General features: G+C 48.2%; 1 protein-coding gene across 2 annotated transcripts; it reads left to right on the top strand.

Moving 5' to 3' along the window:
* The first annotated feature begins 74,565 nt into the window (after positions 1-74,565).
* On the top strand, positions 74,566-142,680 carry LOC147724930 (GTPase IMAP family member 9-like). Of its 2 annotated transcripts, none has more exons than XM_086966428.1 (5): positions 74,566-74,632; positions 86,753-86,820; positions 114,957-115,007; positions 115,843-115,878; positions 141,423-142,680. In XM_086966428.1, exons 2-5 carry the CDS (start codon positions 86,760-86,762, stop codon positions 142,454-142,456), a joined length of 1,182 nt encoding a protein of 393 aa, XP_086822554.1. In that variant the 5' UTR covers positions 74,566-74,632; positions 86,753-86,759; the 3' UTR covers positions 142,457-142,680. The 2 variants fall into 2 exon arrangements, with proteins under 2 accessions (XP_086822554.1, XP_086822553.1); XM_086966427.1 differs by lacking the exon at positions 74,566-74,632 and adding an exon at positions 75,327-75,444.
* The last annotated feature ends 1,499 nt before the right edge of the window (positions 142,681-144,179 follow it).

The raw sequence follows: 144,179 nt of genomic DNA, 5'->3' as shown, positions 1-144,179 counted from the left end.
TTAACCACATCGAAAACAAGAATTTAGCAATAGCAGTAACTATTAGTGTATTAGTATCAGATTTTAAAATTCTAAAAAACTCTACATGGTTCCTGACTCCTAGATTCACACATAGCTGTATAATCCATTTTTTCCTGCTAACAGAATAAGCAGGACAAAACAATATCACATGGATTAGGGATTCATTTAGATCATTGCAGCCTGGGCAAGGGCGAACTGGACCCACTTTCCATTTATCAGTATATGAGTGGAGGGGTAGTGTGCCATATCTAAACTGTAAATACAGTTTTTTTGCTAAGACAGGTTCTATAAAGTCTAATTCCTTCTCAAAGCTGTAGACATTTTTAAAGTCCAGAAAGCTGTCAGTGAGACTAGAAGACCTGGCTGATCGAAGGACCTCTTCTAAGTTGTAATGTTTTATAGACTCAGCCAGGGTTTTCTTTGAGATAGATTTGCATGTGTCCTCCGGGTTAGACCAGAGATTCTCCATGCCAATCCTAGACGCCTGCTCCCTTATAAAGGATAACCACTTTATCCTCCCTACACTCGGGCGTGCCATCACAATCTTCAATTCTTCTCTATAGCACTCAAGCTCCGGAACGCTCCACAGTCTGCGCCAATAAAGGAGCGGGCGTGAGGCAATAACTTCTGCAATGGGCCTCAAGTTTAAATCCAGCCTTAAGGGAACTAAAGGAGTGTTATTTGGTAAGGAGAGCAGATGTCTAATAAAATTATTCTCTGTTATGCTAATCTCACTCGCTGGACAGTGGCCCCAGAGTTCAGCTCCGTAAAGGGTGGCTGATCTGGTTTGGACTTTGCATATTTCCAGTGGAACACTGACTACTTTATGGACACAAGACTTCTGCACCTTGAGAATCCCACCCGTGGACTGAGAAAGGGTTAAATTAGCCTTAGTCATTTGGGTTGCCCAACTCATTTTATCATTTAAAGTCAGACCTAAGTAGGTGAAATTATTTACCCTTTCCAGGGGTCGTCCATCCATTAACGGGCGTGGACAATTTATTGTATTGGCATTGAACACCATATACTTTGTTTTGTCTATATTAATCACCAAGTTCCTGTTCCTACAGAATTTGGTGAATTGGTCTAACACCCGCTGCATCCCCATAGGTGTTTTTGAGAGCAGCAGGGTGTCATCCGCAAACATAAGTGCAGGGAATTTGCCACCAGCTAAATTAGGGGCGTCAATGTTATGAACACTATTTAGGTCGTCGACAAGGCCATTTAAAAAAAGGAAAAATAAAGTAGGGGCAAGTACGCATCCCTGCCTAACTCCCTTCTCAATAGGGAAAGCTCTCGTCAGCTGGCCATATTTGCCATAACGTACCTTTGCATAGGTTCCTTCGTGGAGTCTTTTAAATTGGTGACATAAGTAGGGTGGGATGCCCATTGTTGTTAATATACTCCACAGTTGGTTCCTGTCCACCATGTCAAATGCGGATTTGAGGTCCACAAATGTCAGGTAAAGACTACCCCCTTCCATGACCACATGCTTCCAGTATAGTACCTGGAGCCGTAGTAGTTGGTCGATGGTGGATGTTTTGGCACGGAACCCTGCTTGCAGATGGGAGAGGATGTTGTTCTCACTAATCCAATCTTCCAAGCGCTGCAAAAGTAGTTTGGCGTAGATTTTTTGGGTGACATCGATAAGACTAATTGGCCTATAATTTGATGGGTCCAACGGTGATCCCTTTTTATATATCGGGATGATTTCGGCCCCCAACCAGGTATTTGGAATCTCTTGACCGTCAAGAATAGCATTAAATATGACGGTCAGGTAGGGGACCCAGATCTTCGGCTCTTCTCTAAAAAGATCACCAGGGATCTTGTCCAACCCTGGGGCCTTGTTACATTTTAATGCTTGGACTGCAAGTGTGACTTCCGACATGGTAAAGGGTGGTGGAAGACATCCAAGGTCCAAACTCGAAGACATGGTTAGTGGTACTTTATGCTGGGGAGCAGGGCTAGAGTAGAGTTTACCAAAGAATGCACGCCAGGCTTCCTCAGCGATGTTAGGATCGATCTTTGCCTTACCCTCTGGTTTCCCGGTATGAACCAAGTTCCAAAAGGTTCGAGCATCTTTCGTTATTAGGGCCTGTTTAATGGCCTGCCACTTCTCAGTTTCCCATTCGGATTTTGCGTGGGAGAGGAGATTCTTATAGGCTTTCCTTGCGGCCATAATGGTAGCTCTATGGCCTTGTTTTAGGGCAGAGATTAGAATAGTCTTCGCCCTCCTACAAGACTGGTTGTACCAGGGATTTGTGGCTCGTACCTGTCGGTTAGTCTGCTTTACCGATTTATAGAAGCTTACCGCTAGGGCGAGCATTAAGTCATTATGTATATTTAAAAGTTTAGCATCTTTATCAAGAGTGTGGGCACTTTCAAGCAGTGTTTCTAGTCGCTCTAGTTGGGGAGTGACACTGTTATACAGTGATGCCAGATTATCTGCTGATGATTTAATGGAGGCCCAACGGATTCTCTTGCCACCCTGTAAGATCCTAATGTTACTGGAGGGCATATCATCAACTTGATACTCCCCATCGGGAAGTGGCAGTTCTAGATCTGCTACCAAAGGGTTGTGGTCGCTTTCTGAGCGGTCAGGTACATGGAAGTATCGAATCATGTGCCATAAAGACATACTAACCATAAGATAATCTATTATGGATGAATGGCCCATTCCACTATAGGTACTCCTTCCTGGGCTGTCCCCCGGGAAGCGACCATTGCAAGCTCTAAGTGAATATGTATATGTCAATGATGTGAGCTGCATGGCCATAGGTGACCAAGATTTAGTTTGGTAAACATTTGGGGGCGGGATCCGGCATGCATCATCCTCATCAGTTGTTATTAGGGGAACCCCCCCAAGTGGTTCATAATGACAATTAAAGTCCCCCCCCATTATCACCTTGGTATCACTTGGGAGGGAGTTTAATAAGGCAGTTAAGCACTCTAGAGTACGGGAGACAGCACCCCCCACGACAGGGCGTAGGTAGATGTTAATAATCGCTATTTTGGGTGTGCTAGGACGAGTAAGGAGGATACATAGTATATCACAAGTATTGGTATTGATCCTTTTAACCGTGAACCCAAGGTGGACACCCACCCATATTGTTAGACCACCAGATGGTCTGCCTCTAGGACCCTTGGTTGCAAGCTCAGCGTAGGTGACAAAACCCATTCTGTGGTGGATAGCCCTGGCCCATGTCTCTTGGAATATACAGATACCATGGTTATCCACATAGTCACACCACTCCATATTATCTAGCTTAGCACCCAAGCCCGCCACATTCCATGATATCAGCAATAAATTTTTATCACTACGAGACAACTGGTCAATTAACTGGTTCGGGGATATAGTGTTTTCTACAATTTGGTCACCCACTTCAGGCCTCGACTGCACCATAGTAAGTTCATGATTGGTTGTGGTGCAATTAACCTCATTTATACTTAAAGGGGAACTGGGACAGTGGAGAGGTGTAGTTGGAAACCTTGTCCTTCTCTGGGTGACCTCCTCTACTTGCCCCCCTCCAACTACTTTTAAATCTTTCGATAGGGGTGCAGCCTTAGCGGGGAGTCAATCGCAACCATCAAGGCCAGAAAGGGCGCCATATCTGTTCAAGGTTTCCAGTGGGGTAAAGGGGATCAGGTGCTCCATATTTCTAGTCCCCTGCAGATGCTCTACCCCCACAAAGGGCAAACTGCGACCACTAGCAGGGACTATATTCCATTCTGTATTATTCCCGGTAGGCAAAAGCCTTTGGAGATGACACATATAGCTATTAGTGGGAGGCATATGAATATTCCTGATATCTTTGGGGTCAGTTAACCCTCCGGAGTAGAGGACAGGGGTCATATACGACCTTGGATAGAAATATGTTAGGTCGTATGGGACTATAGCAGTGTTCAAATTCCTAGGGGGTCCTGTTAATATGGCCCTAACTGCTTCTGGGTTCCTGAAATTGATAACAACTATGTCTCCCTCAATATTTTTTTCCCTAGTGCCCAGCCAAGGCAGGCGTCTAACATGAATTATCTCCCCCGTCGATGTAATATGGGAGTGGTCTGTTTTGTCCTAACCAATGTAAAATCTTATTCTTGAGTTGGGGATGGCCCTCCTTTCTGCCTGCTTCTAGTGGGGGGACACCTGTGAGTACAACTACAAAGGGTAGCAACTCTGGGGGTAATTCAACATTGGGACCATATTGTTTGTCGTTAGTCAGCTTTGCAGACCTCCCCCTACCCAGTTGCTGGCTCTTGGTGGTAGAATTAGCATCACTCTTCTGGGGAACTCTTACAGCCTGGGTCGTAGATTTTGATGCTGTTTGGACAGGAGCCTGGGCCTGCAATGGCACCAAGTTTTTCTACTGGTTGTTATTCACGGGCTTACTGGTTACAGTATTTGCCTTAGCAGGATTCTTGGTCGGGTCTAAAGAGCTCTGTTTATTGCTAACAGGGGGTTTAGTAGCTCCATTATTGCCACTGTTAGAGCCGTTTGAAGCCGGCGGGTTGGGAGCATAGACAGTTGGAATCTGGGGTGTAGTTGTCGGGACAATAGTGGGCCTTGGCGAGGACATGCGCACACTTGTCTTATCGGCATACAGTGCCTCCAGATTACCTAGTCGGTGCTCCACCCTTTTTAGGATATCCAGAATAGGCAGCATGAAGGACCTGAGCAACTGCTCAACAGTGTTCAGCTCAATATTAGTAGAGGGAGTGGTTACTGGACTTGGGGTGGTGACAGCCTCAATTTCACTCCCTCGGGTGTTAATGGGTTGTATAAGTTGTAGGTCTGGAACTGGTACTGCTATGGGCATAGTATCAGTTGTTACCGGAGTTTTAGATGTAGTACCACCAGTGGTCTTAAGTTTTGACGGCTTACCAAACTCGGTATGACTAAGCTTGCCTCGTTGAGGAGCTCCTAGCCCCCTCCTCTTTTTAGAAGGCGGTGGACCGTGGGCTATGGATGTAATAAGAGGTCTGCCTGTCCTTTTGGGCGGCTCTTTGGGGGGAGGTTTTAAAGCATTGTCTACATTAGGAGAGGGACTGGGGACAGACGAAAGCATAACATTAGGTGAAGACACAATCAATAAGGAGCCCGTGGGCGGTGGAGTACTTCTGAGGAGTAAAGGAAATTTATCCAGAGATAATGGATCTTCGTAAGGTGTGTCAGTAATAATGTCCGACATAGGGGATGCCAGATCAGTACATGGTCTATTTTTCAGGGACTCAATGGAACGACGACGTTCAATCCTACGTTCAAGTAGTGAGTCATCCTTGTCCAAGTCCACAGAAACCCTTGGGAAATAATTATCCAATGTTTTTTTACTGGACCCCACCATGCTGGAGTTCTCAATGTTAGCAGCCATGAGTAAGAGCCTACCTTACAGTCTGGGTCCAGTGGAGTCCAAGACCAAAAGTAAAGCTTTAGGGGGGTAGCCCGGCCCGTCCTCGCACGTCCCCGGACGGCCACAGACGGTCCCGCCCTTGTCCCGGGCTTCTCCCGGCGCCCTCCCGCGCGCTCCCGCGTAGCGGTTATGACAACTCCTCTTTATAGCTTTGCTGAGGTCACCTAGGGGGTGGGGCCGGCAGGGAGAGGAGCCCAGCTGGAAACGGGCGCGCGGGGACTCCTGGTCCGTGGAGTCCACCCGCTCTACCCTCGCAGCCCTGCCGGTCACCAGGTGATGCCCCTTAAGTTTAATGTGCAGCCGCTGTGAAACCGCAAAGCGGGACCCGCGCAGCGGGTTCGGCGAGCAGCAGCGGCTCACAGCAGGCAGGCAGGATCGAGGAAACGCAAGATGAGGTGCGTGGCTTCAGAGAAAATGGAATCCGCCGATGGTTACACAAGCAGCCACTTAAGACTCGCTGTGGTGAGGGCGGGGCCGGCAGGGAGAGGAGCCCAGCTGGAAACGGGCGCGCGGGGACTCCTGGTCCGTGGAGTCCACCCGCTCTACCCTCGCAGCCCTGCCGGTCACCAGGTGATGCCCCTTAAGTTTAATGTGCAGCCGCTGTGAAACCGCGAAGCGGGACCCGCGCAGCGGGTCCGGCGAGCAGCAGCGGCTCACAGCAGGCAGGCAGGATCGAGGAAACGCAAGATGAGGTGCGTGGCTTCAGAGAAAATGGAATCCGCCGATGGTTACACAAGCAGCCACTTAAGACTCGCTGTGGTGAGGGCGGGGCCGGCAGGGAGAGGAGCCCAGCTGGAAACGGGCGCACGGGGACTCCTGGTCCTTGGAGTCCACCCGCTCTACCCTCGCAGCCCTGCCGGTCACCAGGTGATGCCCCTTAAGTTTAATGTGCAGCCGCTGTGAAACCGCAAAGCGGGACCCGCGCAGCGGGTTCGGCGAGCAGCAGCGGCTCACAGCAGGCAGGCAGGATCGAGGAAACGCAAGATGAGGTGCGTGGCTTCAGAGAAAATGGAATCCGCCGATGGTTACACAAGCAGCCACTTAAGACTCGCTGTGGTGAGGGCGGGGCCGGCAGGGAGAGGAGCCCAGCTGGAAACGGGCGCGCGGGGACTCCTGGTCCGTGGAGTCCACCCGCTCTACCCTCGCAGCCCTGCCGGTCACCAGGTGATGCCCCTTAAGTTTAATGTGCAGCCGCTGTGAAACCGCGAAGCGGGACCCGCGCAGCGGGTCCGGCGAGCAGCAGCGGCTCACAGCAGGCAGGCAGGATCGAGGAAACGCAAGATGAGGTGCGTGGCTTCAGAGAAAATGGAATCCGCCGATGGTTACACAAGCAGCCACTTAAGACTCGCTGTGGTGAGGGCGGGGCTGGCAGGGAGAGGAGCCCAGCTGGAAACGGGCGCGCGGGGACTCCTGGTCCGTGGAGTCCACCCGCTCTAACCTCGCAGCCCTGCCGGTCACCAGGTGATGCCCCTTAAGTTTAATGTGCAGCCGCTGTGAAACCGCGAAGCTGGACCCGCGCAGCGGGTCCGGCGAGCAGCAGCGGCTCACAGCAGGCAGGCAGGATCGAGGAAACGCAAGATGAGGTGCTTGGCTTCAGAGAAAATGGAATCCGCCGATGGTTACACAAGCAGCCACTTAAGACTCGCTGTGGTGAGGGCGGGGCCGGCAGGGAGAGGAGCCCAGATGTAAACGGGCGCGCGGGGACTCCTGGTCCGTGGAGTCCACCCGCTCTACCCTCGCAGCCCTGCCGGTCACCAGGTGATGCCCCTTAAGTTTAATGTGCAGCCGCTGTGAAACCGCGAAGCGGGACCCGCGCAGCGGGTCCGGCGAGCAGCAGCGGCTCACAGCAGGCAGGCAGGATCGAGGAAACGCAAGATGAGGTGCGTGGCTTCAGAGAAAATGGAAATAGTTTATATTTGGGTCTTCCAGCCGGGCAGCTCTGCATTGGCTGCCGATAGCCCAGAGGGCGGCTTTTAAAACCGGCTGCATTATCTTCAGGGCACTACAAGGCAAGGGCCCAAATTTATCATCAACTTGCCTGTCAGATATGTCCCCTCTCGCAACCTTCGTTCCAGTCACAAAAGCCTGCTCACGGTGCCTGTTGTTAGGAAACAACGTCAGGGCGGCAGCTCCTTTCACTTTCTTGCTGCCTCCCTCTGGAACTCCCTGCCAGCTTCTTTAAGGTCACACGAGGATATTCTGGCCTTTAGACAAGCCTTTAAGACCTGGCTCTTTAGGGAAGCCTATCCTTAGATGTTCCAAGCTGTCCTCCTGTTGTTGTGTTGTGTTTCTGAAAACTTCCTATAGCGCCATGAAGCCTACGGGTGTACGTGCGCTCTACAAGTCAAATTTAACATAACATAACATAACACTCTTCACTTTGTTCTGCACGAAAACACGCAGCCTGCAATGGCAGTGTGTGTGTGTATGTCAGGGTACAGGGCCTCTAAGGGTGGCACAATATGTGCTGCAGCCCTTATAGGCCTTCTCTGGTCACTGTGCCCTTGGCATCCATAGCCTCTTTTACAAGGGCTTTACACTTGACCAGAAAGTTGCACATTTGGGTGTGCAACTGTACAGCTTTAGGGAAAGATCATAGGCCCTGGGTACCTGTTTGGCAGGAACCCAGGGCACACTTAGTCAAAGGGCATCAACACCAGGCAAAAAGTGGGGGCAATCATGCAGAAAGAGGGCACGATCCTGCAGTCAGGCCTTCCCAGTAACTTGGATACAACCAGTACGGGTTTTCATTCCCACACTCAGCCTTTTCTCACCCTCTCTGCATTATATTTACTGTTCGACCCAATATATTATCTGATTGTTGATCCCTGACCACCAAAATACATCTTTGTTAGGGTTATTGCCTTCTGATTTTTATGACCATATCAATAATGTTCTCTGTATCATGTTTGCCTCTTCATTCCATACTTCATCACATTTCATCTTTCTATCCCATTCATCCACATGGTAATGACACCTTCAGATCCCACTTACACATCCTGCACACTGCCTATGGTGCCCTCCTTTTCTCTAACTGCAACCCCATGCAAGAATTGGTGGGATAGACAGTTGATTCATGCATTACTCCACCCAGGAATATTTTCCATCACATAACTCCATACAAGTAGAGTTGTTGCAAGCCTCACCCTTCTTGTCGAGCCTTTCCAGCACCTCCAAGAAGAAATACTAAATCAGAGATTGTGATCCACGCAAAGAGAGCATTTCATACCACAGATATAGGTTTAATATAGCCTTATAGCCCGCTAGAGTGGGTTATACCGGGCATTAAAGTCCTTCTCCAGCATTGGCGAGGGCCTTTAACAATGGAGCGGGACTTTAATGCTGTTATAGAACAGCTACGGAGGGCTGTAACTGTTTTAGAAATCTCCTCTGGCTCCACGAGGCCGGTGTTCACAGCAACAGCTGTTAATGACATCAGTGGAATGTTGTAGCTCCGGGCTTCTACTGGCCATTAGAATCCCAGAGCACTCCATTGTCTTCAATGGAGCTCCCAACATTCCAATGTGCTAATATACTTGGCACCCTGTGGGAATTGAAGAAATTAATGTACATAAACAGCATTCATTTCCCTTCTTCTCCCACTCCTCTCCCTGTGAGCACCATGAATACCGTAAATTATTGACCGTATCACTCTGCCAGTAAGAGCCCATACCCCTATGCATATGTACAGCCATTCTAGGCACCATGGCCTTTTACCCATTGGAATCCCCGGCTTCCCTCCTGCGCGTATCTTACACCCCCTCTCTCATGCATAGACCATGAAACCCTCTCCCTCTGCGCGACCCTGCTGTGAAAGGCAACTCTCCTGCTTGACCCGCACAAAACCCCCCCCATTCCCTCTTGAAGAGGCATCCTTCGCCTTAGCTGACATGGCCCTCCCCAGCTGCACCTGACTGCCCCCGCTCTCTCATGTACGGGTCATAAGATCTCTCTCTCTCTATGTGACTCTGTCCCCGTGTCCACCCTGGCCCCCCCCTCCCTTCTCCTCACATGGGCAAGCCGTAAACCTTCTTCTTCTGCACGACCCTGTCCTTGAGAGCCACGGCCGCGCCTGACCAACACCTCCTTTCCTTCCATGAATGCCCCTCTGTTGACAAGCCTTCCCTCCGCGCTCGATTGTCCACGCAGCATGAATACCACTCCTTTGATGACCCCTTCCCCCGAGTCCGGCTGACCACACATGTCCGAGGCCATCGCCTAAGCCAGGAGATACCATTTACTGCCCTTATTGTATGAAGTCACTCCTCTTCAAAGGACCCACTATTGATCCTAGCCACCCCACCCCCTGGGCTATGATCAGGCGCACACATCCTAAACAGTTGACGGAACACTCAGCTGCGTGATTGCCCTCCCCTCTTATCAGCAGGTCAAGGGTTCCTATTGTGAACATATGTGGGGTAGGATTGACACGAGGATTATAGGGATGTCTTTCTTTTGCGTCACACTGTCCTGATTGTACTATCAAGTGCTTTGTAAGGTATAAAAGAAAGAGTCTCAGCTCACTTGTTAGAGCACCTCCTGAAAGACACCATGTTTCGTGTCCGAAATGACTGGCTCTCCTCATGAGAATTAAACACTGTTCTTGATTCCTGCTTCCAGCGCCCGTCTCTTTATTTGGTAACTATTCAACATGGGAACTAAGAGGCGGTTTGCGCCAGCGGCCTGGGCATCGGTAGTAATCTGGGCTCCTGTTTCACAATTGGCGCCCAACGTGGGGCCCATCAGTGACATAAGGTTCGGTAAGAGAGATCCAGACGAAGAAGTGAACATCTAAAATGATCGGAGTATACCTGCCTTGAGAGGGCCCTAGCCCGGCTGCCGATCAAAAGAACTTCACCAATTCTGAACGGACCTCTCTTGAGTGACCTATTGTCCTGACTGGAATCCCACAGGAATGCTACATGGAGTAAGAGAACGATCGGGCGCTGGAGGAGGAAGTCGAAGAACTGTCCGTATGGTCCGGTCCGGGTAAGATTAAGTAGGGTGTTTTTACACCTGATTGGTAGGGTGGTTCTATCCACCTGATTGATTGATTGTTTGTATTGGAATCGGTATTTGTATACTGATATTGTTGGTATTGGTTCATTTAGCTTTGAAGGCTACTTGACATATTGGTTCTCTTCTGGAGAACGAGACATTCTCTGTTTGCAAACAGCGGCGAATAGGAACGTCGTCCCTCTTTACAGATAGAGAAGGGTAGGTAATGCAGACTTTTGTCCCCGTTGTAATCCGTCATGCCTACTTTTCTCCCCACTGGATTGTTTGAAATCGATTAATAATCGATTGTTGCTCTTTGAGATCTTCCCTGTCTACAAACTGAGACGAGTAGAAATATTCTGTCTTCCTTTCTGGATAGCGAAGGGCAGGTAATGCAGACGTTTGTCCCCGTTGTAATCCGTCATGCCTGTTTTTCTCCCCACTGATTGGTTGGTTGCCTGGACATTGTTGGTCCAGGAATTGTTTCGTTTGAGGTATTTTCTACTTGCAAACAACGTGGAATAGAAATATTCTGTCTAGTCTTTGCAAGTAGTAAAGGGTAGGTTATGCCCCTTTGTGAATTCGTCAGTCCTACCCACTCCCCACTGTTTGGGGGGTAGCTCGCATGGTCCGCCCAGGAGACTACCCTTATGGAGGACATATGCTCCCCGCTCATGGGCCATTTAGTGGAAGTAGACCATCTGGTCCGTCCAGGAGGCTACCCTAGTAAGTGGAAGTACATCGCTCGGTCTGTCCAGGATGATACCCTAATGAAGGAATATATGTTCCCCTTTTGATCGATAATCTCGTTCCACCCCGGACCATTTATTGGAGGGAACTCGTCTGGTCCGTCCAGAAGTACCCCCTAGTGAAAAGGACACATAAAAATATGAAGTGATCACCGTTCCCTACTAACAGAAAACTTTAGCTCGAAACACGCTAAGGAAGAGAAAGAAAAATAAAAAGAAATCAGGCTAAGTCAGTAACCCCCTGATGAGCTTTTGACTTCACTAAAAATAAGAAACATTAAAAATAGTTCGTAATAAGAAATATAAAATGGCGAAAAAGTTTGACAGCATAAAATAGCCACGAGGTAGCGAGGCTCTACTGCCTATTCCTGCTCCCAACATGTCTGCCTCATTGCCCGCCACGCCCAAATAACGGTCACATGAAATAGAAACAATTCAATAGGTACCTACCCCCATTCCGGAAGCTCCCGAAGTGCAACAGGTCCGCGGTTACGCCCATCCGGAAGGCGAGGCCTCGAGGCACGAGGGGCTCGCCTGGCCGCGGTCAGTAGGAGATGATGTTGGGCAGGCGGTCCAAAGAATGACAGGGACCTCTCCATCCCTCCTCTTCTGCCGCCCTGCAGGCCACGGGGAGAGAGGGGGCTGTCTTGCCTCGGCCACCGACCACCTCTCTCTCTCACCCGATCCGGTTTTCGTTGAAGGCCGAAGCCAAAGCGAGGATGGCGGCATTTCTTTGTGCTATAATGGCCGCAACTACACCCAACGCTTGACAGTTCCAGGTAGTCCCGCCACATGCCATCGCCTGCATAGTTACAGGTAGTCCCGCCACATGCCGACGTCTGGACAAGAGCAAGTAGCCCCGCCACGTGTCCACTCCTGGAGAGTTGGAGGTAGTACCGCCACATGTCAAAAAGGAAGGGGGGGGCTGTCTTGCCTCAGCCGCCGACCACCCCCCCCCATCTTCAATAGCCAGCACGGCCAACATCGAAGCGACGGAGCCGAAGAACGGCGCGGGGTCACTGGAAGGGGGAGGTGGCGCGAACGAGCCTCCCCCACCTCCCTCCAGGTGGAGGCTTCCAGCGACACCCCAATGCTCTTACTTAAAGAGGGTCAACATCAAAAAGCGGTCTTTTGCCCAGGACGGGCACGCACCCCATGCCTTCTCTCCTCAACCTTGAAGATTCTATGAGAGCCGGGGGGCACCCCGATCCCTCCACATGGGCGCCCCCGCCCCCCTCACTGGGAACCACGACATCGGTGCAACTCCTGCCGGCGCCAGCCTCGGATGGGAAATGGCTAAAATGCAGCCACGGCACAGACTTGTTCAGTTCCGGTGGAACACCAGAATGACCCGGTAGGAAAATTGTTGCCGCCCTCCCCACTCTTTGACTAATGGTCCATATTGTTAGAACTGTTAACCACATGATTCAAAACTTTTTGAACTTCCAACGGAAGGTTCTGGTCCAACCACGAGTCATTGGAGATATTCTGACTGTGCTGGAACTCGCCTGACCCCACCCAAAATGGCGCCGACACAAAATGAGACTTTTGAATAAACTTTGTTGCACCCTGACCACGCAGCTTTTTGCCCCGAGATATGTATGTAGTTTTCTTGGATAATGAAAGTAGATACGAAGGATATTGAGTATGTGCTTGGACAATGAACTGACTTAGGGTGGGTACTGATTATGATTTGGAAAATGAATTGGTGTAATTTAGGTAATGAATGAACATTGGATAAGGAATTTATGAATTTATTAAAGATGAATTACTGGCATGCATCATGCTTGCTCTGTAGGGAAGTTTAATACGATTTTATTGCACTGCTGCACTTTATGCAATGAACTGCCACCAACTTCGTTCTTCTTATGTACAGTTTCAATCTGCTTCGTAGCCGGCCCACTGAGTTGTAGGCCTGTATTTGTACCTCAACACTTTTTATTAAAAGTATTTTGAAAAAGAAAGCATGGTTGTAGCAGTTGCATTAATGAGTTTTGGATGTCTTACTACTGTGAGCGAAGAATAAGTATGATGAAAGATGTAGATCAAAAAGGATCAGATATTTAGCAGCTACATTATGTGTCACAGGCAGCCAGAAAAGTGTTTTTGACACCCTTAAAACGACACCACAGAAATGCCACCTGACCGTCACCCTTGCACCCGACAAAGAGGGTTACGACCAAGTAACTCATGTAGATACGCAGATCGTCAATGATTATCTATCTGACCACTGGTCCCTCTGGGCTTAAACGCCGAGATGGTAAAGAAATGCAGTACGTGGAGATAGGTCGAGTATGTGGTAGGTAAAAACATTTTCGGACTACTGCATGCTGATGTACTTTGAATGCTGCCCCCCCACCCCTTCTTTTTCCTCCCTTCTGCAGGTCACGTCAGAACGTCGGCTGAAATATGGGAGAGCGATGGTCGAACCACCGACGAAAAGGGAAGGAGGGAATATGTGCATAGTCCTCATAACGATAAGTTTTTAAAAGACGTAGACTTAAACATGACTGTCCCTCCTTAGAACATAGCGACTGGGAGGATGGACTGACATAGAAACTGTACAGGTACTGAATGACGAAAAATTGACTAGAAATGACGCGTTAAATAATGTAACTGGACGTTTGACTAGGTAGGGAAAGGACAAAGAAAAATATACAGGTAAGGGTTACCACGGCACCACCCGTCTGGGAAGTTAGAAATGTTGCTGATGTTCAAAATGCACTGCCCCCTTTCTCACACTCTTATAGATATAGCCAAGCTGTCCGACTGTTCTCCCGATCAATACTTGCCGTTGCCTCAGCCTGGAGAACTTCCCACCAAAGGAAGGAACTGAAAAATGGTTTAAGATCCAGCCATGGGTAAATAGCGCGACCAGGTTAATTTCTGATCGACTAACCGAGGTGTAAGTATTGGCAATTGAGAACACTCACAGAGATAACGGGCGAGAAAGAAAAGGAGGGAAGGGTAGAAAGAGCTAAGCACATAGATAAATAGGATAGTAAAGATACGTAGGATATAATATGAATTTTGTTGGCCACCTGTTGTTTCCTGTTTTGTCGTGAATGTCTTATATATGTGTAGTACATGTGCTGTCTTCCCTGTCTGAGTGTGTGTGTATGTAATGTACGGGTTTATGTCTTCCCTCTGCCTGTATTTACGTGTTACCTGACCTTTGCTGTTCTGTGTTGTGAGCGCACTAAATGACCTATTTTCGTACACGTCTCTCTCTCTCTCTCACCACCCCCTTATCTCTCTCTCTCTCTCTCTCTCTCCCTCTCTCTACATGTCATACGTGTACTGGATGGCTCGTTTAGATTGCGGACGACTCTCACTCTCTATGAGAGTCTCCCTATCTTCTCTCCCTCTTTGTGGTAAAATTGTGCCCCACCGGCACCAGTCTGATTTGATACATATTGAACGCGAAGGTGTTCAGCGAAATTGACCGAAACTAAAATGATTGTATCTCGCCATATTACTGCCTCTCCTTTCTGCAAAATGAATGAACTTGAATTGGCTGAGAAGGAAAGGACAGGTAAGACGACTAAAGTCCCCCAAATCTGGCCATTTATAGGGGAACTGTACGTCAATGGCACCTTATGTCTGTTCTTCAGAGACGAACGCCAACGTCTAGATTGACCCCCAATGCCCAGATTGCCCCACCCCCTTTTTTTTGCACCCAAGCGCGAGCGCCCGAGGCATCCCCGCCCCATTTTTGATGAGACCCCAGTTGCTGTCCCGGATATAAACATGATGACCATGAGTAACTACTGACCCTCGAGAAACCCTTGTTTTGCCTGACCCTTGATGATGGCACCCCCGCCCTGTTGAAAAGATTAGCCAGTCCTGAAAGGAAATGCTCCGTAATGTTGAATATGATGAAATGCACAGTTGATGGGAATCTCATTTATCCTCACTTGAGTTATAAATAGGACGATGAATAAACCTGCCATGAACTCAGTAGGAATGCTGACACATGCACTGCTTGGAAATGGACCTCTGACTGTGACCAATGAGCGTATCTCCCAAATGCGTAGAATTGAGGGAGGAATTCACATGCGTAGATATCTTCTACTGCCATTTCTCTAAAACCTTGTTTTGTACCTATTCAAAGATTCACGATCACCGAAGGAGATGGGTCAGATGTGACGTACAGCCTGACTGCAGATCTTGGGACACGTGTGACCTCGACCAAAGGTGGAGCTGCAGAGCAACAAGATACGGGACGAGACCGCAATTTCAACGTGGACAATGAAAAATGACGGGCCGCCTTGAAGCCCTCCGTCTGCTAACCCACGTGTGCCTGGAGTCTCCGTCCCCCTTCTTTGGGCCCGATTGATGGGCCTGCCTGCTTGTTATCCTTTGCTCCCTTGGTCCCTTTTGTGCGTCCCAGGAACTCTGACCCAACTCCGCCCTCTCTCCTATCGACTATTTGAACCACACTCACCCTCTTTTCCACGTGACTTTTTGCCAAAAGGAAGAAGTGCATTCATATGGGAATAGGGTGTTGCCACGGAAATATAGGTGCCGAACATAAGGCGCCGCCAAACGGATTGTTTAGGGAACAGGACTGTGGTCTAACAGCAGAGGACTGACCGCACCCTGCAACGCGTAAGGATAGAACCGAGCTGGACCTATAGCTCCACCGCCGGTGCTCAACAGCGCCAACGAAAGTACTCGGACTAGAGCCTACCAGTGATGGCTCACTGATAAAAAGACACTGTGACGAAGAAATCTTGTGTATTGAACTGAATTCCGCTCTCAACTACCTGGTCAAAACTGTTCATTGGTCACATTTTTAAGTTAGAAAGATTTATGCTATGTAGTGCGTTTAATTGTCAGGAACACAACGAAATGCAATTTTCTATGTGCTGCATTCTGCCCATCACCTCAACTGTCTATGATTGTACGCCAAATGTTAGTATCGACAAAATGCTAATTCATCAACGATGCCTGTCTACCCCATCAATTACAAAAATGACTGCTGTAATGTAAAAAGGGGCGACTGTGGGAATTGAAGAAATTAATGTACATAAACAGCATTCATTTCCCTTCTTCTCCCACTCCTCTCCCTGTGAGCACCATGAATACCGTAAATTATTGACCGTATCACTCTGCCAGTAAGAGCCCATACCCCTATGCATATGTACAGCCATTCTAGGCACCATGGCCTTTTACCCATTGGAATCCCCGGCTTCCCTCCTGCGCGTATCTTACACCCCCTCTCTCATGCATAGACCATGAAACCCTCTCCCTCTGCGCGACCCTGCTGTGAAAGGCAACTCTCCTGCTTGACCCGCACAAAACCCCCCCCATTCCCTCTTGAAGAGGCATCCTTCGCCTTAGCTGACATGGCCCTCCCCAGCTGCACCTGACTGCCCCCGCTCTCTCATGTACGGGTCATAAGATCTCTCTCTCTCTATGTGACTCTGTCCCCGTGTCCACCCTGGCCCCCCCCTCCCTTCTCCTCACATGGGCAAGCCGTAAACCTTCTTCTTCTGCACGACCCTGTCCTTGAGAGCCACGGCCGCGCCTGACCAACACCTCCTTTCCTTCCATGAATGCCCCTCTGTTGACAAGCCTTCCCTCCGCGCTCGATTGTCCACGCAGCATGAATACCACTCCTTTGATGACCCCTTCCCCCGAGTCCGGCTGACCACACATGTCCGAGGCCATCGCCTAAGCCAGGAGATACCATTTACTGCCCTTATTGTATGAAGTCACTCCTCTTCAAAGGACCCACTATTGATCCTAGCCACCCCACCCCCTGGGCTATGATCAGGCGCACACATCCTAAACAGTTGACGGAACACTCAGCTGCGTGATTGCCCTCCCCTCTTATCAGCAGGTCAAGGGTTCCTATTGTGAACATATGTGGGGTAGGATTGACACGAGGATTATAGGGATGTCTTTCTTTTGCGTCACACTGTCCTGATTGTACTATCAAGTGCTTTGTAAGGTATAAAAGAAAGAGTCTCAGCTCACTTGTTAGAGCACCTCCTGAAAGACACCATGTTTCGTGTCCGAAATGACTGGCTCTCCTCATGAGAATTAAACACTGTTCTTGATTCCTGCTTCCAGCGCCCGTCTCTTTATTTGGTAACTATTCAACATGGGAACTAAGAGGCGGTTTGCGCCAGCGGCCTGGGCATCGGTAGTAATCTGGGCTCCTGTTTCACAACCCCACTGAGAGAACAGTCACAAGTAATAGAACAGTTCCTTTCCGAACTCATCAAAGAGTGGGAGGCACAACTCATAGGGCCCGATTTGCAAAGGGAATGTGCACTCTTGTTGGAGTCCCTTCGCTTGTGGCGGGACCTCTGCATTGCAGTTTCTCATTGAGGAGGTCCCGCCACGAGTGCTGTGCCTCTGCCACGATTGCAGAGGCCCTTTGTGAATTGGACCCTCAGTCTTCTGTGTACCACCATATATCTGGGATAAGATAGTCCCAAAGTCTGTGGTATCAAACAGTACCTAATCCCAGCATAACAGGTTTATAGTTTGATAGTTTCTGTTCTCAAAATACTTCTGCTGAGACTCAACCTTTCTGAAACTCCAGTCTCTCTTTAAAAGGACTCTCAACCTCTGTTACTTGTATTGTGTGTGCACACACGCGTGCACACCCTACACGTTGCCAGCGGGCAGCGTCTCCCCAGGAGTGCACAGAGCATTCCATGCTTCAAGGAAAGATGTCACCCACTGCTCTTTTTAAACAAATGCAGCAGGGCGAAAGGAGTCTTTCTCTCGATTATCGCAATATTTCTATTTCTTAAGATTCTGTGTGGGTTTATGACTGGAAAAATTGGTTCCACATTTAAATCCTCCATTGATAGGAGTTTTTTATCATAATTGCACAGTACAGGTGTGGACTTACCGTACAGTAACAGTAAAACTATCTGTGATTCTAACATAACCCTAGTATCATGCAATGTGTATCCTGCCCATGAGCTATTTCATTATTTTGAGATTTATGTATAAAAATGCTAGCATAACAACACAAAGCTTTTGAAATCAAACTGTGCATTACTTGTTTGTTTCATTACATGGTAGGAACGCCCATATATATTTTAAAGGATTTCGTTCCTGCTTTGTGTGCCCTGTGGCTGGATCTTGTTTGATCAGTGCTGTGCAAAATAAATAATCAGTGGGTTATGCCATTCCCAAGTCTTTTCAATGGGAACTCGATCCCATAATTCTAAGTCACACATGGCATCTGGCCTTAATATAACTCATATGAGATTGCATGGCGCCTTCCCATCATTTGGTAAACCTGGCTCCCATGTCCATGGCAGGCACGGTCAGCAGGCTGTTGGAGGTGTCCAGATGCCATTTACATGGGCCTGTACCATGGAGGTGAGATGGCAAGTGAGCAGGCCTGGGAAGCATACAGTTTGTTATAAGTGATATTTCTTTACTTGTAGTGTGTGCATGAGTGCCATTTTCCGATCTGATGTGTGACCCTGTTAGTGACACTTCATAAAAAGCTGATCCAAATTTCTGTATCCAGGTATTGCAATATTATGGTTGAGACTATCCTAAAAGCTCTAATATTGTGCACAAAACAGAAAAATGCACACACACATACACTGCTCAGCTGCCTCTTACACATGCTGGATGTGTCTATTTTAAGTGCACTCTTCAGGGTGAGAGAATCCCATCTGCCATCCAACACACATCTGTAGGATTAGCACTTGTGCTGCATACACAAAGAGGTGCACTTGTGTCTTCCTCCTCTCAACAGTGCCTCTTCCTCCTTGCCTCTCAAGCTCCTCTTGCTCCTCTTTTCTCCATTGTATTCCTATGACCCATCCAGCATTTCCTATTCCTTTTATCCCATCCCTCAGACTCCCTGCCTCTCATTCACAGGCCTCCTTACAGGCATTCCCACACAGAGATCTACACACATAAGTGCTGCTGATTCACACCAGTTTCTCTTTGTAGCCCCAATGCTTTTGGACCCAGCCTCCACACACTCCTCTGCTGACCCTCCTCAGTTTGGCATTGCATCATTCTTGCAATTTGAGAAGAGAGACCTCTTCACAGGCAGACTTGCTTTTCATCACCAATACATTTGATGGTCAGATATTGGATTTCATACATTGTGATTCTGGATTTCTGCAGGTTGTCACATGGATCACTGAGGTGCATTGGTATGTTGAGTCTCAGGTCAGAGGGGACCTGAATTACATCTAACATTTTTCTATAATTAGCTGGAATGATTCTAATTAATTTCCCCTCTTGGAGAAGGGCTTGCACTGACCGTGTTCATGCTGCTGTGCTGCTTGCCCATCTGCTGTGTGTGGTGCACTCTCTGCAGCCACCAGTGTCACTCCCCTATCACACACAGCTAAATGGGAGTCATAATGCACCTTCTGTGTTTATTTGAAAACAAAATCCCTCAAACGCATGTGCCGCTGACTCTGGTGGCACATTTGCTCCTTTGCTTCCACAGTGGGTTGTAACATGTTTTCAACTCTAGTGGATTTGGCTGCAGTGCTTGGAGACCCTTTGTTGCTGAACTCAGGGAAACAATGAGAGGTAACATTGCTCTCAATACTTCAGTCTTATCAGCAAACCTTTCCTCAAATTGTGAATACTACTCAATGAGCCACATAAAATACCCCAATTGATTTTTAGTTCCTGTAAAGCAGGAACCAATCAAATAGCTTTAAACACAACTGCATTGGGTCTAGCACCATCTGCCGAGATTGCGTACCCTAAGCATTTAATATCTTCCAAGACAAATTAGCTTTTATCTTTCCCCAAGTAGTGTGATGTGGTGGTATGCATCTTTAAAATCTAATTTAAAAAAAGTATTTTTCTCCATTCAGCAGAAGTGCAAACTCATTAATGTTTGCAAGAGGAAAATTACAAACAAAAATATTTGAATAAAGCTATGGCAAACTATATAAAATCTTAATTTTCTGTCTTCCTTTTTAGTTTCAATGGATCCAATGAGCCCCTCCTTTACCATTTCATTTAGCATTGCCCTTACGTCAACACTGATGATGGGCACTCTCCTAACTATGCTGTACTGGAATAGCCCCAGGTTTCACAATCATTTTGTGAACGTACTCCTCAAGTTTTCCTATTTACCCCCAACACCTCTATTGCGTCACAAAGAGGTGTCTTTAACGGCCATTACCTGATTGCATGCCCTTAGGTTAATGATAATACGCAGATTATATTGAGTCATCCATTTCAGAACTGGGGGACTATCCTCAGCGACACACACTTTCCCAGCAATATCCCTGTCTGTACATATCTTAGCATGTCAATTCCTTCACCGTTAGACACCCCTGGAATTATATCTTTGGGTAACAAAATACTGTTGGGCCGCTCCAACATAAGCATTTTCTTGGGTATGATGTTGTGCATTGACCAGTAATCACCATAATATATACTTGTCTTCTTTCCGACTCAAATTTCCCCCCACTCGCACTTATTACTCAGCACTCTCTCAACATCTTCTCCTCTTACCGTGTCCTCAGGTTCTGCTGCTCCTCAGCCACTCCCTGTGTCTCTGCACATTCAGGAAAGTGCCCTTTCCTCCCACACTTTCTGCATTTCTTGTTGATGGCAAAACAGTTTTTAGATTTAGGTCCATGGTAACTGCTGCCACACCTATGACAACAACTCCACCCTGGCCTGGGGGTGGTACAGTTCTTTCCCAGTTTGTTCAAACTTCTACTCAAAACATTCACTGTCAGTTTCCTGCAATGACAGAAACGGCCCTTCCCATAATACTATCTTTTCTCCCCATCTCTCGCATGTAATATTCTGATCTTCCAGGAAGGGAGTCTTGATCACTCATAACCTCTATTGCATCTTTTTGCTATTGCACTGTCCTATAAATTTTTTTTTTGTTAAATTTGTACTTTATTACACCTTTGAAATTCGCACACAGCTCTCATCGCCTACAACCCGGAGGCCGGCGGCAACAGTAGTTCACACCCACATCCCTGAGCAGAGGCCACATACACAGCCATGACGCCAGCATCCCGGAGGCCTGGCGGCGCACTGGAAGGAAATAAAGAAAATAGAGACAATATCGAATTGTGAAAGCAGCTGATGACTGACCTCAAAGAAACCAAACCAACAGCAATGGTGGCGGCACTCCATATCACAGTTCGGTGTGCAAAAGCAATGCTGTCAGTTCACTTGTATTAAGCCAACCCTCAAAAACATGAGGATAAATTCTCCTGGAAGGGAGAAATATAAAGGCGCAGTAAACCACAAGACAATCCAAAAAAAACCAAACCCCCGCCCCACAAACTAGCCAGCCTACCTATACCCGTGTCCACCCGCCCACCCGCACTAACTACCACGTCTATGGTCGAACGTAGGACCCATAGCAACTGACCCAAAGGGCCCAATGGAACGGAGCAAAGTGTGAGAAGGACTATGCGAATCACCACCCAGGACAATAGTCCTAGGTATTCACCCATTACACTGCACGGGTGAGACTCGGGCGGGATCCCCCACCCACCTTCAATATGAAAAACACTCAACCACAGTTCTCATCATGTTCAACCATTGCCACCCCACCCTCCTGCAATTCATCCACCTCCTCCCCCTCAGGTTCTGACGCACTGTCCCCTTGAGCGTCCTGGAATTCCTTATATAACCCCCAGAAGTTCTTGGGGCGACTCTTTGGGGGAAGCAGTTCACTATACACCTCCGATTGCGTGCAACAGTAAAGCAAATCCGCCTCCCAGCGCCTCTTAGGCCGCCCCCTCATCCAGCACAATGCGACCAGGCGCTTGGCCGTCAGCAACGCCATGTCAGCAAGTCGCCTCAATGCCACCGGCAACGGTTTACAGAAACCCAGCAACGCCAGCGCCGGGCAGGGCAGAATCTCCACACCTAGGATAGAGCTAAGTTCCGTGAAGACCTCACTCCAAAACTTATGGATACTAGGGCAAGTCCAGGACATATGTAGAAAATCGGCTGTAGGGAAATGGCAACGCTCACACTCCGCCGACTCCCGCAACCCATACCTATACAGCCTGTCCGGCGTATAATATACCCGCTGCAGGTACTTAAAGTGAATTAGGCGGTGCCTACTATTAAGGGAAATTTTCCTAGTGTTCGCGCAGCAATAGAACCACATCTCGTCCGAGATCGGGGACTGAAGGTCGCTCTGCCAGGCCAATCTAGCCCTGGAGGGGGGGCACTGCCGGGGCCCATCACCTAGTTTCTTAAGAGCGGTTACCAATTTACGGGAAGAGGGGGTTTTGATTACATACGTGAGCTCAGGTACTTCTTGTGGCTCCGCCAACTCGGGGCCCAGTAAGACCAGCGCCGCTCTACGAACCCTGTGGTATTGGAAGCTATGCAATAGTGTCGCCCCAGGGTAGGACTGGAGAGCCTGCTGCGACGTCTTCATTGTGCCATTTAAGAAGAGGTCCCCCATCTTGTCGATGCCCAACTCCCGCAACGCCTTCAGGACGCCCTTCTCCGTTAGCGGGGCCAACCACACTGCCCACTCCACTCGCAGTAAAGGAGAGTACAATAGCGCGCTCTCACGGGAGCGGACCATTGCATGCCAAGCGTGGTTTGTGGCAGCAATGGAGTCCAAGTTACCGACCCTTCGATCGGCCGGATAGCATATCGTGGCCGGGAGAGGTGCAGGGTCTGCAAAGAGGCGTTCCAGTTTCACATGTGGGATGCCAGGATCCCCGTGGATCCAGGTGTGGAGATGTGCCCCCTGCGCAATCCTGTAGTACCGTTCCAGGTCCGGAGACCCCAGACCCCCACGTTCATAGGGAAGAAGGAGCGTTTGCCATTGAACCCTTGGCTGTTTGCCCCCCCACGCAAGTCTTATAAGTCTTAAAAGCGTTTGGGTAAGTTGCCGAAAAAAGGCCTTCGAGAGGACCACAGGTATGTTGGTAAAGAGAAAGAGGAATCTGGGAAGTACCACCATTTTCATAAGCGCTATCCTATCCATTAGGGACAGCGGGAGCCTGCACCACACCTCAACATCATCCACCAGTTTGGAATAGGCGACCCCATAGTTCTCGCGTACCAGGATCTCAGGGTCAGTGTGAATGCGAAACCCCAAATAACGTATGGAGTCCGTGGTCCATTACAGTGGGTACTCCGAGTCGAATGGGAGAGTTACCGGAGTCAAAGGCAACGCCACTGACTTATTCCAATTGACCCAAAGACCCGATAAGGCCCCGAACCTCACCACTTCCCGCAAGACCGCCGAGAGGTTCGCCTCCGGGTCACGGACATACAGCAGAGTGTCGTCCGCATAGGTCGAGATACCAATCTGGTAAGAAGGAAAGTTGATCCCCTCGAACCTGTGATACTCTCTTATAGCGCAGGCCAGGGGCTCCGCCACCAGAGCATACAACAGCGGGGAGAGGGGGCAGCCCTGCCGAGTGCCTCTGCTGATCTCGATCGGGGCAGTGACCAAGTTCCCAATCTTTAGCCGCGCAGTGGGTTTGTAGTACAGGGCTCCTAGCATCTGCAGAAAGGGTTCTCCGAGCCCATACTTACGAAGGACTCTGAGCATGAACGACCATTCTACTGAGTCAAAGGCCTTTTCCATGTCCAGGAAAATGGCCACAGCCTTAATTTCTTGTCGGACATGCTGAATAGTGCCCAACACCGTGCGGATGTTATAAGTCAGGTTACGCGCCGGGACAAACCCAGCTTGCCCCGGGGCAACCAGGTCCGGGACCAGGAGAGCTAAACGTGTCGCCAGAACCTTCGCATACAGTTTCGCATCCACGTTAATCAGCGAAAGCGGCCTGTAAGAGCCACATTCATTTGGGGGTTTGCCCGGCTTCGGGATGGTTATGAGCAGCGCCTCCCTCATAGATTTCGTCATGCTGCCTTGTTGACAAATATCGTCAAAAAGAAGCATCAGGTATGGGACCAGTTTATCCTGAAAGGCTTTGTAAAAAGACACAGTTAGGCCATCCGACCCAGGAGCGCTACCCGACCTCATTCCCTCTAGCGCCTCCGTTATTTCCTCTTTCTGGAACGGGGCCATCAGAAACTCTCTTTGCCAGTTGGCCAAGAAGGGCATCTGTATGTAACTCAAGTAGTCGTCAATTTCCTCCTCAAGGTGGCCGGACTTCGACGAGTACAGTGCTGTATAATAAGTATGGAATTCCGACAGGATATCCTGCTCCTCCGACACCACCTCACCAGTAGCCGTTACCAACTCCTCAATCACTAAGGGGGGCCTGCTGTTGCGCATCAGTTTGGCAAGAAGGGAGCCAGGGCGGTCTCTCTCCCCATACGCGCGCGCTGTGGCATATTTACCCATGTGTTTTATCTCCCTGTCCGCCTCTTCATGAAATTCCTCTAACAGGGGCTTAAGTTTGTCAGTGATGTCAGCAGAACCCGCACCTCCCGCCAGCCGTTCCAGATCAGCCAGCTGTGTTTCAAGCAGTTTCAACCGTTGCCTGATAGCCCTAAGCACCCCTGAATGTTTAGCCATCGTCATCCCCCTGATATATACCTTAAATGCATCCCAGAGCACCTGGACACTCTCCACCGACCCCACATTAGTTGAAAAAAACACCTCTATGTCCTCAGCCAGTTCCCCTCTGAAGGCCTCGTCTAGGAGTGAATACGGGGGGAATCTCCAGGTAAACGGGGGAATCCTCCTAGCTGGGGCCACCAGCAGCAAAAGTAGAGGTGAATGATCAGACAGCGTGCGAGGCAACACAGTGCACCCCTTCACCGAATCAAGCAGGGACCGGGAGATGAACCAATAATCAATCCTCGTATGGAGATTATGGTAGGCTGAGTAATGGGTGAACCCGCCCTTCCCCGGGTGCCTATGGCGCCACACATCCAGCAGGTCCAGTTTCACTAGTTCCGTTAACAGGAGCAATGCCGAGGCCGCCGGGGTCCTAGGGGAACCAGCCGACCTGTCCAATTCTGGGTTCAGCACCAAATTGAAGACCCCCACCCCACAGCATCCTAGAGCCCACATATTGTCTACAGCCGTCCGCCAGTGAGGCATAGAAAGCAGGAGAGTCATAATTGGGGCCATACACGTTTACAAGCAACAAATCGTGTCCTTTCCCCACACATCGGGCAATCGCATACCGACCCTCCGAATCCACAGCTACCTGCTGAAGCGACAACTGAGATTTGGGATTAGCCCAAGTGATCACCCCCCTTGCATGTGTGGTGAACCCTGCAGCAACACAAGCTTTCCCAAGACCCCTCATTTGCAACATAGGACTGGACAAAGGCAGGTGGGTTTCTTGCAGCAGGGCAAGATCAATCTGGTGTTGTTGCAAGTAGGCTAGGACCTTTCTAAGTTTACGAAAATCGTTGAGTCCCCTCACGTTCCATGATAGCAGTCGAAGAGAGCCGAGGCCGCTCTCCGGCCCTAGAGACTCAACATTCGCCATTGTAATACAGCGAGCTTATCAGAATAGTACAGATGGTACAGTAGACACAATCCAGTAGCTGGCTCAATCAGACCCCCCCCCCCAACATCCCACACATCGTGAGTAACAATAGAAGAATAGGACAAACGTCTACCCACCCACAGCCAACCAACCCCAACCCGGTCAGACAGAGCACGTCACCACCCACCCTGAACCCTCCCCAATGCGACACACTACAAACCCAAAGACCTTCTAGAGAGCCAAGAGCCGAAAGCGCGGGGGCAGAGGTTCCCAGCCAGACAGCAATACAATCAAGCAAGAACCAGATACCTCAGTGGCTCCCCCACCTTACCCCTCAGCGCCGATTGGCACCCACCCCTAGCCCCAGCAAAAGCGAACTGACAAATAACAAGTCCCCCAGTCGGAGGAGGACTCCCCCCAGTACGAACACCAATCAGTAAACCGCAGTAACAACACGTCCCTGCAGTATGCCCCAAGTATCAAAAACCACACTCCACAAAGTCAAAGAAGTAGGTTCATAGGACCTGTAGTTGTAACAAGACGTGCACTGGAGACCCAGCCAAACCGAGTACAGGGTCGCAGGGTGAATCACCCCTGGCCGTTCATAGATGCGGCCTCCTCCTCGTCCTCACGTTGACCCCTCGGGCTGTTGCGTTGTTCCTTGGCCCACTCCTTTAGTGATTTTTTCAGGTCCGCTGGGTCCGTAAAAAAATGCGAGTGCCCCTGCTTGTTGATTCTGAGTCTCACTGGGTACAGCATGGCGTAGTCCAGCCCCATGTCTCTCATCTGCTTTTTATACGGGGCAAAGCGCTTTCTCTCCTCCTGCACTCTCGCCGTGAAATCAGGGTAGAGGGAGATGTTCATGCCCTCAAACTGTAGATTCCCTTTCTCCCTTGCCAGCTGCAGTGCCAAGTCACGGTCCCTATAGTTCAGGAGTTTTGCAATGATCGGCCGCGGCGGAAGGCCAGGTTGCGGCTTCGGTCCCAGGGTGCGATGAGCCCTCTCGACGATGAACATAGGGGAGAAGACGTCCTCCCCTAGCAGTGTATGGAGTAACTTCTCCACAAACAGCTCCATTTTGCCAGTGTTGGTAGATTCCGCCACTCCCGTGATACGGACATTGGAGCGCCGTGAGCGTGCTTCCAGGTCCTCCGTCTTGTCTTGTATGACCTGGAGTAGGCGACTGAACTGCTTCCGATCTTTATCCCATTCCGTTTGGGCCTCCTCCGCTTCTGTCAGCCGCCGCTCCGCCATATCCAGCCTCTCAGCATGTTTGTCCACCCTTTCAGACATGCGGTCCATCCTGAAGGATAGAGCGTCAATTTTCGTGCCAATCGCAGTCATACTGTCCTGCAAGCCCTTTTCCATGGTGCAAAGCATTTCGCGGATGTCCGCACACAGCGAGCTGTCTGCAGTCGCAGGCTGCGTTGAGGTCTCCGGAGGCGTCCCCTCTGCACCCCTCGGCCTCCGCTGTTCGAACGACAGTTTCGGTTGGTTCTTATCCCCCTTCCCCATAGCATCACCAGTGGGTTGTTAGCAAGTCACCCCGCGGCTAGCCAAAGCGGCGCCAGCCAGTGCTGGTGTGGTGGAATGGGGGGGCCGGGGGAGTGAACTCCGTTGAGCAAGTTGTTGCGTAGCAAGAAATGGAGCCAAAATGGCAGCCGTTAGTTTCGGGCAGGCCCAGGAGACAACGAAGCACGCCACCGGGAGTTCACTACAGAGCAGATCTCACTGATGACAAGGGGATAGCACCTACTCACTCCAGCACACTGCCAGGCCACTGTGCCACGCCGGCCTCCGAGGCGTCCCAGGTGAAGGCGTCCGCCGACAAATGCCCTCTGGAGAGTATAGCTTCCCGCCGAGGGGTTCCCGCGCCTTGCCGGCGCACCTCCAGGCAACAGCAGGTGGTCCACGGTTAGCTCACCTCCGTGAGCAGGGCGACCACGTCCACTCCCCAAAGCTCAGCTTAATGGCACTCAGAGGGAACCGCAGGATAGTCGCCAATCCGGTAGACCGAGTCCACTCCGGCACCAAACGCCGCACGCAGCGTGACGCAAGTCGGGCAGCCCCTCAGGATAGTCCGTGGATTACGGCCTGGTCCGTCACCTCACCCTCCGCCGACTAGCGGAGCGAAACCAAAACCGATTTCGACCGGGGAAAGTCCCCCCACCAGCACCGGGGGCAGCTGTAGCGATACCCACAGTTCCTAGGGCCAGCCAGGTGCCAAAAGGATAGATTTGTCGAATATTAAAGGGGCTCAGGCGAGGAGCTCAGCGCTCACACGTCTTTCATGGATGCCGGCAAGCTCCGCCCCCCACTGTCCTATAAATTGGTCTCAAATAAGTTAGTTCGTGTCACAAGACTGATAATTTGCAGAAAGTTCATGCAGCCTCGCCTCAACCTCATCCACAGTCTCTACCACCTTTGTGGATGTGAATAAAATCAAATGCATGTCACGGCTATACTCATATCTTTAACAAATCTGGTCTCTAGTCTTTGTTTCGCTTCCTTGTTTATACACAACACTCGTTGACCGTTACATAATAATAATGCTACTGAGAGAATTTGAAGATCTGTTTGCTTTCCTTTCTGAAGGTGCTCAAGATATGGCTGTTTACTTTACAGACTGGAAGTCTGTCCATCCAGTGCCTTCAAATAATTCTCACAAATATCTACCCATTCCTTCCTTTCGATGGTTGGAGGACCATGTTCAGTCAAGAAAAGGGATGAAGGTATCACCCACTTGCTTTGCCTCCATAATAAATAAGCGTTGTAATGAAAAATGTTCCCTGATGCTCTGACAAGGACATTATAATGACGTTGTCTTAATTCAGTTGAGGTGCTCCTCTGTAACATCTCTGCACCAATGCAATGTGAGGCACAAGCATATTATATCACTTTAAATCAATCAGAACTCCTTTCTGCGTGCAACAGGTTTGAGGTCTTTTACTCCTGATGTCTCGTGGCCCGATCTACTATGGATCCTGCTCAAATAAGCCAAGTACCTCTTCAGTGCTTGACTCACAGTGGCAGCAGCAGTCGAGCAGTCAAGACTCCCTGGGCGGAAAGGGGATGGGGGGAGAGTGTAGATACAGTTCAGTGAACATGATTCATAAAAACCTCAAAAGTGCAACCAGTACGAACAATAAAATCAATGTCCAGTCAAATACTTGCTCTCATATGAAAAATAAGTATTTTATTTCTAACTCTACGCATGAAAAGGTATTAAGCAGTTATAAGCAAAAACACAATCCCCTTGAGGCTGTCAGGTAAATCCCTGTGCCACTCTCCTTCATGTAACATGTTCAGGTTTATTCCACATTCACTGGAGGTCGCATCCAGGGGATGCCCACTATTAGGCCATACTCAAGAATTCTTCTTTGGCTCTTTAAGACTTATTTAAAAGTATTGATGGTGCTGCATTACCATTAAAAGTGAGTCCCCTGGGGCCCAAGTGGCCCAGTTTACGTCTTACCCGCTCTGGTAGCACAGAAGAGTTCAGCAGTGCAGTGGGCACCCACAAGTCCTGCTCTGCTTGGAGAAGTAGAGCTGCTTGGAGCCCACGTGACGCACCTAGCAGTGCAGGCTCTCTCTCCTGAGTGCCGCTGCCGGAGTTCTTCTCTATTGCCGCAGCCGCTCCCAGCTTGCGAAAACACGGTAAGTTGATTTTACCCAGCTGGGAAGGGGGAATCCTCTCTTCAAATCCCGACTGGAGCCGAATGCCCCCTTAGTCTCTCCTTCGGGCGGGGGACCAAATTCCACTGCAACGTAGTTACCGGCAGCTTCTCCTGGCATAAGGGGTTGCCGCTGTACTTGATTGCTTGGGCACAGTCTTTTCAGATGCAAGCACCCGCGCCAAGACAGTTACAAGTCCAAGCGCCTCTCACAGTAGCAACTTTATCAGTGGCCCCCTCTTGCATGCGGCATCAACGCAGCATGGCTCTATGGGTTGATCCAGGACCACACAGTGCTTATCTCAGGGCTCAGTCCAAGGCAAGCCTCTTCTGGCATATGGGGAATCGCTTAACTGACACTCCTGCACACAGGCAACAACCTGATCGTTGCACAGCCATTCCTTAACACCTCGATCAGGGAGTCGTCTTGCAAGGCTCCCTACTCCGTACAGAGCTCCCCTGTCCCTCAAAGGGCACACTGAACTTGGCAATCAGAAAGGTGCTCCAGGGCATGTGATCTTGATATCTTAGGTGGTGTTCTCTCACCCAGCAGGGAGAGTAGCAGGCGTTTGTCCCCAGTCCTGGTCACAGGTAGAAATCTTGCCGAGCTTCCCCATCTCATACAACCCATCTGGATGCTTGGCAGATCACAACGTGTGGTGCCTTTAAAGTCTTATGTTCTGCTTCTTTTGAAGTGGACACTTCTCTTTTTCTTCTTTTCCCTTCAAAAGGATGTCTGCCACAGTAGGCATACCCCAAAGCTGATTCAACCACAACGCAATTCATGGGAGTGACCAGACTTCACACCTGGATGTCAGCCTCAGTGATATGTGCATCAAAAGGTTAATCCCTGACCCCAGCCCTACTCTTTATGATTCCCATATCAACCCCATCTCCTTTCCTGAGATGTGTCCCGGCCCAATCCTTGTGATCTATCACTGAATCAAACAGCAGCATTTTGAGGTGTAAAGAATACATCTGTCTTAGGGGTATTTCTCCACTCCTCATGTCTTCACCAGGCAGGCCTGAATGTCCATGCAAAGTACCATTACAGGCACACTTGCACTTACTGGACATTCAAAGCACACTTACTCTCATCACTGTTACCGCTATGCATTGTGCCCACTACAGACACACATGCATTCAGCACACCTATTCAGTCTGTGCGTACTGCTCAGTACTGTAGCTTTCTGTTTTGTACCAGTGTGTGCTATTTGCAGACAACCACCTCCCGTGTGTGTGTTGCACACCATTTAATCCTTCATGTATTGTGCTTCACTCAAGCACACATACACTCAGCACATGCTGTCCTTGAACACGCACTGCACAGCACTACATCCCTTAAGTTCTGTATCCCCAACAGGCATACATACATTCAGTACTTGAACTAACCACACATATACTGCACAGGACTGCTGTAAGTACTGTACCCTTTCCAGGCACACATACAACCAACACAGAACCCCCTACTCCATACGCTACGCAGCAGTCCACATCTATGTGATGTCAGCCAAGGGTGAGTTAAGCACACAGCAGCAGAACGCTTAAAAAGGTGAGTCTCTCTGCCTCACTTCAGTGACACAGGGAAAAAAGGACCTGAACACTACACATGATGCTGAGAGCACCTGCATATGCTGCTTAACTGCTGCTGGCGGTAGTAGCCGTCCACTACTATGAAAGCAGCGCTCTGGGTGCACCTCCAGGTCCCTAAAGATCCCAATCTGTGAAACAGGCCTATGTCATGGCATCTACACATGACAAAGAATCAGCACTAGGGATCCACACAACAGTACAGTTGGGCACTCAGGGCAGGGGTACATGTCGCTGATCACGCAGAAGACATTTCCGTCCCAACATTTACCTTATTTCCTGGGAGGCAACAAAATGGGGAGAGCATATCTAATGCTCAATTTACTGGTTAACCCCTTAAGTGCTGCGTCGGTGCGTTGGCCGACGGCAGCACTACCTCCCCTATGCTGCGCACGACCATTGGACGTCCATTCAGCACTAGTTCCAATGGACAGCGCAGCACTGGGGAGGGATGTTTACGAGCATCTATGAGGTTAAGGACACCAATTCTCCTGGGTGCTGCAGCTTATGCTCTTTCTCCTAATATGGCCTCGCTTCAGGCACATCAGATGTTCTGCTGACTGAGAAGCTCAGGGGCCTAATATTCTTATACTTAAATTGGCATTAGAGAAACGGTGCTGACTTTAGTCTTTACGTTGAGTGACGACTTGCTTCTCAGGGTAGATTCTGTTGATGGCTCTTGGAAACCACCTTTACTACAGAGTCTTTACCACAAATTGCTTTTACCACGCAGCCTTTACCATGCACAGGTGTTTACCACGCCATGCATCAAGGTACTATAAGTAAGGAAGTATTGGTATAACAAGCAAGTTTATATTTATTTTCCTTAAAAATGATTCTAACTTTTATTTGAATTAATTAGAATAATTAATGAATGTTATTTTAAAATATGCAAACAATAGTTTTAGGAGTGGGATGTAAAGGATGTGTATTAATACTCCGGTAATAATTCAAATACATCAACATTAAATAATTTAAATGAATTTCATAATGATTAAAATTAGTAACGAATCGTATGTAATTAGCAATTTAAAGTTCTAGGAGCAAGATGTAAGGCGCCAATGTTTTTTTTGTTGTTGTAAGACTTTATTAGCAGTTGTCAATTGCACATTACATCATTTGCGTGTGTAGAGGACAGTTTCCACGTCATATTCATTTCGATGCTTGTAATACACAGCTATTTAGCAGACAACCTTCCGGTCCGGCAGCATTTAAGAAAGGCGCCAATGTTTTTACCTAATACAGGTGATCCTGTGACTTCATGGAAGGATTGGATTGATGGTTTAAAAATCTTTATGTTGGCTGCTGGACATGAAATAATGGCTAATGACAAGGAGCAAGCCACGTTATTGCATTAATTATGTAAAGAGGGTTTAAGAATGTATTGTACTCTCCCTGATATTCCTAATCAGGAAGAAGGTGATAGTTTGTCATTGTATGCTAAGACCATAAAACAGTTGGACTTGCATTTTGGTAATAAGACAAATGTTATTTTAGAGCGTTATAAAAAAAATTCTTGCGAACAGGAGAGCAATGAAAATATTGATGTATTCGTAACAGGTCTGAGAGCATAAAAGTGTGCATTTATGGGTAATCAGGACGAATATATTCAATCAACTCATGATGCATACTTCTAACCCTACATATGAAAAAGAATTATGGAGTGCCCGCAATTCTACTTTATTGAAAGCACTCAATATTGCTAGAGGCGAAGAACTGACTAATCAATGTGTTAAGTATGTTCGGATAAAACAAAAAATTAGAAATACTGTGAAGGGCAACAAATGTGTATTGTCAAGGGTAAGACGAAAACAGAAGGACAGCGTAGCAAAACAACAGAGAAAACTAAAGGAAACTATCAAAGGGGCAAAAAAGTTCATGTATGAGTTGTGGCAATATGGGCCAGTGGGCAAATGATAAGCCATGTCCAGCACAAAATGTTACATGCATGAAATGCAAAAAATTAAGACACTATGCACGTGTTTGCAGAGGTATGTCATCCAAATATGTTGGAGTTGTAAGTGACATGAGCTATGTTGACTCAGAGAATGAAGATGGATCGGATGATCACATTTTGTGTATTACTGATATTGATGGAGAAGAATGCGATGTACAAGTAGCCTTGCCAGTCATCGATTATGATAAAGAGAGACGCTTGAGGGTAAGGGACCCTAAGTGTGTTATTGAAATTGATCGGGATCCTTTCCAAATGTTGGTGGACTCTGGAGCTCGATATATTATTATTTGAGAAGAAGATTTTAGGATATGCGAGGTGTTTAAAGCCAAGCAATTGTGCAAACCAGATGTAAAACTTAAATTATATAACCGTGAATGTTTTGGGATTTTTTATTACTGAAATAACATCCAAGGAAAACAAGCATTGGTATAGCCTATAGGCCTCGCATTTGGGGCCTCATAAGTGTTTTGCCATACAACAGTTGGTGTTGTTGCACCAAGGATATTGCAAACAAAACAGGTGATGGACAGAATGTGGATCAATGTCACATTGATCCACATTCTGTCCATCACCTGTTTTGTTTGCAATTGCCGCCATAAGTGCGCTGGGGATGCTCAGACGTGGGTCCCAGGCACTCCACACCACTGGAGTCAAGCTAGCGGGGCTGATGAGAGGTGTTACCTCGAAACCGGTCCGGTCTTCGGATGCTTGATTCCGTTCTGGGAAGGACATGGCTTTTGTAGTTCAGACTGGACTATTCCCATGGGGCACGGGGTCAGAGCTGATTTGCATATCGCCATTGTCTAACCCAGGGTGGTGTGGAGTGCAAAAAAACGATGGATTTGGGCCCAGATCTTTGGACTGGGGTGAATGTGTGACATTGATCCACATTCTGTCCATCACCTGTTTTGTTTGCAATTGCCGCCATAAGTGCGCTGGGGATGCTCAGACGTGGGTCCCAGGCACTCCACACCACTGGAGTCAAGCTAGCCGGGCTGATGAGAGGTGTTACCTCGAAACCGGTCCGGTCCTCGGATGCTTGATTCCGTTCTGGGAAGGACATGGCTTTTGTAGTTCGAACTGGACTGTTCCCATGGGGCACAGGGTCAGAGCTGATTTGCATATCGCCATTGTCTAACCCAGGGTGGTGTGGAGTGCAAAAAAACGATGGATTTGGGCCCAGATCTTTGGACTGGGGTAAATGTGTGACATTGATCCACATTCTGTCCATCACCTGTTTTGTTTGCACCAAGGATATTGTGCTGCGTAACTAAATACTTATAGGGTCCAAAAAGCGAGAACTATTGGCTTTGCCAATGCTTGTTTTTTTGCTGTTTTGTTTAAGTTGCCAGATCTACAATAACTGGACATGGTTTTTGTTAACAGTTCTTTGCATCAAATGAACTTGTTTTCATTGCTTTGAATGTTGTTTCCATTCAGGTTTTAGGAAGCAGTCATTCCCGGGGATGTGGAGGCTGCCTAGCTGTGCGCATGCGGCAAACTTTGCAAATGAGAGAAAGCCTGTGGAGGGAGTGAGCCCCTGGCAGCATGACTCACTCACACAGGAGTTTGTGTACTGCACCTTCATACTCAGCATGGTTTAAGGAAACTTGACCCACTCCCTCCCAGGCATCGAACACATATTTACCAAGAAACTCTGAGAAGGGCCTGCCTGCTGCACTGACGGCTGGTGGTGTGTATGCCTGGTGAAAGCGTGCACTAACAGCCGGTGGTGTGTGTGCCTGGTGAAAGCGTGCACTGACAGCTGGTGGTGTGTGTGCCCGGTAAAAGCGTGCACTGACGGCTGGTGGTCTGTGTGCCTGGTGGAAGCGTACACTGACGGCTGGTGGTGTGTGCGCCTGGTGGAAGCGTGCACTGACGGCTGGTGGTGTGTGTGCCTGGTGGAAGCGTGCACTGATGGCTGGTGGTGTGTGTGCCTGGTCGTAGCGTGCACTGACGGCTGGTGGTGTTGTTATTGTTATTGTTAATTTGGATTTGTAACGCGCCCAATCACCTGCAGGTCTCTAAGCGCTTGGAAATCGATGTTATTACAATAACTTGGCTCAACACCTCAGAGAGACACAGCTACCAGTTTACATTGCGCTCAGGGCTTTACCAAACAGCAGTGTTTTCAATGATTTCCTGAACCGCAAAAGATTCACCTCCCTGCGTAGCCCCTCAGGCAGCTTATTCCATAACTGGGGGGCCAAAACGGAGAAGGCTCTCCCTCCCTTGGTTACTAATTTGTAGCGAGGGCAGACTAGTAACTGGGAGTCCGATGATCTAAGTGTTCTCTTTGGGTTGTATACTTCCAGGCGGTCTTTAATATAGGTAGGAGCATGGCCGTAAATCGCCTTGTGAGCTATACATAGACTCTTAAATTCAACCCTCTCCTTAACAGGGAGCCAATGAAGATTTTGTAGTAGAGGGGAGGCCTTCGTTCTTCTGGGTAATCCAAAGATCAATCATGCGGCGTCGTTCATCACGACCTGGACTCTGTTAGTCAGCATTTTTGGGAGGCCAAGATAAAGGGCATTCCCGTAATCAATCCGTGAGATGACGGTTGCTGCTACAATTGAGCGCATCATAGATTGAGAGAGAAAGGGGGCTAACTTTCTCAGTTGTCTGATGATATTCGTGCAGCTTCCAACAATGGAAGATATTTGGCTGCACATTGACAAATCACAGTCTAGTTTAATCCCCAAGCTCTTTACGTTCATACTTGGCTTTGGGGTTAGTCCAAGCTCTGCAGGCCAGTACAGATCACTCCACGGTGAGGTGGTAGATGGAATTACCAGTACCTCGGTCTTATCCGGATTGATCTTTAACAGGTTTTCCGTCATCCATCTTACGGTATACCTCAAGATGTTTTGGGCTTGGATTTGTGCTGCCCCTGTATTATCGACACTCAGAACAAGCTGAGTGTCATCAGCATAATTAAAGACTCTGCAGCCCATATCGGCCAAGGATGCAATCAGAGGTTGTAGGTAGAGATTGAACAGAAGTGGGGACAGTGCGGAGCCCTGTGGTACCCCACACTCTAAGGGCCCCACCTCTGAAATCGAGTCCCCCAGTTGTACCCTCTGTGTCCTTCCCAAAAGGAAGGATTGCAGCCATTTAAAGGCCAGGCCTCTGATCCCAAAGGCCTCCAGTCTTCCCAGGAGCAGGTCATGGCTGACAGTATCGAACGCCGCTGACAGATCTAATAAAATCAGGGCGCTCGGTTTCTTGCTGTCAGCCATGCCTCTTAATTCATCTAGCACCGAGAGCATCACTAACTCGGTGCTATGGTGCGCTCGATACCCCGCCTGTCGCTCATGTAGTAAACCATGGGATTCCAGGTACAGGGACAAGGACTTCAGCACGCGTTGTTCTAAGATCTTTGCGAGAAAAGGCAACTGGGAAATCGGCCTGTAGTTCTTCAGGACGGCCGGGTCTGCGCCCGGTTTCTTTTACAGGGGCCTAACTCGAGCCTCCTTGAGGTCGTCCGGTAGATGCCCTGTTTCTAAGGACCTATTGAGGAGAGAGATGATCCGCTCTTCCAATAGAGGACGTGCCACACGGAAGACACTCGGGGGACACGGGTCCGCTCGGGAACCAGATTTGGTTTTACCTATCAGCTGCTCTAGGCTCAACTCATCCAGCTCAGGGAACTGTACTATAGAGCAGTGAACAGGATTATGGGCATCAGAGTGTATAGTAGCACTATTCACCACACTACTCTTTATTTCCAGGATGATGGTCTTTACTTTTTCTAAAAAATACCCCTGGAAGGTGTTACAATTTATGGGAGACTCAAAAATCTCCTGTTTTTTACTCAGCTCCGACAGGATTTTGAAAGTCTCCTTCTGGGTATTTCCAGCCTTCTTTAGGCGAGACTCATAGTACTCCGCCTTAGCTTGTGAGATAAGTTTTTTATACAGATGGAGAGAGCCTTTATAGTGGTTCCTCGCTGTATCCTGCTTAGTTTTCCTCCAAGTTCTCTCCCGAGCTCGGAGTTTTCTTTTTTGTTCCCTTAGTAGTGGGGTAAACCAGGGAGCCTCTTTACCAGGTCCTTTTATTAACTGAGTTCTTTCCGGCGCAATCTGATCGATAGCTTCGCCCAGGCTCCGGGTTAGGTCCGCATATTCTAGATCCAGGCTTTTATCTGTATTCGACATACAAGCCACTTTCGGGAACACCAAGGTCAGGGTTTTTGAGTCAACCTCAGTCCATTTACGGGTCCTTCTAGTACCCCGGGGTAGGTGCTTTAAGTGGTCATTAATATTTACCTCACAGGTCACCAAATAATGGTCAGTCCAGACACAGGGGACCACATCCCTAAGGATGACATTTGGGTCTGTGGTCCATACTAAGTCAAGAGTATGACCCTTGATGTGTGTGGGTACTTCCACGAGTTGACTAAAACTCAAGGCGGACATAGTAGTGTCCAGTTGGCGTGTGAGCAGGTCCCTGTGGGGGCTATCCCAATGCAAGTTAAAATCTCCCATTATCAAGATTTTCTTATATCTTGTGCAAAGGTCTGACATAATGGGAGCAAATAAGTCATTAAAAAGTGGGGTTGAGTTGGGCGGACGGTAGATCGACAGAACCACCCAGCAGGAGTTATTCAGGGTAATCTTTACTCCTACCAGATCAGCTAGATCCACTGTTTCTGATAGTAGTCTCTCCACGGATAGAGTTTTTTCAAATAGAATCACTACTCCACCCCCCGTGCAGCCCCTGCGCGGTTCTGCCATATTGCATCATAGCCATTTGGAAGAGCAGCAATAATGTCCGGCATGGAGTTTTCGCCCATCCAGGTTTCTGTGAGGGTCAGGACATCAAGGTCCCTATCCTGAAGTAGTGTATAAATCTCCACATGATGGCTGTGAAGTGACCTGGTATTCAAACTAGCTATCTTTAATACAGGGTATTGGGCTCTAAGAGTTCTATTGTAGGCTCGCAGTATGGCATACTTTTTTAGCCTGGCAATGACTCCATGATCAGTTAACAGCTCACCGTTATCTAAGTAACGAAGCTCCTCCGACGTATAGGTATACCGGTGGTCAGGAGTCCGAGCCCCCGAGCCCGTCCGTGCGCGGACGGGCGCAGACGGGCTGGACTCTGGCGTGACTCCGGCGATGATCTAGCGAGCCCGCAGCGCGTGACCGCTGTGCGTGAGCATGGTCGGCTTAAGTACCGGTCTAGCGTCCTTGTGACGACTAGACCGTGCAGAGCATCACCCCCCACCCAAGATGTCCGCCGCTATGGCAGTAAATCGAGTGAAGTGAAGCTGCTAGCTTCTCGAGTGGCAAGAGGAGCCGTCCCAACGCGGTGTTTGTTGGTTTTTAATGTGCAAGTAAGTGGCATTAAAATCAGGGTGAAAAGTCCAACTCAACACACAACACAAATACAAAACGGGAATCGTAAAATACAGGCTGTGAAGGCTCCTAGTGAGCGCACTGCGCTCTATGCTGTCTCTAAGCTTCTGAATTGCCAAATTCGTATTTCCAAGTAGCAAGCCGCCTAATTTGCTCGGCTTAAGTACCGGTCTAGCGTCCTTGTGACGACTAGACCGTGCAGAGCCTCACCCCCCACCCAAGATGTCCGCCGCTATGGCAGTAAATCGAGTGAAGTGAAGCTGCTAGCTTCTCGAGTGGCAAGAGGAGCCGCCCCAACGCGGTGTTTGTTGGTTTTTAATGTGCAAGTAAGTGGCATTAAAATCAGGGTAAAAAGTCCAACTCAACACACAACACAAATACAAAACGGGAATCGTAAAATACAGGCTGTGAAGGCTCCTAGTGAGCGCACTGCGCTCTGTGCTGTCTCTAAGCTTCTGAATTGCCAAATTTGTATTTCCAAGTACCAAGCCGCCTAATTTGCTTGGCTTAAGTACCGGTCTAGCGTCCATGTGACGACTAGACCGTGCAGAGCCTCACCCCCCACCCAAGATGTCCGCCGCTATGCCAGTAAATCGAGTGAAGTGAAGCTGCTAGCTTCTCGAGTGGCAAGAGGAGCCGCCCCAACGCGGTGTTTGTTGGTTTTAATGTGCAAGTAAGTGGCATTAAAATCAGGTTAAAAAGTCCAACTCAACACACAACACAAATACAAAACGGGAATCGTAAAATACAGGCTGTGAAGGCTCCTAGTGAGCGCACTCCGCTCTGTGCTGTCTCTAAGCTTCTGAATTGCCGAATTCGTATTTCCAAGTGGTGTGTGTGCCTGGTGAAAGCGTGCACTGACGGCAGGTGGTGTGTTTGCCCTGTGAAAGCGTGCACCGACGGCTGGTGGTGTATGTGTGCCTGGTGAAAGCGTGCACTGACGGCTGGTGGTGTGTGCCTGGTGGAAGCATGCGCCGACGGCTGGTAGTGTGTGTGCCTGGTGAAGTGTGCACTTACGGCTGGTGGTGTGCATGCCTGGTGGATGCGTGCAATGACGGCTGGTGGAGTGTGTGCCTGGGGGAAGCATGCACTGATGGCTGGTGGTGTGTGTGCCCGGTGAAAGCATGCACCGATGGCTGGTGGTGTGTGTGTGCCTGGTGAAAGCGTGCACTGAGGGCTGGTGGTGTGTGCCTGGTGGAAGCATGCACCGACGGCTGTTAATGTGTGTGCCTGGTGAAAGTGTGCACTGACGGCTGGTGGTGTGTGTGCCTGGTGGAAGCGTGCACTGACGCCTGGTGGTGTGTGTGCCTGGTGGAAGCGTGTACTGACGGCTGGTGGTGTGTGTGCCAGGTGAAAGCGGGCACTGACGGCTGGTGGTGCGTGTGCCTGGTGAAAGCGTGCACTGACGGCTGGTTGTCTCTTCCTGGTGGAAGCATGCGCCGATCGTTGGTATTGTTTGAAGGCTGGTAGTGTGTGTACCTGGTGAAAGTGTGCAATTACGGCTGGTGGTGTGCGTGCCTGGTGGAAGCGTGCACTGACGGCTGGTGGTGTGTGTGCCTGGTGGAAGCATATACTGATGGCTGGTGGTGTGTGTGCCCGGTGAAACCGTGCACCGATGGCTGGTGGTGTGTGTGCCTGGTGAAAGCGTGCACTGACGGCTGGGTGGTGTGTGCCTGGTGGAAGAATGCGCCGACGGCTGGTAGTGTGTGTGCATGGTGAAAGTGTGCACTGACGACTGGTGGTGTGTGAGCCTGGTGGAAGCGTGCACTGACGGCTGGCGGTGTGTGTGCCCAGGGAAAGCGTGCACTGACGGCTGGTGGTGCGTGTGCCTGGTGAAAGCGTGCACTGATGGCTGGTGGTTTGTGTGCCCAGTGAAAGTGTGCACTGATGTCTGGTGGTGTGTGTGTGTGCCTGATGGAAGCGTGCACTGACGGCTAGTGGTGTATGTGCCTGGTGGAAGGGTGCACTGACGGCTGGTGGTGTGTGTGCGTGGTGGAAGGGTGCACTGACTGCTGGTGGTGTGTGTGCCTGTTGGAAGTGTGCACTGACGGCTGGTGGTGTGCGTTCCTGGTGGAAGCGTGCATTGCCGGCTGGTGGTGTCTGTGCCCAGTGGAAGCGTGCACTGACGGCTGGTGGTGTGTGCCCGGTGGAAGCGTGCACTGATGGCTGGTGTTGTGTGTGCCTGGTGGAAGCGTGCACTGACTGCAGGTGGTGTGTGTGCCTGGTGAAACCGTGCACTGACGGCTGGTAGTGTGTGACGGCTGGTAGTGTGTGTGCCTGGTGAAAGTGTGCACTGACGGCTGGTAGTGTGTGTGCCTGGTGGAAGTGGAAGCATGCACTGACAGCTGGTGGTGTGTGTGCCTTGTGGAAGCGGGCACTTATGGCTGGTGGTGTGTGTGCCTGGTGGAAGCATGCACTGACGGCTGGTGGTATGTGTGCCTGGTGGAAGGGTGCACTGACGGCTGGTGGTGTGTGTGCCTGGTTGAAGCGTGCACTGATGGCTGGTGGTGTGTGTGCCTAGTGGAAGCATGCACTGACGGCTGGTGGTGTGTGTGTGTGTGTGCCTGGTGGAAACATGCACTGACGGCTGGTGGTGTGTGTGCCTGTTGGAAGTGTGCACTGACGGCTGGTGGTGTGTGTGCCTGGTGGAAGCGTGCATTGCCGGCTGGTGGTGTCTGTGCCCAGTGGAAGCGTGCACTGACGGCTGGTGGTGTGTGCCCGGTGGAAGCGTGCACTGATGGCTGGTGTTGTGTGTGCCTGGTGGAAGCGTGCACTGACTGCAGGTGGTGTGTGTGCCTGGTGAAACCGTGCACTGACGGCTGGTAGTGTGTGACGGCTGGTAGTGTGTGTGCCTGGTGAAAGTGTGCACTGACGGCTGGTAGTGTGTGTGCCTGGTGGAAGTGGAAGCATGCACTTATGGCTGGTGGTGTGTGTGCCTTGTGGAAGCGGGCACTTATGGCTGGTGGTGTGTGTGCCTGGTGGAAGCATGCGCTGGTGGTATGTGTGCCTGGTGGAAGGGTGCACTGACGGCTGGTGGTGTGTGTGCCTGGTGGAAGCGTGCACTGATGGCTGGTGGTGTGTGTGCCTGGTGGAAGCATGCACTGACGGCTGGTAGTGTGTGTGCCTGGTGGAAACATGCACTGACGGCTGGTGGTGTGTATGCCTGGTGGAATCGTGCACAGACGGCTGGTGGTGTGTGTGCCTGGTGGAAGCGTGTACTGACGGCTGGTGGTGTGTATGCCCGGTGCAAGCGTGCACTGACTGCTGGTGGTGCGTGTGCCTGGTGGAAGCATGCCCTGAGGGCTGGTGGTGTGTGCCTGGTGGACGCATGCACTAACGGCTGGTGGTGTGTATGCCCAGTGGAAGCGCGCACTGATGGCTGGTGGTGTGTATGCCTGCTGAAATCGTGCACTGGCAGCTGGTGGTGTGTGTGCCTGGTGGAAGCGTGCACTGACGGCTGGTGGTGTGTGTGCCCGGTGGAAGTGTGCACTGACGGCTAGTGGTGTGTGTGCCTGGTGAAAGCGTGCACTGACGACTGATGGTGTGTGTGCCTGTTGGAAGCAGGAGCATTCACAGTGATAGAAGACACAAATGAAAGTGACGAAGAGGAGAGGGAGGAGGTGGAGAAGGGAGGGGGAGTGCGAGCAGAGGAGCATGATTCACAGCTAGAAGGCACAAACAAAGCTGACCAGGAGGGAGGGGGAAAAGGGAGGGGGTTAGTGCAAGCAGAGGAGCCTGATTACAGCAATAACTACACAGATGGCAGCTGTGCATGTGCACAAGCTCGTGAACGCAAGCTGTAGACCAGCAAAAGCCTCTGGAGGCACTTTTAAAAGCCACTTACTAACAGCGCATGCACTGTCTCTGGGGGGACCTAACAAAATATCAGGAAGAGTGTATGTTTCAAAGAAAGGGTCAACTCTACTTGGTCTGATTCACCAAACTGTTATGGGAATGCAATTACACCCAGGTGCCAAGGAACAGGTAGTTCTAGTGGGGGTCACTACACAGGAAGAAAGCATAGTACAAATGTTTTCAGAGGTATTTCCTGAGAAATTAGGGAAGTTAAAATGTTTTAAGTATCAAATTGTTCTAAGTCACGGTTGTCAACCTAAGGTTCATAAGGCACGTAGTTTACCATTAGCTGTGAGGGATGATGTCAAATCTGAAATAACCAAATCGATTGATGCGGATACTATTGAAGACATTGAATCATCATAGGCATTGGCACCCATTGTAGCAGTGTGAAAACCTGATCACTCAATCAGAATGTGCATTGATTTGAGGGATTTGAACAATGCTATATGGATTGCAGACACCCGTTGCCAAACATCAATGAGATGATTGCCACCTTTGGAAAGAATAAATGGTTTTCGACAATTGACCTATCATCTGCTTACCATCAGATTAAATTGCACAGTGACTCCAAACTCTCAACATCTTTTGTCACACTTTTTGTGGGAATATCGTTTTAAGCGAATGCTGTTTGGGTTAGCCTCTGCGGCCTCAGTGTTTCAAGGTTAATGCAAAAAATGTTTGGGAACATGAAGGAAGTATGGTATTTTCAGGATGGCATATTAATATGTGGGAAGGATGAGAAAGATCATGACAATAAATTGAACGTTTTGGAAAAATTGCAAAGTAGTGGTCTCACAGTAAAAGCAGAAAAATGCTAAATTAAGGTCAGTAGTGTGACTTATTTAGGACACACTATTGATGTCAATGGGGTAGGACCTCAAGATAAACTGGTAGATAGTATTGTTAAAAGTATGGCTCCTAGCAACAAGGATGATGTGAAGTGTTTTTTTAGGTGTAATTGAATTTTACGCTAAATTTACAGAACATTTTTCGGACAAGACTAAGTCAATGAGGAATTTACTCATGATATCTTCCAAATTTGAGTGGTGCAAAAGTTGTCATAAAGAATTTGAAAACAGCAAGTTGGAAATAGCCAACACATCACATTTAGAAAGTTTTGATATGTCCTGCAAGTCTCTGCTTTCACTGATACCAGTGCATATGGGTTAGGAGCAGTTCTTGCACAAATTCAGCAACGTGAAGAGAGTGTGATAGCGTATGCTTCTTGCACATTATCTGAAATGGAACAACACTACTCAGTGATCGAAAGAGAAGCTTTAGCTGTTTTCTGGGCTGACAGAGACTAGAACTTATTTATGGGGCATACCTTTTGTGATCAAAACGGATCCTGACCCATTGATAAATGTTTTTCAACAAAGGGTGCAGGCATATTGTCACCTAGAATTGCGAAAGAGTTGGCCAATCTGAAAGAATTTAATTTTGTGATGCAATTTGTTCCGGGATCAAAAAATGTTTTCGCTGATGCTCTATCTAGGAACAAAGATGTGGCAGAGGCTCGCACTTTTTCTGGGATGACTTGCAAGAATTTGATTGGGTTGCAGATTTAGAATGTTTTGATAAAGAATTGATCACAATGAAAGATTGGTTGGAGGCAGTTAAGGAAGATGCAGAATTGGCAATTCTGGCCAAGTGTGTTAAGGAAGGCTGGTCTGATGTTATGGACATTAAAGGGTATTCATTCCTCCCATGGCATTGAGGAAAATAATTGTAGATGGTGCCTATAAGGGCCATCTGGGAAGCAACAAGACAAAGAGTACGTTGAGAGAATGGTTCTGGTGGCCAGGGATGAACAAGGATGTGGAGGAAGTAATTAAAGAATGCACTCTATGTGGAAGGAGTGACACAATTGTGAAAACTAACACACAACTGCTTAGCTGTTAGTTATATTGCTTGTCCCTGGTTGAAGGTTGCCATAGATATAATGGATCTTTTTCTGACGTACCCCAATGTACCCCAATATAGTCCTAGGTAGCTACACAACCTTTTACCTACATTTGTCTTACCTTGCTCTGCATAACGGTACTAGCTTTGACCTTTTACCCAGTAATGTACTGAATAAATGTCGATCAGTTTCTTGGAAACTAGCCTAATTTATTATGCATGAGGGTTCTTAGGAAAGCCCCTGCACATGACGTACATAACAGCATGAACACACTGCGTAAAAGACATAGTCATTTTCATCCTAGGGCGAAAGAACTACTTTGCATAATCACAGGTATTGTTTTGCGCTCATTTACATAATCATACTCTCAACACATTGATTATGTAAGGAACTCCGAGGTTATCTTTATGGTATAAAAGACCCATACCAAGACTAGACAGGCAGAAGATAAGCTTCACACTGACACTATCTACATAAGGATTCAGAAAAGGGGGTGATGATGAACAGAGTGTCTGAATTAAGCAGACCACTCTTACCCAGTCCAAAGATCAGGGCTTGATCCATCACCGTTTTTTAGCTCACTGCACCATCCCAGCTCAGAACCTGGCTACATGCAAATTAGTCTGTCCCTGGCCCAGTGCATCATGGGAACAGGGCAGACCAGACTACCAAGCCAATTCTTCAATGGAAAGGAGACAAGCTTCCGGGGACCGGTTTCTGGCATTTCAGCCGTCGTCGGCCCGGCTTGCTTGAATCCTGATGGTGCAGTGAGCAAGGGACTCATGTCTGAGTATACCCTGCCACACCTATAGTGGCCAAAAACGATTCAGAAAAGGGGGTCATCAGCCCAGTATATCACAATGTAATTTCACACAACTATAAAACAAGGATCTCCAATTTTCAAAGTTCTCTAAAACCTTGTAAAATAGTATGTAAAAATTTGTAAACATTTTGAGTTGAGTAACATAAAAAAAACCATCAAGTAATAGCTTATACTTGTTAGTTTTATTTACGATAGGAATAATTTATGAATTAAGTGATCGAGTCCAAGGTCTCTTATATTACTACAAGTCATTAGGCCATTGCGGGTCGTAATTGTTTCATGCCTGATATGTAAAGCAGCAAGTTCAGTCATTGAGCTGACAGACTGGCAGACTAGTTGCGGCAGGCATTGATTCTTCAGCGGGTAGACCCTCACTTGAAGACTTAGCGCCCCGCCGGCCGGCAGTAGTCACCGCTGGCCCGGCAGGGGCGATCCGCCCTCCATTCTCGCAGCAAAGACCCCCTGCCATATTACAATGGCTGGGGGTCCGCGTTGGACGGAAAGACTGTCCACCGCTTTGCCGCCCCGTCGACAAGTCGACCGGGCGGAAAAGGGTTCAATATGAATGTGTGCTGGGACATGCCTTTCCATGGCGGCATTGCCGCCACGGAAAAGCATGCTGAGTCTGCCTGCGGAGGCCTATTGCGGGGGTTGCGGGTTGCACATGGAGGGTACCTATGGTACCCCCCTGCTGTTCCATGCACAACACGGCTGGCACCGCGCGGTGCCTGCCATGTTGTGCATGGAAGTGCATGACATGCCTTCCTGGCATTGTGGCCGGCGGTGTTGGGTGCACCGCCCGCGCAATGTCAGGAATGCAGGATGCGCCCGCCAGTGGTAAGCTTCTGTAGGGCTATCTTTTCCCTCTTTGGAAGATTACAAAAAGAGTTTTGATCTTTTTTACCAAGTGCTGCAACATCTTCATTCACTGCCTTCTCGAACGTTTATACTTGTGCTGGCGTCAAGTGAGCTGGAGGATTGAAAGTAGATCGTTTTTTCAAACCAGTGTTGGTATCCATTGGGGCAATTTCTCCTTGTTGCGCCATTTTAAAAAAGAAGTGCAAACGGATTTTGCGAAAAAACTTAGAAAGTTCACATTGAGTTTGGAAGGCGTCTCCTTAATAGGTAGACACAAAACACAAACCAAGTTTAGTCGTGTGGCGAGGAGAAACAGAGTCTATTGGCCTTTTTTTGATGTGGCTTAATAGCCGGAATGAATTCCTGAAATTTACTGTGAAATTCAACAAAGAGAAACTGGCTTTTTTGGACTTACTTATCGTGGCCACACCATCGGGTCTAGAGACAGAATTGTACAAAAAAACAATGGCTAGAAATTCGTTATTACGATATGACAGTCATCACCCCAAATCTCTTAGAGATAATTTGCCATTTGGGCAATTTCTCATGGCAAAAAGAAATTACTCCACTAAGGAGAGTTTTGAGAATCATGCCTCCAAACTTTCTAGTCAAATTTGTGTTAGAAACTACCCCAAAAACTGGTTCGACGATCTTTCAAAAGAGTCTCCAATAACAACAGAGAGGCATTGTTGGACTTACCAGCAGTCAAATCTGATCTAAACAGGATGACATAAACAACACTTTCAGCACGATGTCATCGGGGGTACAAAAAAGTGTTTGTAAACATTGGAGAATATTAAACATAGGCAATGAGGGTGTACCACCTCCCCTGTTTGCTTTTAAAAGGAGTACTAATCTTCGAGACCACCTAGTCCACACAATACCTAGAACCAAACCAGCCCCAGCAATAGGGACTCTTTGGAATTTGCCGGCAGTACAGAGCCATTTTCCTTGTGGCTCCTGTGATGTATGTCCCCAAATACAAATCACTAAAACTGTCGATATAGGAACTGACAGGCCATGGATACAAAAGAAGTTTACGAATTGTAACAGCGAAAACTCAATCTATATGATCACATGTCCATGTGCTTTAAAATACATGGGCATGACCACCCGCAAAGTGAAATTTAGAATACGGGAGCACAAAAGTACTGTGAGGTGTAGAAAACAATCAACTAGACTTTGAAATGAAACATGGTCCTGATGATTTCAGTTGGACTGTTTTAGAAAAACCATTGATTCCTGAACACATTACAGATGTTTCAAGATTTTTGTTCGTAAAAGAACAAAAATGGGTTTTTAGATTACAGAGTGACAAAACTGGTTTGAATGACGCTATACCCTGGACCATACTGTGAGAACGCTCTTGATTTGGTTAGTCTGAAAACACCACAAGTCCTCTTAGTCTATACTCATATAATATACTCTTATAACACACTATACTCTCACAACATACTTGTGTTGGATTCTGTTATCATGTGCAGAATATAAATATGAAGAGTGTATATACGTAAGTTGTTTTAAGGTGGATCATAGAAGGTGTGTACATAAAGTATGTTTCACATATATATTTACATCTTCATTTGATACCCGTGCTTAACATGCATTAATTCTACCAATTTCTGAGCGGTTGACATATCACATAATATTAAGTGAGTTCTGCTGCGTCTTAATTGAAATGGTATTTTTTCATTTCACTGGCCATCATAGTTATTACCGACTTAGGACGCAGAGGTAAACATATGCCTATTACTATCTTTAAATCTGCGCATAGCTAGAAAAGGCATTACTTTTCACATTGGTAATGCCAAATATAAAAACAATGAAATTGCGGCAGTTTGTGGGTATATACTACATCTCCCATGCTCCTTGCGGGATTTTAACCATGTGGCGACACATAGTAGACATGCCATGCGAGGCACGCAACGTGCACGTACAGGCTGCCAGACACTAGGCTTTAAATATGGCGCCGAACCATGGTGGTTACCTCCCTAGATGGCTTTTGGAACCGCCAGAGGTACCGACAGAGAGGTAGGCAGCCATAAATGAGGGTGATCTGTTTGTTTGTCATAATGAATGCGGGCGTTAGACCGGCCGCAGGCAGATAGGTTAATTACAAGCACTGCTTATGTAAACAGCTTACGGTGCATAAACCCAGTAGAATCAAATCTGTAACGGGCGTATCTGTCATTATTTTTACTTGGTGGGACATAACCATAAGGATGTCTATACAGGGATTTTCACCTAGAATGGATTTGATGCGCTGTTATGTGCCTCATGTTGAACATCACAATGCAATTGTTAAATAATATGAAGGGCCATACTAATACAGCAGTTATGTCCCTGTTTTTTGCAATTGATTGTATATGCCTCAGTTCAAAGCTGCTTGTTTTCCCTGTTAGTTTTACTGAAGGTGCACTGATAGTAAGAACTTTATAGATGGTATAAAGGGTGAATACCAAGTGGGTTATCCCATATATATGTATTTTTTGCCTACATTTTTTATAGAACGGTACCTCCTATGTCCTGAGCCGTGGCCAGGTGAGGCGAGGTATTATCCTCTTAAAAGACGGATAAGCTGATATTACACATAATTGTACATAGAGTGGGCACAATTGAATTCATTGTCCATGGATATAAAGATTGGAGCTCTTAGCCATAACTGGATTTTTCTTTCTTTCTATATTTTAGTCTTTGACAATGTGTATATACATTTTTGTGTTGCAGATAATCGTCATTTACAGAGGAACTGTTATCCTTATCTACAGGTAAAAGAGGTTGTATCAGTTCCAACTCTTAACACATGTTATATATTATATCTATATATGAAATTCACTTGCAGTAGCAATACTTAAGTTCCTGAAGAAGGCATAGGATAAGTTATCCAATAATTGCTGAAACATGTTGACCCCTCACATCTAGACAGTTATTTTTTCAAGACTGCCGTTTTGCACTGTTTTTATGCTTTGATCTCTGAGAGGCGTGACTAAATAACTTTGCTTTCCATTGGTCAATTTTACCTCACATTACACTCACATCACTGCACTGCAATCACGATTCCCACATAATCGAGTACTCACATGTAGAGGTCCAAATACAGCGTGTTTTATCGCAATAGGTTAAAACATCCGTGATCTCCAATTTCCTTAAGCAAGGGTTGTGGTCCGTAGTGCCACTAGTGTGGCATTAGGAGGAGACCCAGATGATGAAGCATGTCACCACCGGTGAGTGATGGGAATCCGTCCTCTTAAAATAATTTTTCTTTTCTTTACTGATTTGTAGTAATCAGATTGATCCAGTTGCTAGTTCCTTACATTTATCTTGCTTACCAGACCCGTGGATATTCTTTGCTTTGTCTTCTGTTTTCTTTTTCCCTGCACTCAGGTAGGACTTTGTGTTAAGAGCCACAGAGACTCCTGGCCAACACCACATATTTCCTTCTTCCCTGGGGCCTCCCTATTGCCATTCAAGTACCTGTAAGGGAACAGGGCAAATTGCTTTCTGGGCAAGCAGGCCAAATACGAGCTCCGTTAGGAACCACTGAACAGGTGCCTTGTTTGAACCAGCACTTCCATTTTTTATTTTAGTTCTTTTCACTTGGTGTGGATACGGATCCTTGACAGTTATTCTCTCATTCTGACTCTGTGCAGCCCACTGACCGACCCTCTCTGTTCATTCTTTGAGCTTCCTGGGGGGAATAACAGGCTGTCCCTCGAAAACTGCAAACCAGGGAGAAGGAAGGAAACCCTCCAGCAACACCGAAAGAGCCAGGGTCAAAAACTGAAAACATTGTTTTTGTGACTGTTGCCACAATAAACCACAACCATTGATAAACCGATCAAGCCTCCTAGTTTTTTTGCCAACCACCCCTTCCACACTAAACCACTTTAAGTTTTATCCTGGCCAAGGTGCCCAACTAAGGGGATTTCATGGGCCAAAGTAAGGAGAAAATCTCTAAAACTCTGAGGCACCACTACTCTCCTGGTTGCACCACCTTTGGGGTCTCTGGCCTCAGTATATAGGAGCCCATCCATCCTCCCAATAGACCCAATGGGTGCCACTAATTTCACCCTTTTCCTGTGCAGCAACTTTCTACTGCAGGCATTCAAGAGTAGGACAGGTTTCATGTCCATGGCACATCCTAGAAGGTCCCCCTGGGCCCAAGAGATCTGCCAGGTAAGGCCCAATCTCTTCAGGCTACGTTCCCTCTGAGCATACCAAGTCCTCTTCCTGAGAAGAGGGGCTCTGCATATAAATTGGTCCCCCAGTCTTCTTGCCCTTTCTCTTGGAGGGCTGGTCCATTCTTCCAGGATCCAGCACCTCTTTTTCACTCAGAGCTCTGCTCCGAGCTCTGGTTGTAACACAGCTCCATCCTGAGAGACAAACCATGCTGGCATGGGTCCTCAGTTCGCCTTCAGTTCAAGGAGAAGTCTCCAAGTAATTTCCAAGCAGACAACCTACAGGAACATCAGGGGACACAGCCACCTATTTCAACTACTCCTCCCAGTGCAAAGTGAATAAAGCCATGGGATGTACTGTGGTGACATTGTTAGCATTGGTGACTGGACAGGACCTTCCAATCAGGTACTAATCTGAGGGTCACCATTGTAACACTAGCCCCAGTATGCCTCAACGCTTCTATCTTGGACCCATTAATCTTGGGAAACGGCCTGTATGTTTTCATGTTATCTGGCCAGGCAGCACAGATTAATTGTATGTCACCCTCAAAGACTAATGCTGCCTCAGTGGGGTTACTAACATGGTCAGCCGACACCTGGGATCCCATCTGGATGTTAGCAACTGTAGGTACTGCAGGTGGCCTAAAGGCATTTTTCTTATTTTTACAGGTAAGAGCTCTTGTTCGGTGTCCTAGTGCTTTTTTGTAGGAAAAGTTTGGGGCCCCTGCCTTAAAGGATGAACCCTGGCAAGGTAAAGTATTTTTGGAAAAGGCAAGAACACACCGGGTTATGTGTACTAATTATTTCTGAGTATATTAGACATGTATGTAATAATTCATTTTCCACTCATAAAGATCTATTTGATGTTATTTATTTTTTATGCATCTTTGATATTCTTTTCTCTTTATGCTTCTCTTTTTCTATCTCCTTATTTTATCTTTTTTATATATATATTTTGATTATTTAGTTTATAAAAGACATTTTCACATACAAAACATTAGGATAGTTTCACATAAAATCTGAATTATATGAAAAACATCATTCCTGTTTGAAACTTCATATAAACGCAGAATTAATTCCTTCAACGCGTTTCGGCGGTCGCCTTCATCAGGAAATCTGCTTTGGTCTTTATTATCATACCCGTGGCTAAAATGATGAGAAAGTGATACTTTAGCATCCTTCTTCTGTACAATTTTATTTTCATAATCATGTCTAACTTTTTACTTCATTCTGTTGTATTTCTTAAAAAATTATATATTCATCTCTTACTTTTATGCAAGTCCCTAAGTGATCAGTAAGCCTACACTGGCTAGGTGCTGTCATATCCACATACTTATACAGTAATATGAAAAATTATCACGTGCAACATAATCATCTTTTTAAATTTCTCTGTACTGTTCCATACAAACATACATTTCTGTCTAATTCGCATTTGAGATTAATTAAACATACTGATTTTAGCCTATTACTTGCAGATGGGAGCTTATCAGTAGGGAACAAGACTTATCAGGTGTCTGAGGAGCCCAGGGAAAATCAACAAATTGAGAGAAAAAATTATTTCCCTTGAAAGTGAGCTCCTGTTCGGTGTCCTAGTGCTTTACAGTCATGACACCAAGCCTTATTAAGATCACAGTTCTTACCCTGGTACCCACCCTTAGACAGTTTAGACACTCTAGGTCACCCTCCTGAGCAGGTTTTTGGGGGTCTGTAGAAGACTCTTGGTTATTTCTAGGGTTACCCTCTTTCCCTCCCTTGGGGGGCTTTTTGGTCACACTGACCAGTGTTAGTTTTGGTGCCCCATGTCTTGATGCAGTGGTCTGCCTTCTTACCCAGTTCTTGAGAAGAAAGTGGACATAGGTCTACCAGGAACTAATGTAGTTTCTCCTGGTGGCAACTTCTTAAAAGGTGCTCTGCAATAACCAAATTATGCAGCCCTTCATAATCATATAAAATGTCAACACTAAACCAACCTCCCAGTATTTTTAATGAGTAATCTACAAAATCTACCCAGGATTGGACTTGGGTTTTCTTAGCCTCCCTGAACTTGATCCTGTAATCCTCAGTGCTGAATCCAAAGCCCTCAATCAGGGTACCCTTCATGAGGTCATAGGATGTAGCATCTTTCTCATTGAGTGTCAGGAGTCTATCCCTACACTTTCCTGAGAAGATTTCCCACAGGATAGCGCTCCACAGCTTCCTGTGGACCTGTGTACGAAGACAGTCTCTCTCAAAAGCAATGAACCACTTAGTGACATCACCACCTTCAAAATATTTATGGATAATCCCTTTGGGGATTTTGGAGTCTGCCTCCCTATTTATTACTTTGCTGCACCAGAGATGGGTCATGGGACCCATCTCAGCTCTTTCTGTTTCTAGGTGAGGAGTTTAGCAATGCACTTGGCTAGTTTCTGAAGATCTGAATCTTCAGTATCTATCTCACCTCACTTTGGATACTACTTTGGTCGCTTTCACCAGTGGTATTGTTATCTGAGAGGGTAGTGACTAAGTTGAAATCCTCCCCATCTGCTTCGTCCGCCTCTTCTAATTCTTCTCCAGTAGGGGGAGTTGTGTTTGCCAGGGCCTTGTCATTATCTGCCAGCAACGGCTGGAGATGGGCTGACATGTTTCCATGCCTCGCACAAATCTTTAAGTTGGGCAACTTTAGGATGTGCACAGGGACCCAGGCTGAGCTCCTGGCTGGTTCGCTGGAGCATCAATCATGGTGTTTAAAGTAAGTGGGGTCTTATGAGACAGTTACAAAAAGCTAGAAGTATTTCTAAGGTCTAACTACTTTAAAGTCTTTTAAAAATTCTAAAATAGTGTGGGACTTAACCATGGCCCTATCACTATTTTTTAAACAATTTGGAAAGAAATCAACAATTGAAAGGAAATTCTATTCTAAGGACAATTTATTTCGGATGTCCTCAGTGCTATCAATTACTAATCAAGTGGTACAACAAATGTCTAAGTCTTGTATCCCACCGCGATACCTCCAATGTAGGAAGCTGGCTCTGTATGTGATATTATCACTATTTATTTATATTTATTTATTTATGAGCTTATAAAGCGTACTTATGCCCAAGGGCATCCTAGCACTGCATACTGACTCCAGAGCTAGACGGGGGGCTAATCCATAAATACCCAGGTCTTGAGCCCTTTTCGGAATGAATGAAGCTCTGACGCCTTTCTAAGATGCCCCGGCAGGTTGTTCCAGGCTTTTGCCGCACAGATGAGGAAGCTACTTCCTCCCCATCTGGCCTTTTTTACACGTGGCACCACAACTAGTCTGCCTTCGGCTGATCGAAGCACTTTGCCCGGCACATACCATTTTATCCCACTGCTCAAAACCTCTGGGCCTATGCCCTTCAGTGCTTTAAAAACTGTGCACAGAGCCTTGAACTGAGCACGTCTTGGTATTGGCAGCCAGTGTAGTTGTCTAAGCCCCTCACGCACTGAAACAAATCTAGGGATCCCGAGCAGAAGTCTTGCTGCCACATTTTTAACCAACTGCAGTCTGTATTCATGCTTCTTTCTCAAATTGAGATACAGACTATTGCACTAGTCCAAATGCGACAGTGTAAGGGCAGTGACAGCCGTCCTGAAACCCTCCACTGATAGAAAGCATTTTATCTTCCTTAATATCCTAAGGATATGAAAACAGGATGATACTACTCCACTAACCTGGTCCCCATAGCCCAAGTTTTGGTCAATAATCACACCCAGATTTCTGGCCTTCCCAGTAGGGATAGGTGGATTTCCCAGTGCCTCTGGCCACATATCCGGAGTCCAGATATTGGGATTATTTCCAAACAAAATTACCTCAGTCTTCCTGGCATTTAATTTGAGGCAATTGGGCCATCCAATCCGCCACGCTCTTCAGACAGTCATGACATCTCGCTGTCATGTTCGCTCGAGACCCTCGTTGTAATGATAACACAATTTGAGTATCGTCTGCATATGATGTAAGTTGCAGACCGAAACACCTTATCAAGTCCGCCAGAGGGCTGACATAAATATTAAAGAGCGTGGGGATCAAGGAAGACCACTGCGGCACAACACAGGGAAGGGCAAAAGGTTTTGATTTGTCCACCCCCAAGTCAACTGTCTGAATTCTGTTGGTCGAAAAGGACTTAAGGAGACTCCAAGTCGGGCCCCCCAGCCCTACCTCCGTCAACCAGTCTATCAACACTCCATGATGGACCGTGTCGAAGGCTGCCGACAGATCCAACAGAATCAGCACAGCAGCCTCTCCCTGGTCCACCGCCGCTCTGATCTCTTCCTTTCTTTTTTTGTTAAACCGTTTTAATTGCAGACCCAAATACATAGCATGTCAATCAGGAGAATTATCTTTAACGTGGAGCCCTCATTCCCTTGTTCATGTATCCACATATTATACACAGCCATTCAGCCCACATCCCGGAGGTCGGGCGGCGAGAATCACAGACTAGACAATCCTTACATTTGTCAGTCGCTGTGTAGGTCATTTGGGGAGGTCCACCGTCTGCTTTTGATTTTTATCCCTCCTCCCCTCCCCCCCACCCCCTGGTGTCTTAGAAATAACCGCCTCGTCTATACTCCCCGCTCTGACCTCTTCCATGGCCTTGACAAGGGCAAGTTCCGTGCTGTGGCCTGCACGGAACCCAAATTGTGTCGGGTCTAGGGCGTTGGTCTTCTGAAGAAACGAGCTAAGTTGTTGATTGATGGCCTTCTCTAGTATCTTAGCCATAAAACGAAGGCGAGATATGGGTCTGTAATGATTTGGATCCTTAGCATCTAGGCTGGGTTTTTTTAAAAGGGAAGGATAGATGGGGATTTCCACTTCCTGGGCTACTCACTCAGGTCCATGATCTTGTTGAGCATGGGAGTGAGAGGGGAAGCAATGACCTTGGGGCAGGTTTTAAGAACTGCGGGTGGACAAGGATCACTGGGAGAGCCAGACCGAACCATCCGCAATAGGTTTAAAACCTCTGGGTATTGTAAAGGATTGAACCGCTCTAAACTATCCTGGGCCTTCCCAGTTTTTTTACCAGTACTGGTTGCCACAACTCCGCCTCTCCTTGGGTTTTGGAAAAGGAGGAGAAAATCCCTTCAACCTTATTCCTAAAGGATGAAGCTAGCAACTCACACAAAGCTGCGCTGCTCTGAGTGCATGGCTTAGTTGGAGTTGTCAGCCTGGTAATGGTCCTGAAAAGTTCTCTAGAGGAGGAGCTGGCCCCCTCAATTTGCTCAGCAAAATAGGCCTTTTTCGCCTCCATGATCAGTTGCTTATAGAGATTAAGACTTTCTTTGTATTTTTCTTTATTGATGGGACAATAGCCCCTTCTCCATATACTCTCGAGCCTCTTGCACTCTGTTTTATGTTTTTGCAGAAGATCGGAAAACCAAGGTGCCGATGGCTGCGCTCTCCTTGGTGTGAAAGATTTGATTGGTGCAAATTTATCACAGGCATTCTCAATCCACCTTGTGTACAGTTCCTCTGCCATCTCAACGTTTGCTGGAAATTTAGGCGCACTTGATGTTAAAAACGTCCCCATCTCCTCCCCATTTATATTTTTCCAGACCCTGACAGCGATTTTATTCCTTGATCTGACTGCAGCTACATTCCTGAATCCTTGGTTGAGCGAGAAAAAAATGGCTGCATGATCAGACCAGGAGAGGTAGCACTTCCAGCAAGTCCAAACCAATGTTGTTGGAAAAATGCCGTCTAGCGTGTGCCCTTCTGAGTGCGCGGGACCCACCACCCTTTGGTCCAGTCCTCCATCCCCCAAAAGGCCAATCAGTCTGTTAGTATCCGAGTCTAGGGCATTCTCTAGATGAAAATTAAAATCTCCCATAATCGTAAAGGTGTTCGCGCATAACCCTGCCTCCTACAAGGTACCCAGTGAATCCAAAAACAGACCTCTGGGCCCCGGGGGCCGATAAATTAGAATCCCTTTAAAGGTATTGTGGGGGGAAAGTCGCACGCTAATGGACAGAGCTTCACATGTATCAATAGAGGCAATGGAAAAAGAGGGCTCAAGGCTGCGATGGTAAATAACCGCCAGCCCCCCCCCCCCTTCCAGAAGGACGGTCCAGCGTGTAGCACAGAAAATTGGCTGGCAGGGCCTTCACAATATCGGGGCCAGAGGTTTTATCAGTCCATGTCTCCGTAATAAATGCCATTCTTATCTGATGATCCTCCAGCAGTAAACTGCACTCCAGGCCATGTTTAACCAATGACCTGGCATTTAGCAGTACACAATTCAAGGAGGGGACAGGTGAGCACGACTCCTGGGAGGTCCTCACTTTCCTCCTAGAAAAACGACAAGGTTCTGCCACAATCATAGGAAGGTGGCAGCCGCAGCTGGAACAAAGATCTGTAAGCTGGCCAGGCCCGACCCCTGGATGGAACCTGGGTCAGAAGGTTTTACCCCCCCCCCCTAGGATCCAAGCCCCTCAGCACCCTAGAGGCGTATGTTACCATACTTAATGACCCGGAACCAGGGAGACTCGCCCTGAGCCCGATCCGAGCGCGGACGGGCTTGCCTCAGGCACGCCAGCGGCGTGATCGCGGCAAACCCGATTTAAATACAATTGCTCAGTCCACCCGCCCAATCACGGCCCATCACTAAGTGGTAACATCGTGCACAGAGTCCAGGTGTTCCCCAAACATGTACAGGTCTCAATGTAAAACCCAATGTGCTCTATTAGTGGTAGTGTGGACGAGCAGCCTTAGGCCTAACACAAAGGAGTGTCAGACAATTATTGCACACACATGGTCAATAATGAACACACGACTCAAGAAGGAGATCCGGACCAGTTTTATAAAATGATTGATTGCATTTTATTTTAAGACCAAGCCTTTGCTGCTAAAGTAAGCACGTTTTAAGTAAAGTTACTTTTCAAGTTCAAAACTCGATTCCTGTGGCAGGAATCATGTGAGGGATGTATTAAGCGAATATGCAACTTACAGTTCCAGTCCTCAGGAGGTCAGACCCACTCGGAGTGCATTGTCGGTCATGGGGGGCTGGGGCACCTGCACGGTGCAGGGAATCAAGTGAGGGATTTATCAAGTGAGTATGCAACTTACAATTCCAGTCCTCGGGCGGTCATACGCACAAAGAGTGCAGGGTCGGTCGTGGTTGACCGGAGCACCCATATGGTGTGGATTTCAGCATCTTCGCCGAGGTGGTCGATACCGATAATGATCTTTACCTTTGTGGTCGGCGGAGGCAATGAGCGGGATGTGTTTCAGCCAGTGGCCAACACAGTTACTGTCGCTGGCAGTCAATGGTTGTAGATCGGATAGAGTTCTGCCTTTGTCGGATCGCCTTGGAGAGATAGTGGTTGGGCTGTAGTAGTGGGCCTCAGCAAGGCCAACCAGTGCTAGGGGTTCTCCCTTCCCTGCAAAGAGTCCTCAGACCAATAGAAAGAAGTTGGCACAGAAGCTAGAACAGAAAATACAAAGTTTATTAAACCTCATGAGGTGGAACTACATTCACACAGCACCCTTCGGTAATGTATGAAGTAGCACACTGAATGGAAGGAGTTTGGTCCTTTTATACCCACACAGGGGCTCAAATAAAGGTGGTACGAGTACAAAATGATGGTTTTAGGTACATATAAGGTCATACAGAAAATGCACAGTCAACAAGTGGGAGGAGCTAACAGTTGCTAATTCTGGTGAACACATCCTGACAGTTACAGTCTGGGGACAGCTGCAAGGACAGCTGCAAGCTCAACTGAGCATCTGTGAAGCAGAAAAGGTTAAACATATCTCGTCTCTAGGCAGAATTCAAGAGCAGTTAACAGGAAGGTAGGACAGAGCACATGGTAGCACATGGCAAACAAAATGGCTGACAGAAATACAAAATGGATTCCACAAAACGGACAAGATAGTCTCTAAATACAGGATGGCTTCTGCTAATGCTAACCCCATCGCTGCCAAATTACAACAGATGACCCTTTTAGCATTAGCTGAAGACAGTCGTTCATCTGGGGTAATCTAGATATGCATCCTGTACATTGATGCTCATAATCTCAATGATGTCTTTATTTAGCATTTGTTGTTCTTTTATTTCTGCAATATTTCGCTTGGCAGGTGTACAAGCAGTGATGCACATGGAGCAAAGCATAGGACCACATTGTATACAAGTACAGCATGTAAATAATATCTCCAACAGTATACATAAAATAGTCAGTAGTTTCCAGCCCCAAGTATCAAATAGTGTCCAGAACCAGGTCGAAAAAGTTCATGTACCAGTCTCTGGGTGAATCTCTTCAGCAATCTTATGCAGTTTTGATATTGCGTTGTATACTGAAGGTGAGTGATCTGGTATAAATACGCAGCAACTCCTACCGATGATGCACCACCTCGATCAGCCAAAATCACATCAAGCACTATTCTGTTTTGGAGTGCTACAATCCTTGCAATTTGCAGTTCCTCTGTAATGTTCCCAAGTGCCATTGCTGTCTGATTGGTAACAGCTTCCACAACACAATTGAGTCTCCTTATTTTCCTACTGTTTAATGCAGCACCCACGAAGAACAAACCCAAATTAAAATCGACATATTATTGCAAAGTGGTATCAGGCTGTTCAACCTCATCAGTACTTATTGTTCGCTTGTATCTGTTCTTCGAAATGTCGTTATACAATTTGAAGTCGAAGTGATATGACGCAGGTGCCAAAAACACAGGGGGCAACAGAAAAGACACATAGCAGATCCCTGACCACCCAACATTTAGTTGATAGTATCCCTTATTTCCACTAACAAAATAGGTATTGTGCGAAGATGTGAAAACTATTATTAGCTCCTTCAATAGTCAGTGTCAAAATACATTCCCTCCGTCCCACTGGAATTCTCCCAACACTACTAATGCATAAATCTGCTTTAGCTCTTGTCACAGAAATTACAAAAGGTCCAGTGTCTTTAGTCAAAAGCGCTAGCAGGGGTTTAACAATGTGTAAAAAACGCAATATCCATTGCCTACAAAACGAAGTCAAACCAATGAATGCACGGACATCTTTCTGGCTGGAAGGCACTGTTTGTCTAAAATTGCTTGTATGCGATCTGGTGTAATTGCAAGGCGCTCCTTAGACAGAAGGTGGCCTAAGTAGGTTACCTTCGGTCTACAATATTTCAATTTCTTTCGTGACACTTTATGATGGTGTGTAGCAAAAGAAGAAAGTAGAGACAAAGTACATTCTTCACATAGTTCAGGCGTATCGGCTGCCAACAAGATGTCATCGACATATTGTATGAGAGCCACTCCTTCAGGCAAAATAAAGGAATCAAGTTGTCGTTTTAAGGCTTGACTATAAATACTCGGACTCTCAGTGTACCCTTGAGGAACTCTACAAAATCTGTATGATCAATCATTCAAAGTGAAACTGAACAAATATCGGCTATCAGGATGAATAGGAATCGAGAAGAAAGCATTCTTAAAATCGATCACAGAAAATGTAGTCGCTGTTGGGGGAACCAAAGTAAGTAGTTTTGTTATGTAGGAAACCACAGGGTACTGCGGTACAACAATCTTGTTGACTTCCCTCAAATCAACGATGAATCTGTAAATCCTAGTGTCAGTATCTTTTTTCAAAATAGGAAGAATAGGACTATTGCAAACATTGTAAGGAACTTCTTACACAACCCCCACTTTAATCAAATCATGGACAATACGAATTAGTTCTTCTTCACCTTCCTGAGAAATGTTATATTGAGGCAATCGTGGCAATGAAGCGCCCTTCTTGACACTAATATGCACTGGTGGAATAACCATTTGTCCTACATCAGTGTCTGAAGTAGCCCACAAAGCACAAGGGAGTGAAGCTAATGCAGTATCCTCTTTAACAAGACAGGATCTCTCAATCACAGGGTAGTTGTCATTCAAAATAACACGCACTGCTTCAGGAGAACATCGTATCATATCCCTGAAATACTTGAGCATATCAAGACCCACAATATTGTCTGGTGTGTTCGGAGAGAGCAAAAATGGACATGGAACAGTAAACTTATCAAGCGAGTGGTTGTGACAATGGGCTAAGGGAAGGCGTTCCATCGAACCCTATCGATGTAATGGTTGAGCCAGACAGGTGAGTCCTTGGAACCAATTGTTTAGATAAGGTGCTACGAGTAGCTCCTGTATCAACCAGAAACTGATCAGTAGAACCCAAAACATGTGCTGTAACATAGGGACCCCTCTGATCTACTGGAACTTCAACTGATTCCTTACCCCATCCTAGGCAATCCTATGCATAACCAGAATCTTGAAAATCAGACGGCAAATAGTCGGACATTTGATATTGGTTCCTTCTATCAAAAGTGTTAAACCCATCCTGCCCACGTGGATTAGCATAAAACCTAGCGCGATCATTCGTGCTTCCTCTAGGCCCTGAATATTCTGAACTACTTCTCATTTGCCCCTGACCACGTGGACACTGCTGAGCACGCAGCACTGGACAATCAGAAATTCAATGTCCAAATTTCTTGCTGTACGCACACTGGTCAACAGACAAATTCGAACAAGTATAGGAAGGAAAGGACAAACCATAAGATCCACGTCCACCGCTATCATTACCTCTAGAAGGCGGACCATAAGCCTGAGACAACATAACCTTTGGTTTCAACTCAATAGTCTTTTTATCCTCTTTACCCTTCACTTCTAATTCCTGGCGTTCATAATACTGAGCCATAGTCAAAAGAGAAACCGGAGAAGAGGTAGTCCATGAACTCTCACTGGCCTTTAGGCAACTAGCTATTCCTCGCAAAAGGTTTGCGACATATTTATTGACAAACAGATGCCTACCTGTGTCATCTGTCAATGACTGGCCACTAAAATCGTGGAATGCCTCCTCAAAGCGTGTAAAGAAATCTGATACCGATTTATCTCCCTTTTGCTTACACAACGCTAATACAGTCCAATCTATCTTTTTAGAGGGAATAATCGTCTTTAACATAACTAATATAGCTGTAGGGAGATCTAAAATCAATTTACACGGTTTCTGTGCAGGCTCCCGCTCTACATCCATTTGTTCTAACTCTTTCCATAATGCCCCAAAAGTTGCACGATCATCAACTTTACGCACAGTTCTCCACATGTCAGGGGGCAATATCATTTTGAAAAACAAATCAATATCAGGCAAAGGCATGGTACAAGAGCTAATAGCACCCTTAACTTCCTCATAAAAAGCTGCTGGATTTTTGCGCGGATCAGGCAATGCATTTTTAAGGGCCATAACAATCGCTCTATTCCAAGGAGTGTTAACCCAATTATTAATTAAGTAACCCTTTGCATCAATAGAAGTCTTATCATCACTCGTACCCACTCCTTTAGGAGGAACATACAAAGGTGCGGCTTCCCGCATAGGTTTCGCATGAACTATCATAGTCTTATCTGTTCCGAAGATAGAAGCTTGTGCCACGCCGGTCTGAGATGTTTGTGCAGCTGCGTCTGCTGCCTTTTTCTCCTCTTGCAAACAGACTGCCTCAACACGTAATTTAACCAAATGCCTGATTGTATCAGCCACCTGAGAAAAGACAAAAAGACAATCACACATTTGTTTACATTCCTGTGCTACATCATTGGGCTCCAATTCAGCAGAATGTTTCCTAAACCGCTCAACGACCTCTGCGGCAAATACTTCGGTAAAATATATTTGCTCTATTTCCTGCCAATTTTTCATCTCCTCTAAAAGCTCAGAAGCAGGGGCTGTACTGAGAAGGGCTTTTCGGGCAGCAGATCTAAGCACAGACAAATGCTGGGCGGGCAGCATAGAACGAGTTTCTCGCGCTTTCTCCTGCTCTGTAGGAGAATCCTCATCTGACTCATAAGGAGCAGAAGAAAAAATATACAGAGGTAGAAAACGATCTAAGAACAAGAAATCATCTTGCGGGTTATTAAGGATAGGATAAAGGGGTTGCCTAACAGCATATTGGCCAGTTACCTGTAAACGGCGCTCCCTATCCTCTCTATCTTTTCATTTTTTTATTTCCTGTTTTTTAACTAAATACTTTCGCATAAATGTTCTTTCGCTGTTCTTTTGCAATCAAGGCTTGCTCACGCTTCATTCGTTCACACACTTCTTTCTCCCACATTCGCACACAGTCAAACATATCTTGCCTAGTCTTTCGCTTAAACATACATTGTTCCACATACTGAATCTATCGCAAATGAAATGACCCATGCATAGGCCAATGCAACTCAGGATCCTTACGAGTGTATTTATTCCATAACGTGCTGTACATTATAGAAGAAATACCATACTTAATATACATGTCCCTATAAGGCGTCCCCTCCGGGGGGGGGTGGGGGCGGTTATGCTTCATCGAGTCTCAAACTGGTACCTCTACAAAAGCAACACATCCTACGAAGTGTGCTAGAAACAGTCATGCCAAAAATAGTGCAAAATATGCAATATTATTATCAAAGAAGCACTTAAGGTACTCTTCGTTCGTTGTGCCGTTCAAACAAATTCAATTGCAATTCATATATATCACATACATACAAATACGAATACTGGCCAGTCATACAAATCATAAGCCGCCCAATCAAATGGTGTCCAGGTTCCAACTGCCAAGTTCTCAAATCGACCAAATGGTCACTGCACGGCGAATCAACAGAAGAGATCTCAGTCGAGGACGGCGCCACCTGGATGGTCAGATCAAAAAGAAAGGAAAAACACAGTGGTTGCCAAGACTCGGGTCTCCTCAGGCAGCGATCGCGTTCAAAGCGAGATTTCAATCCTTCCTTTCGACCAGTCCTTCGGGCATCCGAGTCGCCGATGAGCCCTGCGTTGGAGTGCCAATTTGTAGTAGTGGGCCTCAGCAAGGCCTACCAGTGCTAGGGGTTCTCCCTTCTCTGCACAGAGTCCTCAGACCAATAAAAAGAAGTTGGCACAGAAGCTGGAATATAAAATATAGAGTTTATTAAACCTCATGAGGTGGAACTACATTCACACAACACCCTTCGGTAATGTATAAAGTAGCAGACTGAATGGAAGGAGCTTGGTCCTTTTATACCCACACAGGGGCTCAAATGAAGGCAATACAAGTACAAAATGCTGGTTTTAGTACATATAAGGTCATACAGAAAATGCACAGTCAACAAGTGGGAGGAGCTAACAGTTGCTAATTCTGGTGAACACATCCTGACAGTTACAGTCTGGGGACAGCTGCAAGTTCAGCTGCAAGCTCAACTGAGCATGTGCGAAGCAGAAAAGGATAAATATATCTAGTCTCTAGGCAGATTTCAAGAGCAGTTAACAGGAAGGTAGGACAGAGCACATGGCGAGCACATGGCAAACAAAATGGCTGACAGAAATACAAAATGGATTCCACAAAACGGACAAGATAGTCTCTAAATACAGGATGGCTTCTGCTAATGCTAACCCCATCGCTGCCAAATTACAACAGGGCTGGCGGTGCAGGAGGCAACTGACCGGGCACTAGAAGGAGGATAAAGGCTCTCGGGCCTGGAGCTGTTGGCAACTCGGGTTGTGGGGCTGAGAGGATCCCTCAAGGTCGTCCAGTTCCAGGGCGTTCTTTGGGCAGGGTAGACCCGCGTCAACACAAGTGCTGGTCCTCTACCACTGAGGTCTGTGAGAGATCTCTGGTAGCAGTGAGTCACGTTGACACCAGTGTCGGTCCTCAACTGCAGAGGTTCTTTTAGTTCTTTTGCAACAGGGAGTCGTGTCGAGCATTGTTGCTCCTTCCTGTGGCCGTTCTTGGAGTTTGGTTCTTCTTGGACAGGTCCACAGTCTGCGGGAGATTGGAGTCTTTGTCGAAGGCAGCAGTCTTCCAAGGGTTTCAGAGGTCGCTGGATTCAAGGTGGGTTGCAGATTCAGAGAAGCTGAAGACAGGCCGGTAGGGCTGGGGCCAAGGAAGTGGTCATCGTCAGGCTTCTCTACAGGGTCGTCTTCTTGCTTCTTAGGTCGTTGCAGATCATAGGGTCAGGTCTGGGGAATCTCCCTAAATACAAAATTTAGGAGGCGTTTAAGGAGAGTAGCAGGTAGGGCCAATGGGAACCTTACCTGGGGTAGTAACACCCTCTTATATGCTACCCTCCTAAGGCAGGGGGCATAGACCTAGCCCTGATTGGAGGGGTGCCACTATCTTCAAGTTGGTGGAGACTGAAATGTGTGCTTCACCTCTCGTCGCCCCACCTTAGGGGTGGGTTTGGCAGAGCTGGCCACACCTCCTGCCTTTTTGAATTGTCTCGCCCAAAGTGGGGGTGTAAACCAGGGGGTTCCATCTGATGCTAGAAACAGAGGCTGGGGGTCACATTACAAGGGTGAAAGGCCTTTGAAGCTTCCCCCTCCGAGCACTCGCCCATCCTGCTGGAGGAGGCATGACACTTTTGCCCAGGATGTGCATTGTTTCTGGGCCCAGAGAGCAGGGACTCTCTACCCAGGAGTCCAGAAACAAGTCTGGCGTTGGGTGGCTGCCTGCAGCCGGTCAGAGACCACACCAGGTTTGATACGGTTTCAGGGATGACCACTGAGGTGCCCTCTGGGTACATGATCTGATACATCCCACACTGGCATCAATGTGGATTTATTGACAGGAGCAGTTTGGTACTAAACACTCCTATATTCAGTAAAGCCATCTTGGTGCTGTTGTTTACTCCCTCACAGGGACATGCAGGCTGTAAAGTCAGGGGCATGGTCCCATTGAGGGGGATTCCAAGGGACCCTCTTCAGCTTCCAGGCCCTCGGTACCCAGGGAACAGTTTACCAGGGACTTTTAGGGGGCAGAAGAACCAATTGAGGGTTTTGTTTTTTTAGGGAAGGAGCACTGGCCCAGTGCATCTGGTTGGCAGGGACCATGTGCACTACATTCAAAACCAGGTACAAAGTGGTGTGCTAACCAAGAAAAAGAGGCACATTCTCACAAGGAGTTAAACAACTTTCAAAGTAAGACATTACAAAAGAGAAACAACATGCAGTGTTGGAAACAGGTGAGTGGATCGGGGTCTGTTGAAGTAGAGGTATGTGCAGGAGAGAGTGAAAAGACTGTGCTGAAGAGGAATGCGTGAGATAGGAATTTGGAGGATTTCATAAAGATGTGGGGAGAAAAAGTGAATAAGTGTCCTACACAGTGAATGACTGCAGAGAAAGCTGGTGTGAAAGGCAGACATTTTCAGTTCACAATATGACAACATAATTTTTACTCATTTATTTGATACAGCTAAAAAGCATTTTGCAGAGACAATTGGTCTGGTTTGTTTTAGGCTTAGATCTATAGGTGTTTATGCCTGGCTGTAGTAAAAGAAAACTTCCAAAGGCAAGCAAATACTGGTTAGGTTTGCTGTAGTGTGAAGCACAGGATTCTGATTCGCATGTTTTTAGTCATACCTCTTGGAAAAGGTGCTTAGTTACACTTCTTCGACCATGTCCTTTTAGAAATCCCTCACCAATTTCAGTTCATTTTAAGCGCTGCTACATATGTACAATACATTTAGGATTTTCTCTGACCTGGAACTGCAGGGAATGGCAGTAGCACCTGGCAGGGAATGAGGGTAGAGGGGCGGAGGTGAGGGGGGCTGTGGGGAGGCCAATATAAAAAAATATAAAAAATTACTACTCACCTTTTCCTGTCGGTCGCGTCTTTCCTCCGCTTCTCCAGCGAAACCAGGAAGCACCTACAATCTCCATAGCAAATTACAATTATGCAATGCAGCGTTGTGATTGGCTCCCCGAAGCCAATCACAACTATGCAATGCAACGTGATTGTTCTGAGCGCTTGGATCGGCGCTCAGATGGGGACTGGAGGACTGGGCATGTTCCCCACCAGGCTGTGTAATGCAGCCTTGTGGGGAACATTCAAAGTGCGCATGACTGTTTGGCCAGGCCAAGATGGCTGGCCAAGTAGTCATACACTCTTGGAGTGTGCAAACCACTGCTCTCCCTGTGCCTCCAACCCCGCCCCACCCTAACACAGCACCAAACCTGTAAAAAATAAAATGATAATACCTGTTATCATTTTATTTTTCCTGTTCAAAGAGCAGTGGGATGACGCCCCTGGGGAATGGTACCCGCATGGTGTCTGTAGCCTTCCCAAAGGGCCACCATTAAAGTGTGTGGACATCTTCTCAACTCTACCACAATGCAGGCAGGGCCAATGAGTAAGGTTCAACTACTCTTGGGGGGGCGGAGCTTGCTCACGACCAAGATGGCCACTTGAGCCCCGAGCTCCGTCTTGCTGCGCACAATATTCATAAATATCCTGCATTGTTCGGCCGATAACTGTCTACAAGATAAAGTTCTGGTGAGCAGAAAGGGAGCGCCATTTGCGGGTGAAACGCTGACCGATTTTGGAGGTGGGAGAGCCGGAGAGAGCATGACGAGAGGCGGATGGGGCATGCAGGCTACCAGACCGCGAACTACAGTGAGAGTTGGGACGGTGCTGCGTAACAGGTGGCGCCCTGGGCAGGACCACGTCGGGGTATTACAGGCCTGATTGAATTATCTGAAGACTTACGACGGATCAATGTGAGGGGAGCGCCGGGAGGCCTGTGCACAGTGAGTCTGGCGCAGTGGGAGAGACTTGAGTGCCCCCCTTTTTGGTAGAAGTGCCTCCCCCCCTCTCCTCCACAGGGGGGACAAGTCCGAGCTGGGGGGATAGCGCAGACCTGAGCGCGCTGTCAAGACCTTGTGGGCTTACTTTGGGGGCCAGTACATTGAGGCAGGAGACGGTGACATAGCTGGGACAGGGAGGACTAGCGAGGCTGTGTGGTGAACTCACCCCTCAATGCAAACTGCGGAGGCGAGAAGAAGCTGCAAGGTGTGTTCACCCGATTGCACGAGGGCGCTTGCTGGGAGCGGAGGCGCACGGATAGCGGATGCAAATGCAACACAAGACCAGTGACGCGCAGAAGTTGGGGACTGCAGGGGGCCTGGCGCCTCCTGGGCCTAGATGACGTGTGCACGCCACTTGCTGGGGGGAGTCACCCACCGCACCTGCGAATCGACAACCTCCCACGCCCTCCTGGAGCTAACGTGACCCGTCACCAACGAAGACGGATACCGGGAATTAGCGCTCTGCTGTCACGGACTGCGGGCGCCATGGGAAGAGGAGATAAAACCCAGGCCAAACTGTCATTTGAACAAAAGCGCTCAAAATCCCATGATGTTGCCGACGTTGAGAACGCGAGAATGCTGGTCTTGGAGAATGACAATGCTGGCACGGTCATACGAAGCTTACTCTTAGCAATGGAGAAAAGCTTACATAAAGGTATAGCGACGCTAGGCACGGAAATGGACGCATTGACCTACAGAATGGACAGAATGGTGGAAAGTATCGACAAACATGCAGAGAGACTGGACATGTCAGAAAGAAGGATCACTGAAGTGGATGAGGCGCACACCACAATGGACACAGATCACAAAAAACTGGGGAAACTCATGCAATCCCTGCAGGATAAAACAGAGGATCTGGAGGCCCGCTCACGACGCTGCAACCTGCGAATCACAGGCCTGCCAGAGACGACCTCCACGGGGAACATGGAACTGTTTGTATAGAGCTGCTGGTCATGCTGCTGGGAGAAGGAGTCTTCTCGTCGATGTTTGTAGTAGAACGAGCGCACCGCTCCCTAGGCCCCCGCCCACGGCCTGGTGCCCCACCGTATCGTATAATTGCAAAACTGCTTAACTATAGAGACAGGGACACAGCGCTACGCTTGGCAAGGGAGAAGAAGTCGCTGCAATTTGAGTGATCGGTCATTTTGATATATCCAGACTTCACATCGAGAGTGCAGGACGCACACAAACATTTTGTCCCGCTGAAGAGACAACTGCGCGACTTGGGCATACTCTACGCCATGCTGTACCCGGCAAGGCTTCTGGTGATTCGACAGGGTAGATCTCATATATTTACAGACCCGAAGACCTTACAGCAGGCACTGAAGGGGTGGTCGAAAGACCACCGTAAAAGCCCTGAAAGACAATTGTTAGACGAAGCAACCGGCGGCCCAATGGACGAGCAGGACTGATGCAGAAAAACACTTGCTACATGCTGAAGTAAGGTGGGGGGAGGGTGAGTGGAAGGGAATCGAGGCTCCGGGATAATTGACTTGCTCCCCTCCCACACGTGGGGGGTGGAGGAGCTTGGGAGAAACAGTTTATTGCGAAGAATGGGACAATTCGGCAGTATTTTCTCCAGAGTCATTGAGCGTTGCGTAAGGCTATTGGCGCAGGCCCGCTATGGTGTAGACAGCACATGTCACCTAGGGGGGAGGAAGGGGCGCACGCAAGATACAAATAAGAAAGTGTGCGAAAGGCAAACACAAGCAGCTTCAGAACCGAATAATGTATGAGGCACGGCACAGCGAGGGCGGGTAAGGGCAACAGGCAAAGGGCGATAACGTTATAATATATGGACATGAAGCAACCTCTGCCCACACGTGCTAAGAACCACAGAAGTTTTATGGGGAGGTGGGGACCGAGGGCACTGCATGACAGTGTTGGGGGAGGTCAGCTGTGGGAGGGGGAAGGGAAAGTTGAGAGGCGATGGATGGTTGCGGGACATTGGGGGGTCTGTTATGGGCTTTGCATACAGTGCATGGTGTAGGTACACGCAGCGAGCAAGAGTCTAATATGTATGGCGACAGCGGGGATGACAGAAATGGCTGAGGCGGATAATCCCAGGCAGGCGGACAATATAAGTGCGCTGTTGTGGAACGGCAGGGGGCTTAGTGACCATCGGAAGCTGTGGAAGGTCCTGAGCTATTTACACAGACAGCATGTCGATATAGCCCTGCTCCAGGAGACTCACCTTCATCGGACGAGCGCGATGTTACGCAGTAGGGGGCTTATGGGTAATATTACATCGGCTGGATTCACTACGCACGCCAGTGGGTTGCTGACATGGGTGAACCCTAAGTCGAAGTACACACTAGAACTGCTGAGGGCGGACACAGAAGGACGATTTGTTATATCCAGGTGTAAGGGACAGGGATTTTACTTGGTGATAGTGAATGTGTACGGAACTAACTATGATTGCCCAGAGTTCTATGCATCGCTGGCAACGGATGCCAGCAGTTACCATAATGCGCAGCTCTTATGGGGTGGAGATTTTAACCTGGTAAGTAACCCGGACCCAGACAGGTCGGCAGGCCCTATTCGAAGACCCAACGTGGCTGCACAAATGTTAAGACAGCGTGATAATCAGTATGGATCTCAATGATGTGTGGAGAGCGCACAAACCAACACAGGGTGGTTACACACATTATTCGGCATACAACAACATACACACCCGTATAGATTAATGGATGGCCTCTACCTCCCTGCTGGGCCATCTACGAGCTTGCAGAGTTCTTCCGCGGACCCTCTCCAACCACGCTCCTTAACCACTTTCCGTTGCTGCTGGTCCTAACCACTCCGAAGAAAACAATCCAACCATTTACATGGCGCTTCCCGCCCTATTCACTACTGGACCCCCTCTTTAGGGGGGAGCTGGCGGAGGCTATAGAAGTGTACTTTGAGGCGAATATTGGCTCTGTGGAAAGCTTCCAAACAATATGGGAGGTATTTAAGGTGTATATCAGGGGTATAGCAATGACAAAACACTTGGTGGTCCTCAAATCCAAAAGACAAAGATTAGAAAACTTGGAGAGGCAATTGGGCAACTAGGGGAACGCCAGAAGGAGGATAACGACAGGGTAATAGAAGAAGAGATTTTTTTACTATTTTGAAGCTGTGACCGAACAACGAGATCAGCAAAGACGCCCAGCAGGGGAGCGTTTCGTTGGACAAGAAAAGCCACGAGCGTTTATTACCCGGGGTCGATATCCGAATGCACTGCATCAGCTTGTGAATATACCAGCCACTATCCTAGAACAAGGAGTGGGCAATATAATAAAGAATGTGAAAAGGTCATTGGGGCGACACATATGGACATACATAAAGCCATATAATCAGGGTATTTTACAGACTGCATTTCTCACAATTGAGGGAATTACATTAAGGTATCATCGAGGCCCTCACTGAAATCAAGAATTAAGCAGTGTAAACAGGGAGCTTGAATAATCAAAACGAGTGAACTATTGAATAAGGAACCTCACACATGTGCGAATGCACAGGTGTTGCAGACAAAAAAGGAGAAATCTATTTATATGGTCCTGAGGAAGGCGGGTATAATCATTTAATACTGCCGAAACGCATTGACGCTTTTGATACAAGTTTAAATTTGGATTGGTCAACATTCTTTGAGAGATAGGGAAGGAACCCCAACTCTATGTTGTACCAAAGGTTTCTAAATTAACGGTCATAAGACAAAGTAGATTGTCTTTGGTTGCTATTTCTCCTGTGCAAATGTATGAACTGCAATGCTTTTTTAAGAACAGAAATTGTTTTTTATGTATATGTATGTTTTACTACACATTTAGTAAATGTGTTTTTAATTTTGGAATAAACAGTCCGTTTTTTATCAAATTGGGTACAGAAATGTTTTTTTTCCTTTGCAAGGGTTTCACTATAGTTTGAATAGCGTGTTTTTATAAGTTGTATGAGTGAATAATTTGTATGGTGTCTGAGTATAACAATATATAACTTACCCTAAGGGAAAAATCTTGTTTTACTATAAGTCAACTAGGGGAACGCCAGAAGGAGGATAATGACAGGGTAATAGAAGAAGAGATTAAGATATTGCTAGGAGAGTACCATGAGGAGGCAGACAGGGAGATCAAGCATATGAGGAAGTATGCGTCGGCGCGCACATATGGAGAGGGAGATTGGCCTAGCACGGTTCTTGCAAGGGTGCTGAGGGAGAAGCAGGGTAAAACACAAATTACAGCGGCGAAGTCAGCGTAAGGGGAGATCTTAACGGAAGAAGTAGACATAGCAAAAAGATTCAGACAACATTATTCAGACTTATACACATCAAGAACCGGGGACCTAGATGAGGATATTATAGACTACCTGGAACATATTGATCTCCCCTCCCTCACGAACACGCACAGGGAATTCCGAACGCTTCCCATAGAGAAGGATGAGATAGTGGAGCTCTTGCGAAGCTGATGGGCTCATGGTAGGTTTCTATAAAGCTTTTTTAGATATACTGCTCCCACACCTGGCAGCACTGTTTGATGACCTATGCGAGACAGTATGCATGCCGCAGTCGATGAGAGAGGCAATTTTGGTGGCTATTCCCAAAACGGGTAAGCCACTGGAGGAATGCAGCTCATACTGCCCCTCTCCCTCTTAAATGTGGACACCAAGATATTTGCGAAAATATTGGCTAACCGTCTGGCGCTCCGAGCTCCGCTGCTGGTTGCGCCGGAACAGGCGGGATTTCTCCCGAGGAGAAACCTCACATATAACATACGCACTGTCTTTGAAACTATGCAGCATGTGAAGCAGGACATTAAAGCAATCACGGTATTTCTAGACATGGAGAAGGCCTTGGACTCCGTGGAGTGGCCCTTCATGTGGCGGGTACTAACAAGGATGGGAAGAGGATCAGTGTTTTTGCAATTGATAGGCACCTTGTACAACAGACCCATGGCAAGGATTTGTCTGGGCAATCTGGTCACAGATTCATTTGCCATATCCAGAGGGACCAGACAGGGCTGCCCATTGTCACCCCTGCTGTATGCCCTGGTGGCAGAACCGCTAGCGTGTGCGATACGAGAATACCATGGACACGAGGGCATTGGCTTCCCTACCTACAAGATTGTGGTGTCCACTTACGCGGACGACACATTGTTGTACGTCTGTGACCCCGAGGAAAACTTGTCCGCGGTGCTTCGAGAAGTAGTACACTTTGGAGCACTCTCAGGCTTGAGAGTGAATTGGGCAAAGTCCATAGCCTTCCCCCTTACCCTCGCCACGCAGGAATTTGAAATGGAGTTCCCTGCAGTGGACTACGGAATCAGTTGGATATTTGGGAATCCAGCTGCATACCGACTCTGAGATAGTGTTCAGAGAAAACTACGGAGTGGCCTTTAGTAAACTAGAAGACGATGTAGAAGCCTGGTGCAGACTACCACTTTCCCTTATGGGTTGCATCTCAATCATGAAGATGGTGGTGCTGCCTAGACTGTTGTTCCTGTATGCAAATCTCCTGATGGTGCTTCCTCGAGTCTTCTTCCAGAGATTGAAACAATCTGTGATAAAACTCGCTTGGGCGGGAAAGCAAGCGCAAGTGAGGTGGTAAATACTCACATTACCGTACAGTATGGGGGGACTGGGCGCCTCAGACCTCGAGCTTTATTACAGGGTCGCACAGGGAGCTCACATCCATACCTGGATACACGGGGACACGAATATCCCAAACGTCTGCATGGAAGAACTTTTTGCAGATCCACTCTCCCTAACAGCAACAATATTCAAACAGGTTGACCGTAGAACCTGGATATTAGATTCTATTAGTACCACCAACCATGCATGGCACTGCCTTCTGCAGCAACAGGGGGGTGCATTGTTGTATTTGCCAAGTATGCCGGTGGAGTGGACCCAATGGTTGATCCCTGCAGGGACAAGGGAGTGATAAGTGCATTGCACAAAATGAATATTCTGGTGGCGGGGGATTTATTCCAAGACAGGAAGGCAAAGACCTGGGAACAGGCCGCGGAGCCAGGGGGAGAGGGCACAATACTACAGCGATTTCAATTTTACAGAGTGCGAAGGGCCATGTTGGAACAGGTGGGGGAGGACCTAGATGAGCCACCGGAGGTCCCCGAACTTACCTATGTGATCAAGGCTGAATCTCCACGTAAGATACTAACAAATATCTATAAAATAGCAATGTCCCACAGGGAGAACCATTATACTGCAGCGAGGATTGCATGGCAAAGAGACCTACAAATAATGATTGATGACGAGATGTGGCGATACTGCTGCATGAACACCAGGCAGATTTCGCTACATGGCAGGCACAGACTTACTCACTTTAAATATATCAATAGGGTATATTACACCCCAGACCGCCTATGCAGGTACGGGCTCCGGGAGGAGGCGGAATGTGAGAGATGTCATGCACAAACAGCGGACTTTCTGCACTTGGCATGGCTATGCCCGGGGGTAAAAACATACTGGGAAGAGATTTTCAGGGAATTGAGTAGGATAGTGGAAGTGACGATGGACCCGGACCACGCGATCGCACTCTTAGGATACTCCAAAAAGTTACCCATGGCTGCTCGCAGATTGGTGGACATGGGCATGCTAATAGCTAAACGGGTGGTGGCCCTGTGCTGGGTGAGAGGGCCGACGCCCACTATTAGGCGATGGTCGCACGACATGCTGTACTGCTGTACACAGTTGGAAAATTACAATGAGTTATTGCCACCGCAGAATCGACCCAAAAATTTCTGGCGACTATTCATGGCACAGACAACTAGTGGGAATGAGGATGCAGAACCCGCGGAACCGGCGCACCAGGGGGAGGAGGAAACGTACCACAGTAATACAACATGAAAATGCCGGGGGACAGATAGATAAAACTAGGACCGAGTGGAGACTATGGGGAGCACCCTTCATGGAGAGTGTGATCAACGGGAAGTGAGCATTTGGATTGGGTCAAGGAGGGGAGGGAGGACGGGAGGGGGGGGGGGGGGGACCATCGGATGGAACACGGGGCGGGTAGGGGTGGGCTGGGAGTAAGACGGAAGGACAATAGAGGGGGTGTAATGAATACATCACAGAGATCGCATGCTGAGCTGCCTAGGAGGGCTATACCACTATCCTATAGTGACTGTGATATGATTATATTGCGCCGCCTGCCCCTTGTGGGGTTGTTGGCATTGAGGCTGTGTACTTACTGGTCAGGGGGCGTAATACCCACAGTTTCTGTGTAACTCACTGCGTACGACTGTAGGATGGTTCCTTTTTTTTTTGGGTTGATGTTAATCTGAATCATAAAACCCAATAAAAATATAAATAAAAAAAAAGGTTCAACTACTCTTTCTACATTCTGATAGTGAGTAAGTACATTTGTGGTACATCACCTACTCTATTATTATGGTATGGCCTCAGGAACTTGGTGTGGTTCCAGACCCGCAGACTTTGAGAGTGCTGTTTCAGTCTGAAGAATGGCTCTTGGGGTACAATCTGTTGCTGCGTCTTCGGTGTATTGTCACAGTTAAGTGTCATTTCTCATTGCGTCAAAGTCGGTCCCCCTAATTTTGCAGCGCTATCATCTATTGTACAAAAAATCTATTGAAATGCAAGTGTTGGAGAAAAAACCTATTTTGTATTAGAAAGAGTCTTTGTCATATCTTTGCATGCCACGTGGCGGCTGTGTCCCTTCTTGAGGGATCTACTGAGGGATCAAATCTGGCTCAGTCCTCCCTGTGAATATTCTACTTCAGTCAGCTCTCCCACTCCTGCAGTATGAATGCCAGGGAGAAGCTTCTTCACAGAAGGTGTAACACACAATGCAGGTTTATAAGCCAGTTTCATGCGGCAAATACTAAAAAAGAAACACGTGAGCATATGCCTGGTTGGCCTTAACTGGAATCCCATGTAAGTGTTGCATGCACGGTTGGTTTCTTGGCGCACACAGTGCACAGAGACCTCACACTGCAGCACACACAGCAATAAAAACAAAACAGGGAACATTGCTACTAACACTCCTACAAGTGCGACAATTAAACTATTCCAGGCGCTCACATTGTAAGAATGGCTTGAGTGCAGGTATTATTAATGTTTATGTGTACAGAATTAAAAACGACTTGTGCTCATTTCTAAATTAGTCCGACAGCACCACCATGTGGAGGACTGTCAATGTGCTGGTGTTAACAAGTGTCGGTGCCGAGCAGAGGAAACCATTCTAAGCATTGGTGAAAGGAGGAGAAAAGGCTGAAAGAGGGAGGGGAGGAAAGGGTGGACTGAGGAAGATGAGAAGGTGGGGGTTGAGTCCAGACGGCAGGAGGCCAGGGGTGGGAAAAGAAGAGGTATGCGAAGGCATGGGCAAATCAGGTAATTGCCAGTGCCCCCACCTTTCAAAGGCTTCCTGGGAAAGTGAACGTTCTCTCCATTTCACATGCTTCCTATTTCAATAGTTCTTTCATTTTACTCCCTACTTCTCCCACAGACTGTCTCTCTCTACGCGGCGTCCACTTAAGGGGCATAATGTTTCCGTGTACCCACCTACATAAACTTCAAAATATAACTAGTTTTTGTTTGGCGTCATGCGGGCCTAAATTAGCTAAAAAAAAGTATAAAAATATTCAATCTTTTTCCAAACATCCCAACCCTCTAAATATGTCTTGCACAGGGCCCCCAAAATCTGTAAGATTACACTTTCAGGCGTCACATGTTTTCCTTTATTTTAGTTTTGTGGCATAACTAAGTAAAAAAATAAAAAATAAATGACCTATTGCTTTAGCTTGCCAGGGCCACACCTGTGTTGGCTTTGCCAATGATGTCTCAAGAATCCATAACATAAGGTCCTCCTTCGCTGAAGCTGTCGCTACCAGTCCTATAAAATGTCGTCTACTCCCGGGAGGTGCTGCTGGTGAGGTCTCCTGCTAGGACAGGGCTGCTGTGAACATTGAGGCCACGCCCACCCCGCCTGCCGCCTCGGATCGGGGATTTCTCGGAAATGGCCGTGTTATAGGAACCGAAACTTACTTTCACTTTCGGTCTGGACACGTGGGCTCGTGAGGCGGTAGATGGGGCGCCCTGAGTGTGGCTGAGGGGCGGAGTTGAAAGACATGCCCTGGCAGCAGGAAGAAGCCTCGAGGCGCTTTACAGCAGGGGACAGGTGAGTCCCTGTCATGCGAGAAGCGTTTGTTGCGGCACTAACGTTCTGTGTGACACTGCATAGCGCCCTGTTCAAGCTCTAGAGCTCCTAGGCGCAGCAGCAGCTAACAACCCCACTACTACTGTACGGTGATAGATTGTTGATAGACAGACCGTGCAGAGGTGAAGTAAAGGAACACAAATGCTGCAGAGGCTCCGAGTGAGATGGGAGTAAGAGAGACTGCTTGCGTCTTCAGAGCCCCGCTCTATGCCGCCCACCATAAGCCCGAGCACACAGATCCTGTATCTAGTGTTTATGCTCGGTGAGTGGGGGCGGGGCTCCTGTCTGCTCAGGGCGTTTGTTTGTTTTTGCTTTTAAATTCATCCTTTTACTTCATGGGAACTTTAGTAGCGCACTATGCATGTTTAAGCGTTTCTAGGCGCTGCAGCAGCTAACAAACACTACCATTTCACAGTAATAAGTATAGTGCATAGTTAGACAGACAGATCGCGATAAAGTAAAGTAAGAATTATGTTGCAGCGATAGAGATTGAAGGATTGGATGAATGAGTGGATGGGCGGTGTGGAGAGGAGTAAAGAGTGGCTGCTGCTATGCTAGAATAAACAAGGGTCCACGCTGTTGAAGTCACTGATTGTAACTTGTGAACACATACTTATTGCAAGATGTAGCGCCTGGACACCAGGGTGCCTTTCTGTCCAAGAAGTGCTGTTTTTATTCTATTATGTCGGACCTTGAACGTCTGTAGCGCACTCTACAAGCTCAAAGGCTTCTAGGTGCTGAAAAGCGCCTCACCGTACCCCAACTTCCGAGTAACATATTGGGTATGAATCGTATTCACTTAAGCCAGTGGCTTCCAAACTTCTTCGACCCGCTGCTCCCTTGACCCATTGACTATTGCCCGTGGCTCCCCACTGGTACTTTTTTTTGGAGAGTGGGGGGATGTAATCCCGGCCTTCCTGAAAATAATTGTGATGAAGCTAATGAAAGTATTATAATCATATACGCAGAGTGTTTCATATTACTAAGGCGGCAACTCTAATAAAATATTCCTAGTTACACTTCTATGACATTGCCTTTTTTTAGAGTACCCTCTCAAACTTTTTAGCCCACGTGAGGGTGCTAGATAGCACCCCTATGCATGTAGGCCCCACTGCCAAAGTGTTTCTGCGCTTAAAGAATATTTGCATGCACTTCCATCTCTGCCGATGTCATACATACCAACACACCCATCTCAGCAAGGGTGACTCACACTTTTTTAAACCACATGCAGCTTTTTTTTGCTGTCTCCTCCCTAAAATTGCCTCCAAATAAATGCAAGAAAATAAATTCCTCAGATTTTTTGAACGTCCCTCTTTCTTGCTTCTAAATGTTGGCATTATGCTGTTATATATGGTGTTTTACTTCCCTGTGCTCAAGGAGAGAGCAGACCTGTCTGGAAATGTGTGTGTACTGGAAATGCATATAATTCAAGTACAAATGTCACTACTAATACTTAGTCTGTTTAATAGACAGGACAACTGTACTTTCCTTATAACTTGCATTCAGAGGCGTAGCTAGAGCTTGTGGCGCCCGGGGCTATCCTTCAGATTGCCGCCCCCCCGGGGGTGCTGGGGAAAAAGGATGGCGAGCACCAGAAAGAGGTCCGAGAGACACGTAGTATCGCCACTAATAGTTACCTCGATCATGCAAATTACATGCACATACATGACTCGGTCCAGGGCTAGACAGCCCCGTTCACAAAATAGTGCAGCCCGGAGCGGACCACCCCCACCTAGCTACACCGCTAAAGGAAAAGCAGAAGAAAACCCAAAACTTACATCAGTTCTACCCACCTTGTTTGTGACAACTCACTCATAACATCTCAGCTTGTGCAGGACCCTTGTCCCCTGCAGCCCTATCTTCCCTGCCCATGATCTCAGTAATGTCTGCAGACCGGTCCACCACATTGGATTTGACCACGATACCCCTGGCAGCACCTTCAGGATACTACAGGTGAGTCCAATGCACCTGATCACTAGACTAACTTGAGTTCTGCAGTTGGGGCAGTACCAGGCCGGATGAGGGGGAAGAGGGTTGGGCGGGGCAGGTAGTTAAAAACTAAGCTGGAAGGACAAAATATGTTTATGCTGTCCCAAGTTTTGATTGTCTTCACCTTCGGGTAACAGCATATAAAATAAAGGCACACTGTATGTTTAATGATAAATCCAAGTTAAAGTAATCGGTAGGAAATGCATTATGATATTTTATTGCTTAATTCAGTCACTACAGATGAGTGTAACTAGACAGTAAAGGAATAGATTCCTGGTGGTGGTGGGTACGGAGTGGTTGTTAACGACTTCTGTATTTAAAGTGCTACAAAGTCCCAGCCTATGACTTAAAGCACAATGAATATGCTACTCATTATTTTAACACAGTATAAAATGTTTTGTGTCACATTTCGCTGTGGAATGTCTTTCATAAGTCACTGCATCAATGGAAACGTCACATTTGCAATGCGAATACTGGGCAGCTATGATATTAACCACCTTCGCTACCTCACACAAATGAAACCTGCCACTAGATGAAACTCCCATCTCTCTCCAGCAGGTACATTAATCACCAGAGTTTATTTGACACTGTGTGTTGCTCGAAAAGTGCTCAATAATCAAGGAACTTTGTAGTACTTTTAACACCTCTGTTCTGCTACAAAACTGCGAAACAAAAGTTCTATTACTGTAGAGAAGAGTATTTTGAAGTACAGGCCCATTTAAAACACTGCCCCTGCTACTGTGCCGGTTTGTCCCTGTGGCCAAGGCCAGAGCCTGCAACCCACTCCCTCTACACATAACAGAGAAGGCACCATAGCTGCCAAGGTTTGACTGCTTTGTGTGACCTTTCATAATTTCAGTGAAATTATGAGTGACATTTCAATGACCATGAGTGACACCTTCACAAGAGTAACATTAAGCAATGAAGATGAGGGAAACGCACTGGGGTTGAATAAAAAAATGCAACATGACTGAGTAGAAATGTTTTTTTCCAAAAGCTAACTTGACTCCAACCGCAATAAAAATCATTAACCCTGAGAGGTCTGCGCCCACTCCTCCCCCGGTTGGGGAACCTCTATCTGCCCAAGACACAAATCACACCATGACCCTCACATGCTGTCAGAGCTACACGAGGTTCTATTGACTTAAGTGACACAGTATGTCACAAAAACCCCGAGCGGCCTAACACGATTATAGTTCGGCTGTATGTGGAGTGAAAACGAGTGATTCAACTGACACAGGCTGTGATTGACTGCAAAATTCCAGCTTGTAGCAGAGCAGGCAGCTGAAGATAATCATGACTGCGCACTAGGCACTGCTAGTTTAAAAGGCAGCAAGCACATCTTTCATTTTATGAGAAAGTAGCAGAGTGAGAGATACCATTACTTCACTCTATGCACTGATTCGAGACGTGCAGCAATTCGGTATGGCGCGGCTGCCTCGTAGTAGCCGCAATGACTCCCGGGGCAAACCATGCCTCCCGGGAATTATTCAAACATAGCTAAGCAGCAAAGCTGCACAACCGAGTGGTCTAGGCTTCACAGCCGCCGCGGTCCGTGGGGTGGGATGGGGAGGGTCATAGGCGGCAGGGCTCACTTGATGTTTTAAATAATTCCTGTGGTGCGAGCAGCGCGGATTGCGCCCCAGCTTCCCACAACTTCCTCACAGTGTGGGTCAGTGATGTATATTTTAATGGAACCTGTGGAAATGGGGCAATGTATCCCCCCAATCAGACGCACAGCATAAATTAAGCACGACTCTGATGCCAAAATAAACCATTTTCATCATTTTTATTCCAATTTCTTCCAACTTTAACAATTTCATCCTTAGTTCTTATTGTCGCATGTGAGACAACTTATGTTCTTTAAATCCTTATCAACTGCAGACATGCCAATCCTGGCCTTATACTGCAGCACGGTACATAAGTAATCCTCATTCATTGATCCAAATAACCCAATGCATTTAGGGCCTATTTCCGGCCCTTCATCAGGGGTTCTCTACAATTAAAAAACATTGTTGTCAAAACGTGCATTTGAAACCATACAATGCATTGATATCTACGCTGAATTATACTGTTTTTACCTTGTATATATTAACGTTTTTCCCGCTAAAAGTAACCCTAGAGCTAACCCTAAGTTGATGCCCAAAACCACCTCTCCACTTCCCACATTTCAAACCCTTGCATCCCAATACATTTACGTGACACCCATTCATAAACAAATTATTGCCCAACAGCTTAGTCACCCCGGACCTTTACCTACTAAATCAGCTTCCATAAACATCTCACGATTGAAATACAAGCCCCCACGTACTGCATGCTTTCCTAAACCTGTGCTCTGTGTTCACCCTCCTTTTCGTAACCACCTCCGTTAACCCTATATCTCCCACTTCCATGCTGCGTTAGCCAGTAACCTTTCCTTTCATGTACTTCATAATCATTAGTGATTTATTTAACGTTCCGACGTCTTTTCACAATAGTAACCTCCCCTTCATCTTACCCTTGTAACCTTGTTACAATCGAAGTAAATCCGTCCTTCGTGATATTTGCCAAAATCTAAATCTACTACATGTCCCAAAATCCACTGTTTGTGCCCAGTTAAAACGTGTCAGTGCTTTGTCTATCAAGCTGCATAATTTTCACTTCCTCCCCCACTGCGCATCAAACCTAACTGCCCCGCCCAACCTAAGATGACATACAAGATAGCTGCCAAGGTTTCAGATTGCAAAGTGTGACATTTTCATAATTTCAGGGTAATTTTGAGTGACATTTCAATGACTAGGAGTGACACTTTCTCACACGCAAAATCAAGCAATGAAGACCAGAAAAACATATAAATATCAAGAATTGCACCCATTTGAACAACAAGGCACTCTAAGAAGAGGTTACAAGTGCTGGAAAGCACCAGAAACTGAAGCACCAAGTGCCCTTCTAAGCTGATTGTTAAACAAAACGAGGACTCACTGGGATCTGCACCACGTAGTGTGCACCGCGCCACTGCAAACAAAAGAATGTTTCTGTAGATTTCGACAAAGTCCGTTATTATAGTAGGGTCAGATTATCTGTTGAGAAACCGGCGCAGTGTGCCTGCCACTTTCTTAACCCAGGCATAGAAAATAACGTAATGACTGCTACGGTGGGGGTGGGAGAGAAGGAGGCGGATGAGGACTGTTTTAAAGATTTGATGTCCTCACTTGAAAGCACCCATCATGGTTCGCTGGGGCACTGAATTAGACTCCACTACCAAAATTATGAGCAGGTGTAACGCTTTAATTTCTTCCGCTCTGACAAACATAAAATGAAAGCATTACCTTGCTTGATACTCGGCTGCTTTAAATTTAATAAAACCAAAGGGACATCACTTTTATTAAGAGCACAATTGTGATTTCAGAGGTTATAAGTTATGTTTAATTTTACACTTACTTACTTCTTGAAGCAGGGGACGAGCGGAGATTGTCCAGCGGCAACAGGCGCCTTCCCCAGTGCTGGAACACACTGTCACAGCTACAGGCCGCAGCCCGGTCCCAAGTCGGTTAACCCCTAGGCCACGGGGCCACAATTATACCGCTATGCACAGGCCGAAAGAAGCGAGCAGCCGGGTCAGGACGGCGAGTCAGCAGCCACTAATGCTGGTAGGCCCGGTTGAGCTTCAGAGGCCGAGGCACACCTGCGGTGGTCCGAGCGGCAACATACTACTCACTCACCTCAGCTGCGCCGGACCTTTTGTATTCATAATCATCCGACCCTGCATGCATCTCTGCCTCTGCCATGACTGTGCGGCCCCTCCAGTGAAAGCCGGTATTTGCACGCATGATCGAGGAGGCACCAAAAGAATTATTGCAGCGTGGCCGGCATTGGCAACGTGATAAAACGTAACTACCGCTTGCCCTGCCTTCGCACCCAGAGACATTTAAAGATACACTGTTAGTCGCAATCACGTGACCTCTCCACCGGCTGCGCTTGCACTTCAAATGGCAGCTGCGCGGCACTGGCCTGTTGAGGCGCCCTTTATAATTTATTTGGGTATACTGACTGATAGTAGTGTCAGTGAGTGTCCCGAAGTAAATTATAAAGGTCACCTCAACGGGCCTGTGCCGCGCGGCCGCCCTTAAAAAATGGCGCCGCCTAGGGCGGACCGCCCCCTAGCTACGCCGCTGCTTGCAATTGTGTAAAATGCATTTGGAAAAAAAGAAACTATTAACAAGTCTAAGAAAATAAATCCGGCATCTTACATTTACTTTGGGAGTGTTGGAACGTTGGGGTCCAATGAAATATGGAGGTCATCTCCCTCGAGATGCCATCAATTAAGCACTATGTTTACAGCTTTAGGCATGCCACTTACAAATCATCGACATCATGCATTTAAGTCTAATTAGTTTCACTGAAGCCACCAACCCCTTCAACACTAAATGCATTAAGGGAGGCACGGCGCACAGTTTTGGAACCACAAAGATATAGCTTGCTAAGTAATGGCTGCAAGGTCTGTAGGACCTAATAACGTTCTGCATACTGCTGCTTGGAGATGGCCTTTTTTAATGGTGCCCGTGGCCTTATATGTCAAAGCAGCTAGAGTGCTGATCTAGGATGTATGCTAGCGTCTATATGACCAAAATCACACTAGGAAGCCTTGCCCAAAACAATAGGTAGCTTTATTGAAGACCGGACCTCTTACTTCGATATCAGAGAAAGAGATCTGAATTACTTTTTTTAAATGAATGACATCACAGAAAGAGACCTACTGGTTGGTGTCTTATTTATTTATTCATGAGTTTTGTATAGCGCCTGAATCACCCCCGAAGGGGTATCTCTGCGGTGCGGACATACAACGGAAGCTGACACAATGCAAGTCTAAAACAGAACAGTTTTAAGAGGCCTTCTGAATTGAAGATGGTCCGGACATTGCCTCAGCGGGGTTGGGAGCTTATTTCAATAGAGGGGAGCGAGGTACGAGAAAGCTTTCCCACCCATCCTTGACTTCTTTATCCGAGGAAGAAGGGATTTGGTTCCAGAGCAAGGCTCCCTAGTGGGGGTATGATGCCTAAATTTTGGTGCGAGGTAGGCCTCTCCATACACCAACAAAAACACCTGAGATGCCAATACTGATAGTCTTTTTCAAACACCAAGAAAAACACCTGAGATGCCAATACTGATAGTCTTTTTCAAACAGATTCAACCAGGGCGCATGATAATTCATCCATGACATCCGGACGTATTCAATAGTTTAATTTTAGAGTAATTTTCTAATTTCTGTTATTATGTGGATGCGTGAATTTGTAGTGAGTGAAATTGGTGAGGTGAATTCACAGTTTTGTGTCGTTTTGATATTGTACGTTTATTTAAGAATTTTTGGTCATGTCTTTGTAATATTGTACATATTTGTTGGAATGTGATTTACAAAAAAGATAATAACAGAAATGAGAAATGTATTCTTAAATAAAACTATTGAATCGGTCCGGTTGTCATTGATGAGTTTTTATGCGCTGTGGTGGAATCTGTTTGAAAAAGACTACCAGTATTGGCATCTCGGGTGTTTTTGTTGTTGTATCGGCTCAGCCTTACTGATTAGAGCCAAACCCATTGTTGTTTTTGCTCTCCCATACACAGCTTGATGGACGGTGCAACAAATTTTAAACTTAATGCGTTTGCGCAAGGGAGGTAGTTCTATAATGGACATTTAGGACCAAATGAGCCGCAGTGTTCTGGACTACCTGCAAACAGTCCAGCGAAGAATCATTAGCTGAGACCAGCAGAGCGTTGCAGTAATTCAGTCTGCTTAATACCAATGACTGGATGAGAGTTTTCCATGTGGAGTCAGGAAGAAGAGGCAAGACTCGTCTCAATAGACTAAGCACATGGAAGCAGGAACCGACTGTGTAGGTTACATGGTCCTTCATGGGCAATGCCTGATCAAGGCAAACACCCAGATTTTTTACAGCTACCATAGGCGCAGGGGGGACACCAAGATTCCCTGGCCACCAATCTGGTGACCACGCCTCTCCCAAGAGCATGATTTCAGTCTTCCCTACATTAAGTGTCTTCAAATGGAGTCAAATGACCAAAAAGTTCTGTTGCTCCAGTGAATAAAATGCAAACTGACAAAAGTATTTTTAGCTATCAATGCAAGTTTATCGCAGAAAATGTCTGCATTTACGCCTGCCAGGCATTCAGAAAAGTATTTCACACAGGTGTAAATGGTTTTACAACTGTGCATTTCTCTGCTACAAGTGAAGAGAAATGCACAGTAGCAAATCTCATACAAGGATTGCGAAGAGGCCGTAACGAGGCTTGGTCAGCATGGACATCATTTAAGGATCGCCAAGGTTCTCAGCTGTGAATCCTGGTGTGCCTCTTGCAACCCCTGGTACTGCCTTTGCATCCCCCTGGCTTCAGATGTGGCAAGAACACAGGGTCAGCTCCCCTTCATTATTGACCGCCCGTTTTGCATTCTACTAATGGTGAGGAATAGAGGAGTATTCACTAATAGGGTAATCAAAAATAATAAAAAATGGAGCACACTCACAACCGTTGGTGGCAGCTGAAGTTGCTGCGCTGTCTTGCATCAATTAGAGAGAAAAAAAATGTAATTTTTGTTTTCTTTCCCTGTGCGCTCAGGCACTTTTGGCAGCCTTGCCTCATCGCACACACCCTTAGGCCTCAGTGCAAAGGTGTGCGCAACTCTGAAGCATAGGTTTTGTTCTGGAAGGAGTCCTCTCCAGTGCAAAAGCTATAAGCTTTAAGACTTTTCTCATTCTGTATGTGTGCTGTACAATGCTGCACACGTGTAAAGTTGGAAAACCAAGAAGAAATTAAAAATCATCCCCTTGTTACACCTTGTTGCGCTGATATGATTTTACCTTTAATAAATGAAAAGACGAGGCATTTGGCAAAATAGAAACAAGGTGGTTTAATTAAAAGCTGTGGCTGGGAGAGCCTGTACAAAGCAAGTCTGCTCATAATCTCTCAATGTACAAAGGTTGCGGCCATCGATTTATGCAGTTCATGAAGTACAATAAAATTATTCTTTACATTCTAAAAAAGCATTTTGGTTGTACATCAACAAATGCAAACATTTGATAAGGACACAGATGGCTCTCGACCTCAGGGAGAGCTAGTGTGAGCCAGTGTGTATGTATCCAGATGTCTGGTGCGTGGTACGTGGTGTGCCTCTCGAGTACTGATTGGTTGTATGCTTATCTAAATGTGGTATCTAACTTAGTGGTATTTCTGGGGAACGGAAGCATTTGCCCGAATGTGTTTTATTTGGTGCCAATTATGGACTTGTTTGTGGCGCAACTGTGGAATCGATCAGGGTTCCCTGGGTGCATTTGTCTTTGGTTTATGGGGGACCCAACCTTTGACCCGTTACTCAATATGCTTGGGCCTGGTTTGGAGGAACTACCTGACCATTTATTCCTGACTACAGGTTGATGGAGAGGTCACCATAGGTGAATCCGACAGCAATGTTGTGACTTCATTGGAACGTCGAAAAATAAGATGCCAGCCATTGTTATCGCTTTTATTGACCGTATTATTATCATGCATACTATTGCCATTTGGTACACTGATATTTATACTGGCATTAAAGTGATCATGCTTGCTCTGAACGAACGAGGCAGATTGTTCTTGTTCGCAATAACAATATTAACTTACAAGCGTGGATCACGACATACATAGGCCTCAGTGTTGCTGATGTCTGCGCTGCTTTGGGGGCACAAGTTACGGTATACATTGACATTACACTGATGGGCAATATGCGGGTACAAGCTGTGGCATACGTTCACATTGCATTTACTGGAATTGCCGTTGTCGGGCCTGCACATATCATGACATTCATTGACATCCTATACACCCATTCCAACAACCTGCCTCGAAAAGGCGTAAGAGTTTGGGACAAATTCCTGTCTACCAATGTTTGCAGAAAGGGATTTGTGTCAAAACCCGTGGGTGGTTACATGGGAGCACCCATGCACCACCTGTGGAACTTCCCCTTGAAACAAAATAAAGCAAAGCACAGCAAAGTGCCACTTTGTGTTACTTTGGGACACTATCCAATGTAAATCCTCAATTGTGCTGTTAGGGATATGTGACATGCCTTCCTGGAAAAAATAAGGGTCAGGGTTCATATGATGTCACTTTCTATGATGTTCTTAAGGTGAAAAGGTTTGTGATGTCCCTTCTGCTCCCCAGGCTTTTTAGTGAATCGGTGCCCATAAAAGGCAGCAGAGCGGAGTACAGGTTCAAAGGTTAGTGAGTGAGCTGGTTTGTGAGCTGTTATCGTGTCATGATGTAGTGTTCTTTAGGGAAATGGTTCTGCTATTTCCTTAACTGAAGCAGTAGGGTTGAGGCAGTCCTGGTAGATACAGGCATGTTGTTCAAGATCATGAATATACTTCTTTGTCTCCAGGCCTATGGATGTCCTGGCTGTAGGTGTGCCCAGGGCCACCAGAGCTTCTCAGCCAGATAGGCGGTGGTGGCCCTTGTAATGACTGCAGTAGATTCAGCAGTTTTTCAAGATTGTTCGGTCCGGCAAGGGGAGCTACTGATGTTCCATCAGGATGGAGATGCTGCATCTCATTTGGTCAGCCCCTTCAGGAGGTCTGCTGAGACATGTAGGATGCCCTTGATGGGATTTTGGCATCTGGGAGGCTGAGGAGCAGGGGATTGCCATCATCCAGATGCAAGGATGATAGTTCAGGAGATGATTAATGAGAAGAACTTTTTAACTTTCTTTAGCAGAGAGAGGTGTTACCTGTCCGTCTTGTTTTTTCCAGTTGATTTGATTTGCTCATAAGGGGTGAGGTTAGTGTCTAGGGTTCAATCCAAGACACTTGGCATTATATGAAGTTGGGGTTGGAGTCTGTCCAGGTTCATTGCTTTGATCCAGGTCTGGACTCCTTGCTTCTTCTTCTTCTTCTTCTTCTTCTTGGCAAGCAGCAGATATTCTGGTTTGGTGCGGCGGAGCTTCAGGTAGGTGTTAGACATGAGGTGCAAGGAGTGTTTGAGGAGTTGGATGTCTGGATCAGTACAGTTGTGTGTGCTAGCCATATTGATGAGTTTTCATGTACTTTCCGTCTAGAGTTTAGAAAAGTGTGCAGTGGTTGCAGAGTTATACATTTTTTAAATCAGGCAGGATTTAAGATGATCACTGTGAATGCACAACTTTCAGTCAAGGAGATAAAACAGTTGTTTAAAGAGCAGTAATTGCCTATATTTGGGTATTAATGACAATCAGATGCTTTATACATCACTGATTGAGTCTGTCTTTTTTACTTTCTCACAACAGACACCCTATGGCAGCTGCCGTGTCCAAAACTAACATGCGGGGAACACGTGATGTACCAGCAAATGCTTGTAAGTAAAACAGATCAACACTGTAGGTACGGAAGGAAGACAAGCGTGAGCTATAGTGTAAAGCACACATATTATACAATAGGAATCCAGTAGGTATTACTTTGGTGTAGGAATATTTTAGGTCCACATGGTGGGAACTACTTTATTGATTTTATAACCGGGTGGGCCCAATTAAGCAGATGGCAAATCATACTGATTATCTGTGCTCCAGAGGAGACCTCCTCCATGGGATTGCGCATAGGTGTGAGCATGGCGCCGGGATCTGTTTCATGCAAATCAAAGCAGAAAACAAAATGGAGTCTGTATTAAGATATTCTTTCTGTATACATAATGTCTAAGGAAGGGGACAGACAGCAAGTTCTAATCATTCTTCCTAAAAATGCTAAACTTTAACAGCATTTGGGAGTGTAAAGCAAACACAACCGATTTCATGTTTTCTCTAAAATCATCCTTACTTGACACTTGCGTTCTCCTGTCTACCTCTATCAGTGTATCAGAGGGTGGGAACAAATTGTTTCCTCAATGTTTCCTTTCCCCATACTGCCTGCCCTCCAGTGTTCCCTTTCCCCATACTGCCCTCCAGTGTTCCCTTCCCCATACAACCCCCCAGTGTTCCCTTTCCCCATACTGCCCTCCAGTGTTCCCTTTCAACCACACTGTCCTCCAGTGTTTACTTTCATCCATACAGTCCTTCAGTGATCCCTTTCTCCATACTGTCCTCCAGTGTTCCCTTTTACCATGCTTCCCTCCAGTGTTCCTTTTCACCATGCTTCCCTCCAATGTTCCTTTTCACCATGCTTCCCTCCAGTGTTCCCTTTCACCATGCTTCCCTCCAGAGTTCCCTTTCACCATGCTTCCCTCCAGTGTTCCCTTTTACCATGCTTGCCTACAGTGTTCCGTTTCACCATATTGTCCTTCAGTGTTCCTTTTCACCATATTGTCCTCCAGTGTTCCCTTTCACCATGCTTCCCTCCAGTGTTCCCTTTCACCGTGCTTCCCTCCAGTGTTCCCATTCATCATACTGCCCTTCAGTGTTCCCTTTCACCATGCTTCACTCCTGTGTTCCCTTTCACCATGCTTCACTCCTGTGTTCCCTTTCACCATGCTTCACTCCTGTGTTCCCTTTCACCGTGCTTCCCTCCAGTGTTCCCTTTCACCGTGCTTCCCTCCAGTGTTCCCTTTCACCGTGCTTCCCTCCAGTGTTCCCTTTCACCATATTGTCCTCCAGTGTTCCTTTTCACCATATTGTCATCCAGTGTCCCCTTTCACCATATTGTCATCCAGTGTCCCCTTTCACCATATTGTCCTCCAGTGTACCCTTTCACCATGCTTGCATCCAGTGTTCCCTTTCACCATGCTTACATCCAGTGTTCCCTTACACTATAGAAGCCTCCAGTGTTCCCTTTCACCATGCTTGCATCTAGTGTTCCCTTTCACCATGCTTGCATTCAGTGTTCCCTTACACCATGCTTGCCTCCAGTGTTCCCTTTCACCATATTGCCCTCTTGTGTTCCCTTACACCATGCTTGCCTCCAGTGCTCTCTTTCATCATGCTTGCATCCAGTGTTCCCTTACACCATCCTTGCCTCCAGTGTTCCCTTACAACATCCTTGCCTCCAGTGTTCCCTTACACCATCCTTGCCTCCAGTGTTCCCTTACACCATCCTTGCCTCCAGTGTTCCCTTTCACCATGCTTCCCTCCAGTGTTTCCTTTCACCATGCTTCCCTCCAGTGTTTCCTTTCACCATGCTTCCCTCCAGTGTTTCCTTTCACCATGCTTTCCTCCAGTGTTCCCTTTCACCATGCTGTCCTCCAGTGTCCATTTCTGCATGCTGCCCTCAATGTTTCCTTTCACCATGCTTCCCTCTAGTGTTTCCTTTCACCATGCTTCCCTCCAGTGTTTCCTTTCACCATGCTTTCCTCCAGTGTTTCCTTTCACCATGCTTTCCTCCAGTGTTCCCTTTCACCATGCTGTCCTCCAGTGTCCATTTCTGCATGCTGCCCTCAATGTTTCCTTTCACCATGCTTCCCTCCAGTGTTTCCTTTCACCATGCTTCCCTCCAGTGTTTCCTTTCACCATGCTTTCCTCCAGTGTTCCCTTTCACCATGCTGTCCTCCAGTGTCCATTTCTGCATGCTGCCCTCAATGTTTCCTTTCACCATGCTTCCCTCCAGTGTTTCCTTTCACCATGCTTCCCTCCAGTGTTTCCTTTCACCATGCTTCCCTCCAGTGTTTCCTTTCACCATGCTTTCCTCCAGTGTTCCCTTTCACCATGCTGTCCTCCAGTGTCCATTTCTGCATGCTGCCCTCAATGTTTCCTTTCACCATGCTTCCCTCCAGTGTTCCTTCTCACCATATTGTCCTCCATTCTTCCTTTTTACCACACTGTTCTCCAGTGCCCATTTCTCCATGCTGCCTTCAATGTTCCCTTTCACCATACAGCCTGTGGTATCTTGTGAGATAGAGATGTTGGGACCCTTTTGGTTCCTGACAGACTCCTTAAAACTGTTACCTAAGTGTTCGGGTGTGGTTTATAGAATTCGTGATTTAGAATGTTGAGTTCATGGTTACACACTGAGGAAGAAAGACGTGTAATACCAAGCTCGATGTGTGGCGTAATCATTTACAAATGCTGGGGAGGTTGCTACAACTGTTGACGAGATGTGGTATATGTAACGGGAAAGTTTGCCATGGTCCAGCAACTACTTGTGCCTGCCTCAGTCGAAGTGAAGATTGACAGTTGGCGTATGAGGAGTCAAAGCACCAATCGAGCCAATGCAAAGCTTTTGAAGAATATGAAAGCCTCCCAAAGAAATTTGGTCGTTGTTTGCCATAAACCTACTGGTAAAGCAGTGAAAGTGGTACTGCACCGCAATCCAACACTGAGCTATAAGTCATACAGAACGATAATGATGATGGTAGGGACTACCAGGTAAAAAAAAGAGCTAAAAGCAGTGTTATAAATGGGGCTCCTGGTTGGCTAGGTGTAATAAATGGGGATCTATGGTTGGCTAAGGCTTGCGCCAAAGCCAGACAGAGACCATCACTCTAGTCAGGGAAAGGGAGTTACACGCCAAAGATAACCCTTGCTCACCCCCCTTGGTAGCTTGGCATGAGCAGTTAGGCTTATCCTGGTGGCAATGTGTAAAGCATTTGCACAACACACATTAACAACATCCTAGGCACACCACAAAAGGAAGTACACACAAGGTTATATATAAAAATAACCTTTGTATTATCATAAAGCGCATTATATGGTAATCACACAATATACACTGTGCCAACTGGCACTGGGCAATATTTACAGGGGATTATTTACACATGACAGGCCCACGTGGGCCACTGTCAGAATCATCACTTGGTAAAAGTAAGACATATCATGAACTTAGAACACAGCCAGTAATTAATGGCAGGCACTATACTCAGCATCATCCTGTAACAAATCATATCATGCACAGTATCACATAAGGCGAGAAAGCTATTCTACGCCAATCTCATAACCTAAACATAGTAGACCATAATCTCCTAAACATAACTCGCATTAGGAAATAAACTTACTAACATAAACCGTAGACCACAGTAGAGAATAACTCAAAACATAACACAGTATGTAAAACCTCGTAATCATAAAATCGCATCTAGAGCATAAATCAGGGTGCATAAGACATATCATAGACATTAAATTTTTCTAGCACCTATATAAATCACACTAGGGCCTGCCGCCGTACAAACCTACTAGTCCCCCGGGCCAACTGGCCATATCTAAGGGGCTCAAATGCCGTATGTCCAAAAGTCAGGGCGCGCTGAGAAAGCAGCAAAAGGCAAGGGTGCACATTCTGCGCAGGCCTAAACGTTGCAGCTGGCACTAAGTGCTGCGCAGCTATGAAGACAAGGGGGACACAGGAGCGCTTCTCCCTCCTAACTTCAGCATGTCCCCTAAAGAAAAGAATAACCTAAATGTTGCAGCTGCCCACTACTTGCTGGCAGCTGTGAATGCAAAAATGAGGCATGGGCTCTCAGTGGGCCTTAGAATCAATATGCAAAACGTTGGAGTCATGCACGGGCTCTGAAAATGAACATGTCCCCATAGAGCGCACTGGCTTTCTTAAATAATCATGTGCCAGTAAAGCAAAAGAACTTGCCCCCAAAACATGGAGTGCACTGGCGCTTTAAATATATGTGCCCACGAGCGTTGGAGCAAATGCGGGGGGAAATCATGGGCCCCTCTGGGCTCTCACTGGGGCACTTTAAACCAAACATGCCAATAACGTGAGGGCGGACTGGCGCATAAAACTAAACATGCCTGCCTCGGAGCGGCCCGCTGCAAGACGGGGCAGCTTGAAATGCAATAATGGCAGTGTGCCTTTAAGGGCACAAAACATGGAGCCCCACTCACCAGGACTCTGCAGAACAAATTATGTCCCATCGTGGAGCCATCTGGCTCTGAAGATAATGAGGCCAAACGTTGGAGCAGATTCAACTGGTTCATTGGAGCTTTGGAGCACTTTGTTTTGCTCAGCTCCTCTCTCCCTTTCACAGTACAGGCCAGGGACATCAGACTCACCACAGGAGGTGGGGCCAGCATTGTGGAGGGAAGGCACATCCCTATTCAGGTCCCAGGTGCAACTCCTCCCTCCCATCTACATGCAGATCTCCCCATTCACCACTGGGCAGACTCATCTTGGCTCCTGGAGCCAGCCACACTCATCTTGGCTCCTGGAGCCAGCCACACCATCCAACACCTGTCACTCACAAGCCAGACATGCAATTCACATCACACAGCACACAAGTCAAGTCAAGTCAAGTCAAAGAATTTATATAGCGCACTACATACCCAGAGGGTTTCAAGGCGCTTAGGGAAGGGAGGAGGATTACTTGTCAAATATCCACGTTTTAAGTTGCTTTCTGAATGCTAGGTGGTTCTGGGTAAGGCGAAGGTAAGTGGGGAGTGAGTTCCATGTTTTAGCCGCAAGGTATGAGAAGGATCTTCCTCCCATAGTGGTCTTGTTGATGCGGGGTACAGTGGCGAGGGCTTGGCTGGAAGAGCGTAGTTGGCGGGAGGGGGTGTAGAAGGACAGTCGAGAGTTGAGGCATTCTGGTCCAATGTCGTAGAGTGATTTGTGTGCGTGGGTCAGCAGTCGGAAAGTGACCCTCTTATCGACGGGCAGCCAGTGGAGGTCTTTCAGGTGGCCAGAGATGTGTTCGTTACGCGGGATGTCTAGTATGATCCTGGCTGAGGCGTTTTGGATTCGTTGGAGTTTCTTCTGGATTTTAGCGGTAGTACCTGCGTAGAGGGTGTTTCCGTAGTCCAGTCGGCTCGTGACCAGAGCATGGGTGACTGTTTTTCTGGTTTCGGTGGGGATCCAGCGAAGAAATGCAAACTTCTAAAAGTGACATTTCTAAAATAACCACCATAAATCCGGGCACACTATTGCGCAGCATTTATTCTCACGAGTTCGTACATACTAAACTTGACCCTGCACTCCCCTCACATCAGGAATTACCATGGACACTCATATCCCCCATGCATTCCTATGGGAGGGCAGGCCCATCACACCACACGCACTCAGAGAGCACACACACTTTACACTGGGCCACAGTGCTAAAGTGCGCAGAGGCCTAAAATCACTGCCACTATGTCAGAGGCTTAAGGCAAAAAGTTTAGGGGTGGACCTGCCAAAAAGGGCCAAGTCCAACACTAGGGTATACACCTGCACCAGGCAGAACCAACTACTCTAAACAGGGTAAGGGAGTTACACACCCAAGATAACCTCTGCCCACCCCCTTGGTAGCCTAGCAGGAGTCATCTTGGGTGTGTAACTCCCTTAACCTGACTAGAGTGGTGGGTTCTGTCTGGCTTAGGTGCATTCCTGTAACGACCGGATTTTCGGATCAGATAGAATCAGCTCACCAAGACACCACCAACCCAGCCGAAACGTAACCACCTCCCTCCTCAGGACCCATCTATCCAGGCACCTGGGTACCTACCTGAGGATGGGGAATTAGCAATATACAAGCTCATATCCTCAAAAACACCACTAAATCTATAGGGATTACTAGGAATACTCACTGATTACTAAGGACGTCCATGCCTTACAGCACACTCATACAATATAGTCTCGCGACCACATGGGCCCAGACTAATCTACCCTGGGGCAGTTCTTTTTACTTACCATTACACACTGGCTGCAACCAGTGCTCTCGCAAGCCACAATCCTGTGGGTATACACACCAGTTTCCTCCCTGGTGCTCTCACTTTCTTACAAGCCACAATCCTGTGGGTTTACACACCAGTATCCCCCTGGTGCTCTCATTAATGCCCACGCCACAATCCTGTGGGTATACACACCAGTTTCCTCCCTGGTGCTCTCACTATTACATACACACCAGTTTCCCCCCTGGTGCTCTCATTAACGCCGCCTTACAACGACGATCACTTTCCTATGAATACCGTTAGCTCTTCATGTTGGGGAATCTCTCCCTATTCACTAGAGGTACAATACTACAATATTATGGATCACACAAGAATGGCCGAATTACACAGTGTACAACTTATTCTCTATTTCAAGGGCTCCTCTCTCCCTCATTTTTCAGTTACCATTTACCTGATCGGGGGTAGCATCTGTTCATACAATAGCACCTGACTAGAAGAAAGGTTAACTTTATTGTATAAGAACAAGATATATACACACTGGTTCACTAAGAACTGGGGTATCTTTATTATTATAATAACAATAACAATATAATACTGCACTATAACACATAGCCTGAAAAGTAAAAGGGGAATAAACACATACACAGATCTGCGGGGTCTCTTTATTATAATGGAAAGCATTATTACTATAACACATCCACATGTAATTGACAGGGACTGTAGAAAGCTAAAGAGGGAATGGATTATACTGCACACCGCTGAAAGAAAAAGGATTAGCAATACAATAGGGACAAGGTTAATGTTTACATGTAAAGCAAACTAATATAACAGGACAGATATCACCTGATTAGTATGTTATGTTATGTTATGTTATTTGCATTTTAATGCGCACAGCTGCTCCAGCGAAGGAGCGTCCTGGCGCAGGGAAAGGTAAACACAACACAACACTGGGTCCAGTAACAAAAAAGCAGAACATTAAAAGCAAGGAACATTTAAAACAGGAAGGTTTTCAGAGCCCTACGAAAAGAAATTAAGTCATTCGAGAGGCGGATTTCCAAGGGGAGCGCATTCCAGAGGGTTGCAGCTTTCACGCGGAAGGAGCGACCCCCTATCCGACTAAGTCTAAAACGGGGGACTACCACCAAGGACTGTCCAAGGGATCGTAGTGAGCGGGTAGGAACGTAGGGAGAGATCAGTGTATTGAGTATCCCGGGTGCCAACTCTCTCAGAATTTTAAAAACCAGGCAAAGAGCCTTGAATTGGATACGCTTGCTTATCGGGAGCCAGTGCAGGGACCGCAGAGTATTAGAGGTAGGGCAGGTTCGAGGCAGACCAACCACCGCCCTAGCCGCCGCGTTCTGGACTCGCTGTAAACGAAGAATCTCGGCTTGGTTCGCTCCTAAAAGGAGTGAGCTGGCGTAGTCCAGCCGCGAGATGATCATTGCTTGAATGACCAGCTGTCTAGTAGGAGCATCAAAGAATCGCAGCAGGGGTCTTAGCCCGCGTAATACTCCAAAACAGCAGGCCGCCACTCTCTTCGTGTGAGTCACAAAGCTTAGCGTGTGGTCAAGCCATACTCCCAGATTCCTGAGTTCCAGGACAGGGGCCGGCGCTGATCCCAGCTCCGGAGGCCACCATTCGTCCCCCCAGTGGTCCGCTTCCCTTCCAACGATCATCACCTCGGTTTTTGTCGCGTTCAGCTGGAGACAGTTGTTATTCATCCAGCTGGCCACCTCTCTCAGTCCACTTCGGAACCTGAGGGCATCCTGCTTGGCATCCCCGCTGATCGTAACCGCCAACTGAGTGTCATCAGCATAGGAGACCATGGTTAGGCCCCATTGCCTGACGACCTCAGCCAGCGGCTGCACGTACAGATTAAAAAGCGTGGGACTCAGCGAGGAGCCCTGAGGGACCCCCAGGTCCAAAGGATGGTACTTGGACTGAAATGGAGGGGTGGCAACGCAGAAGGAGCGATCACTGAGGAAGGAGCGGAACCACTGCAGAGCTGAACCACAAATGCCAATGTCCTGCAGACGGTGTAGCAAGATGCGGTGGGAAACCGTGTCAAAGGCAGCGCTCAGGTCTAGTAAAATAAGCGCTGCCGTTTGACCTGCATCAAGCACACTCCGCAAATGCTCAACCATTGCCAGAAGGGCCGTCTCAGTGCTGTGGCCAGCACGAAACCCATTCTGCGTGGGATCCAGGACATTCACTAGGGTCATATGCTCCGTGAGGGCCAGATTTACGTGGGCCTCCATAACCTTGGCCGGCCAGGGGAGCAAAAGATATTGGGCGGTAGTTTTCTGGTCTTGACGGATCCAAAGATGGTTTTTTTAGGATCGGGGAAACCACCGCTTGCTTCCATTTGGCAGGGACCAGGCCAGAGGTCAGGGAGAGGTTAATCAGAGAGCACACTGCTGTGCGTCCCTGAAAAGCAACGTCCCTGAAAAGAGCAGATCTTACCGGGTCTGCCGGCGATCCAGACTTGACTCGCAGGGCCCACTTAGCAAACTCCTCATTAGAGATGGTAGGGAGGGAGTGCAGCGATGGACAGCTGCTAGAGGTGCTCCAGGGAATCACTGGTGACAGTGTGCTCGGAAACGCCTGGTAGATTTTCCTGACTTTGTCCAGAAAGAAGGTGGCTAGGGCTTCACGGTGGAACTGTCCGACTGTGGGGGAACTCTCTTTACCATCAGGTCTTTTATGGTTTTGAAGATGGTTTTGGTCGGGTTGGGGCTATTTCTGAATTCGGCTGCGTAAAACGCCGCCCGGGCCCTACATATAGCTCGATGGTAAAGCTTAACTAAGGCCAGGTAGATGGATTTCTTGTCGGCATCGTACGACTTACGCCACTCCCTTTCTGCCTGTCTGCAAGAGGACTTTATTGCACGCAGCGCGCTGTCATACCAGGGGCTAGCCTGCCGGGGACTGGACTTGCTGGAGATGATAGGTACCAGGACGTCCAGCGCCCTGGTAATCCAGTTACAGAACCGGTCATAGCCCGAGGTGGCATTCAGCAGGGGGCCTAGAGGCTCAGCACCCATAATGCGGTGAAGATCCTCTAACCTGAGTTTGTTCCAGTGGCGTCGGGGTATCCGCAAAGGAGGTGGTATAGTGGGATTGGCAGGGAGGGGAAGCCAAGCAGACACCAGATAGTGGTCAGACCATATCACAGGATCAACCGCCACAATCCGGACATCCGAGAGAGTCGTAAAAAACGGATCAAGAGTGTGGCCGGCCACGTGTGTAGGCTGAGAAACAAGCTGGGTCAACTGCAAGGCCTCTAAGTCGGCCAAAAAACCACTGAAGTCTTGCTCTAGCTGTCATCTGGGTTCCTCTCTCGTCTGTGCCTTAGCTCGTCTCAGATTCTCCCCTGCACTCTTGGACACGCATCTGCGCTGATCACTCTGCACTGGATTCTTCTCCCCCACGAACTGTTTTCATCTTCCAGCTTCAGTCTAATGATAAAGTTTCTGCCGCTCTGATAACCGTTCGCTCCACTAGCTTCTTCACTCTGTCTGATTATCCCAGCTCCAATGTCCAACTCACTCCAGCTGCTCCCACAGACTAATCCACGATATAACTTCAGTCTCTTCCAAAAGGCATCACTCCAGACTCCAGCTGATCACAACTCCTTCTGATAAGTAACTGCTTCTGACTGCTTTCTTCAGCTCCAAACATCATCTGCCTTATCTCTGTTCCAAACACCAACTCACTTCTCTCTCCAGCTTCAACTGACTTCTCTCCCTCCAAGCATTAACTGACTTCTTCTCTCCCCGGCTCCAACTGACTGACTGACTGACTGCTCTCTGTTCCAAGCATCGACTAACTAACACTCCTCCTCTTCTGCCTTCGCTAATATGGAATGCTCTCTCCTCATGGAAAGTTCCAGCCAGTAGCCTCCTCCCAACGATTCCATGCACCAGGCTCCCTGCTCCAGATGCCCCCACAGTGATCAACTGCTTGTTTCGTCTAGAGACCTGAGCCCAGGGACATTTCCTGATTAGATTCAGCTCTGGCCGGTTCTCTCTAGTTTGCAAAGAGCGAACACCTCATAACTAAAACATCACCTTTACCCTGCAAGCATCTCAGTCTGCAGGGACAGAAAGCAAAATGGAGTCTCTCTAGTTCTGGGCCTTGTAGGCCCGAAAAGGACTTAACTCTATCAGAATACATACACAAACCATAATATAAAGTCAGGACTACAGGATCCACCCTCTACTCTAGGTAGGATGATGAAAGGACACATAATTATGTCAAAGCCAATAGTCAATAGATGGATTAGAGTCAAGAATAAGAGATCTATCATCATATAAAGCAGCTATCCTCTAGTTTATGCTTCTAGGTCTGGAAAAAGGCCTGAAAAGGACCAACACAAGCCAAGAATAGGGATTCAGGATGGTAGCAAGCTTAAAGTCACCATTGCTCAGAAATAGAGCCAAAAACACGGTCACTACAATTCCCTAGCCAACCAGGAACCCCATTTCTAACATTGGTGATCAACTGTGAGGATAGGACTTGCGTTTCCGCAGTACCACAGTTACTCATTGTTGCACTACAAACTCTGTACTTAAACCATCAGGAGTTTTGTTTTTCTCCTGATTTTCTCTCATGGGTCATTTCTTTTTATTGTGTACTCCTGCTTTAGCTTTTACACCTAGGAATCTTGTGTTGCACTTATGTGTTTGTACATTGCCAAACTTAAGTCAACCAATAAGCTTGAAAAACTGGCATATTACACAGTTGAGGAGTTAGAGGGCTTCTGAAGACAGTGGAGGTTAAGGGTAAGGTAGGTGATGCCCACACACCTGGACCTTGCCAGTACCCTACTCCTGTTTTTAGAGGATTTCTATGAAAAAGTGCAACAGTGAACCCATCAGGTGGGCGTAAACTATACCCTGAGGTCTATGAGGGGGAGGGTTCCCAGTCCACACACCAAGAGGTTAGTGACTGTGAGGGAGACCCTGAAGAGTTTGAGCATAAGAAAGAAAATGACTGGGCAGGACCGCCAGTAACGGTTGGGAACCCCAGGTAAGGGGGCGTCCCTTGCTGGGTCTAGTGCTAGGAGCACTGGTTCCTCCCAAGGTCTGTCCCCGGAGGAGTTGGAGGATAGGCGACAGGAGAGAGAGCTTGAGAAGCTCAAGTTGAAGTTGGATGGCAAAAAGCTTGAAATGGAGCAATGGGAGATGGATAAAACCCTTGGTCTGGAGGAGAAGAAATTGCTTTTGGCTCAGGAGTTGAGTATTAGGGAGCTTGCCGTGGACGAGAGAAAGTCTGTGATTGAGAGAGCCTTAGTTGAGGAGAAGATGGCGGAGGCAGAAAAGACCTTCGCCAGAGAGAAACTAGTTTATGATGAACGGTTGTCCCAGTGTTCTGGACTCGCCAGTGATTTAGGTGGAGTCCAGTGGTGGTAGTGATGTGTCCAGCGTAGAAACTTCTACTGGCAGAACCATGAGAATGATAGCTAGGTCCCAGGAGGAGGAGGAGGTTGTCACCACTGAAGGGTATAGGTTGAAGTTCAAGGAGAGTAGGAAACTGGCTCACCAGTCTTGGGGAGAGTTTGTGGAGTATTGTTGCAAAGCACTGGAGGGTTGGGTGAAGGTTACACAGCAAACACCTTTGAAGGGCTGTTCAATCTGATTGTCAGAGAGCACATGTTCAGTTGTTGTTTTCCAGGTCTAAGTCAACACCTGTTGGAATGTAATTACTCTGACCCCAGAGAACTTGCATAGGAGGCAGACCTCTCCGTGAGTGCAGAGAGTCTGGAAAGGCATTTGCATGTGATCCTAAAGGGATTGGCTCAGGCTTTTTCCTACTGAGGGAGGTAGGAAAGGTTTGTGGTAGCCCAGACAGGTCCCAATGTACTGGGATGGGTAGAAGGTCTCAAGTTCTTTCTCAGGTAAGGAGTTGGGGGGAGGTCAGTCCCAGGTTGCCCAAACTCCAGTCTCAGAGCCTGGTTGGTTCCATTTTTTTTTCTCATTAATGTTCAAACTTTTATGCAAACTGAATACTCCTGCAGAACAGACATTGTAAAGAAATTTGTCTAAACCAATCTTGTATCGACATATAGGATAGGCAGCTATCGGTGTGCAAAATACGCAAACACCGAAGTGAAAAACGCGCACGTACAATGTGTGCAAATTTAAAATGCTAAAAATACAGAGATCATAGGATTCAGACGACCTCCTTTGTGCAAAACGAGCACGAACCATGTGTTCAAAGTTAATGCTAAAAATACATAGAACTTAAGGTTCAGACAACCTCCTTTGTGCAAAATACGCAAACCTCCATCCAAGGAAGAGAAAGGAGCAAACATTGTGCAAAGTCAGCATTTAAAGTGCAAGTAGCAAGGATCTTGAACAATTCACAAAGTGCATCATGTGCAAGCCTAAGCTCTAAAAAGGGAAGCAGTAGAATGTGCAAAAACATCATTAATATAGAATTATTTTGGGGAATATAACTTCCTTTACCCAGAGATTTATAAACGTGCAAACTCAGCAACCATGTGCAAATTACATCGGCTTCAAATATCTGGCAGAGGCAGAGTGCCTTAAAGTGCAAAAGTGCTCCGATTAGGGCAATTAATAAGAGCTCCAACATAAATTACAGGTGCCTTCGAGGGCAGAAAAAGTGCCTTAACGTGCAAAGAACTAATACTAATATCTTCTCCCATAACATGACTGTACAGCCAACTGACCATATAACTTCCTACACTATGAGCTCTCTTTTTTTCCCCCCTGCTACACCCCCTTCACCAACTCCCCCTCCCTACACCCCCTAGAGGGGACGGAGACCCCCAGTGACCCACTTCCGCCCCCAACTGTTTTCTTTTATTCTTTGTGGATGCCATTTTATTGCATCCCTGTGCGCTTCCTGAGTCATCTTGCGGCCGCCCCTTTCAATCGCAGACTATACATGGGATCTTTAGTTTTCCAGAAATCTCTACTAAATTTTAATGATCTCAAACCTGGCAATGCAGAGAGACCCTCCATGAATGACTGAGCTTCTTGTATATCTGTAAATATAAAGAATCTCCCCTTGGCTAGCACCTTGACTGCTGGACAATCATTGCTTGAGCGCCCTTAGCCTTAAAAGAGTCAATCATCTTAACAAAATCCCTACGCCTGTGAGCCGATGCCGCTGAGATATACGAGAAGATCCGAAAGTTTTTTGCTTCGTCGGCACTAAAAGTTCTTCTTGAAAATGACGTATTCAAAGTTTTCTCTTTAACCCTATAATCCGTGAAATTAAATAGTATGGTACGCGGATATTTAAGGTTATTGGGCTTATGTGCCGGGACTCTATGCGCTCTTGTGATTGTTAGGTCACCTTGCAGCTCCGGTATAGCCTTTTTTTAAAGTGACTCCGACCATTTTACCACATCAGCACTTGCAGTTTTGCCTCCATCCTGGTTGGTTCCATGAGTGAACACCAGGACGGGGGGCCTAGTGTGTTCTGGCAGGTCTTCCACTGAGGGGAATCCCCTAGTCTCTGGAAAACGTGGGGGTGAGGGGGCTGCTGTCACAGGCATCCCACCAGTTCTGGTGTCTGGCAGCACTATCCCTCAATGGAGGGTCTTTGCGCTCTGTCAGATGGGCAGCGGTCAGCAGATCAGTGCCAGGTAGATTTTCACTCAACACATGAGGAATGTGTTATCCTTGGGGGCGGCGGGGGTGCTGGATATACTCCTCAGAATGTCCTGGCTTGCCAAGCACATGCTTAAGCGCAGGAGGCCAGGCTTCGGGAGTAACCCCTGACTAGCAGTGTCCTTACCGTGTTGCCTTCTGGGGGTACCACTCCAGGTGAGAGGATGCAGAACTCTAGAAGAGGGGGGATGAAGGACTTGCCCCTTACCCTCATTCAACCCAAGGGTGCTGCCCCTGGGTTGGGAGACCAGTTGCAAGGTGGAACCACTAAACTGGTGGGACAGATGACCAGCACTCCATCATGCAGTCATGCTGAGTCCTCCTCTGAACTTTTAATCAGATTTATTCCCCTCTTCGGCACAAGAACTTTACCTGAGACAGGAGGCATAGACATGTTTACAACTCAATTTTAAAGATTTAAGGGTGAGGTATCTTTTTTTACAATATTTTAGACCTTGGAACCAATCACTTCACTATTTATAAAAAAAATGGTTTGCTGCAATTTTTAATCTCGTTTACTGTGTTACATTGTATATCCAATGGTGGTATGTCCCACCCTTTTATGAGTTTATGAAATCAAATAAAAGTATCTTCTTCTGTGTTGGGAAAATTGTGTGGGATGCTGTCACCAGAGCCCTGACAGTTCTAGGTTATGGGGGTACAACTCATAGAAAGAGGGTGAAAAGCACCAGAAGGTGGGGTAGGGGAAGGAGAGCCTCGCCCCTGACCCCTGTCCAGCCTCAGGGTGCAGACGCTGGGATGTGGGGCCAGTGGCAGGGTAGAACCCCTGGAATGGTGGGAGGTAGAGTGGAGCAAGGATGCCATGGGGCTCCCGACCCCCCCCACTTTGAGAGGTGCCACAGACCAGAAACCCCTGGATGGCCTAGAGCCTGGTTCTGGCCGCTGTGAGCTAAGGAATCCCCATGGGTTAGCTAAGTTGGTCTGGTAGCATAGACTGAGGGTTCCACAAGGGTTCAGATTGGGGTACAACTAGAACCTGCCCCTGCCGGTGCGGGCCAGGGTCCATGCTCTATCGCCCCAAGCAGGAAATCCCATCAAAGTATTGATTTAGTCTACCCTGGCTTTAGGCTGGAAGGGGGCTTGTGTTGAACCTGGCCCTTTTTTGCAGGGTTGGTTATCCCCAAACTATGTGTCTTCTTTCTGTATTGTTTCTGTATTTGTGGTTTTATGACTCTGGACACTTTACCACTGCTGATCAGTGCTAACATGCATGGACTATCTGTGCTATCTCCTGTAAAATTGGTCTACACCTGTTTGGCATATTTAATTTACCTGTAAGTCCCTGTACAGTGGTATCCTATATATCCAGGCATATAAATTAAGTGCTACTAGTGGGCTGCAGCGCTGCTTGCACCACCACCAGTAGTAGCCTCTGAAACCTGTCTCAGGCTTCTGTCTCTGCATTGCCTGTGTGCGCAGTTTACTGCCACAGTGACTTGGCATTTAAAAGTGCTTCCCAAGTCTGAAACTCCCCAATTACTCCATAAAGGTCACCCCTAAGGTAGGACCTAGGTAGCCCCATGGGCAGGGTTCTGTTAAGGTAAAAGGTCGGGTATGTGCCTTTGTTGTGTGGCATGTCCCGGTAGTGGTATTTGGTTTCTCACTGATGTGAGGCTGCTCCTCATAGATTTGCATGGGAAATTCCCTGATATGTGTTTCTGGGTAATTTCTAATCTGGAAGTGGTATTGTAGTAAAGTAAGATCTGCTTTTATGGTCACCCCACTTCGTGTTGGTGTCATTATGTTTTCCTGACTAGTCTGACTGGGATCCTGCTAATCAGGATCCCAGTCTCTGTGCTTCGCCCATAAAAAGGACATGGTGAGTACCTAGGTACCTTCCAGATTGGCTACAGGTTTACCCTTGTAAGTCCCTAGTAGATGGTACTAGGGTACCAGGGCATAGGTATACAAGGGATCTCCCATGGGCTGCAGCATGCATTATGCCACCCATGAGAGACCACTCAAATTGGGCCTACACGCCTGCCATTGCAGCCTGTGTAAGCTGGTGCTAACACCACTTATAACAGATATTTGTATCCCTATATCTGAGGTCACAGCACTTGAAACCTATAAGTCACCCCTAAGGCAGGCCTTGAAAATCCTGAAGGCAGGGTGCTGGGTCCGAGAGTGAGGGTGCCCCTGCATGAACAGGGCACCCCTACAACCTTCAGGGTCCATTCTCCTGGGTTGTAAGTGCAACAAAGTAAAACCAAAGGAAATGATGGATGGAGCGCTGACAATACAAGCACTCACCCCCAGTCAACTGATCTGGGTTTAATCCATCACCGTTCTTTAGCCCACTCTGCCACCCCAGTTCAGACATTGCCATATGCAAATCAGTTTGACCCTGTGCCTCATGGGAACAGTCCAGCCGAACTGCCAAGCCATGCCTTCCCTGGACCAGAAACAAGCTACCGAGGACTGTTTTCTGGCATTTCAGTCGTCTTCAGCCCGGCTTGCTTGAATCCAGTGGCAAAGTGAGCAAGGGACTCACATCTGAGCATACCCTGCCAACTTATGTCGAACAAAGCGATACAAAAGGGGGTGGTGATGGACGGAGCATCTGAACCAATCAAGCACTCACCCCCAGTCAACAGATCTGGGTTTAATCCATCACCGTTCTTTAGCCCACTCTGCCACCCCAGTTCAGACGTGGCCATATGCAAATCAGTCTGACCCTGTGCCTCATGGGAACAGTCCAGCCCGAACTGCCAAGCCATGCCTTCCCTGGACCGGAAACAAGCTACCGAGGACCGACTAGGAATAACAAGCGACCATGTCCACAACCATGTCCATAGAGAAGCCTCAAGAAGTTCAGTCTTCTACCAACCGACCAATTTACCCCTCACTCTTCGAACCTTTTTAGGGCAGCTGCCGGCAGCATACATGGAGCACTCCAATCTACCCCTCTGCTCCACTGTGTAATGGAGGGGGCCAACGGGTCCAGCCAAAGGGCTGCAATATCTAGTTTAGCTACCATCAGAGCCATGGTGAGACAAAGCTTCTCTACCCTGTTCCCGTCCAAACCATCAGTAACTACCATGAGTATGTTCATCAGGTTCAGCTGGACCTCCCAGCCCAGGACCTCAGTAAGTTCAGTGGTCACTAGCTCCCAGTAATGCGTAATATCAGGACAAAGCTATCCCATGTGATAAAAATTTGCTTGGGGCAGTGACAGCTGAGACAGGAAGCATCAGGCCAGAGCCCAGAGCGATGAAGGCGCAATGGCGTGAGGTAGGCCGCATGTAGATAGTATACTTGAACTAATTGGAGCTGTGCTTAAGCTGTAACTATTTTATGGGCCATCAGCGCATTCCTCCAATCAGCATCATCTAAAGGACCAATCCAACCATCCCATTTATCCCTGAGAGAGGAAAGGAAATTGGGGGTGTTATTTGTGAGGGAACGATAAATGCGGGAAATCCCCCGACCCCTCCTCCCTTCCCCAAATTGCCAGTCATAACCTGCGTTTCAGGCGGGCTATATTCGGTCAAGGAGGTCCCCTCCGAGGTGTGCATAAGGAGTGCATGGCGCAACTGAAGATAGCAGTAGACTGAGAGGCGTGGAGGGAGAACCCGGTCTGTAGTTCTAAGAATTCGCGAATGTGGCTCCCTAGCCAGACATCCCCCAGCTGACAAATTCCGATAAGGTCCCAGACTCTAAAACCAGAGAGTGTGGCGACGTCTTTGAGCTGTGTTCCGAACCACAAGGGGGTATATTGGGTTAATCTGCCTAACCAGCGGATGTGGCACAGGGCGGCTCGCCAGGGCAAAAACACCCCACGAGTAACTTCCGGCAGAGTGTGGGGATTAGCAGTTCCGTAGAGCATCCCTTGAATACCGGAGAAAACCAGGGCATGCAGTTCCAGGAGGTAGGCCGGATTCGCCCAGCCACCATTGAACTAATCATGTACGGTAAGAAGCATGGTCGCCAGATAATAGAGATGTAGGTTCGTCTTTCCCAACGCCCCCCTTCAAAGGGCGGAATCCTGCAGGAATTTAGTGGCCAAGCCATCCATCTTACGGAACCAGGACTGTGAGAAGGTGAGGGGCGTGTTTTGGAGCATATAGAGGAAATGGGGCAGGACCATCATCTTGAAAAGAGCGATCCTGCCCATGAGGTTCAGTGGCAACGTTTGTCATCGAAGGAGATCAGCGCTGACCCGTTTCACCAGAGGGCTGATGGTGAGAGACCAAGGGAGATCAGGAAGGAGCGTCACCCAGATCCCCAAGTACTTGAACGACTGCCACCAGAGAGGGATCGAGGACTGCCAATCGAAACACTATCTCGACAGATGAAGGGGGACCAGGACCAACTTGGTCGCGTTCAATCTGAGACCAGAGACATGCTCAAAGATGTGTAGGGGTCGGAGACAAAGAGGCGCTGAGCTGGCTGGGTCTGACAGTAAGATCAGGAAGTGGTCGGCGTAGAGGGCAACCTTGTCCTCCGACAGACCAGTCCATTGCCACCCCGTGAGTAGCGCGTCTGCGCGGATGAGAGAAGCAAAGGGCTCCATCGCTAACGTGAAAAGGAGGAGTGAGAGGGGGAAACTTTGCCTCGTGCCTCTCCCATTGGGCAAGGGGCGTGAAAGGGCTTTGTTAACCATCACCTGGGCCCGCGGCTTGCAGTAAAGGGTCTTGAGCAGATTACGAAAGTGGGGCCCAAACCCATCTCCGACAACACAGTCTCCAGATACCACCAGTCCACGGAATCAAATGCTTTCTCAAAATCCACGAGGCGCAAAGAGAGATAGGTAGTCAGTTATTGTCGGTGCGCCAGAACAAGGTACAGCCGTCTGAGGCAGTGCCTGGTACTCCGGTTGGGCATAAAGCCACATGGGTCCATTTGGACCAATGTTCTCAGGTGAGGGCGTATGCGCTGTGCCAAAACTGAAGCAAATATTTTGAGTTCGGAGTTGATAAGGGAAATAGGGCGGTAATCAGAGCGTGGGCAGAGGTGGCCAAAACAGTTCCAGGATGGAAGGAGCAGCTGTCTGCCACCTCACTGTACAGTGCCAGGAGATGGGGGGTCAGCTTGTCCAGGTAAGATGCGTAGAATTCCTGTGGGAGGCCATCTGGTCCTGGCGTCTTACCCGCCGCCATGCAGGAGATAGCGTCATTGATTTCTTCCGGAGTAATTGAGAGATCAAGGCCCTCCGCTTCAGCGTCAGTGAGCCGCGGGAGGGGGAATCTTTCACTCTGGAGGAGCTCCGATAGGGCGAGGTCTGGAGGTACAAAGAAGCATAGTATGAGGCAAAACATTGGGCCACCACCGTGGGGGCCTGATGGGTCTCCCCGTTGGAATCCATCACCTCCGGAATAATACGGTTAACTATTGGATAATTGGCTAAGCAGTGGAGGAGCATCCTATTTTTATCTCCCCACCCATACACTCCCGCTACGGAGGACCTCCACAACAGCTTAGCGGACTCCATGGAGGCCTGTCTGAGCTCATCCCTGAGAAATTCTTGTTTCCGATCCTGGGCCTCCGTTCGTTCTCCTGGCGGATGGGCCTCTAGCCGGGCAGCTTGTGACTCCAGGAGCGTGAGCCGGGCCTCCTGCTACGTGCGTTGGATTTTAAGTTGGCCTTTGGCAAAACCGCAAATAGTTGCCTTAGCAGCCTCCCATAAGTTACCAGGGGACGAAGTCTTGGTTAGCAGTGAAGTAGTGACACAGTTCGAGCCCTACGTTTTTCCGGAAGTCTTTGTCCTGGAGAAACCAGGCGTTAAGCCGCCGGACCGGGCGTGAAGAGGCCGGGAGGCTACCCAGGTGCATTGAAACTGGGGAGTGGTCCGATATGCCTCTGGAAAGGATAGTGATGTCCTGGATCGATCGACAGTCCAGGGCTGAAAGAAACAGGGAGTCTAACCTGGCCTGTGTGTGGTGAGCGGCCGATGTGTGAGTGAACATACGAGTAGCCGGGTGCCAGAGTCGCCAGGCGTCTCCCAGACCCAGAGTCAGTGCCCAGTTCGAAAGCAGTGTGGAGTGGGAAACCCGAGAGACAGAAGGAACTGCATCAGAGTCAAGGTCCGTGCCCATAACCGCATTAAAGTTCCCCCCCCCCCGCCACCCCCCCCACTCCAACGACAGTAGTCCCCGGGGGCAGGGTGACTACCAGTGGAGCAAGGCGCCGGAGCGTGGAAGACAGCAGAGAAGGGGGAGAGTACACTGTTATCAGGTTCAAGTAGTGGGTCCCAATGTTTCCCTCCAGAATAACAAAGCAGCCTCCCGGATTATGTATTACTTTATGCTCAACAAAAGGAAGGACGCGCCGCTGCAGGACCGCCACCCCACGAGATTCCCGGGTAAACCCAGAGTGCCAAACCCCACCGTAACTATAGCGCGCCAGGAAGGGTCAACGGTTGCCTACAAGGTGGGTCTCCTGAAGCAGCAATATGTCTACATTATGTCGCTGGGCATACCGCAGGGCTGCAGTGTGCTTAACCTTATCTAGGAGGCCGTTCACATTCAATGACATAATATGAAGTGAGGTGAAACCAGTTCGGTCGTCAGATATGGTGAGGCTGGAGTGATGGTCGAGTGCGCACAGAAGGCGTAGTGGTGCAAGCGCGTGAGGTGTAAGACATAGAAGGACCATGTCGGTCACTGTTTGGATGTTGCAGAATGAGGCAATAGTGCTGGCATGAGAACAACAAAAAACAAACCATAAAACCCGGGACAACGGACCCCCCACCTGAACCCAACCCCCCACTCCCTCACCACCTATACTTCAGGAACTGAAGCATCTGTTGCCCTAACAGTATAAACTAGCAAAAACCAAACTAAAACGTGTGGGAATGGGATATGTGGAGTTGGAGCAGTGATGAGCCGAGCCGCCATCTCCGGCCGCGGAGCCAAGTCCGCCAGGCAGAGGCAGGCTCATGCGGGATCCCTGAGGTGCATCAGGCTGCACAACAGGTCAGAGTTGGGCAGGTCCAGCGGTGAAGGCCGGGGTGAGGTGTTCCGAGGATCCAGGCGGCCCGAGGAGCCGGACCGCTGCACACCAGAAGGGTCTCCAAGAAGTAGAGCTGTTTGCTGAGAGGAACCCAGCGGAGCATCTGAGCAGGCCCGCCTCTGGCCACGGCATTGTTGCGAGCGGTTGCGTTGGGCCGGGGGCCAGGAGCCCCCTGAATGTCAGACCCACCAAGCACTCCGCTAGATGATGGGGACGTTCCTCCTTGGTCCAAGTCCAAGCCTCCTCAGGGGTATCAAAGAACAGGGTCTTGTTGGAGAACACCACTCGCAGGCGTGCCGGAAAAAGGAACCTGTACTGTATGTTAAGGGCACGCAGCTTTTGCTTAACTTCCCCAAATGAGCTGCGGTGACCCTGGACCGCACGAGTATAGTCAGGGAAAACCACGACAATGTGATTTTCATAAAGAAGACACTGCTGCTTGCGGGCCTCGGTCAAGATGGAATCGCTTTCCTTGAAATTGAGAATTCGCATGATGATGGGCCTGGGGGCTGCCCCTGGAGGTGGACTAGGGGCAAGGGAGCAGTGTGTTCGCTCAATCGCGAACCACAGGGAGAGGGATCCACTTTTCCATGAAGTCCACTGGGCGACCCTGCCCCACCCCCTCCGGGAACCCCAACAGGTGGAGTTTGGTGCGGCGGGACCAATTTTCAGCGTCTTCTGCCCTCCGATGCAGTTCTCGGTGTGAGACTGAAGCCGGGTGACTTGCTCCTTAAGCTGTTGGACATAGTCCTCCACCGTTAAGATGCGCGACTCGGTCTTCGTGATCCGGCTGGTACTGCGGCAGCACCGAAGGGGAGCTGGAGTGCAGCTGCAGGTATCTCCGTCACAGGGGGCCGCAGGGACAGCGCCTCACCCCAGGTTTGCTGATTTCAGTGGCAAGGAAACGACCTCCACCGCAGACGAAGCAGGCCCCCACAAGGCAAGGAAGGAGGAGGGGGGCTGAAGGAATCGAGGCACCGCCCAACGACCAAGTCTCAAGCGCTGACGCACCTCAACCCTCGGACCAGGCACCCGCCGTCCAAGGTGACGGGCGATTCCATGGCAGTGCCTTAGGGGAGCTGGGTGCACCGCCACGAATGTCCCAGCCGTGGGCGGAGGTCAGAAGGCAGCCTCGCGCCCGTGGCACTGATCACAGCAGCGGGGTGGGCCAGAGGCAGCCATAGGAAGGAAGAGGAGGAGGCAAGCAGCATCCAAACCGCCAGAACACCCCAGAGGTCGCTTGCTCCCCAGGGCCTCTCAGGCCAGTATGGAGTTCTCAGTCAGAGCCTAGGCAGCTTAATCCCAGGTGGCGGCAGGTAGCGAGTGACATGAAGGGGCGGCTGCCATTTTAGAGGCGAGCGCCGACCGTACCGTCAGGCGATCGTGAGAAAGCGCCGGTGCCCAGAGTCCCCACAGCCAGGACCACCGTCAGGTATCTGGCAGGAGTGAGGGTGCAGAATTTCAAGGCTGGATGGCGACCAAGATGGGCAGATTGCGGGCGGATAGCGGAGGGGTCCGGGAGCACACTCAAGGTGCGACCGCCATTCTAGCCCGCTAGGTCACGCCCCCTGCCACTTTTAGAATTGGGCATTTCTGTGTGCTTATGACTGTTTGAGTTTTGCAGCCTGGCTCCAATCAATGTCGGGTGTAGACTGACGGGGTGCCTTTTTTGTGCATTCAATTGGGAATAATCACCTTTTCCCCCCTACCCGATCTAACAATCTATTGTTCTTAAATAGTGGATATAGCTGAGAACCTCTCTCTCCCTCTCTCTCTCTCTCCCTCTCTCCCTCTCTCCCTCCCTTTGAGGTTTGGTTTGTATCCAATGACTTGAGAAAAAGGAACCTTGTGTATCCAAGATTTTTCTTCGTTCATGGTTTCATTTAGAACTGAAAGGAAATGGGGATTGCCAATACCCAATATAATTTCTTCGGAAAGATTAAGTAATACCCTGATTTCTACCCGAGTTTCCTTGCCATCTGAACGTTTCACTGGTACGGTTGCTAACCGATACATATTTTGAATCTCTCATATATAATAGTGACCTGACATTTCAGGATGATCTGTTAGGGAAAAGATCAAACTTTCAATCATAATTGACTGCAAACACCCTGAAACCAGTAAAAGTGTGACCCATTTAGGATTTAATTGTATTTTCGCAAAGATGCTGGGGCCTGTCTCGTAGGAATGGTTTCAGTAAATAGTTTACTTCCATTGGCTCCTCGTCTTTTTTGATTTGTTTTGACAGAAGCGGACAAAATGACCCCCACACCCTACAATCTGTAACACTGTTAACCAATAGGGTAGGGCAGGTGGGACCTGACTGGTTGTAACCTTGCAGTAAATAGGTGTTCATCATATGAACCGTCCTGTAGTCAATACAGCAGACTTTGGGCCTGTGATAAATTATGAATGAATCAATCAATCAATCAGGGATTTATAAAGCACTGCAAATCACATGTAAGGTTCTCAAAGCGCGGGAGTACCTAACTGCAGTTTGGTGATTTGTTCATTCGAACAGCCAGGTCTTGAGTCCTTTCCTAAATTCCCTGATTGATGGAGCAGTCCTGAAGTGCAGCGGGAGGTCGTTTCAAGCTTTGGCCCCCAGGTGTGATAAGGAGCGTCCTCCGCTGTTGCTTCGGTGGATCCAAGGGGTGGCTGTGAGGAAGAGGGAGGTGGATCGTAGGTGTCTGTTTGGTTGGTGGAAGGTCATGCGTTTGTTGATGTCTGCTGGTCCCTCGTTGTGCAGGGCTTTGTATGCGTGGGTCAACCTCTTGAACTGGCATCTCTTCTGGATCGGGAGCCAGTGTAGCTTCTTGAGGTGTGGTGTGACGTGGGTCCGTTTGGGGAGGTTGAGAAGGAGTCTTGCTGCTGAGTTTGTATTGTCTGTAGTCTCTTCAGGAGGCGTGTGGTGATTCCTGTGTAATGTGTTCCTGTAATTTAGTCTGCTGGTGATGAGGGCCTGTGTGACAGTCCTTCCGGTGTTGATTTGAAGCCTCCTGAAGATCTTGTGGAGCATGTGCAGGCTGTGGAAGCAGGCGGATGAGACTGCAGTTACCTGCTTTTTCATAGATAACTTGCTGTCCAAGAAGATGCTGAGGTTACGGGCATGGTCTGTCGTGGCGGGGAATGGGCCAAGTTCAGCAGGCCACTATGTGTTGCTCCACGGTGAGGTGTTGTTCACAAAGATGAGGACTTCCGTCTTGTCTGTGTTAAGCTTGAGATAGTTGTTCATCATCCAGTCAGCAGCGTTCACCATACGTCTGTGGAAGTTGGCTTTGCTGGTGGAGGGGTCTTCTGACAGCGGGAGGTTGAGCTGGGTGTCATCGGCGTAGGACATGATGTTGAGTCTGTGCGATCTGATGGTGTTGGCCAGGGGGGTCATATACATGTTGGAGAGTTTGGGGCTAAGGGACAATCCTTGGGGGACGCCACTGATGATCTTTTTGGGTTCTGAGGTGAATGGTGGGAGACGGATTATCTGGGTTCTACCAGTGAGTTATGAGGTGATCCATTCGAGGGCGTCTCCCTGGGTTCGGATGTGGTGGAGTCTACCGGAGGACGACGGCGGGACAACAGGTACAAGGCAGGCACTGACCACAAAGACTGGTCATCCCCTTACCGGTTCCCTCCGGGAAGCCTTGGCTAATAACCCAAAGCGTATGCATGAGAAGGGAATCCCCCTCTAAATAAAGAAAAACGCCTTAGTGAGTGTATCACATAGTCTGTACCACAACACTAAGTCTGTTTTATTTCACCACACCTTTTTAAAAAATGGTCCTGAGGAAAGCCAGAATATTCTAAGGCACTGGCTGAAACATGTCGACCATCTGAAGGAGGCAGGGGGCAGTAACTCGCCACCCTCACGCGTCCTGTAGCCTTACTTTTAACCGCTGGTGACGGCCCAGTTATTAAAATTTAATTTACCTTCGGGTACTGGGACCACCACCAAGCCGTTTTAAATCACAACTCGCCCAACCTCACTGCACTCTCAGCAATATACCAGCTCCGCTGTAAACAGGCGTCGTAGCACACCCGGGACATACTAGGTGTCACTGGGTGGGCCCGATGATGAAGCATGCCACCAACTAGGTTGGTGGGTGAGGGCTTCTTGAATACACCAACAAGGTGCCCGTGACAGAACTAATTTGAGTACTGTAACACTTTGGACAACTTAAGCTAGTCCTCTTTGTTTAATCACGGAGTCTGTTGATCGACATGTGATGGGAGACGGTGTTGTAGGCAGCTGACAGTCTATGAAGATGAGGGCGGCCATGTCGCCACAATCCAGGAGGGTACTAATGTCATCGGTCGCTGCGATAAGGGCTGTCTCAGTACTGTGGTTGGCTCGGCATCCAGATTGAGGGGTCCAGGAGGTCATTGTGTTACAGGTGTTTGGTGAGTTTCTGGTTGGTTGCCTTCTCGAGGACCTTTGCTGGAAAGGGGAGCTGGGATATGGGCCAGAAGTTCTTCGTTTCTGCTGGGTCGGCGTATGCTTTCTTCAGGAGGGGCCTAACTTCAGCGTATTTTCAGTCCTTGGGAAATAAGCCAGAGGTGATGGAGTTGTTCTGTACTTTCTTGAGCTTGTTGCCAATCATCTTGCTCCCGAGGTTGTAGATGTGGTGGAGACGGGGGTCCGTGGGTGCTCCAGAGTGCACAGAGGTCATGATGGAGATTGTGGCCTGAGTTGTGATTGGGTCCCACAGGGTGAGCAGGTGTTTGGGGTTTGTGTTTGTGGGTATATACAGGCTTATGCTGTTAGCAGCAGAGGTATTGGGGTTTGGTGCAGATCTTGGCAGTTGGAAAGCCTAAAAGTGTTTGACATCTCAATGGCATGGTCGAAGGATAGACTGGGAGTTTTCGCAACCTTTTATGAATTTTGGAGGGAACACCTCCAAGTATTGTTGTAGCTTTGATTTGGCCATTATTGTTTCATTTGAGGCTTCATGGGTTTAAGACACCTGTCTGCAGCGTCCTTAAGTTAAAAAAATAAGTCCTAGGTGCCTTGGACACCCCCTCTTTAAGAAACTAAGGCGATAGACCTCTTCATCTGTACCCAGTCTATCTAGAATCACACTTTTAATGTCTGCATATGTAGAGCCTCCTGTAGGATTGGCTGCTTGGTATGCAGGCTTAACTTCACCCACCAATAAAGGGACTAAATGAGGTAAATAGCGACCTGTAGGCCAACGGGTGGCTCCAGCGCCTTCAAGCAAACCATATGGCATCTGCAATTGGCTCTTAAAAACCTTGTGTAACTGACCTGCTTGATTCTTTAAGGTGTCTTGAAAAACACACCGCTCTGTCTTATCACTTTTATTGTAACTCTCCAAAGCCCATTCGTCAGTTGCCCTTCTGCTAAACAGTTTATTAGAGTTCCTTTAGCCTACTTCTGACACCACGTGTAGGCGGAGTAACGTTTGTTGTGTCCACAAGAACACCATCCGCATCACGACCGACGCCGACGACACCTACACCACCGCCGAACACCTCCACTTCCAGATTTACACCGACCCAAAGATGACCCTCCGAGGCACCCTCATCTACAGACCCCCGGGACCACGCACACAATTGAGCGAAGACATCACGGACTTCATCAGCCCACATGCCCTCCCCTTCACCGACTACATCCTCCTAGGGGACCTCAACTTCCACCTGGAGAACAACAAGGACCGCAACACTGTCACCCTGCTGGACAACCTCGCCAACGTCGGACTCAAGCAACTGGTCAACACCCCCACCCACTACGCCGGCCACACGCTTGACCCCGTCTTCTCCTCCAGCGAGCACATCGCCTTCAGCCACTCCACCGGACTTCACTGGACCGACCACAGCTGCGTCCACTTCAGCTTCAGAAAAACCACTACCCACCACCACCCGCAACAGGTTTCTCACAGAAGCTGGAGCAATATCACCGCCGACCAGCTCACAGCCTCCCTCAGCCAGAACCCACCTGCCAGCACACCGGACCCCAACGAAGCAGCCCGCAACTTCACGCAGTGGCTGACCGCCTGCGCCGACGACCTCGCACCACTGAAGAACCCTCCCAGCAAACCCAGAAGCAAGAAGGCCCCCTGGTTCACCGACAAACTCAAGGACTCCCAAGAAGACCTGCCGCACCCTCGAGAAAGCCTGGCTCCTCGACCGGACACCTGACAACATGACCGCCCTCAAACACGCCACCCGCAAGCACCACCAGCTCATCCGCACCACCAAGAAGAAATCACTGAAGGAGCGACTGGACAACAACGCCCACGACAGCAAGGAACTCTTCAGCATCATCAAGGAGTTCTCCAACCTGAGCACCGGCAACAACAACATCACCCCCTCACAAGATCTCTGCAACTCCCTCGCCTCGTTCTTCCACCGCAAGATTGCCGACATCCACAACAGCTTCGGCACACCATCCTCGCACCCAACCGTCGAACCAACGCACCCCACCGCCACCCTCCGCACCTGGACCGCAGTGACCACCGAAGACCCATCCCGCACGATGAACACCATCCACTCCGGATCTCCGACTGCCCCCTGCCCCACCATGTCTTCAACAAGGCCGACTCCACCATTGCACCCCAACTCCGAGACGTCATCAACACCTCCTTTGACACCGCCACCTTCCCGGAGAGCTGGAAGCATGCCGAGCTCAGCGCCCTACTGAAGAAACCAACAGCGGACCCCACCAACCTCAAGAACTTCCGCCCCATCTCGCTCCTCCCTTTTCCTGCCAAAATCATCGAGAAGATCGCCAACAGACAGCTTGCGGCCTTCCTCGAGACGAATGGATCCCTCGACCCCTCACAGTCCGGTTTCAGAGCCAACCACAGCACTGAGACTGCCCTCATCGCAGCCACCGACGACATCACGTTCAGGCTCCTCACCCACGCACACAAGTCTCTCCACAACCTGGGCCCCAAGTACCTCAACGACCGCCTGACCTTCCACACGCCCACCCGCCAGCTACGTTCCGCCAGCCTCGCCCTCGCCGCCGTACCACACATCCGAAGAGCCACCGCCGGAGGCAGATCCTTCTCCTACCTGGCGGCCAAGACATGGAACTCCCTCCCCATCCACCTTCGGCTGACCCAGGACCACCTCGCCTTCAGGAGACTCAAGACCTGGCTGTTCGAGCAGTAGCGGCCCCCTTCCCCCAAGCGCCTTGAGACCCTTCCGGGTGAGTAGCGCACTATACAAGTGTTATGATTGATTGATTGAAAGAATCAGATGGAATTAGGTTTCACAGTTCCTTTATTGCAACCTTTTGTTTTTCTATTTTCTTTGTCTGATAGTTTTAGTGTGCTTTGTATATCCTAGGGGCTCGCTGGTGTCTTGAGGCTTTCTTTATGCTTCTTTTCCTTTTTTAGGTGTTGCCGCTGCCAGACCGGTGACCCTTGGTAAAAGAAAATTAAACGAAGGTAAGTGTACTCGATAAGGCCTTTTAATCACACTAAACTATTCGCGTCTACTTTCCATAACTACAGTCGGTGTATAAGTCCTTGTTATGTTTCTCTATCACTTAGTTTTATCCTTTGTCTGTCTCCTCTTTCAACTTCTGGATAACTTGCGTACTTTGGGGGGCAACAGTTGTTTAGTTACCCCATATTCAGAAATATGTAGGGTCTGAGGATAAGTTTTGCTTCTTTGCATCTTTGATTTCCAAGTTCCTGAGTCAGCTTCTTAGGAAACTTCCTTGCTGATAACTCTCAATCCCCTGAATAGCAGAATACTTGACGTAAAATAAACTGAATTTAAATTGCAAGCAAAATTAGTGAAAGGATACCCAAGAAAATAAATTCATATACAGGCATAAAAATTATTTTTCACTTTTACTCAAGCAGTGTCTTTATCATTGTATGGGTCATCTTTCCATATGTCAACTGACCCCTTTTCACACCCTCCCAAAATATATAATCTAGTTAATAAAAATAGCCTCCATATCCTTTAGTGTATGACTAGGTTAGGGCTTTTAGCGTTAATCTAATTTCAGCCGTTCCCCGCCAACATCAGCCGCGTAAGGCACCAATCTGTGAGAGTCACGCCCCTCCAGGACCATGGCGGTGCAAGGGCCAGGGGCCACTTTTTTCTGTCCCGCTCAAGTAAGGCCCTGCGGCCCCTGCCTTCTGCAGTCTCCCAGGTACTTCGTCTCTTGTGTTGGGGCTTTACTCTTGCCCAGTCGTCCTTCCTCTCTCCTGTCTTTTCCCTGTTTCTTTTGTCCTTTTTCTATTTCACTATCCTTTTTTTCTCTTCCAGGTCGAATCCGGAGGGTAACTAGGCCTAGAGTTTCAGGTAAGCGACTTTTTCCCTCCATCCCCTCATTATAGTGTCTTTATTTGCTGGCTCTAGAGAGGTAGAGATCTCTGCACTGTGCTCTATCCTGTCCTTGAATCATGTGTGTAGTCTAGTAGATATTGAGTTGGCTCCGGCATTTGTGCTGGGTTGATGGCACTGATTTCGATGATGGTCGCAGGCATGCAGGGCAGACAGTGTCTTCTATGGAGCTTGCAATCGTTATGGTAGGATTATGGAGCCACAACAGTAACAGGCCACCACTCGGGTGCCACTTGTTGGGCCACACACTGGCTTTGCACCTGTGAGATTCATGGGGCTATCGCCGAGTCACACATTGTCCCTGTGCCCTTTAGTTCGTCTGTGAAGGACCCAATCTGTTGATCAGCTTGGAGTGGGCTGGGCTGCTGAGCATTTCTGAGCTTTGTCTCTAGTCTCTTTCAGAATCAGCAGTGCATAGCATGTTCTCAGCATGCAACCGAGTCTGTCTCCTCAGCGGGTTTCACCAGCAGACTTTTGAGGGGAACCAATCCATGCTGAGTACATTTATTCATTCTGGCAGTCCCGTCTCCATGTCAAACTTGTGATGAGGACTTGCCACATGTCTCATATAGACAGTTTCAGGTCTCAGCATAAAGCATGGGATACAGGGTGGGGCACGATTTGCCAGGACCCTAGGTCAAGGCCTTTATATGTGTTGCTCTCTTTCATTACACACACCGTGACCTACTGGAGATGACTCTTAGTTTCAGCAAGAGCATAAAACAGGCCTTCTTATGATTGAGTATTGAAAGCTCCAAAGTGCACTTGACTTTAAAATCTATTTCTGGGGTGGGGATAGTGAAGGAGCAGTGCAGGGGGACATGTAGTAAAGGGAACACAGCAATCTGTGGAGTGGTGTGGCTCACTGGTTAGAGGCGGCAGACCCGAGAGCAGAGGACGGCCCGGGACCAGGGTTCAATTCCTGACGCGGCAGGGTCGTGGACCAGGGTCAGCGGACTCGATAATTGTCATCTCGGTGCCTACTCTAACCAGGGATCACACTCGGCAACTCTGGGCATTAGCTTGCCTCATATCCACAACGGCCCCCCACATACGCCGGGGATGCCTGGTTTCACCTTGGAGATACCCAGTAGGGACCATCTCACAGGGATAGCCAGGACGGGTTCCCCAGTGGTCTACTGCACAGAGATACTCCTTCAGGAGTCGATTCTAGCACATTACAAACCCACAATTTAATTAATTAATTAATCTCAGACTACAAGTAAGTTTATGGAGAATGCTGTAACTTTATGGATTACATACACCCAGGAGGGTGATACCATTAAGAACAAAAGAAAACAGGCTCCTTGGAGAAATACAAAGATAAAAGAGATAAAACAGCAAATTAGAAAGCTGCAATAAACCTGGCTCAAAACAAACACCAAGTAAGATAAACTTCACCTAAGGAAACTTAGCGGATTATATAAGTCAGTGTTGGACAGGCCACGTGAAGGGCTTGCTCCCTCCCCGCACGACCGGGCCCGAGCCCGGCTCTTCAGGTGTGACACGCAACAACCACCCGTTTCCCGTCTCATATGGGACCCCTGCCCCTGGACATCTTCACATCATGGACCCGAATCACTACCGGCCCCCTCGCCCGGCTTGGGCGCCATCTTGGACACAGCACCACGAGGCCGCGTGGCCTCCGATCGACCCTAACCCTGGGCCTGGCCAGGCCCCGACATCCCGGCACCACCATCCACCCAGGAGGTGAGCGGACTACTTGGCAGGTCAATGGGAGAAAGAGGTGTCGATGGCTCTCCCCCGCCAGGTGCCGATCGCCCCCAGCTCCCCCGGGCACTGGCTCCACCCCCCTGCTGGGTGTCTGGACTCCCTCATCCCGGACCTCCCGACCTCCAAGTGCGAGGGTCCGGACATCAAAGGGGGCCAGACCTATAACTGGGGCAGCTCCAGAGCAGGAAGGCAGTTGTATCCTGGAGTCGAGAGACGCAGTGAAGAACTCATCCTTGACGGACTACTGGCGCTGCCGTAGTCCTGCCTTGCGAACTATCGTCCTGCCTGCCTGCTGGCGCTGCCGCAACCTTCTGAAACCTTCATCGTCGTCGGGACCTGCTGGCGTGGCCGCGGACCGTTTGTAACCACCACCTTCATCGGGACCTGCTGGCTCCGCCGCGGACCGTCGCTACCTTCAACCATCCCGGGACCTGCTGGCTCCACCGCGGCCCGATCATCTAGAACGCCGAGCTCGAGGATTGTGAGCTATTTCATCTACCAGATTGGTAACAAGACTGTCCCGCTACCCTTTTCCCAATCAAGAGACTAGAACCGAGGGGACCCCTGAGTCCAGACCTCCTTGTACCATTTCACCGTACTTAAAGAATTGCTTATAAAGAACGTTAAACCTTATCCTTGTGTGGTGTACATCTGTGGGGTGGAAGATACTCGTCTGTACGATCGCTGGAGACGGCTCTCCCCGGAGACCTCTCCCCTTATTCTCGGCCGACCCTCCCGGTCCGTCTAACATTGGTGGCCAGCGGCGCGATCCGAATCAACGCGTAATCATACAGAGAGTAGCTCACCCCACGACGAAACCACAATGACAACCAAAGAGAGCGGATCCACCGAGAAATTCCAGATGGAGAAATTGGAAGAGTACAGCCATCGTGAGTTGAAACAATTCTGCATTGAACTAGGTATCGCTACCACCGGTCTGAGTACTAAGGACGATTTCAAGCATGCCATTGAGTCATGGGCGGAAACCGGGGCCGTCAGACCCCCGGACCAAAATGTCGCAGCAGCAGAGAAAAACACCACGGCTCCCGAGGAGCGAAGAACGGGTCTTTCGCAAAACGAAATCCAAGAACGAGAGAAAAACAGACTACATGAACTAGAAATGGCCCGGCTCAAAATGGATGGCGAACTCAAATTAGCCGAACAAAAACTGAACCTAGAACATTTACGGCTCCGAGAAGAAAGGGAAGAAAAACAGAGACAAAGAGAGCTCGAAGAGAAGAGACTGGCGTATGAACACGAGCGCAAACTAGCAGAGATAGAATTACGTAAGCAGAACAAAGAGTTAGGGGTGCCCGAGCAACCGCGCACCCCGGGAGCAACAGAAAAGAAAGTACACATCCCCAAGGATGTCGTTCGAGAATATTTCCGAGATGACGACATACAGCAGTGGTTCAAGGCCTACGAGATCGCTATGACCTCCCACCGGATCGATCGAAGCGACTGGGGAGCCGGTCTATGGGGGAGGTTCGTCAATGAGGGCCGCAATGCCCTGTTACAGCTCCCAGACCATCTGATGACCTCCTATGACCACATGAAAGCTACCCTCCTCACCCGCTATGGGCTCACACCCGAAATGTACCGCCAGAGGTTCCGAGACTGCACCCGGATCCCGGGTACAACTTGGGTGGAGTACGTGAACTATTTCAGCCGAGCCTTCGAGGGTTGGATCAAGGGGAGCAATGTAACGACATACGAGCAACTCTTCAATCTCATGGTATGGGAGCATCTATCTAACAACTGCTTCGTCGAGCTCAGGCAGCAACTCCTCGACAGTAAATTGACTGATCCACGACAGCTCGCCGCCGAGGCTGACCGGTGGGAAATCACCCGAGTGGGCCGAAATGGGTCACATGAACAGAACCGGAACCACCCAGGTCAGCACCGTCCCCGGGGAGGAGGAGGGGGCCAGGGACGAGGAAGAGACAACGCCCCGGCCGCTCCCGCTGCCAACACACCACCCCCGGCCAACTGGGGCAACACCCCGGTGCGCCCGGGGTACAGAGCCAATGTCACGTGTCACTGATGCCAGCGAGTCGGCCACTACGCAAATGACCCGAATTGTCCACAGAGCCAGACTCCGAGACCCCGCCAGATGGCTGCCGCCGCCCTGGGGGAAGAAAAAATCTCCGAAGAACACGAGGAACGTGAGCAAGAACACCAAGAATGGGAACCAGCCGCCATGGTTCTAGCGTGCCTAGGGGGAAAAGACATGGTCCCGCGGGCCCCCCTACCCGCCAACACCCGGAAGTACAGTCAGTGGGTGAACATTAATGGATGCAGGGCCGAAGCCCTACGTGACACCGGGGCCAGTGTGACAGCCGTCCGCTGTCACCTGGTGACCCCAGAACAGATCCTGCCGAACGTTCTCTGCCCTGTCCGTTCAGCCGACAATTCGGAGAGTCTATGTCGGATGGCCTGCGTCCCCTTCGAGTGGGGAGGAGTCTCCGGCATGTTGAAGGTGATGGTCCGAGATGATGCCCCCGTAGACTGCCTCCTGGGAAATGATCTGGAGAGTTCCCCGTGGGCCGCCGTAGAGAGAAGACAGCACCTGGGGATGTTGGGCCTCCCGGACTGGGCGTGCGTAACCACCCGGTCCATGGCCGCCCGTGCCATCCCCCGACCCGAAGAACCTGAATGGCCGGCACCTCCTCCCCCGGTCGCTCCAGTAGAAGACACCGACCGTGCCGACCCTCCAGAGCAAACCCCCGAAGGGCTCGCCCAGCTCCAGGACCTTTCCGACCTGGCTCAGTGGCGTCAGGAAGGGGGGCCCACCCAAGAACAGTTTCGTCAAGAGCAGAAGACCTGTCCCTCCCTCGAGGGACTCCGCCAACAAGCCCTCGCCCAGAGCGCAGGGGATACCTCCGGAACCCATTGGGTCTATTGGGACAATGACCTGTTGTACAGTGAACAGAGAATCGCGGAGTTAGGGGCCAGTCGAGTGCTAGTGGTGCCCCTCCGCTTTAGAGACTTTTTGCTAAACCTGGCCCACGATGTCCCCCTGGCTGGTCACCTGGGTCAGGACAAAACCTACAGTCGCCTGGTGACCCACTTTTTCTGGCCCAAGATGAGGAACGACGTACTCCAGCACTGCCGGTCTTGCCCCACGTGCCAGGCCAGCGGGAAGAGCGGCCGCAAGCTTAAAGCACCTCTGCAACCTTTCCCAGTGGTCACCACCCCGTTCGAGAGGGTGGGAATAGACATTGTGGGACCCCTGGACCCCCGTACAGCACAAGGACATCGGTTCATCCTGGTACTGGTGGACCACGCCACCCGCTACCCCGAGGCTGTTCCCCTGCGAACTGTGACAGCCCCGGTGGCTGGCCGGGCCTTGATGGGGATCTTCTCCCGGGTGGGCTTCCCCCGAGAAGTCGTCAGCGACAGAGGCACAAACTTTATTTCAAAATACATGAAATCCCTCTGGTAACAGTGTGGGGTCACCTACCGATTCACGACCCCCTATCACCCTCAAGGAAATGGACTAGCTGAGCGGTTCAACCGCACGCTCAAAGGGATGATTGGGGGGTTGGAAGAGCCCCTCCGTCGCCAGTGGGATGTGCTACTGCCGTGCCTCCTCTTTGCCTATCGAGAAGTCCCCCAGAAGTCCCTCGGCTTCAGCCCGTTCGAACTCTTATATGGACACCCGGTGCGAGGGCCGCTCAGCCTAGTCAAAGAAGGTTGGGAAATGCCCCCTCTGAAGAACCCTCCAGATGTTTTCAAGTACCTCCTAACCCTACGCAACCAGACCAGACGGTTCAGAGAAATGGCTAAAGCAAACTTGGAGGCCAGTCAGGAAGACATGAAAAGGTGGTACGATCAAAATGCCTCCTCCTCCATCGAATTTGAACCCGGCCAACAGGTATGGGTGATGTCTCCCACCGAACCATTTGCCCTGCAAGACAAATGGACAGGGCCCTTCAAAGTGGTCGAGCGCAAGAGCCCTGTCACCTATCTCATCGATATGGAATCTTCACGGAACCCCCTCCGGGTCCTCCACGCCAATAGACTAAAGCCCCACTTTGTGCGCTCGGAGCTCAGCCTCCTGATGGCAACAGACAGCGGAGCCGAAGAGGATTCCGAGCCACTCCCTGATCTCCTACGGACTCGAGAGAAGGACGGCTCCGTGGACGGGATCCGACTCTCGGAGGCCCTCACCCTGGAACAGCGTCAAGGCTGCAGAGACCTCCTACTGCAGTTCACCGCTCTGTTCTCCCTCACCCCAGGGGTCACCCCCTGGTGCTCACACGATGTAGACACTGGAGACAGTCCCCCTATCCGACATCGGGCCTACCGCGTACCAGATCGGGTACGGGCCTGCATCCAAGAGGAGGTGTCCAAGATGCTCACGCTCGGGGTCATCGAGCCCTCAGACAGCCCCTGGGCCAGCCCAGTGGTACTGGTCCCCAAAGCGGCCGCCCCCGGCACCACTCCTGAGCTCCGGTTCTGCGTCGACTACCGGGGCCTGAATGCGGTCACCAGAACCTACGCACATCCCATTCCCCGAGCAGATGAACTAATCGACCGCATGGGAGCTGCCCGCTACCTCAGCATCTTCGACCTGACAGCGGGCTACTGGCAGATCGGTCTCACACCCCGGGCCCAAGAACGATCTGCCTTCTCCACCCCTGATGGCCACTACCACTTCAAGGTCATGCCATTCGGCATGAAGAATGCTCCAGCAACATTCCAGCGGCTAGTAAATCAGGTCCTGGCGGGACTCGAAGAATTCAGCGCCGCCTATCTGGACGATATCGCTGTGTACAGCCGCCACTGGTCCGACCACCTCAACCACCTCCGAGGTTCTGCAGGCCCTCCAACGAGCCGGCCTCACGATCAAGGCCAGCAAATGTCAAATTGGCCAGGGGTCCGTGACCTACCTCGGGCATCAGGTGGGAAGCGGTCTAGTGGCCCTCTGCAACTCAAAGTCGCTGCCATCCAGTCGTGGCAGCCCCCCATCACCCAGACCGAGGTCCGCGCCTTCTTGGGACTCACAGGCTACTACCGGCGGTTCGTGAGGGACTATGGCAGCATTGTGGGGCCCCTCACGGAACTCACATCCAAAAACCAACCAAAGAAGGTCAACTGGACCCCAGACTGTCAAGCGGCCTTCTAGAAGCTGAAGGCCGCCATGTGCTCCGCCCCTGTGCTCCAGGCCCCCGACTACAGTCGGGAATTTATCGTCCAAACGGACGCCTCCGACCATGGCATTGGGGCAGTCCTGTCCCAGCTGAACCCCGAAGGACTTGACCAACCAGTGGCCTTCATCAGCAGACGTCTCCTGGCCCGAGAGCAACGCTGGAGCACCATCGAGAGGGAGGCCTTCGCAGTGGTGTGGGCCCTCAAAAAGCTCCGGCCTTATCTCTTCGGTACCCACTTCCGGGTACAGACCGATCATCGGCCCCTGCAATGGCTAATGCAGATGCGGGGGGAAAACCCAAAACTATTGCGTTGGTCCATCTCCCTGCAGGGGATGGACTTCACCGTGGAACATCGGCCCGGACAGGATCACGCCAACGCAGATGGCCTGTCCCGCTTTTTCCGCCTCGACGAGGAGAGTCCCCAAGAGGATGGGTGACTCTCCCCGCCTTCAGCTGGGGGGGACGCATGTTGGACAGGCCACGTGAAGGGCTTGCTCCCTCCCCGCACGACCGGGCCCGAGCCCGGCTCTTCAGGTGTGACACGCAACAACCACCCGTTTCCCGTCTCATATGGGACCCCTGCCCCTGGACATCTTCACATCATGGACCCGAATCACTACCGGCCCCCTCGCCCGGCTTGGCGCCATCTTGGACACAGCACCACGAGGCCGCGTGGCCTCCGATCGACCCTAACCCTGGGCCTGGCCAGGCCCCGACATCCCGGCACCACCATCCACCCAGGAGGTGAGCGGACTACTTGGCAGGTCAATGGGAGAAAGAGGTGTCGATGGCTCTCCCCCGCCAGGTGCCGATCGCCCCCAGCTCCCCCGGGCACTGGCTCCACCCCCCTGCTGGGTGTCTGGACTCCCTCATCCCGGACCTCCCGACCTCCAAGTGCGAGGGTCCGGACATCAAAGGGGGCCAGACCTATAACTGGGGCAGCTCCAGAGCAGGAAGGCAGTTGTATCCTGGAGTCGAGAGACGCAGTGAAGAACTCATCCTTGACGGACTACTGGCGCTGCCGTAGTCCTGCCTTGCGAACTATCGTCCTGCCTGCTGGCGCTGCCGCAACCTTCTGAAACCTTCATCGTCGTCGGGACCTGCTGGCGTGGCCGCGGACCGTTTGTAACCACCACCTTCATCGGGACCTGCTGGCTCCGCCGCGGACCGTCGCTACCTTCAACCATCCCGGGACCTGCTGGCTCCGCCGCAGCCCGATCATCTAGAACGCCGAGCTCGAGGATTGTGAGCTATTTCATCTACCAGATTGGTAACAAGACTGTCCCGCTACCCTTTTCCCAATCAAGAGACTAGAACCGAGGGGACCCCTGAGTCCAGACCTCCTTGTACCATTTCACCGTACTTAAAGAATTGCTTATAAAGAACGTTAAACCTTATCCTTGTGTGGTGTACATCTGTGGGGGGGAAGATACTCGTCTGTACGATCGCTGGAGACGGCTCTCCCCGGAGACCTCTCCCCTTATTCTCGGCTGACCCTCCCGGTCCGTCTAACAGTCAGTGATAAAAAAAGCTAAGAAAAATACTATTCAGACAGAATTCAAAATGATGAATGTGCAAATAAACAATTCTATCAAATTCTCACCCAATTACATAAACCAGATTGCCTAGAAAGAGCTCATCTCATTACTCAAAATTTCACAGACAAACTGGCAATTCATTACACGACCAAAGCAGACACATTGGACTCCTTTTTCAAAGCAAAGAAAAAACAACAGCACAACCCTATTCCAAAGCACCCCAAGAGTATGCTAACCCTGCCTCTCCATTTCTTCCAACATATATCACACAATGAATTTATGAACCTGGTCAAAGCAAGGAGACCTGTTGGAAGACCTTCTGTCTTCAAGAAAATTCTTCTAACTTCTTCTGCTGAAACGCCAGTAAGTAAAATCATGAACAATTCCTTACATTTGGGGATATTTCCAGAGGATCTCAAAAGGTCATACATATGCACATTACTAAATAAATAAACCTGACCCGCTGAACCCTGACAAAAACAGACCAATTACAAATGGACCTTTCCTGGGCAAACTGATAAAAAGAGCTGCATTCGCCCAGATGTCACAATTCATTTAAGATAATTCCATACTTTCAGACTTCCAGATAGGATTCTGTCCAGAAAGAGGCACCTACTCTGCCCTCCTTGCCATCTGGGATGATCTTAAGAACACAGTTGACCAGAACGGGGTTGCTGCACTACTTCTCTTGGACCTCTCAGCTGCATTTGACACATTTGACCATGACACTCTAATACAAAGACGCTATGAAGCCGGCATAGAGGTGACTGCTCCCGACTGAATCACACCCTTACTTCAAAACAGAACTAATGTCATCCATCCCCACCCTTTCTCATCCAAACCATACTTCACAAAAGCAGGGGTGCCTCAAGGCTCTTATCATCTCACCCTTGCTTTTCAACATTTACATGAAGTCATTACCAGCACTGATCAATCAATTTCACCTTAAATGCTATAACTATGTTGATGACACAAATGCTCCCTAAACTGGAAATCCCCAGAGACATTGGAAACTCACACATTTACAATTGTCTCAGAGCCGTGGATTAGTGGATGGCATGGAGCCATCTCAAATTGAATGCTTTCAAAATGGAAATACTCACATGTGGTGATTGGAAAAATTATGACACACTCGCTGCCTGTCCTGACGATCTGGGACCACTGCCTAAAGTATCTAAGGAAGAAGAAACCTCAGAATTACCATGGACTCCAAGCTATCAATGAATGCCCGAGTAGAAAAACTAGCAAGATCAAGCTTTGTTACTATAAAAAACTCTGTGACGCATCTTCCCCCACCTGGGATTTCCACACAAAGTTCAGGCTACCATCTCTCTTGTTCTGTCTAAACTCGATTACGCCAATAACCTCTACCGTGGATCCTCTTTAACAACTATGAAAAGTTTACAACGGATTCAGAACTCTGCTGCCAGACTGCTCTTACATATAAACCTACAAGCCCCCATCTCCCCTGCCTTGAAGGCCCTACATTAGTTAACGGTTGCCAGAAGATCAACATTCAAGCGGCTTTGTATCACCCACAAAGTGATACATGGAACAGGACCGCTCCTCATCAGGAATAAAATCACCAAATACATTCAACAAAGGAACCTCCACTCTAGATTGGTACCTCACCTCAAAATCCTACCATACAAGAAATAAACCATAGGTGCCACACCCTTCTCTGTGTAAGCAGCCACACTATGGGACTCTTTACTCCCGAACATAACATCCACGGCTAACCGCCTTAACTTCAGAAAACTACTCAAGAATTGTCTCTTTCCCACATAACTACTATACTCAAACCGATATATACAGCATACCCCTCTGTATGTAAGCATTTATTTGGACTATAGATATGTACCTACCTAGATATGTACCTATATGTGCTGCTTTGTATAAACGTATAATAATTACGTTTATAAATATATAGATATTCGTTAGTTCTGCTTAACAATTGTAGATATTACTTATATTATTATATGTTTAACATGTATGTAGGTGACTGCATAAATAAGTAAGTAGGGGCCAGATGTAGGTAAATATCATTTACCAATTCTAAAATACCGAATTTTACTGGTTCGGTATTTTAGAATCGGTAAATGATATGTAGCTAATGATTCTGTAAATTTTACTGATTCGGTAAAATTCGGTAAATACCGGAGGCCCATAGGAATGAATGAGAATCACCGAGTCGGTCAATACCGAATCGGTAAAAGGGGGTAGACGTACATTGACACCCTGTTGCACCCCTGTATAGTGCATGGGTGCACATATGGCACACATACATGCCCTAAAGGCATGTATGTCTGCCACATGGCACAGTTGAAAAAAGCACAACATTGCTTTTTTTTAGGGTTTTCGATATTTACCACCAACTTGTAGTTGCTGGTAAATAACGAATCCTTACTAGTGAAAAGCACTCACTTGAGTGCTTCCTACATTAAGGATTCTGTAATTTACCGAATCGGTATTTAACAATTCGGTAATTTACCGATTCCTTAACCCCTCGAATGCTCATGACGGAGCCTCTCCGTCATGAGCATCGGCTGAGCTGTGCTCATGACGGAGCGGTTCCGTCATGGCCCTGCCGCTGCGCCTGCGCGGCGCTGATTTCGCGCCTGCGCAGCGCGTTCTATTGGGCGGGCGGGGCCATGACGGAACCGTTCCGTCATGAGCACAGCGCAACCGCGGCTCCCCCCCCCCACAGCGCTGCGGCGGAATTGCCTCCGCAGCGAAGGGGTTAAATCACCGATTCGGTAAATTACCGAATCCTTAAATTAGACCCCTACATCTGAAAAGCCAAATACCGGTCGGTAACTGCCGAAATTCTGTAATTTCGGTCGTTACCGATCGGTATTAGGCTTCCTACATCTGGCCCTAAGTCTTTTATCATAACTATTGCCAATTGCTTCACTATTGAATTACAAAAAATATATATAAAAACAAATATATTAACCTAAAGTACAGCAACACTTGAAAGTTGAGTTTATTAAATGCAACTTAAATCTACATATATTATCTTCCTTATACATATATACCTCCCATGTACTTGTGTATCTTTATATCTATTACTTTACTTCTAATTCAGCATCTCCAATGCACTATCCTATGTCTCGCCCTGTACCCCTCTCAATATATCCTCTACCTCTACTCTGACTTATCCCAAACCTCATTCTACTATTATGAACTCCAAAAATTACCCTTTCTAGGCTATTCGCTCCTCTATCCCTCCATTGCATCATCTCATACCTCTTTTTACTATTCAGATCTCCCAAATAAGCCTTTCTATGCCTTTCCCTCTGACAATTCCCCCTCCACCTCCCCTTTACTCAACACAAACCTCCTTCTACTGCAATGAGACCCAAAAAAACACTTCTAGACCCTTCCTTCTATCCCTCCACTATCCATATCAATCCAACTAACAGACTTAACATGTCCATCGCTCAAATTAATTCCATGTTTCTCTTTACTAATTTCTCACTAATCCTGTTTGGGTTCCGGAGTAGCGGGCTACCCGCCGAAAAGCACTATGAAACCTCATCAGGAGTAGCTAGCACTATATAAGTGCAAACCATTTCCTCTTCTATCACTACACATCTCTCTATACCAATTCACCGCTAATACTTTCAGGGGTCTGGAGTAGTGTGCCACTTGCCGAAAAAGCACTTTGACGCCTCGTCAGCTATTGCATTGTAATTGCAATGTACCCAAATACACATGCAACTGATATATTCACGAACAAGAGAATTAGTTCACTTAGGAGTTATTAGATTATACCAGGGTGTGCCAGTAGGTAATTTAGCATGTGAGGCTTGTCCCCAGCTACTAGAATCAGCTGGCCCTGATGTGTTGTGTAGTCATTTCATAACCTGGGCATGCAGGTGGTTGTTTCCCTTTATAAAAGAGCTCATTATTGGTTAGACCCCAAAACCATAACTGATTCTATTTATTTATGGAGTATTGTATATTGCACACCGGGCCTCAATGGCTTCGGAGGGCTGCCCAGCAGGGTTTTGATTTACATGTACAGGTAATAAAATGTGTGAGGGAGTAAGATGGGAACATGGGAGGGATGACAGCAAAAACAACTTTTGGAAACCGTATAGAGCGGCAAGAAGAAAAAGATACAAAATGGTCAGCGTTGTCATCATTGCTTCAGATGCTCCCATTTTTACCATAAGGGCCAGGCTGGTTTGTTAAAATGCAGGATGCCAATTCTGCCTGCTCTTAAAGGCAGCATGGTCACCACTGCAAACACCTCTGAAGCTTGCCTAGCAGGGCCTGGAGGATGACCAGTCAAAACACACTTCAGAATTTCTCACAGAGGTTTAGGCACACTCTCTCAAATCCCCCCTCCCCGCCTACTGATTTTGGTCCTTGAAATATTTGACCAAAGAATAGCGAAATGTGCAATAAGGTTATTGAAACGGTTACGAAATTACTACATATACGCCCTGGAATGCCCTCCCTTTCCATCTGCGTTCCACACAAACTGTGGCTTTATTTAAGAAAAATCTAAAAACACATCTATTTAAGAGTACAATTTAGTTTGCCCCTCTGCTGTTCTGTTTTCTGTCTTTCCCTATCGCGCCAGGATACTCTCAAGTAACAGAGCGCGCTACAAAATGGTTTATACATACATACATACATACATACATACATATATATAGTTTGGCGCACTAGTCCATGTGAAAAAAATCTTGTTTGTTAGTGACTTGGGTTGAGGCCCCTATACTATAGAGCAGTATCACAGGAACCCAAAATTGTGTTACTTGTTCAAATGCCTATCTGTAAATATTTAGAAAAAAGAATGGAAGGAAGCGATGGACAGATCAATTTAAAATGTCAGTTTTATTTCTGCAGTCACTCTACAAGTGGCCTTTGCGTATAAAAATTAAACAGAATTGTTGCATCTCTAAAGCAGGTTGGCCACGCCACACATCATCATCTTATCGGGTGATGCAGCAAGTCACCAAGAATGCCCAGAAATATGCCACTAATGGACCATCATGTCAGCGTTGGTCTGCAGGTCTCCAGGAAAACATATTGTATATTAGGGATGGGATAGAATAGGCCCCATTTCAAACTGCAGAGAGGTCATGTTCCAAAGTAATTTTCATTGCACTGTGATGGGAACAGGAAAACCCCGGATAGACCAGGACAACACATGCGTGAAATAGATGCCAGGCATTTGTAAGCAAGCTTCTAAAACGAATAGAGACCAGAGTGGGAGGATGCACACTACCGCTGGTGAGCGAAGATAGAGATAGGACAGAGCCCCTGAAGGCCAGAGCTGAGACACAAGCGTAGACGAGGATACAGGGAGGTGCCAGGGACCTTCGTGTACCAACACGCATGGGCGCGAGTATTCAGAGCACCAGAAATGTGTGCAGTAGGACGGACAGTGCATTAATATACTTTGACAAAGAGTGAGGGTAAAAAGCAATGGGAGAGGGGAAATCGAGCATGGTAGGCATGCTAAAGTGCGACCCCTAGTACCTCAAATACACAAACCTGGTGTTCCGCACAAGGTACATCTGCACAGTGCCTGTTTGAAGTTTGAAGACCCCTGAGGTAGGCAGAAGGGGCGAGGGAGAAAAGGAGAGCGCGGCCCTCCGTCACTGCGAGTCCTTCAACAAGCCCCTGCCAACGTCATGTGGATCATGGAGGTGCCATGGATCCGTTGGCAATAAACAGGGCTCACCCTAGACCGGTGCACCGTTTGCTATGCCTGTAGCTAGGTGGACAGTGGGCATGTGTTATGGTTTCTCTTAGAACTGTTCAGCATAGGAGTTCTATCTCCATGGTTGCGTCTCGTGTGGAGACAGTTACCTGGAGGAGAACTGACAAGCTGACAGCTGGAGTCAGTGGCTCTACTATCAAAGTACTAAAAGACTTTATGACTTACCAGTGAGTGTCTTTTCAACACTTTTGACGAGCAACGCTTGCGGGGGACTGTAGTGTACTGACATTTAGTGTATCACACCTTTCATGGCTCTCTACCTTGCTGCTCAGCCAGTGTGGGTGTTCTGTGGAATGTTGAATGCGTGGTGAGGTAACGGAATGCTGGAATGTCTGTGAGCGGTGAGTGTTAGTTATGAGGTTGGGCTGAGCAGCAAGGGAGCTGCTCCTGGTGGGATTCTGAAGAGAAGATCTAATCTACATCTTATTTCTGTGCTACTCCATGTTGTGATTCCTGATCTTCAAAACCTGCAATAAAAGCACATGGAAATCCAACTGATCCTCTGATTCATCTATTAATACAGGGACAAGCCTGCCCCCAACTCTCCCTTTTTATTGTGGACCCACGGATTCGTTTTCTTCTCCACTGCGATGGATATCGAGTGACAAGTGAAGAAGTGTCTTCCTGCTGTCCAGGAAGATTCCTGCTCCTGCTATTCCCAACTTCCTCCGGGCTTTGAGCTGAATTTGGGAAATTTTTCACTCTTTTGTCCATTTCCAATTGCTCCCACTGCTCGTGACGTCTTCCCGTGCACTGGCTGACGTGCACATCCTCACCAGCGTTCACGTACGCCATCACACGACACTAACGCAACGTGTGTGCCACCATCTTGGACTTGCGCGCTGTTATGGAGCCCCGATGAAAGCATTTTTAATTGGAATCGGGCATCGCGCGGCTTCGCGCACAACTACGGAGAGTGTAACAAAATGTATTTAAATGGACATTTCAGGTACTGCTTTTGTATTTTAGCAATTGATGTTGCATCTTGCCCTACCACGGAGCATTAAGCTTAGTAGACTCTAATGGAACCCTGCAGATACCTTTGGTACTCATTTTGCCTCACATTTTCAGCGCTCAACCACTGACTTTGATCTGCATTTGTAAACGCCTTGACTCACCCCCTTTTGTACCTCTTTGTTCGCCATAAGTTGGCGTCAGACGTCCCTTGCTCACTTTGCCCCCTGATTCAAGCAAGCCTGGCTGAAGAAGGCTGTAATGCCAGAAACCGGTCCTAGGAAGCTTGTTTTCGGTCCAGGGAAAGCATGGCTTGGCAGTTCGGGCTGGACTGTTCCCATGAGGCACAGGGTCAGTCTGATTTGCATATGGCCATGTCTGAACTGGGGTGGCAGAGTGGCCTAAAGAACAATGATGGATTAAACCCAGATCTGTTGACTGGGTGTGAGTGTTTGATTGGTTCAGATGCTCCGTCCATCACCACCCCCTTTTGTACCGCTTTGACTCACTCTTACAGCATACTTGTTTATTTATTTTTTTGGCAAATTATTCCTTTCACTGCATTTTAATTTGTTACAAGCAACATTGACTTTAGGTTACCACTACCGCTATGGCAGCTACCACAATGAACCAGCCTCCTCGATTCCTTTGAGAAAAGGGTGAACCACTTTTGTCATGGAAAAGGTGGAAATTGTTATTTGACTCATACTTGGTAGATATAGGAGGTGAAACATTCTCCGCTCACAGGAGGTAAGCAATTCTTCTACATAATCTTGGAATTGAAGGGCGCAACATCTATGACAGTACTGATGTAATTCCTGTTGATGAAGGTGACCGACAACCTTTTGATGTCTTTGAGATGTCCATAAAGAACCCAACGAGAAAGTTGGAATTATATAGCTTCTCTAAAGACACTGGCACGCACCTGTGAGTTTGGTGATCTTACGGACTCGTTGATACTCGATCAACTGATCAAGTGCACCAACAGTCCTAGAGTACAAGAAAAACGTTTGTCAAGAAACCCATCTCTTAAAGATGCCGTAGCCATTGTAGAAGGGATGGAAAATACCTCTGGCTGGGTTCAAGAGATGAAAACCCATAAGGCTATAACAGGCAATGCTCCAACTCCCAGTAGCATTCATGAGTTGACCAAAAAGGATATAGCTCAAGACTCTGTTGACCGTGTCTCCAAGAATACACAAGGAATTAAAGCCAAACCTGCCACATATTTTTCAAGAATGAAGTGCTACAGATGGTGTAGTACCAATCACTCATCCAACTACCCTAACTGCTAAGCGAAAGCACACCCTGCCACTTGTGTGGGATCAAGGGTCACTACATCAGAGTATGCAAGTCTGGTGGTAGAGTGCGCACTGTAGAGAATGTTGAGACCTGTGACACCTCGAGAACCGTTATGCTAAGCGTGCGAGGTGATGGTATGGTTGATGCTGATCTCATCAGCATGCCGGATTGTGAGGTGATGATTGGTGACAAGTTAGTTGTGGTTTTAGCAGACTCGTTCTCCTTTCACTATGCTTGGGAATGAATTGTGGGATGAGACTTTTCCGGAGTCACAACTTTCTGCCCCTGGCATTAACCCAGTCAAGTTATGGTGGCTCACATATTGATGTAATTGGATTTGCCATCATGAAGATTAATTTCAAAGGGCGAGAAACCATTGGGAAGATTTATGTCTCCAAACATGGAGATGTCAGAGAGACTTGGGGATAATTCTCAGCCCGAATGTTCGTTATCCATCTGAGCAAGTCATGTTGGTTGACCAATTAGCTACCTCTAGTAAGTTTTTTTCCGGAGTTCCATCAAGTTTTCGCTGACGACATTGGTCTTCTCAAAAAATGTGAACACCGGAAGGTTCCTAATATGATGCTTGAACCTCTCAGAGATGAACTCAAGAGACTGGTATTTTTGGGTGTGATTGAGTGAATGGTAGGCCCCAGTGGTTTTGGGCCCCAAGGATGGTGGGAAAAGCATTAGGATGTGTGTGGACTTGAAGAGTCTAAAGAAATGGATGTGGGTTGATCGTCAACCCCTTCCAAACATCTGAGTCTATTAACATGCTTGATGGGGCTAAAGATTTCAGCGTGTTAGACTTCTCCTCTGCTTACCACCAGATACCCCTCCATCCAGAGTCCAAACATTTAATATATTTTGTGACACCACTGGGGGCTTTCCATTTTGTCAGAATGCCATTTGGATTAGCCTCTGTGGCTGCCTGCTTTCGACGCATCATGAAGATGATTCTAGGTGATGTTTCCAACGTCATTTTCTTCCAGGACGACATTTTGGTCTATTGGAAAAATGGTTTGGAGCATGACACAATATTGAGAACTGTCATACAAAGACTATCTGAGAAAGGTTTGACTGTGAATAGACTAAAATTGGTGTTTCTTCTGTTACTTATTTGGGACATGTTATCTCGGGGGAGGGTATCTGTCCAAAACTGGATCTGGCTAAAAGTATTGTGGATGCTCCGGCCCCAACTGATAAAGAGCAGGTCAGGTCTTTTCTTGGCCTGGCTGAGTTTTACGCTAAGTTTTATTTCAAGGTTTTGCCTCCACTGTTGAACCCATCAGGGCTCTTCTGAGTAAAGGAACACATTTTGTCTGTTCATCAGAGTGTGTAAGATGCCTACACTGGGTCACTTTGATTCAAAAAGAAAAACATTTCTAACCACTGACGCTAGCTTGTATGGCATTGGGGCAGTGCTTTCCCAAATCGATGGAGGTGAGGAAAAGGTGGTTTCATTCGCCTCAAGAGCATTGAAGAAACCAGAGCAGCAGTATTTGTGCATTGAAAGTGAGGCCTTGGCTATTGTTTGTGCAATAAAACATTTTAAGTTTTACCTTTGGGGCATTCCCTTTTCTGTTAGGTCTGATCATCGCCCTTCAGTTCAGATTTTCTCGCGTGCGGAGAGTGAGAGACTCACCCCTAGACTTAAGCGTTGGAGTCAGGGTTTGAAAGATTAGAATTTTCAAGTGCAGTATCCCAGGGTCTGCCAATAAAGCAGCAGATTGCCTATTGAGACTCCTCATTGAGTGTTCTGGTGATACTTTGGACTGTGATTCTGTTTGTGTTTGCTGGGTCAAGGAGTCTGCCATTCAAGAATGGGAACATGCTGTTCGAGGCATATGGGCTGCAGATGGTACATTTATGAATAGATCGCCATTTGGTGTTGGGCTCGGATGATTGCACTTGTTTTTCTCTTGGAGAAGTCTTTGTAGTCACGAGACCGATGACTCCTCCCTTGGGTGCTAGTGCGCATGAGCATCGGCTCCATCCTTAGTTTGTTTTTTTCCGCCATCGGGTTCGGATGAGGATCGAAGCGCTCCGGATCGACTTCGAGAAAAGAGTTATATTTCGGCGCGTATTCCCTTTCCAATTCGACGCGCTTCGACGTCAACAACAAGATTTTCAGCTTCTATGTCGATGAGACCAGGAGGCCTAGCTCGACGTAGTCCAGCCCGGAGTCCATGGAAACGACTCCATTCAAAAAATGTCCAGCGTGTGGTGCTAAATTCCCACACAAGGACCTACACGAAGTGTGCAACCTCTGTTTATCACCTGAACACGAGTCCAGGGACTCTGAGCTTGCGCGGCATTACAAGTATACATACATTACATTACATTCCATTCCATTCCGTCCCCTGAGTAAACACCAGCGCACCCATGGGCATGAGTGCAACACCCATAGGGCTCAAAGGGCTTCAGCGTCGACAGGCTTTGTTGTTTTTTCACCCCTTCTGAGAGACCCTGCATCTCCACTCTGCCTATTGCTGGAAGAAATTTTGTAGCTCCCCCCCCCCCCCCCCCCCCCTCCACCCCATCTAAAATGTGTGTCTAGTTGCGCCTCTGCCCACGGGAAGAAATTATGAATTCGATTTTATGGAAAGCATTCAATAATTATCTGATGCGTTAAATAACCCTACATAACATTTGATATATTACAGGAGGTCCAACCTTCCGAAATTGAGCAGGGTAAATGTGTATAGTATTTACTGTACCATGCAGATTTTGGTGTATTAAACACCAAATTCCATTGTTATTTCCCAATAACTTGTAATAGGTGCTATTTATCACACCCGATAAATAATGAACCCCAAGGTATAGTTATTTACCAGATGCGATGAATAGCACCTTTACCTATATTCAGGCCCCAAGAGTCCATGCACAAGCCAAGCCCTGAAAATGTTTGCCATTTTTGCAGCAAACATGACATATAATATGATAAAGCCTCTTTAAAATTCAAACACGTTTATTTCCATAGCATGCAGACGCTTCGACTTTAAAATTCACATTTTACCACTGCACTGAGTGTTATTTCTTAGAAGTGATTTAAACATGAACTCAGAACTATCCCTAATCCCGTCCCAGCCTGGTGACAGTGCCATGAGACAACTTGGAGACAAATCAGATGTCTTGTGCACCCAATATGGGTCCCACACTCTTATAGACAGAGCAACGTTATAGGCTGTTAAATCACACACAATATGGTATTATACAGCTGGTATTCTGACCTTATGTTTTTGAAGGTAACATCATATGTTATAATGAAGTAAAATGCAGATCAGTGAAATAAAACATTTGCCTAAAATCAGACAATTTGTTTAAGTGGAAAGCAGGATTAATCCCTGATTTTCTGCTTTCAGTTTGGACAAATTAAATGGATATATATGTGTCTATTATATTTTACCTCAAATGTTAATGTTTCGATTTGAACTCTTTGTCCATAGGGGTAGAGCGTGGTTGGCAGGCAGAAGCCACATGAAATCTTGACTCGTTTCGGGCTCCATGTCACGCAAGGACCTCTAGCTGAACCAGAGCCAGGCATCCGGGTCGAGCTTTCAGTGGCTAGCCTAACTCTATGGTACAGGTGGGGACCTTCAAATATGCCAGTCTAGCTTATGATTTAATAGACAACATCTGAGCACATCTGAGGAAGTACCTTTATGAGATATAATTTCAGGGAGACCTGCATTTTCTCTTTATGGTTCTGGGGCCTCCATACCGGCAGTGATTCCATATATCACTGATCTACCTTTCTTTCCCTGCTGGAAATAAAATTGTATTTTTACCCTTCACATATTATATTATGTTACACCGTGTACATGTAATAAGTCTTTTACGGGTTCTGTAATTTCCTATATTTAGCGGGAATGACTCCTGAAATACATTATTGTTACCTTTTGTAGCCTATTCTTCTAAGTTAACTAAATTGTCAGGCATATTTTTTAAATCAGACGTGTGCAGAGTGGTGAGACTCCTGAAAGATCTCTTACTGCATTTCTAGGTCTCACCTGATTCAGTGTGCACGCGTTGTCACTTGCGACAGTCTATCTAGTTTCCTCTTGCTCATGCGTTAATCCTGCCAGCCATGTGCATGAGCTCACACATCTCCCTCCCCCACTAGTGATCACAACGAGCTCCCCATTATCTTATCCACCACAAAGACACTGGGATGGGTGCATGGGATGGTTTGCTTGGGTACACGAGAACACTCCCATTGGCCAACTATAACCAATAATACTGGACTAACCACTAACCCTGGATTCTGGTGCTGCCCGCATAAACCACTTCAACACCTTGTCAGGAGTGGTAAGCGCAATTTAAATGCAATTACAGTATGTAAGTTCAGGAGGTCCGTTGCACAAAAACCTTTTGTGTTTGATTTAATAGACTATAATTTTGTCCCTTCTGTAAGATTCTAGTCCACATATAGGTTGCACATAACAAGTGACTGTAACATCTTTAGCGGAGATTGCAGATGCTTTTGGGATCAGGGTTGTGTCTTATGCCGAAGACACGCAGCTGGTGGTTTCCCTGACACAGGCACAGGATACGGCCGCCTCCAATTTCGTGGCATGGATGGCTAATAACTGCCTGAAATTGAATGGCAGTAAGATCAAGGTTCTTGTGGTGGGGAGAGCCCCGTCAGTGTGGTCATCGGCATGGTGGCCCCAGAGTCTGGGGCCCACCCCTATGCCCTGCGATTGGGCAAAGAACTTGGGGTTTTGGCTGTACACAAAGCTCTCCTTCGAACTATCATACCAGGCGGGTAGCTGGGGCCTGTTTCGGAGTCCTGTGAGACTTGCGGAAAACCCTGGATATGCTGCCCACTGCAGCCAGAAAGACCATGGTATATGCCCTGGTAACATTGCGCCTTGATTATAGCAATACATTGTATCTGGGTGCCACGGGTAAATGCATGCAAAGACTCCAAGTCGTACAGAACGCAGCTGCTAGGCTGGTTCGGATGATCCCAAGGAGGGCCTCCATGAAGATGGCGCTGGCTTCTCTGCACTGGTTGCCGATAAGGGAGAGACTCCTCTTTAAGGCACTGTGCGTATGCCATCGTATCATTCAGGGGACGTGTCCATCCTATTTGTCTGATTTACTCAAGCTCTGCTCCCCAACACGCCAACTGAGATAATTGGGGATGGGCCAGGTGCAGGTCCTGACCATTAAGAGAGCTAGGATGGGCGTCCGCTCTTTTCGCTTTTTGGCTGCACAGCAATGGAATAAGCTCCATGTGCGCCTCCGGCTGGAGGGCTCGGAAGCTATTTTCCAGAAAAATCTTTTCCCCCTTTGGGTTAGACTCCTGGGCTAGGTTAGGGTGTAGTGTTCGAGGCAGGTTTTTTGCACACAGACCGAGTGTAACCATGTGCTCTTTAACCCCTTTAGTGCTGATGACGAGCCCAGGCTCGTCATGCAGCACGGTGCTCGTGTGCTCATGACGAGCCTGGGCTCGTCATGAGCCGTGGAACGCTCACACGCGGGGCTAATTCCCCCGCTGTGCTGAGCATTCCATTGCGCTGGCGGGTTCATGACGAGCCCAGGCTTGTCATGAGCACACGAGCACCGTGCTGCATGACGAGCCTGGGCTCGTCATCAGCACAGCGGCGCCGTGCGCGGCCCCCCTCCCCCCGCATGGTGGGGAAATTAGCCCCGCAGCGAAGGGGTTAAGTGTGTTTATTATTATTATTATTATTATTATTACTGTGAGAGGCTGGCTTAGTATATGGTGCTCACTTATTTAAGTGAAGCACCTTGCACTAATCCAGACAACCTTTATGGTGATTTTAGTGGTCTTAGACAACCTTATAAACCTCTCTATGTGGTAACTGTGGAGAACAGCCTTCAGGCTTAGTCCAGAAGGAGTGTAAAGCAGCTTGTTTCACCAGTACTTAATCTTATAGTGTAGGTTAAGTGAAAAAGAATCACAAAGCGTAGCTATAAAAATGTTTTTATTACAAACACTAGCACATCGCAATATATCCTCCCTGGAGATATACATACAACACACACAAATACTTAGGAAATAGAATGGTAAGTAGCACAAATACACACAGGCCTCCAGGGGGAGATCAAACCATAAACGAAATAGTGGTAGGCGAACCACGACTCAAGTCGAGACTAAACCCAGAGAACGTAGCCCAAGGACCCACCCGTGGTGAATATATGGCGAATCTATGTAGGTCATGTGCAGTGTGGGTACACAACTCCGTGCTCAATGTTAGTCAATGGGTAATTCATGGTTGCAATTTTAAAGAAGGACCCTTCACAGCAGACCCTGAAGAAACCCCATGGAAGATGGAAGGTTGGAGTGTCACCCCACCCGTGGATACTCAGAAGCCAGGATACCTAGACCAGGGAAGCCAGATGTATATGTGTCAAGTGATGTCAGAAACCACCATAGACCACAATGGCGGACTTCAGAAAAGATGCACCTGGAGAAGAAGTCAAAGGAATCTTGTAATACCCAAAGGTGGATTCAAGATGTGAAAAACCTGCAAGCAGAGGGGATTTAGTATATGCCACTCGGGAGTTATCAGGAGGAACAGGAGATGGATGTCCACTGATGTCGATAGATGCAGGATGGTCGACAGTGGCCTTGCGATGAAGCTGTGCAGATCAAGCGATGCTGTGGAAGACTAGGAGCCGTTCAAGAGGTGTCCCATGTCGGATGTCGTAAGCCAGGGGGTCAGTGTCCGGCAGGGGCACCAACATACCTTGGAGTGGCAACAGCGTAGAATCAAAAAAGGTTCACTGTCAGGACCAACAAGGTCCACGTGACTCACCACGTCTAGGTAAGTCATAGCAGGACCGAGCAAGCAGGGGAGCCCACTGGAATCAAAGGAAACCCTTGAAAGGACCAAAGATTTCTGAAGACAAGAGTCGTCCAACTTTAGCAACGGCCAGCCGGCTCGGTTCCAGCAGTGCAGACGAAGTATACTGGCCGCAGACTTGGTCTGAGGACAGTGCATACCTCAAGGGAGTTGTCGAACCGCCAGCTGAGTTACCTAGTCTGTCAGAGTCCGTAGAAGCCCAGGACCAGCAAACCGGTCAGCTATGTTGCAGCACATGCAGAAACAGGAGAGTGACTCCTTTACTCCAAGGGAGATTCCTTCGGGTGTCTTGGATGTCCACAGGCCCTGTGAGGAACCTGTGTGGAGCTCAGACGCTGATGGTGCAGCAAACTTACAGGACAATGAGACTTGGAGCAGTCCGAGTATTCCAGGTTGCAGTCTCAGTTCACAAAGCGAAGTTCCATGCGGTCACTCTGACACGGTCAGAGTTTCCAGAAGGTTGAAGATGACGCGGAGTTGGATCTGAATCAAATCCCATGAAGAATCTAGGGACTCGCCCTCAGGTAAGCCCTTAAGTACCCTAAGGAAAGGTTTGGGATGATTTAGGGGTCCCTCCCAGAGGAGGGGCTGAACAAAGTGGAGGATACCCCATGTCCCTTTGCTAAGTTTCATGCCATAGCAGGAGCCAATGGCTCACGGAACTGGTTTGAGCTGGAGTATCCAAGAAGCTTGGCTCAGCAGCAGGAGGCAAAATCGTGTCTCTGGTTGGCAGCAGCCCTAGCTTGCTGTCTGATTCAGGGAAACTGGTACTAGGAGCACTGAAGGCCCCCCGAAGGATATTTACAGTGCATGGAATCATACCTCCCACACCGTCTATGGTATGGGGTGGGGTATGATTTGAAAATGTTTGATACCAATCATGACCGGGTTTGTTACAGCCGGTTTGCAGTTGGTCATCGCGTAAAGACGCCTGGCCACTCTATATGTAACAGTGGGTGATGCACTTGCAACCCAGGAGAATGGACTCAGAAAGTTGTAGGGGTGCTCTGCTCATGCAGGGGCACCCTCACACTTAGGACCCAGCACCCTGCCTTCGGGTTCGAAAGGCCTGCCTTAGGGGTGACTTATAGGTTTTAAGTGTAGTGACCTTAGATATGGGGAAACTAATATTTATCGTAAGGCTGCAATGCAGGCCTTGGGTCACTATTTGAGTGGTCCCCCATGGGTGGCAAAACACATGCTGTAGCCCTTGGGATACCCCTGGTGTACCTAAGCCCTAGGTATCTTACTACCATATACTAGGAACTTTACGAGGGTACACCAGTAGCCCATTTGGAGTGTACCTAAGTACTCACCATGTCCAATTTAGGAAAGAAACACAAAGACTGTGGTCCTGATTAGCAGGATCCCAGTCAGACTAGTAATAAACCACAGTAACACCAGGCAAAAAGTGGCGGTGACCATGCAGAAGGATCTTACCTTCCTACAGTGACTAGTTCTCTAGTTGCATTTGTTTGTTGTAGTCAGGCGCTGAAGTGTTTCTAAGATCATGTTTAATATCTATAACTTTTAATAAACGCCCATCAATGCAGGCAAGCTAGACTGTAAACTTCCGGTAATAGTGTGGCTGCCAAGATCGATCTGGGGAAAGAGGAAGTATGTAATACAGGATGTAGGTCATTCTTAAGCCTTTCAGCCAGCACTCATCAGCCATTGGTCTGTTGTTGTGATTCACATTTTGCTTCCACCCACCAGCGGAGTCCAGGTTCAACTACAGACTGCTCTTTCTGATCCCAACATTCATAGGATAGGGGCAGAATCCTGTGACCACTGCATCTCATACCAGTGGTAACAGTCTGATTAGTGAGCTTGTTTTCCAGTTTTTTAATCTTCAGATACATCCAGTTACATATAAATGTATGTTCAATAATATTTAAGTATTATACATACAAACAAAACAAACTATTTTGACTTGTATGTGTGTTATGTGTTTATTTGCTCACTTAATATAACATTTCAAGGCCTCCGCTGATATGTCTATAAAATTGACATTGTCCTGGATTTTTGTACCAAATTTTGACCCTTTGTCGTGTATTTTTACACACTGTCCAGAACTTGCCTCCCTGGCAGGTGGTCACCCTATTCTGAGTCCAACATTTAGACTGAACAGATTGTGTGCCTGTTTATATCCCTTTCTGATGTCCTGTTTATATATGCCTTTCTGATTTCCAGTTTATATCCCTTTCTGATTTCCAGTGTGTTCTCTTCCTAGGTGCTACTGCTGGTAACAGCGACTCTTCCAGAGGAGACTTGCGGATAATCCTTGTTGGTAAAACTGGATCTGGGAAGAGCGCCACCGGAAACAGCATCCTTGGTGCCAGAGTCTTTGAATCTAAAGCAAGTGCAAACTCACAGACAACAGAGTGTCGGAAGGAGACCACTCACCATCTGAACAGAAGGATTGCGGTTGTTGACACACCAGGGTTTATTGATACAAAGGTCTCTGCGGAAGATACACACGAAGCACTGGCTCAGAGTGTGATCTGGGCATCCCCTGGGCCACAGGCAATCATTGTGGTGCTGCAGATTGGACGTTTCACCCCGGAAGAAGAAGAAGCCGTTGACAGGATCCAAGCCCTGTTTGGAGAGGAAGCTGCAAAGTACACCCTTGTCTTGTTCACACGTAAAGATGACCTGGAAGAGCAAACCATTGAAGCATATGTTGAAGAAGCAGATGTAAGATTGAAATCGCTGATTGAGAAATGTAGTAATCGATACTGTGCTTTCAACAACAGAGCAACGCGGGAAGAACAAGACAAGCAGGTGTCTGAGCTCTTGGACATGATAGACAGGATGGTGCAAGAGAACGGGGGATTGTACTACACTCAGGAAATGTTTGAGAGAGCAGAGTGCATGATAAAGGAAAAGGAGGAGGAAATCAAGAGGAAATATGAACAAGAGAAGGAAAAGAAAAAGCGTGAGCTGCAGGAAAAGCATGAAAAAGAATTGGAGAAAATAAAAATGAAGAACGCTGAAGACTTAGAGGAGAAGGAGAAGATAAAAAAGAAACATGATGAGAACATGAAACAGCTCGATGATGACTACAAGAAGAAAGAAGAAGGGGCCCGGAAAGAAGCAGAGGACCGTCTTGCAAATCAAAAAACAGCTTCAGTTGTGGGAGCGATAGTCGGAGGTGTCTTTGGAGGAGCGGTTGGTGGACTCATTGGCGGGCCTGCGGGTTTGGCAGCAGGAGCAGCGATTGGGGCATCTGTATTAGGCGGGGTGGGTTTTGTGATGAGCTGTTAATGCATTTTTTTTTGTTACAAAACCTCAACTGGTTTGTGTGCTCACTCCTATGTCTCTGTGTGTAACCAGTAACAGTAACCAGTAAACTGATGAAAAGTGATGTGCATTTATAGTGCTACGAGGTCCCACGCTGCGACTGAAAGCACTGTCCATAGCCACAGCATGCTTTGGTTAGGCAACTGATACGGCCTCTTCACTCATTACTTTGCTCACAATCTCCTTCACATTTTGGTTCTGCCTTTTTAGTGCATCTTTTCACACCAGGGAGAGGTGGCACCTAGATGCAGAGAAGGAAAATTAGTTCCTATCCAGCCATCACCAGCATGCAACATATTTTGTTTTTTTGCAGTTCTACTTAACACAAACTCGACCCAAATATATAGGAGTGCACATTCATGTTTTTTAGGCACAGGAAGATTGAGTGATTTGCCAAGAATCCCGGGATGTTCGGCCGGTGCAAGAGTTAAACCGGGTACCCTAGTTCCAAAGTCGGCAGCTCTAGCCTCTATGCCACATCCTCTCCATTCACATATTGAACCCCAAGGAACTTTTATATTGTATACCAGCAGGGAGGCTAGACAGCAATGTGGACATGCTGGAAGGGTTACTGCAGCAACATCGCTAATGGCACGCTGCCTGGGAGCAGCATTTTTAGTGCACTCCCCTGCCAAGAGCATTTCTGTTGTTCTAACGGCCTGTCTTCCGCTATACCATTCTTGTAAAACAAGTGTGTTTGTATTTTGTATAGTGTGTCGCTTGTTCACAGGTGGGAGTGTTACAGCGCTTATCGCATGGTGACTGCTTTCTGCATCTGGCCATCCTGGATGAAGAAATCCGGACTGGGGGGAGCGTCCGGCGAAGCCAGTCTCCCCGCGGGATGGCTTCGTGACAATGGAGCAGGCCAGAAAGTTCACCGCAGGGGATAGGCTAGGAGACAGGGAAGTGGATGGGGTTTATTGACCAGACATTTAAGGACAGGATTTTAGGGGAAAGGGTAATATATACCTCTCTATGCAGAACAGCCAGCCAGTGAAGCAAGCGCCGCACACTTTATGTGCGTCAGGGAGGGTAAACCATATCAAGCCAGGCATCCTGGAACAGGCTTGGGTGGGCACGGCGCACCTGTCTTAACCAGCTTATGGAGGTGTGGCAGCAGCAATAGCGGCTTGTGGATGTGTTTAACTTGCTGCATAGGGACAGTCAGGCGACAAAGGGTTCTAAGGTAGAGGAATGGGAGATAGCCAGGTGCTCCAGGGTCAGTGGCTGGTACCCTAGGGTGCAGGAGCATCGCCCTCTCTGCTGCCAGGGCAGCAAACATGAAAAATAAAGCCTGAGCCAAGTATTGGGACGGTAACAGCACTGCTCACTAACAGCAGGGGAAGAGAAATGGTGCACACCTTAAGTTTAAAGTGTGCATGTCATTTTGGTGGCTGTCTTGCGATGGCCAGCCTGAGATGCGCACTTTAAACCTCTCCACCCATGCTATCCTAGACAGCTGGGTGGAGAGCAGACACAGGCCTCCGATGCCTGTAGGAGCGTTGAGCCGGCCAGCTCCAGCCAATCCTCGCCCTTGTCTCATGTTGGTTAAAAGCATGAGAGCAGTGCAAGGATTGGTTAATGGAGTTGGCTCAGAGACCCCTTGCTGCGGAGCTTTGGGCAGTAAAGGACTGGAATCGGTAAGTATGTTTTTTTCCCCTTTTAGTGGAATGTTTAATTTATTTTT

Source organism: Lissotriton vulgaris, chromosome 4_1, assembly GCF_964263255.1.
Source record: "Lissotriton vulgaris chromosome 4_1, aLisVul1.2, whole genome shotgun sequence".
Lineage (NCBI taxonomy): Eukaryota > Metazoa > Chordata > Amphibia > Caudata > Salamandridae > Lissotriton > Lissotriton vulgaris.
The sequence above is the reverse complement of the archived record's forward strand: the minus strand, read 5'-3'. Positions and strand labels throughout refer to the sequence as shown.

Coding starts and splice junctions, on each gene's coding strand:
- LOC147724930 (XM_086966427.1), top strand. CDS start 75,395: ATGCCCTGGCAGCAGGAAGAAGCCTCGAGGCGCTTTACAGCAGGGGAC. Junction 86,821..114,956: donor TGATGTACCAGCAAATGCTT/GTAAGTAAAACA, acceptor TTCCTTTTTTAG/GTGTTGCCGCTGCCAGACCG. Junction 115,879..141,422: donor AACTAGGCCTAGAGTTTCAG/GTAAGCGACTTT, acceptor TTCTCTTCCTAG/GTGCTACTGCTGGTAACAGC.